The sequence below is a fragment of the Siniperca chuatsi genome, linkage group LG15, assembly GCF_020085105.1.
Source record: "Siniperca chuatsi isolate FFG_IHB_CAS linkage group LG15, ASM2008510v1, whole genome shotgun sequence".
Classification (NCBI taxonomy): domain Eukaryota; kingdom Metazoa; phylum Chordata; class Actinopteri; order Centrarchiformes; family Sinipercidae; genus Siniperca; species Siniperca chuatsi.
In genome coordinates this window covers 24,095,346-24,207,869 of record NC_058056.1, presented here as the reverse complement: position 1 = coordinate 24,207,869, position 112,524 = coordinate 24,095,346, and the positions used below count along the sequence as shown (strand labels likewise).

At 39.1% G+C, this 112,524-nt stretch overlaps 7 protein-coding genes and 1 long non-coding RNA gene across 16 annotated transcripts; 4 read left to right on the top strand and 4 right to left on the bottom strand.

Annotated features, from left to right (window-relative positions):
• The first annotated feature begins 1,931 nt into the window (after positions 1-1,931).
• mavs (mitochondrial antiviral signaling protein) lies at positions 1,932-12,029 on the top strand. Its single transcript, XM_044166909.1, has 5 exons — positions 1,932-2,050; positions 4,555-4,677; positions 5,156-5,336; positions 7,376-8,103; positions 9,228-12,029. The coding sequence occupies exons 2-5, from the start codon at positions 4,555-4,557 to the stop codon at positions 9,957-9,959; spliced, it is 1,764 nt and encodes a 587-aa protein (XP_044022844.1). The 5' UTR covers positions 1,932-2,050; the 3' UTR covers positions 9,960-12,029.
• A 787-nt stretch (positions 12,030-12,816) lies between these two features.
• On the top strand, positions 12,817-22,698 carry pank2 (pantothenate kinase 2). 3 transcript variants are annotated; one of them, XM_044167537.1, is made up of 7 exons: positions 12,817-13,220; positions 13,738-14,090; positions 14,757-15,010; positions 17,911-18,054; positions 18,527-18,650; positions 19,647-19,772; positions 19,876-22,698. In XM_044167537.1, the coding sequence occupies exons 1-7, from the start codon at positions 13,007-13,009 to the stop codon at positions 19,924-19,926; spliced, it is 1,266 nt and encodes a 421-aa protein (XP_044023472.1). In that variant the 5' UTR covers positions 12,817-13,006; the 3' UTR covers positions 19,927-22,698. The 3 variants fall into 3 exon arrangements, with proteins under 3 accessions (XP_044023472.1, XP_044023471.1, XP_044023473.1); XM_044167536.1 differs by having other exon boundaries at positions 12,819-13,220; positions 17,911-18,087; XM_044167538.1 differs by lacking the exons at positions 12,817-13,220; positions 13,738-14,090; positions 14,757-15,010 and adding an exon at positions 17,406-17,510 and having other exon boundaries at positions 17,911-18,087.
• Positions 22,699-24,571: 1,873 nt separating this feature from the next.
• On the top strand, positions 24,572-55,898 carry loxl3b (lysyl oxidase-like 3b). 7 transcript variants are annotated; one of them, XM_044167528.1, is made up of 17 exons: positions 24,579-24,983; positions 28,751-28,853; positions 29,536-29,862; positions 31,026-31,189; positions 33,108-33,325; positions 37,102-37,167; positions 40,150-40,206; positions 41,498-41,705; positions 42,881-43,061; positions 47,390-47,544; positions 48,571-48,741; positions 50,711-50,870; positions 51,313-51,556; positions 52,835-52,950; positions 53,360-53,496; positions 54,392-54,503; positions 54,588-55,658. In XM_044167528.1, exons 3-17 carry the CDS (start codon positions 29,544-29,546, stop codon positions 54,659-54,661), a joined length of 2,382 nt encoding a protein of 793 aa, XP_044023463.1. In that variant the 5' UTR covers positions 24,579-24,983; positions 28,751-28,853; positions 29,536-29,543; the 3' UTR covers positions 54,662-55,658. The 7 variants fall into 7 exon arrangements, with proteins under 7 accessions (XP_044023464.1, XP_044023463.1, XP_044023462.1 ...); XM_044167529.1 differs by lacking the exons at positions 28,751-28,853; positions 48,571-48,741 and adding an exon at positions 49,370-49,525 and having other exon boundaries at positions 24,572-24,983; positions 54,588-55,898; XM_044167527.1 differs by lacking the exon at positions 28,751-28,853 and having other exon boundaries at positions 24,582-24,983.
• Positions 55,899-58,627: 2,729 nt separating this feature from the next.
• Positions 58,628-61,355, bottom strand: mrps26 (mitochondrial ribosomal protein S26). The gene is made up of 4 exons (XM_044167541.1): positions 60,989-61,355; positions 59,751-59,897; positions 59,457-59,580; positions 58,628-59,269 (listed from the first exon to the last, which is right to left on the bottom strand). The coding sequence occupies exons 1-4, from the start codon at positions 61,207-61,209 to the stop codon at positions 59,138-59,140; spliced, it is 624 nt and encodes a 207-aa protein (XP_044023476.1). The 5' UTR covers positions 61,210-61,355; the 3' UTR covers positions 58,628-59,137.
• On the top strand, positions 61,098-102,664 carry LOC122862205. Its single transcript, XR_006374646.1, has 5 exons — positions 61,098-61,234; positions 62,963-63,115; positions 95,244-95,307; positions 102,322-102,434; positions 102,523-102,664. It is a non-coding gene; the product is annotated as an uncharacterized LOC122862205 (long non-coding RNA).
• Positions 63,952-67,198, bottom strand: si:dkey-33c12.3 (uncharacterized protein LOC335380 homolog). The gene is made up of 3 exons (XM_044167539.1): positions 66,030-67,198; positions 65,288-65,412; positions 63,952-65,059 (listed from the first exon to the last, which is right to left on the bottom strand). The coding sequence occupies exons 1-3, from the start codon at positions 67,035-67,037 to the stop codon at positions 64,999-65,001; spliced, it is 1,194 nt and encodes a 397-aa protein (XP_044023474.1). The 5' UTR covers positions 67,038-67,198; the 3' UTR covers positions 63,952-64,998.
• Positions 71,130-72,942, bottom strand: LOC122862203 (nanos homolog 1-like). Its single transcript, XM_044167540.1, has one exon. It carries the CDS (start codon positions 72,805-72,807, stop codon positions 72,124-72,126), a length of 684 nt encoding a protein of 227 aa, XP_044023475.1. The 5' UTR covers positions 72,808-72,942; the 3' UTR covers positions 71,130-72,123.
• On the bottom strand, positions 96,064-109,305 carry si:dkey-33c12.4 (uncharacterized protein LOC560112 homolog). The gene is made up of 18 exons (XM_044167534.1): positions 109,139-109,305; positions 108,814-108,866; positions 107,797-107,872; positions 106,734-106,888; positions 106,462-106,545; positions 106,306-106,362; positions 105,983-106,177; positions 104,972-105,172; positions 104,142-104,196; positions 103,924-104,014; positions 103,684-103,825; positions 103,255-103,359; positions 102,517-102,625; positions 102,228-102,414; positions 101,461-101,535; positions 100,422-100,524; positions 98,828-98,934; positions 96,064-98,373 (listed from the first exon to the last, which is right to left on the bottom strand). Exons 1-18 carry the CDS (start codon positions 109,164-109,166, stop codon positions 98,232-98,234), a joined length of 1,965 nt encoding a protein of 654 aa, XP_044023469.1. The 5' UTR covers positions 109,167-109,305; the 3' UTR covers positions 96,064-98,231.
• Between the last annotated feature and the right edge of the window lie 3,219 nt (positions 109,306-112,524).

Genomic DNA, 112,524 nt, shown 5'->3' with positions numbered 1-112,524 from the left:
CACAGCAAATCTTGGCAGGATAGTTTTCCAAGAAAGGAGTACTGGCTGGTTTCTAGGACTCTGCGCAAAACGTAATAAAGTTGTTATGTGTAGTCTGCTGTGTGCACTGTACATGATGGGCACTTGAAGGTGACTGGATACCTACACAGTACACAGAGAGTGAGAGAAACGGGGGTCGGTTGGGGACCTACAGTTTATTTTTCTTTCTGTCGTCAAGGGGCCTCCCTAGTGGGGTAATTCGGCAGTGCATACATCCGAAACACCAGAATGCCACAAGATGCACCTCCTGAACCTCAGAAGGTTGCAGGACTATTACATATATTGTAGAATAATCGCCAGGTGTTTGTGTTGTTGTGAATGCTGCTGACAGTTTACACCGGTGAAAAAGTCAGCACTGGTGGGGTTTATGCAGAGGGAAGTATGGATTAAGGCTGAGGGGAAGTATAAATAAAAATAAATAATTAAACAAATGTTCCCACTGCAGTTGCTTATAGTTGTTGCACACAGATTAGTCATGATTAAATGTGGATAAATGTGGATTAGTACATTTGAAAGCTGTGCTACATTCAGAACTAAAATACATCTCTCTTTAATAATAGCACAAATGTCATACTTTATACTGCTACTCCACTACTTTACTTTGCAAATAACAATTTTACTTAGAAAAGCTATGATGAGTTTAAAAAATTAGATATATTGTTAACTACCCAACAATATATAAAGTAATTGAAATTTGCTCCACCTCGACCATCTACAACATTATGCTGTTTATATGTTAATGCATCAATAATAATAATCCAGGAGCAGCATAATAATGTAACATTAGCAGCGGCCATTCTGTATAATGATAATACTTTTACTTTTCATACTTCAAGTACATTTTGCTGATAATACTTCTTTACTTCACTGGAAGGTTGAACGAGAATCAGAATCGGAAATACTTTATTGATCCCTGAGGGGAAACTCTTTGAATATAGGACTTTTACTTGGAATCATGTATTTCTACACTGTGGTACTGCTGCTTTTACTGAAGTTAAGGCTCTGAGCCTTTCTTCAACCTTTGAATATCAGTATGTATACCATAAGAAATAGTGGTGCACTCGTTTTTTCTGCTCCCAGTGGTGGAAGAAGTATTCAGATTCTTTACTTAAGTAAAAGTATCGGTATTACTATGTGACAAGGGCAAAATGTATTTAAATTATCAAAAGTAAAAGTACTCAGTGCAGAAGAAATGGCCCCTCTGAGTATTACTCTAAAATATTATAACACTGGATTATTATTATTGATGCATCAATGTGTAACTAGAATTTTACTGCTGTTGGTCGAGGGGGTGCAAATTTTTACTGCTTTATATACTGTTAGGTATTTTAATCTATAACAATGCATTATATTTTAGAAGATTATCAAATGTTTTGTATGTAAAATCTGAATCTGTAAAGTAACTAGGAACTGTAGCTGTCAAATAAATATAGTGGAGTAGCCAGTGCAGTATTTCCTTCTAAATTGAAGTGGCATTAAATTGACATATTCAAGTACAAGTACCTCAAATTTGTACAGTACTTGAGTAAACATACGTAGTTACATTCCACCATAGTCTGCTTTAACCTTCCTGGATTGTCTTTTGTTGAATACCAGCTTTATTTGCATTACAAAATAAAATTGTAATAGTCACGTATTGGTCATATGGTCATGTATTTTCTACTTAATGCATAAATAACACATTTTGTCCCCTCCTCTATCTCTCTGTGCGTTCATGTGAACGGATTAGGATCGGGGATTAGAGACAGATGTAAACCAGAAATCGAGATCCAATCTAATTCTGCGGCTATCCCATCCCAGCCCAGCTAAGATTAAGTACACCCCGCCTTCGTTTACAGCCTGAGCGTTTCTATTGGCCCACTCTTTGATTGACGGCGCTGTCGTCCAATAGGGATAGAGAACGGGGACGTGCTGCGCAGATGTGTGCGAAGAAGACAGCATAGGTTTTAGTGAGAACAGGAATAGCATTTGAGAGGGAGTCACGAACTGCTGAGGCACCAAAACACGAAAGGTGAGCTCTAGATTAAGTGACATTACGACAAACAAACCTAAAAGAAGTGTGTAAATACATATAATTGGTATTTCATTGAATGTTTTAGTCGGTAATAGCAGTGCCCATGGCTCTGGCAGTGCCAACTCAGGAAACAGCGGTGGCATTAGGTTGTTTCGTATTTTTCAATTTAACGTTAGCTTGTACACAACTTTTAACTGCTAATTTACTTCCTGTTCGCTAGCATTACAACATATTTCAATAATTTACAGGCAGGTATCAGTCTCTGTCGTCCTTGTTGTTTGTGTGCAGCTTTTCTTAATTCTTCCCAACCTTCTTTGTCAGTTGTTTTATCCAAAAATGTGCTTGAAAAGTATTTTACACAATATATTTTTTATAATTTACAGGCAGGTATCAGTCTCTGTCGTCCTTGTTGTTTGTGTGCAGCTTTTCTTAATTCTTCCCAACCTTCTTGGTCAGTTCTTGTACTCCAAAATGGGCTTCACAAGTTATTTCCTCTTACCAACAAGTCTAAACATCTGTACTTTCACTTGTTGTCAACTCTTGTAAGCTTGTAGTTCCCTTGCAAGCTTCCTGAGACTAAAAGAAGAGTAAGACTTGAAGCAGTTGTTTTCAGATTTTACTTAACCAGATCTGTTACGCATGAAATGTGATCCAGTGTCTTGGAAAGCGAAGGAGACTTGCAAGAAAAGGACTGTCATGACCTGTCAGTTTAGAGGTCATTCGTTTGGCTCAGTTCTGCATAATTCACCCATGTTTCAAGGTCCTTTCTTTTCCTCTCACACCACCATCCTTGTCTTGTTAATCTGCAATCTCTCATCACTTTACACTTAGATACATGCTTGAAAATAATACACACTCACACAAACTTCCCACATTCCTCTTAAGGCCTGAACACAACGCAGTATATGTTCTAACAGTGTGTGTGTGTGTGTGTGTGTGTGTGTGTGTGTGTCAGGAAGACTTTGCTCTTTGGTTGCTGCATTTGACATTTATTCTATTATGAGACGCAGCCCTGCTGTCCCACGTTTACACTAAACTTTAACGTCCTGCTCCGTTTGACGTGGCCGGCGATGACAGATTATCCTGGGAAAACGTTCCCCCAACAGATTACTCCATCTGACTGTTTAGGTACAAACAAAGTAAAAAGTCTTAAGGTGTATAAAATGCAAAACAAATATGCTCAAGCTTTCTATTTCACCCTGAATAGCCAAAAGAATTTGCGGGTGTGTTTTGGAGTGAGACGTTTGAGATTTTAATGCTGCACATTTGAAGTTCAGTTATTAAACTAGAGTCTGGAGTTGATTAATCAGTTACTAGTCAGAGCCCGTTCACCTTCTTACTCCAGACAGCTGCAACCTTGAAGTGTAGGAGTGTTGTCCTTGCCTTGAAAAAGAAAAAAGAGTTGTCACATCCTTTAAATTAAAAAAAACAACAAAAAAAAAACGTTTTTGAAATGAAAGGGAGGTACATTTTTTTCCCCCACAGCTTCAGCAAGCTGACTGATCTTCCCTTTCACTTTCGGTTTCATTGAGTAAAAATCCCCTAACTGTGTCTGTGATCACTGCAGAAACAAAGACCAAGTTTCATCAGTGTGTTTTTGGGTACTTTCACGTCTCACATGTAGTAAAAGGGTAGAGATAGGGAATGTGGCCAAGGTGCCTTGCCAACTGAGGTGTTATCTGTTATTTGATACTTTACTGAATTTGAATCTTTAGTGTTTAGTGTTATCAGTTAACGTGTCCATCCTCAATTCCTGGTATACAAAATACCAGCATTCGTTTGTGATGTTGACGGGTTAGTTAAACTTTTCACCACACAGTTAGACAACTTCATTTGCTTCGCCGTTGTCTCTAAAACAGATACCTGTACGTGCACACGAGTAAACGCACCAACGCACGTGCAGCGTTGTCTGGTTCCGGTTCCAACAGCAATATTTAAATATCACTAGTGCGACAAATATTATAAAAAAGATTTATTTTGGGGTGCACGTTTTGCTGTCCCTATTTTTCATATGTTAAGAAGTAGGGGTGTCACGACTCTCCAAATCTATGATTCGATTTGACTTTTGATTTCAAGGTCACGATTCATTTTGATTTACGAATAAAACTTTTTTTTTCCAGCACTGACGGCTGTGCCATTGTTAGACTATCCTCTGTGTCACTTTCTTGGTTTCCACAATTACTCAGCAGAATTGGAGTTCCGAGAATTTAGACAGAGTGAAATCTCTCTTCAGAGTCGCAGCTTTGTAATTTGGCCCAGAAAGTCAGACGTTACTTCCTGTAGTCCCGGGAATGGACGGCCCGGACGAAGAACGGATGGTTAGTGGGTAAATGGCGTGGTGGGTGAAGAGAAGACGGATCTGGACTGTAAGAACGGGCGGCCTAACAAATAATTTGTTGCCAGTTTCTCAAAATGATTGCCAATGGCAACCTGGCAACTGTTACTGTCGAGCCCTGTCTTAACTATCTCTTTGTTTTTGTTTCTCATTTCTCATTTCACAGATGTCGTTTGCCAATGACAAACTGTACAAAGGATACTTGCGGCGGAAAATGCCAGCCATTGTGAGCACGGTGAAAGTGAGAGAAATAGTGACCTATCTGCCTTGCTTGACTGATCACGACAGGGTAGGTTTCATTAGGGATATGGACCTTGAACTAGGGCTGGGGATTGTTTCAATAATATTGGTACTAGTATCCAAATTATTTGATACTAGTTCCGATAGTTTCTGTACAGATATCAAGAAAAGACTTTCTCCGACACCTTACTCACCTTAAATCAAAGCTCTCAAATGTTAAATGTTGTCTAAACACAAGCAGCCGCACAACTTTGCCTAAATAAAATAGTCAAATTGGCAATTTTTTAAATTTAAAATTGGCATTTTTTTTTTATTTAAATCAGGAACTATCTGATCAAAGAATAAGTAAAGAAGATTACGAATCTGACCTGACATTTGATGCCATCTTTCGTTACTTGACTGTTTTCAATACTCGGTGCTATGGACACATTTCAGTCAGTACCAAAAAGTATTGAGTTTTGCATACTATGATAATTTAATGTGTGTTTTTTTTCCCTGTGCTTTCTTAAAATAAAATCTAATTTTAGGAAAACATAGACGCCAAAAGAGAGACTTGTGGGAACTATGACAGCATGGTGCTTCTTCTGGACTGTCTAAAGAGAAGAGAAAACTGGCCGGAGCAATTCATCGAAGCACTTGAGGCGTGTGAACAGCCAACTATAGCAGCTGAGATTAGAGCAGAATACAACGCTCTGAGAGGCATCAACAGTAAGTCACCAAGTCATGTATCTAGTATTGTGTATTACAGTGTAGAATTGAATGCATTTTTTCCTTTTTTGTGTATATGCAAAGACTAAAATATATAAAAATATAATAAAATATTTAGCACTACCTCAAACTAATTCTATCAAAATATTTTTCAGGTTCCCTTTTATCTAAGTAGTATATGAGATTTTGTAGTAATATTTTACCCTTATCTAAGTTGATACGCCACTGAAGTTTGTCAGAATACCACACAGTGTGTTAGCAACCGCAGTTTCAGTTTAGTCTTATCCCAAAGTGTTGAACAGGACCACATTGTTACAGCCACAAAAAACACAAAAATGTTTTCTGAATTTCTGTGTTTGTGGCCAAACATTTGTACTGTGCATCTAAAGGTCCCATTTTCATTATTATCTAATATACTGTACTTTCTGGTTGAGTGTGTGAACATTGGAGCACATAATATCGGGTAGGACATTGCAACCATTTGGAAACAAAATGTTTGCATAAGTACAGAAGCGTAATGCATTCACTTGAGAAAAAAATTCTGCTCTGTTTTCCTGAATTAATGAGATAATTATCTCAGAATTACTAGATAAGTTTTCATGAAAAAATACATTTAGCTCTTGTTTTTCTGAATTAATGAGATACCTCAAAATCCTGCAAGAAGCTGTCATTTAGCTTGATTTCATGGAAGCAAACGTCCCGCCTGTTTAGTCCAATTTTTTTTTTTGGTTTGGGTTTGAGACACTGGGCTACTTCTGTCATTAAGTAATCCAGCATTTTCAGCAATTGCCTGATTGTCTCTTAAGTCACCACATAGCCAGCCTGAATGCACTGGTGAAATGGTGAAATGAGTAAATTAGGGTTTGTGTGTAGGTGCGGCGCTGTCCGTAGTGCTGAAACGGAGCGGAGGAGATCGACAGACAGAACGCGTCACTTAGTTTGGTTTCTTAGCCTGATTACTTTTCGTGGTTGTATATTTTCGGCCCTAATTCCATTTTTCCTCCATTTTAGCAGAGAGAGAGTGAGACGAGGCCCCCTGCTGATTCTGAGTAATTATTGTGAATTACTAAATGTAAATGAATGATACTTTATTTTAACAGCTCCAGGCACTGTGGATTTTTGAGCTGACCCACTAGAACAGCACCCTCTCTGTATTCTGGGACCTCCTGATTTACAAATTAAGCACTGGATTTAACCATGCAATAGCCTCAGAAAGGCTAAATAACAACAACATAAGAGTGTGTGTCCATATAGGCCTAGCGCTTTTCTCTGGCAGAAAAGAGCTGGCAGGGCGCTGGGGAGTGCTCGGATAAAGCGCTTGTGCAGTGAGAGAGAAAAATGCTATACGGATACAGCAGAATCTTTTTTTCTCAAGTGAATGCATTACGCTTCTGTACATAAGGCTTGTTCAGATGTTGCATCTAAAATTGCGTGGAAAACGCCAGCCGTGCCGCTTTCATCCTATTATCCAAGGTGCTTGGGAGGTTGCGCTACAGTCGCGCCTGCCGTTACTAAGCAACCGGTCCAAATCGCAGTCAGTCTGAATGAGTACATCAGTTGCTCTTCCATCTTCAGTTACTTCATTCTGGCTGACCTTTCAACTGGATGTTGTGACGTCCTTGGATGGAGGGTGAAGCAAGTCGTGTGAAGCTGATTGGTTAATTCTGGTCACAAGACTTGTGGTGAGCTAGCTGCATTTTTCCATCTCGGTGCGCCGCGGGATGCGCCCCAAAAAACAGGCGCGTTGCGATGGTGTCTCTTTCGGTTTTGAGCGCCGTTGTCGCGCATCTCCATTGAAACTAATGTTTTTTTGTTTGTTTTTTTTTTTAAATAAAGAGGTGGAATTGCTGGATGTTTATGAAATCACAAGGAAGCTGCAGTCAGCTATTTCTCCACAAGATGCTGCAGAGAATAACTTGCTGTATGTTTGCTGGACTTTGTGCTGATTTGTCTGACAGTAAATGGGTAAATGATAGTCCCTCAGGAGTCATATGCTTTCAAAATGGATTTAAATGACAACATTGTTTGCTTTTCCCTAGATTCCAACCCCAGCTCCCCTTCAACGACTGTCGTCAGGGCACACGTCCATCCAACACCATCTGTCAGTCATCTGTCCATCCCAGAGAGTGGTGCAAACAGTCAGGTTGCTGTTGCTCCGCCAGCTGAAGCATCAGCTCCTCCAGAGCCAGCTGCCCAGGCCTCACCCCCTCTGGAAATCCCTTTGCTGCCACAAGTCCCCCAGATCTCAGCAGCCCAAGTTCCTGAGGCTGTTTCTCCACCCGAGCCTGTCCCTGAGCCTCAACAGCCAACTCAGGTTGAAGTGGCACCTCCCCCATCAACACCTCCGCCTTCCCCTGAAACCAAACACACTCAGGCGACTACAACCCCACCGCTTCAACGGGAGATTAATTCTCACCAGGAGCCGGTGGAAAACTCCGAATCAGACATCCAGGATATCTCTGGTGATAATGATGTGATCCCTGATCAGGTGAGCGCAGGAAACGGCAAGGTATCGATCAACTCTGTGGCCACTCCTCGACCATCCCGTCCTGGCCCAGATCCTCACCAAACAACAACAACATCCACACAGGTCAGGCCACCACGGAGTCCCTCTCCAACTCAGATAAACTCAGATGTGACCGATGGATCCTCTTTCCCCATGATGACCCCAGAGAAGCCTCCAGTCCAGGACACCACCCCTCCAGGGGACAAAAAATCTGCTGCTGTCCTGCAGCCTGAAGAGACTTCTGAACCTCCAGCTACACAGGTGAATACCAAAATATGGTCATTTTAAGATTTAGTACAAACAACAAAGAAACTGAATTTTCTTTTGATCTCTGGTACTCACTTTATTTGTTTCTGTCCTCAAATCTTCATCAGGCTAAAATTCATTTAATTAAATTTATTCATTCATGAATTTTACCTGGTGAAGGTGTGAGGACTGAAACGTCATTAATAGACTACAAGTGACCAACAGTGTATGAGATCTTTTGTTTGTTTCATGAAAGGTTTTTGCCAATAAGACACGCTGGTGAAATTTGTAGTAATTGTTAACTTAGTTATAACTATCTAAAATTTGCCCAAATGACCCACATATTCAAAGTACAAGTCTGATAGATGCATTATATTCTGTTATATTTCGGCTCCTTTGGGTGCTATAATTGGTATTTCTTTCTCCTCTGAAATGTACTTTTCTGTCATAAACCTCCATTTAGCTTAACAAGAATTATCTCAAGTGACATCACATGGTTTATATTGGGAAAGTAATCTGTGGAACAACAGAAATACACCACTAAACAACAAAACTGTACCAAGGCACATCAAAAATGTATATTTTGTTATTAGTATTGAAGCATTTTAGTGTGGAGTATTCCCTTTTTAATACAGTAGTAATAATATCTGGGGTTTTAAAAGTGTTCCAGAGGGCAAAGTTAAAGATACCCTGTTGAATTTCCTGTAAACAAAGTTATATTTACATTCAGTGTTTCTGACCAAAACACATTGTGTATGTGTGTGTGTATACATTTGCAAAGCTGATTTTTAAAAAATATTTAAAATCCTGCATTGTTTACATTCATGTTTGCTTGCTTGCAGTTTTTTTGAGTAGAAAATACTCAAGTTTTTTAGGGACACCTGTACAGATGAGAGGAATCTAACACCTACCTCTGTGAAGCTTATAATATTCAGTTTTGGTTTAACAGTGTATCAGAGAGAGATCAACTAAACTTTGAGGCAATAGTCAGTTGTAGTGTTGTAGGTGTTCTTGACATCTTGTCAAGCCACATTCACATACAGTACATGAGAGGTAGACAGGATGTTAAAAAAAAACAAACTACACCAGCTTTCTTTAAAAAAAATACACTTGACATGTATTATCAATTTCACCTGCAGGTTGTTGAAAGCAGCCCGCAGACAGAAACTGAAACTACAACCTCCCCCCTGCCTGGTGCTGCTGGGATGGACGCCTCTCTCTTTGATGACAACACTCTGTGTCTGAGCAAGCCAGGCCAACTCATCAGCATCCATGCTAACATTCATAACAGCCCTACTATCCCCGCACCCAGCCAACTGGTGGAGCCCTACTCGGGTAATAGTGAGCGTCTGGAAATCAGCGATGCTGCTGTGACCTCTACCCACGTCTCTTCATGCTCTGCTGTCAGCTCCGCCACTGTGAATACAATCTCTGCACTGCCATGCCTGGAGAACGGCATTGCTCTTAGCCATAACGAACCGGAGGAAAACCACTACGACTCTCCTTGTCAGAGTTTGGAAATGCAGGAGGTGCTGGAGAACGTGGGGCACATATCCGAGGAGCCGTCTATCCTTAACCTAGACGGCCAAAGCTCAACCCCACAAGTTCAAATCATCAACGGAGAAGCAGATAAAGAGATCACCTCTGCACCACCACTATCCACGAGCACTGCTGATACTGTATCGAGTGTAAACACCCCCTCCAGTGAGTACTACCACCCCTCTGAGCCTGCACCAGCTGATAGTTCACCAGAGACACTGCAGGAGGAGAAGACGGCCTCTCGCGCCCTGCCAGCTAATACAAAGTACATTCTGACCGCTGCAGGAGTGGGCGCCTGTGCACTGCTGATTGCGTGGAAGTTTAAGAATTAAGGGGATTTAATACATATAAAGGAAGAGAAGATTAGGCTTTAAGGCATGCTAAGGAGAATCTTAAGGGTACACCTGCCTGGAATGGCGTGAGGCAGCTGTTTAATAATTACCTATAGTAATAACAGCTGACTTACCAGACCTTTGATCATGTCATTAATTACAAGTTGGACTGTGTTTTATCATTTGTTGAATGAAGTTGACCCTAGTGAGCAAAAACCAAATCTGCCCTTCTTATTGTAGTTATGGAACTGGGTTGAGATCTCAGGTTATTTATGCACCAGTGCTGTGTATTAATGATAGAAGTATTTGTATGTTCACTTGTCTGATCAGCACTTTCTAGATAAGACTGTTGGCTGTCATCCAGTGAGGATTAGTGTACCAAGGACCTGAATTTTACTGAATGTGGAAGAAAGTACCAGCATCACGCTTGGTAAATTATCTTTTTGTGTTAATAGTGGGAAATGGTGCTGTAAATGATGGCTAGTGCACTGTCTGTATTTATTTGTACATATATATTTCCAATTTATAGGTATCCAATTATGTATTTTAAGAAAGGCTCATGTCAAAAACATTCACAAGGAATCCATAGTGTCTCAGAAATTCAGCATAGCACTCAAAGAATCAGTCAGCTAAACCCTTCATAATTAAATTACATACTTTGCAAATGTGTCTAGTTCATAGTCTAGACCAGCTGCTCCCAAACTTTTTTAAAACCATGGCACTCCTTGATAGGGATTTTTCTTTCATAGCACTGACTGTCCCGTTTTCTTATTGACCTGGAAGTCGTGTTGTGTTAAACACACAGTATGTCCTCTCTATCGCTAGGGATCTCTCACATCAAAACAATAACAAAAGATGTAGTTTGATGACGCCGTGAAGTAGTGTGGGATCATGGGAGTTGTTGTGTTCACCACCATTGCTGTCATTGCAGTCAGCTTCTCCCGGTTAGGATTCCTTCAGTGTTAATCGTTCAGGAGGTTTTTACCAGGAGCTGAATTTTCAGCAGAAGTCTCTCCTTCAAAACAAACGGACCAGGTGATTAAAACCGGTAAAAACACTGAATAAAGCAGACACAAAGCGGACACAGGACGTTCCGGGTGGGCTGCGGGCCGAGCCGCCGCTAACGTTTCCTCAGCATGTTTCTCTGATAACTTAAGATCCAGACGTCAGATGACTAAAATCCCTCAACCGGTTAAAACATATAGTTACAAATGACCAACATCTAAAAGGTTTATGTAAAAATGTGGCTTAAATCTGGATGAAAAAAATCTATACAGATTCTGGCTGACACACACGCAAAGGGGATATGACGCCATTGACAGGCGACCAAATGAAACGCACCGTTACCTTCATTAAAATTACGTATTTCTTTAGGTTTGAAAATTGTTGGAAACATTTGGGATAATAGAAGTACACAACTCTACAAAATAAATAACAGGTTTAGTCGGTTTAGACATTTGAATGCAGAAAAGTTGCATATTATATCTTTAATATGACAAGTGGCAACTGTGAGGATTAATGTCATGAGCTGCATATTAAACTGGGTTTTGAAATGGCGATTTTTGTGCTTATTGCATATTTCTTCCGTTTGGATGTTTGAAATGTATTATTATTATAAAAATGTAGTTAGTATAAACATCACCTAGTTTTTTATGCAATGAGATCATGTTAAAAATGCAATAAAAAATTGGAAATTAGCAAATCTTGCTGCTCCACTTGAGGCACCCTCTTTAACCACTGGTCTAGACAAGTGACTGTGTGCGTTCTGGATATCATCTGATGACATTTAATTTTTCCATAGGGTTTCTTCTCCTTAAAATAGAAAAACGTTTGACAGTGTCATGTTCTGTGAGATGAGTATTTACTGTAAATAGCAGTCAGTACAAGAAATGTTGGGGGGGGGGCGCGGTTGCACATTTTAAGGATATTTGAGCCGCAAAGACACTTTGTGGATGAAATGTATTCTGATATGTAAATTGTAATCTTAGTTTAAGTTTTAGCTCAATTTGTATGCACTGTCTCTAGCTATGCTTGGCAATCACATCAATAAACCTGAAATTATAAAAAAAAGATTATTCTTTTATTGAATGTGCGTGTTGAATTCCCTTCAGAGAAAGTTTGTCAATTATGAAATCGTGCTTCCCCAATTTTATTGGACTAATGTCACACAAGGGTGACAGAACATCCTTTATAGGAATCCATTGTATCATTATTATCCTTTAAAAATAGAAAATATATAGTACTCCTATTACAAATTAAATAAATAAATTGTTGACTGTAAAGAAAAAATAAGATAACATACAAAAATTAAGACTAAATTGAAAAAAGTAAATAAAATAATAAATGAACTATGCCTTTTGCACTTTAATTATCTTACTCTACCTTACTACTACATTTATTTTTATTAATAACCTTAACAGTGAATCAGTGTAATTTATAAATTATATAATAAATAATTTTAAAGATGGGAGAGATTTAGAAAGCTTGGATTTAATTTACCAAATAAAATTAATAAGTTTACAACTTATTGTATTTTTTGGTTCTTGTTTTCATAATGCAAAATAACATTCTTATCTCTTAGCTTATTTGCATAATTTGATTGATGAGCAAAATAATCATCCAGCTTCTCCCATAATGTTATTGTGTAATAATTATAGCAGTGTTGGTGGGATGTATGTTGACTGTAGCTATATCATATAAGATTTTGTACCTTTGCTATTTATACATACATCATGGTTTTTAAATGTGACCAAAAACTCAAAATATAACAATGACATCAGCCTCGTTTTATAAACTGTCCTGGCTGAAGGATTCGCATTCTGATTGGTTCTGGCGTCCTTCAATCACCTACTGACCCCGCCCACCTCAGTCTTGACAGCGAACATAAAAAGGACATGCACTCCGGCCGTTTGTAACGACACAGCTACTTAGCTAGCTAATTAGCTAGCCTATAGACCGTTGGACGTCATTGTCCACATAAATCATTGACGTGCAATGGTTTAATTTAACATAAACTATAGCTTATATGTAGTTACTTAGTTATTTCAATGGCGTTCAATGGCCATCAACGCGACGATGAAAGTATCGACGAAGACGAAACGCCCACGAAGCACCCGCGGTCCAACAAGGAGATGCCCGGTTGTTTCAGCAATGAGCCCAACAATGAGTCAGCCGCGTCCGCAGGAAGAGCCACATCCGACCGGCGGACGTCCAACGCGACTGCGAGGCATCGGATCGACTCGGTGAAGAAAACAAGGCCGCGTAGGTGTTAACATTGCTATCGTGTGTTTAGTGTATTTACTGGGAAAGGTACCGTTGCATGGATACAAAAATCTAAGGCGTACCCCACAAAAGACACTCATTGATCATACAGATTTGGAAAGAAAATCCTGTAATTGGCCGCATAAATTCCGCCAAATTAATTGTAAATTGTTGTATAATGTGCTGGGATGCTGCAAAAACTGACAAAATAATTTTAGCGTTGGTATTACAATGTAATATCGGTGAGCTGTAGTGGCAGTAAATAGCCAGGATCTATTTTGCAACAAGATGGCGTTCGCGGTACACACTGTACTCTTGCCTCTGGATGAAGCTGCTTGGTATTATGTCGACCAACAGTGAGACATCAGCTCTATTTGTCCCTATTGTCACTAAGCATTTAAATATTAAAGATATGTGTTTAATATCATTCAACGTAATGTTTTTTTTTTGGTTTTTTTTTTTACAAAATGTTGGTTAGTAAACATTTTTTTTGCATATATTATCTCACATAATGCAGCATTTCCCTGGTTTGGGATGGACATTGGAGGCACTCTGGTGAAGCTGGTGTACTTTGAGCCCAAAGACATCACAGCAGAGGAGGAGCAGGAAGAGGTGGAGAACCTGAAGAGCATCCGGCGCTACCTTACCTCCAACACTGCCTATAGTAAAACGGGCATCAGGGACGTGCACCTGGAGCTGCAGGACCTGACGCTGTGCGGCAGGACAGGCAACCTGCACTTCATCCGCTTCCCCACGCATGACCTGCCGGCCTTCCTGCAGATGGCTCGCAACAAGCACTTCTCCAGCCTCCACACCACCCTCTGCGCCACAGGAGGGGGGGCATACAAGTTTGAGTCTGATTTCCGCATGGTGGGTCTGCAGTTGTTGTCTTTTGTTTGCTTTTACAGGCTGGGCAGTGAAGATGGACAGGAAGGAAAGAGGAGAGAGAAAGATAATTGTGAAGTCATAACATATTCATAGCATATGATGGGGAACAGCCAGTGATGGAGAGCACCTGAAATCCACGTTTAAAGATGTAGCAATACCACCAGTGAATACCAGGACAAAAATGGCTTTTTATTAGCTGTCTAATTGTAAATGTCCATATTTGCAAGACATCAAGGCAAATTCATTTTCTGATACATTATACATATAACATCACTTTTTACCTTCTGGACCACGATAAAGCATTGGTTAATTAATTTGAGCAAATTAAACAGTGACGACAATGAGATGAATCATGATTGTTGCTCTAAATGTCACTTCAAATGCTGTATTTTTAATCAAACTGGGATGTATAAATGCACAATTACCTGCTAATTTAGGCTGTGATTTTTGTGTTAGTTGTAGATTTTAATCATGTGATGGTTTTTCTTCTTGTTTTTGGTGCGACGCATTCAATTTGTAATGAAGGTTCCTGTTTTCTTGCCTCCCTGCTTTCCCTCCTCCCTCAGTTTCCTGTCTGTGTGTCCTCCTGACCATATCCCCTCAGTGATGTAATCCATGTTCTCTTTTTCTCACCTCAAAAAAAAAAAGATGGCAGACCTGCAGCTTCACAAGCTGGATGAGCTGGACTGTTTGATTCGGGGGGTGTTGTACATCGACTCGGTGGTGTCCAGCGGACCCTCAGAGTGCTACTACTTTGAAAACCCCACCGACCCAGATCACTGCATCCAGCGGCCCTACACACTGGAGAACCCCTATCCTCTGCTGCTGGTCAACATAGGGTCTGGGGTCAGCATCCTGGCCGTCTACTCTGAGAGCAACTACAAACGAGTTACAGGGACCAGGTAATTATCAGTGGTGGAGATTTACTGTGCACTGGCTATGTTGGCTAGTGGACTTTTATTATTTCTGTGAAAGACACGCGGATAGTTGTATTAGTTCTTGTTCATAATGTAATAGGCCCATATTTCATAAATTGTCTACTTATGTATGATAAAACCTAGGACTATCCATTAAGCACAGATTTTAATGCAAATGGTTATTAACTTGACTAGAGCTGCAACGATTAGTCAATGAATTGATTAGTCGATTGACATAAAATCAACAATTTGCAACTATTTAGGTAATTGGTATTTTTGCTTGAAAAATGAATTACACAGTCAAACATTTGATGGTTCGAGCTTCAAATGGGTGAATTGGCTGGTTTTTGACAGTAACAGATTCTTGGCCTTTTAGATTTCAAGCTTCAAAAGCAGAATCAGCGATTCTCCCAGTATTCGTTTTTTCTCTCTACCCACACCTACTTGCACGCATCCAAAGAAAAAATAACAACACTTCAATGAGACACAGCACTTTTCGAGACACACAGGGAAGTGGTCAGACTGTCTGAGAGTGTCCGTCGCAAGCCTGCCAGTGCTTGGCAGCGCATCAAAAAGTCTGCCATTTGTTAGGCTGCCTGTTAGTCCAGATCCATCTTCTCTTCACCCACCACGCCATTTACCCACTAACCATCCGTTCATCGTCCGGGCCGTCCATTCCCGGGACTACAGGAAGTAACGTCTGACTTTCTGGGCCAAATTACAAAGCTGCAACTCTGAAGAGAGGTTTCACTCTGTCTAAATTCTCGGAACTCCAATTCTGCTGAGAAATTGTGGAAACCAAGAAAGTCTCAACTGAGCAGAGAACTTTTGTACTGACACAGAGGATAGTCTAACAATGGCACAGCCGTCAGTGCTGGAAAAAAAAGTTTTATTCGTAAATCAAAATGAATCGTGACCTTGAAATCAAAAGTCAAATCGAATCATAGATTTGGAGAGTCGTGACACCCCTACTTCTTAACATATGAAAAATAGGGACAGCAAAACGTGCACCCCAAAATAAATCTTTTTTTAATATTTGTCGCACTCGTGATATTTAAATATTGCTGTTAGTTGGAACCGGAACCAGACAACGCTGCACGTGCGTTGGTACATTTACTCGTGTGCACGTACAGGTATCTGTTTTAGAGACAACGGCCAAGCAAATGAAGTTGTCTAACTGTGGGGTGAAAAGTTTAACTAACCCGTCAACATCACAAACGAATGCTGGTATTTTGTATACCAGGAATTGAGGATGGACACGTTAACTGATAACACTAAAGATTCAAATTCAGTAAAGTATCAAATGAAACATAAACTTTAGTTACTTTAATAAAGCTTTTAAACATTTATGTCACATTTTCATTATCAAGCTGACGTATAACTGCATAGTATCTTAATTACTCAAACTATAAGGTGACTAAAAATGGCAACCATATTTTCAGTTTCAGCAACCAAAAGCTGATGCCTAACTTTTAATAGTTAGTGTTGAGCCTGATGTGTTACATTATATTAAATTGAATATCTTTGAGTTTTTGACTGTTGTCGGAGCAAAAGAAGACATTTGATGACATCGCCTTGAGGTGTAGAAAGTTGTGAGAGGCATTTCTCACTGTTTTATAGACCAACGATTAATAGATTTATCGAGAAAACGGTAATGTCAAGGTCTTTGTCTGTCCAGCTGTCATTTTTTGTCTGTGTATATATAACCTGCTTATTGTTCATATGGATGCTTGCCTGTTTTCCTTTTCCTTGGTTTAAAATCCAACCATGTAATAATCAGTATTATTGATCTAGGGATAGCCCAGTTTTGATCCCGACATCATCACTGTCACAGACTCAGACCTCTGCTCTGACTATAAAAATCAAACATGCCTGTGAGAGCTATGTACTTTATATGAAGAAATTAATTGCTGGTAGAACACAGGAAAGTGCTGTCTGACAAATTACATGTTTTTACCCATGTTGCTACTTGGTAATGTGTAAAGAAAAGTGTCTGTCCAAAACATTTTTCACAAAGCAGTCAATACATAAGACAAAGTATAAAAATGCCCCATTAGATTTCTTTGAGTATTTAATTTATGTTCATGATGAGTCGGGACTTTATCTGACACTGATGAAAGATTAAAGTTGCAGTTTGGATGTCAGATAATCTACAATCTTAGAATAAGTATGAGCAAAGAAAACCTAGAAAACTTTATTTGTCGAGTGCAGCATTACACATTAAAAGATATCTTGGTTTGCTTTGCGTGTCACTGGTCACAAATGTCAGCAGATAAACAGAAAACATATGTCACTAGCGAACCATACACAGGCGGATACGGGTTAAAGTGATGCAGGGATTTGCAGGAGGGTCTACTCCAGTCAAGTGGGTGGCCTGTTTGGTGACGTCTGCCCTCTGTGTCTCCCTAGTGCCTTGGTGTGAAAAGTAGCAGCATTTGTTTTAGCTGGGGGCTACCAAACCACTTCCTTTACCAACTGTTTGCTTGTGAGTTGAAGCAAAATGTTTTTTTGTTAATTTGATTTGGGTTTAGTTTAAAGTTTGAAATATGTTAACTGACAGTTTTCCCTCCTCCTACTCTCTCCACTGGTTTGTTGGTCTGTTCATGTGTGGTTTCTCTGTCTGGTGGCCTTGAAAGAGACTCATGAATGCTTAGTTCTTATTTGACATAATGGCCCTTTGTGCTGAAAAAGAAACAACTCGAGTGTATTTGAACTGGGAGTCTGTATAATATACATAACCGTTATTTTAAGTGGTCAGTCTTACTTTTGGCAGAGACATTTCTCCCTACCCAGTGAAGCAGGAAGCTTTTAATCCATGTATTTTACATTTCTAGAATATTAATGGTTTATGTATCATCACCCTGTTAATCTGTGTGTGTTTACAGCCTCGGTGGTGGGACCTTCCTGGGCCTGTGTTGCCTGCTGACTGGTTGCTCTACATTCGAGGAAGCTCTGGAAATGGCTTCTCAAGGGGAGAGCACCCGAGTGGACAAGCTGGTTCGGGACATCTATGGAGGAGACTATGAGAGGTTTGGGCTGCCAGGCTGGGCTGTAGCCTCAAGGTGCGGTTTACAGCAGCATTTTTTTTATTTATTTATTTTTTTTTACTGTAGGCCACAAGCCTGTTTTTGGTGGATTCCAGCATAAACGCAGTCACAGCTTTAATGAAACGGGAAACCAGGACAGTGCTAAATTTACCGTTTCCTATCCCAGGGTGAAAAGAAGAAGCCGTGATTTCAATTTGAAGCACTAGGAGCAAGACGTTTTCATCCACAGATAGAATATCGAGTGAATACCAAAATCTATCGGCCATTTTCAACAAGCGTAGCTTCCATATATATATATATATATATATATATATAATATATGATTTATTTATTTATTTATTTTTGGTCTGAATCATGCTTTTGGGATTGGCGGTTTGATGCATAACATTGCTGAATTTTAACAGACTTCTGAAGTGTTTGTTCATCTGATATGGCTTGTGTTTTGATTTGATAGTTTTGGCAACATGATGTCCAAAGAGAAGAGGGAGTCGGTGTCCAAAGAGGACCTGGCCAGGGCAACACTGGTCACCATCACCAATAACATCGGCTCCATCACCAGGATGTGTGCACTCAATGAGGTTAGTAACGGGGGGATGGTAAAATTCATTGTAGTTGCTGGAGAGTATTTTCTTGACATCTGTGTTTTACTGGCAAAAAGAGTCCAAGATGGATGGATGTCAAGATACAAGGGTGAGGAAATATTTATGAATTTTGATCATGTATTTATCAATTAGCAGTGGATTTCAGCAGTCAACAAAGCATCGAAACAGTTGTCAAAATCTTAAACTGAATCAGAGACACTTAGACTAATGAGGATGGGACGTCCAACAGACATCAAATATCTTTGTGCAAACGTTGCTACTACACAGAAAAGTGTGGTGACATAAGGATGATTTCTTGTTTGTATCAGAGTCAGAATTTTGGTATGGGGACAGCACGGTTCTTATAAAAGACATTTTAAAAGACTTACTTTAGATTAACCTGTCTGGGGAAAAATCCCTTTCCCTCTGGCGTCCCTGCAGGCCGTTTCCTCTTTGCGTTCAGCCTCTTTACGGTGCTGCCTTGTGGCATCTTGATCAAGCAGCATTGTACAGGGCTATGAAGGCGTAGAGGAGGTAAGCTGCATTATCCTCATGTCTTTCACAGCCCAGGGCGGGGTGTGTCCAACTCAAAAACCAGTTAAAGACCCAAGAAAAAATCTAAAAAGCCAGCAATAATGTGATGTGTTTTTTAATTTAGCAGCAGTAGTCAAATAAATGTATTTATTTATAGTTTTGAAGTTTAAAAACAATAAATGTTGACCAAAATACTTGGTTACAGTGTTAAAAATGTACGCATGTTGGAGAGAAATACATTAAATAATATAGGCAGAACAGTTGTATGTCAATATGATTTATTAGTGAGTTGTTTCTTTTATAGAAACAGTAATAAGTAATAATTATATGAGAGCAATGAGATTGCTTAGCTGAAAGTTTCTGTTTAACTGCCTCACATGGATAATATTTGTAATTTGTGTTTTTACTGTTTTGAGATAATAATCTTACCTGTTTACCCTAATACCTTTCATTACTAAGAACATAGAGAGAGTGGTGTTTGTGGGCAACTTCCTAAGAGTGAACACCCTCTCCATGAAGCTGTTGGCCTACGCCATGGACTACTGGTCTAAAGGACAGCTCAAGGCACTCTTCCTACAGCATGAGGTAAATAAATCAACCCCTTATTGACCTCAGACACCAAAAATGTAGTTTCGTGCTTTGATGGGCTCAATGATTTCTAACTCAAAGTTTTTTCTGTTTTTTTTAGGGTTACTTTGGAGCGGTTGGAGCCCTGTTAGAGCTTCTGCATCCATCCTAATCCGTCCGAACTACATCCAAAGAAGTACTTGTCAGTCTGCTGCAAAGACCATTAGCACTTTAGACTTTTCAGAATTAATTCCACAGTGGGCTGTTACGCCAGCCACGAGCCAGTTACTCATACATTTTGGTTGTGGCAAGCAAACTGTCAAACATGTGGAGGTCCTATTATGTTCTCAGATATCAAGCTGGTTTGTAAAATGGTGAAAGTGGCGTCTAAATGTTGATGAACATCTGCTGTTGTGGTCAGTGCATGGAAGTCTTTGTCCTCCCCTGACCAAAGCAGCAAAGTTGTCAAAGTCATTGTTTGCAGAACTTTGCAGAAACCAGGTTTGGTCTGAAACATCTCAAGGAAATTCACCAAGGTTGCCTGAAATAATGTAGCTTAAAAAGTCATCACATAGTCTTGTCTTGTGGACTGCACTGTGGGCATCAGGTCCTGGGCCAAATATTTGCAAGTACTTTTATGGTTTTTTTACCCTACTTAGGTACCAGGTGGATGGGAGTTTGTTTAATTAGACTGTAGTGTATGAGTTAATATTATGGGTGTTAGAACATAAAGATAATCACAGGAAAGATTTTTAATAGAAAAGCATCATTCATCGTTATGTATTTGGCAAACATATTGTTGATGAATTGTTAGGTCTAGAAAATAGTTAAAAATGCCCGACATACGTTTCCAGAGCCAAAGTTGACTTCTTTAAAATGCTTGTTTTGTCCGAACAACAATTCTAAACCCAAAGATATTAAGTTTTACTATTGTGGAAGAAATCTTCATATTTGGGAAGCTGTAAACGGGAAATTGTGACATTTTTGCGATTTATTATGTTGCAGATTAATTTTCTGTCTACTAATTGACTAATCCTTTCAGCTCCACATACCTGTAGTTAAAAATAACAACATATTGGAAACCAAACAACACTCGTTGATCTTATAAAAGTCTTGGATGATGTCTTGAGAGTTGAGATGATTGAATTAAAAGTACTCACTAACTGATTCAGCTGCTGATTTTCGTGTACTGTAACATGCCTGACCGTTTTGTCAGGCAAGATATATTGTCGTGATAGTACTCCCATCCATCTGGTACTCGTAGTAAGCTGAAACAAAACACTGAGAATCATTTACAACCACTTATTATTAGTGTTTTTATTATCTGTGAGCATTTACTCATTGTCACCAATTGGACTTGAAATGAAGGTGTGAATGGTCAATGATTTTTAAACAGTTGCTGCAAAAAACGAGCAGGTTTCCTTCATTGTATGTTGACTCACATTTAAACTTACATTTCAGTCTCTCTTAATTGACACCATAATTGATAAAAATGCATACAAGGTCACCATTTCATCAGACTTATTCTTTAATGGAGACATTAACTGTTACCGTTATAGACTGTGTATCATTTGTAGATTGTTTATGCGTCTGTAAAGGGCAAATATTGCCCTGTTACAGTACTTTTCCCAACTAAGATCTCAATGTTTGTAAAGTTTATGAATCCAATTGTTTACTGCAAGCAGTTATTTTTTTGTTTGTTTGTTTTTGCAACAGTGCTGGTGTCAGGAAATCTGGACAATCCGTGTGGGGGGTTAGTGGGTTACTATATGAGTGATAAATTTAAATCCCTTTCTGGCCCCAAACCGCTGCCCTGCTGAAGTGCCCTTGAGCCACTGCATTCCTTTTCTTGTGGAGAGAAATCCGAGCAAGTGAAACGATTGATATCGATAAATGTGAAAACGCAAAATAGAGGTAATTACGGCATTATATCCCTGAACTTTGGCCAGATTTAAGAAAAAAAAAAATTTTAATGCAGAAACTTGATGCATCCCTCCAATGGAGGTTTTAGGTCCTGTGACCCCAAACCATTTATGTCTTGTTGAGCATGTTCAGTATGTACTTAATAAAATATTAATGTTTTGTACATCTTGGTCAGTCTTCCTGAGGCTTGTTTTTTAAGAGGAGTTTAGCAAAGTAGAACTTCTGATGACTGGTGTGTGTGTGAGTTATTTGTCCCATCATTTCATTTAATGCTTTATCTGCCCATTTTACTGTAATCTGTTTGTTCAGTTATTGGTCCAGGTGGATTACAGGGACCATAATGACTTATAAACTACCTAATTAAGAGATGTGAGTTTTTCAGCTGTTACTAGAAATGATGTATCTGCAAGTTGAATATACAGTAAGTTGATTTTAAAGGTCCAGTGTGTAGGATTTAGTGGCATCTAGCGGTGAAATTGCAGATTGCAAACATTTGAATACTGCTCACCTCACCCTACCATTTCAAGAGTATATGAGAAACTACGGTGGCCGCGAGAAATGCGGAAGGCCGCTATGTAGAGCCAGTGGTTGGTTTGTCTGTTCTGGGCTACTGTAGAAATATGGCGGTACGCCATGGCGATCTTTGTGTAAGGGGACCCGCTCCCTATGTAGATTAAAAATGGCTTATTCCGAGGCAATGAAAAAACAACAATTCTTATTTTCAGGCGATTATACACTAATGAAAACATACTTATAAATATTATATTCCATTTCTGCCAGTAGCTACTTCTAAATGTTACACACTGGACCTTAAAATTAAGTGCCTGTCTTGTTTTTGTATAGAATACAATAATGTGTTGAGCAATGTGATTTAAAATGAGACACACTTACTTGTAATTGTCAAGGTTTCCCGCAGTTTTCTTTGCAATGTAGAAGGAAACAACATTGTTACTTTTTTTTTGTGATTCCAAATTTCTTACTGCATTGTTTAAAATACAAACTTTTCATATCTTTGTGACTACATGTGGCGTTTTTATTGGAGAACTTTAAAAGGAGAAATGTGACATTTGGGGAAATACGTTTATTCGCTTTCTTGCTAAGAGTCAGATAAGAAGATTGATACCGCTGGTCGGTTGGAAACTAAATGTGAAGCTACCACCGGCAGCAGGCTAATTTAGCTTAGCAATAAGACTGGAAACTACGTTTTTTTTCCCGGCCGGAAGTATGTTAACCGTTACCTCGTCCAGTTGCCAGGCAACCAGCGGAGACTCCACCAAGAAATATTCCAGCACGTTCTCTTTAAGCGAATTTTCTTTTAAACTTCAGTTTTTGTTATATAACGTGGTAATTACTGAGCTTTAGAGGTGCTGGTAGGCGGGTTTTGTTACCTTTGGAAGGAGCCAGGCTGGCGGTGTTTCCCTGTTTCCAGACTTTATGCTAAACTAAGCTAACTGTCTGCTGGCTGTAGCTTTATGTTCACCATGCAGACATGACAGCATTAGAGTCTGATTGCATCTGCGCGGGGGGGGCACGTAGATCATTGGTTTACTTAGTAGCTACTGACCGCCTTTTTTTGTTGTTTTTTTGCCGAGTAACTTTACTGACTGCTGTGTTGTCCTATTGGTGTACTTTTAAATCAGTGGCTTTGCATTCGGTTGTAAGTACGATTTAACTCACTTTTCATTTTACCATTATTTGTGACTTCGATGAAACAAGTGGGGCAAACTAACTATTGCTTAGTGTTACATTAAAGTTCCCATATTGTAGAAAGTGGGATTTCAATGGGTTTATTAAAAATGTATTATGAAGCAGGTCTGGGTGCTATATAAATACAGTGAAAGTATCAAAACGCTCAGTCCCGAGGAAATCCCGCACAAAGCTACACACCTATTCAGAAACCCTGCTTTTAAAGGAGCAGTCAGGACTTCCGTAAAGTTGTGATGTCACAACTGTACAGTCATGCCCTCAGCATGGACCAGGACCAGAGGACACCTGGACCAGAGACTTTGAGACACTAAGCGAAGTGGCTGCTGGCTGTAGCTTTATGTTTACCATGACAGTGGTATGTATTATCTCATCCAATGGTACAGACCAACCGAAGGCGAAGGGAAGTTTGCTTTCCTTTTTTTATGTGACATGAGCAAATTGCTTTGCAAGACATTGTGGGATTCCAGGCAAGGCAGGACCATGGATGTATTATTAGATACTAATAATAATAATACATCCATGCACAGGACTGACAAGCAACGTGAACAAAAATTTATTTACATAAAGTTGAATTTCTTTTTTACTTTATGCAAATGAGGACGGAATTGGCCTGGAAACTCTGCTGTGATTTGCCAAAAAAACCAACAAAGAAAAAGTGGTTTGTCAGGATTTTACCAGGCATCCATGATTACAGATACAAACAAAAAGAAGCTTGGCACAACTTCATGTAAATTGTGGGAGAAATTGAAGTGCAGCCAGGTTGCCAGATTTATTTACACAGGGTTTGCTAATGAGCAAGCTACTTGCTAGCTTGCAAGCCCTTTCATGCGATCAGAAGTTGCACAGGTGGTGTTGTGCAATGTGTTGCTTCCAGTGGATCAAGAAAGTGAATAAGCATAATGTTATTTCCCAAAAAAGTCAAAGGTTCACTGAAAGGGCAAACTGTAGCTTTTTGAGGGCAAATTTGCGGGTTGCATTATATTGTAGGATATTCCTGCTGGCCTACTTCTCTATATATTGATCATGGGACATAAAGATACCAATTTAGTGTAAAGTCACCTTAGCGTCCTACATAATCTGTAGGTCAGTGTAAGGATATTTTACTGGCTTTCCAGTCGGCGTTTTTTTTTTTTTTTTTTACAAGAAACTATTTTCCGGTTGTAAATCTGCGGACACGTTGCGCTTCGTCAGGCACGTAGCCTGCGTGTGAAACAAGTGAAATTCACGTTTTTTGACGTTATGCAAGAGAGGACAGCCTGTTACAGAACCATGCATGAAAGAGTTAGTGTCTTTCCAGGGAATAAATCCAGCCCACTTCAGTCTCGCAGCCTTCCTCCTCCTCTTCCTCAGTGAGGGCTGCACAGCTGGCAAGTTACAGACAATAACGCCGCAAGGAGTAATTGGCTGCTAGGTGGACCACTGCCCCGCAAATTGGACCCGTGTCTTACGGAGGAGATGAATTAGCACAAGTACTGGGATATTTATTATTCTTTTGTCTTTGGTGGTTCAGTTTATGAACCTCTGGATCACAACAATTTAAGACCCGGCACCCCCCTCTCCACTGGAACCGCTATAACCTCCTCATACTGGAAACAAAAGGTAAGAAGAAAGGCAGAATTGTTAATAGATTGAGTTTTTAATAGACCGAAATGAAGAGAAATGCAGAGTGGAATCGTGATTTAGCTGCAAAACTGTGCAAAAAGTGATTGTGCTGTAGACAGTAAAACGCCCTAATCTGTAAGAAGAAAGTAACAAGCAACATTTAATACATTTTTATGCAATTCATAGTCAGGGTATTAAATACACATAATATATTGTATTTCAGTACTGCTTTGATAACTGTGAGGCAGCATTGTGCTATAAAGTCGCCTCATGCAAAATCAAGCCCCCTCTGCAGCAGTATATTTGTTCACCAAAACAAACTTTCACTTTTAGGATGCTGAATATTTGAGATGAAAAAAAAAGTTAGGAATGCTGCAACAGGAAACAAAATATGGTCCCAAAGCCAAATACTGACTTACTTGTACTTACATTTGTGAAATTGCTACCACTTTCTAATAAGACACACTCATTAAGGGTAAATAAGTTATTTATGAATGGATAATGAATTATTTATTAATGCTTCATAGATCAAGTAAAATCCTTTGTGTCTTCTATTTGGTAATCAAAGTTCATTATGCATTAATAAATCCTCATGGGTTTCTCACTTTCTAATGAGCCGTCAAGCCTGCAGTTATAAATGTTTAGAAACTGCTCTGTGGTGGTTTTCCAGAAGATAAGTGGTGAAATGATCATTTGGTGAGGGGGGTTTGGTTCTCTGCAGAGCTAAAAAGACAAAGCAAGTATCATGCTGGAAGAGAATAAACAGCAGACAAAAGGACAACATGGCAACCCAAAAGTTGTTCTTATTAATAGCTTTTAAATTTCTCTCTTGAGTTTGGAAAAGATTACATCCCTGTGTTACGGTTTGCATCTGGACTCTTCTGACAAAACAGTTACGTGGATCAGAAAGCCAACAATTCCTAATTGCACTTTCTCAGAATTTCTAGGAAATGTTTGACCACCATGTCTTTCCACATTTAGCAGTTTTCTTTTTTCCTGATCTTCTATATATTTGCTTCTATATCTGAAACCTATCTTTATCCCTCAGTGTTCATCTAAGATGCAGTTTCTTCAATCACCCATCTACTCCCTGTGATGTGGCTCATGCTCATGTTGACTGGTTTAGGTATAAAGTTTCACAAAGTTCCTCTGAGGTCAACAACATGCTACAGCACTCCCAGTTTGTTTCAGTCTATAAAAGCACAACAAGGTGCAGACCTCTGGTAGCAAACATTCAGAGTGTGTTTTGGTGGGAATGTGTGCATGCAGTGTCTCAGGATAAGAAGCGCTGATCCGGAGCACTGGTTGATTTGAGCCTTTCACAAGACCTGATCCATGAGCACATTGGTATGGAGATTTCCTGCTTCAGTGAGGGGCGAGCGAGGAAGAGAAACAGTTCAATGTGTGTGTGAGTGTGTGTGTGTGAGAGAGAGACAGACTGTTGGTTTTAATTAGAGTTGGACTGATACACAAGAGCTGGCCTTTTTATTAAAATCAAATACTTTCCAGCTTGTGTCGCCTGATGTGATGGCGGTTCCTTGTAACAAAAGCTACAAAATCGACAATTTGATCATGAAATAATCTTTTATATTCTGTACGTAATATATTTCTTTTTTTTAATTAATGGTCCACTCAGTATTTCTGTTAATTCATTCTTTAAAGGCCTAAGCTATCTGAGGCTCCCTTTCCACTGAATGGTTGCAGTGGGTCAGTCTCCCTTACAGGATAATTCCAGTTAATTCATCTTATTTACGTAGTTTTGCCCATCGTCTCTATTAGTTACGATAACCTTGTACTTACCAAAGTAATTGCTAAGATCTGGCAACATGGCAACTGAATCCAACGGTGGCTAGACACATGAGAGGTCAGATAATCAGACAGGTTATAAACAGTTTAGCCAGATTATTAAAACCATATATTATATACTATATTTGGAGGTGCAATGGAACGTGAACGTACCTGAAATGTTGGTAATAATCCCTCATTGCAAAGTAAAACTGTGTGTATGCAAAGATACAGTAATTACGGTAGGTCAGAAGCAGGAAGTTGGTCTGTAAACTGTAATGGATGTTTACAGCAGTCGGGGTAAAAATATCAGCATAGCTCCACATAATTTGGCTAAACTGTTACAACCTTCACTTAGTGATTGAGCACATTTCCCAGACGTGACGTGCACTTGTTGCTTCCAGTCAAAATGGGGATAAAGTAGTTGTAGTTCTTTGCATCCTCATCTATTTGCTGCTACAGTTGGTGGAAAAAAACATCCTCACTGCCTATATTGCAACACAGTTCTTCCTCTGTGATTGTTGAACATTTGTGTGAATGCAGCCGCTGCTTTTTGAGGGACAAACACCAAACCAGAATCTATTGTAGCAGCTGGAAATACCTAGTTATGTCGCTGTGTCTAGTTTGGCCAGTTATGTAAAGGAACAAGAAAATAATATACCACCAAAAAAAAAAAGTGGGCCTTCAAGTCACCCATCATCGTGGAATGTATTTGATGCATTTGTGTTTTTTTGTGAGTTTCCAGGTAGATTTTTCCCTTCTAGAGGCTGAACATGAAAAAAAAAATCTATCAGCAGAATACTCCTTTTACACCTTTTTGCTCTCTTATCAGGAGTTAGATCTACTGTGTATCAGTTTTAAATGTGTGTGTTTAGTAGAGACAGGATGTATTTAGCCTAGCTTAGCACAAACACTGGTAGCAGGGCATATTCTTTACATCACATTACATGTATTTAGCTGACGCTTTTATCCAAAGCGACTTACAATAAGCGCATTTCAACCATGTGGATACAATCCAAACATTGCAAGAATCATGCAAGAACGTCAGCTTCATCAAATATGCTGAACTGCTTCAAATGCTAAATTCTCATCTGACTCCCAGTAAGTAAGCAAACAAGTATAGTTCCCAAAATGTTGGCTTATTCCTTTAAGCTGAGTTTGTTTGCGTTGAGAGTTTTTGTGTCCTATGTGTATCTTGGAGGGACAGTGGCCTAAGATACATAGTGTGTAACTGTGGCATGCCTGGTTTATTTTTTCTGGGTATGTTTGTATATTATGCTGCTCATTCTCCCTGTGTTTGTTCCTGTCTCTACTATCAACAATATGATAAAGGCAGAAAAATAATCTTTAAAAAAGCTCTAAGATACAGAATATCTGCACAAAAATTTGCCACCACATGGCTTCAGTTCAGACATAGTGACTATGCCTTTAAAAGCCCCTGCTGACTAAAGCTTAGTGTGAACCTGTGTGTGTCCTTCCATACACTGTGAAATTGGACTCAGACGATGCAGTCAGTCTCAGACATGTTTTGGAAAGGGCACCTTAAGTTTGAGGTTTCTGTACAAACACATCACACTACTGTATTTGTGTCTCTGGAGGAACAACCCCCCACTCGCTAAAAGCTAAGAGTGTAACTGTCAAGTTATCAATAGCAGGTCTATGTTAGCATTCAGTACCTACCAAAGCTGTACAGGAAGGTTTAAGAAGGCAGAGTGAACATGTTGTAGGGAAAAGGTGGCTTGTTGTATCAAGACATATGAATGACTATTAACCCAGAGGAACATTCTTTGAATAATAATGATGTCTGCTCAATAAAAACTGAACATTAGCACACCAGCATTGTAAAAAACTGAACAGAAAAGCTATGAAATCGATGAACATACTTTGCAAGTGGAGCTGTTAATTTCATAAATATAAACATTCATGCCACTGAGGCCTACACATTTGTAAATGTTCCCTGTTATTCTACCCCACATCAGAGTCAAGCACTGACCAGATGGTTTGAAACAACTCTACACACTGACATCAATCCATTTAGCTTAGCATAAAGACTGGAAACAGCTGGCCTGGCTTTGTCTGAAGGTAACAAAGTTCTCCTACCAGTACCCCGAATATTGTTTGTTGATTCCATACAAAAACTGAAGTGTAAAAACGACATGTTGTGGTTTTATGGAAACCACAACATGGACTGTGCCAGCAAATTGAATGCTCATAGTGCATATTCATTTCATTCTGTTTTCCCCATCATGTTCATCTTGTATACGAAACCATGTGCATGGTATATGTGTTCACGTAATATTTTTTAATATTTAATTTAAAGGTGATATTGTTTAACTTATTATCTTTAGTTGTTTGATGATATTTTATATTTTGTATTCTCAGGACTATAGCCGAGTTTGTTGCCATCCTGGGTAATAAAAAAAAGCTTACTGGTGTTTTGTCAGCTCCTAAATAGTTTCTCATCCTCATAGATACTGTCTGATGTGTACCACAAACTTGTGGAAGAAACATTTTTACCCATGTCCCTTTAGGGGCTCTGTAACTTGACTGTAGAAGCTGGTTTCTCCTTAATTCAAGTGGTGCTCAAGCAGTCTTGGTTGGTTGTTGCTCAGCTGATAAACTGATTATGACACCTCATAAAACCTACTCGAATGGGCCCAATATTCAGTATTTAGATTTATAGAAAACCTGAAACAGTCTTCTTATTTATACCTGTGTCCTTAGATTTGTCTTGACATTGTATTTTCCTTTTCTTCATGTGCAGCTGAAATAATGTCAAGATGCAGGCAACAGTTAGCATTCAGCCTTCTGTTTGGGTTGTGGTTACCTTGCTGTTTGGCCCAGACCACACCGTCAAACGCAGCCACACCATCCCCGTCCCCCCAGCCCCAGACCGAACGGCTAAAGGTTAGACTGGCTGGATACCCCCGAAAACACAACGAGGGTCGGATAGAGCTTTTCCACAAGGGAGAGTGGGGAACCATCTGTGATGACGACTTCTCAATAACTAACGCCAACGTGCTCTGTCGCCAACTGGGCTTCGTCTCAGCCACAGGATGGACCCACAGCGCCAAATACGGCAAGGGCCAAGGTAGGAATGACCTCAGCCACTTCCTGAGATTCAGTTTCTTGTTTAATACACTGTGTGCTCTGCCATATGAGTATTTATGGTGTTCAGAATGACATATATACACATCAGGGATATTCAGATATTCTGAAATAAGTTTCCAATCACAGAATTTAGTGTATCAAAATAATATTTAAACAGTCTAAACTTTGGCAGTTGTAGGTGGCAATCCCGACCTACCCTGTAATCCAAGTAGGTTAAAACAAATATTTGAGCAATGTTTATTATTATGAATATTTTTAGCCATGCTAGCAGCGTGGCTCTAGGGATGACAATGTCGGTTTGTCACTTTGGTCCAGACTGAAATATCTCAACATCTACTGTATTGACAGGAACGAAAACTGTACAGTCATTCATGGTTCCCAGACAATGAATCCTAATGACTTTCCTCTAGTGCCAACATGTGGTTGACATTTGTGGTTTAGACAACTTGACAACTATCAGAGAAGAGAAATTCAGGCGTCCATGTCCCCCTCACGATGAATTTTAATAACTTTGGCTATGACAAAATACCTGCAAAACTAATGACCTTCCCATCAGCCTCAGCTGTACTTTGATTTTAGTGCTAGTTAGCAAATGTTATCATGCTAACACACTAAACTAAGATGATGAACATGGTAAACATTATACCTGCTAAACAACAGCATTTTAACCTTGTAACTGTGAGCATATTAGCATGCTGATGTTAGCATTTAGCTAAGCCTCACAGAGCTGCCAGTGTGGCTGTAGACTTTAAGTCTCGTTACAATTTATATCATGACTATTCTTTACAAATCTTTACAAAAATATGAATGAAATTTGTTTCAGTGTTTGACCAACTTAAGGACAGTTTGATTTGACTTCCAAGCCACTCCAGCCACACTTTAATTTTTGTAAAATTAGAAACCCTCATGTTTATTAGGAATCATTTTAAACATATTGGACTACATTTACATTTTAGGCATTTAGCGGATTCTCTTATTCAGCCTCTTGTCCAGAATAAGTGCAACTGTGGAGAGCTTGCTGCCATAAATTCCCAGAGCGCCAGTGTTACAAGCAACCAAGTGTCACTTCCAGGCCTGGACTGATTACTTTCCGCAGGCCTGGGAGTGTGCTGGAGCCACACTGACAGTCTGCTGCCTGTCCAGGGAAAATCTGGCTGGACAACGTGCTGTGTAACGGAGGTGAGAAGAGCATTGAATTCTGCAAGTCTCGCGGCTGGGGCAACAGTGACTGCACTCATGATGAAGATGCCGGAGTTGTGTGCAAAGACGAGAGGATTCCTGGCTTTGTGGACTCCAATGTTATTGACGTAAGTGGCTAAAATACATTTAATAAGATTTTGTAATTTTGATGATGCATTCATTAAGAATCTGTTATAAGCCCATAAACTCTACTGCTCCATAGCCTATAGACTATAAGGTTTAACCCACATGGAAGACATTCAACACCTCAGTGCAACTCCACCTGCCACACACATGGTGTTGTTTAGCTCTGCTCTATACCATGTGTCTGAACCTGTTAAAAGCAGCAACCTCTCCAATTATATTGTCCTGAGGTGATGTACTGTGTGGAGAGCTTTCTCAGTAAACCTGAAATACCTTCCATAACAGCATCAGCATCACTTCCTTTGACTGATTGTTTGTGGTGTTGTGGAGAAGAGCAGGGTCGTGACCTCAGTCACTGGTTCAGATGTGAAATTCTCCTGTTGATTAACTCACCCAAAGACAACAAGCAAAATCTTAAAATCTTAATCTTAACTTCTGTGTTTTTTCCATTTGTATGGAGATAAACAGCTGTGTGGCATGCCTTGGTAGACTAGAAAGTACAGCTTACTGACACTGTTAAGTTCACTCTTCAAATAGTTCTGTGTTTTATTAGTAAACATTGTTGTTGATTTATTTTAATGCAATTTTCCTGGCATTTGTGCACTAAATGTAATTGAACTCATATGTATGAAGCTCCAAACCTCAGCAAATCACATAAAAACAATCTGGATGGTCTGCATAACATTTCAAAGAACTGATACTCATTACATTAAATTGCATTGTGGTGTAAATCGATAGATAGGAAACTTGTGCTGGGATCAGACTACAGTACATGATATCATCCTGATAATGGCCAAACCAGACAGATGTAGAGTGTCGGGAACAAAAGTGAGCATTGTTCACAATTGCTCATTTTTGTCTTGCATGATTACTCAGCAGTAAGTTGCTCTTCATATGAGCTCCTGACAAATAGTCTATTTAATCTCAATATTATATAGAAAGACAGTAAATGATATTAAACTATTGTCGAGCCCTACTCTTTGTACCTTTGAATGAGGAGGCACTTCACTCCCACCAACTCCAGTGGAATTATTCAGAGAGTGTTTGTATTCGTGTACTCTCAGGTGTGAATGATGGCTGAATGAATGTGAAACACAGTGTTTCTAAATGGATAAATAAAAATAAAGATTTAAAAGTATTAGTCCTTTCTGAATGCCATTGTATAACTGACTGATCCGAGGTGAACGAGGTTAGACCGGGACTCGTCTCCACAGACCACTGGAAATGGCTTGAATGACTGGATGAGGTGTCTCTGTTACATAGAAGGATCTTATGAAAAAAAGTTTCATAAGAGTAAGTGGGCGGACTTTCAGATGTATAACTACTCTCCCTTTTTCTGCCTGTTGCTGCGAGTCAGGCTCAGTCAAATGTGGCGTCCAGACTTCAATCTGTGACCACAGCCAATTTTTTTTCCAAATAAACCACAGCGGAAGTGACTCATTGCAAAGCTAGCAATCAGAGATAGTCACCATTACCACTTAAGAGCTGTTAGTGAGAGGATTAGACCTGAAAATTACTCTACGTAAATGCTATGACTCACTGTTTAGTCTGCTGCTCTCAAAGAGAGTCTAAAAGAGACGTGCATACGTGAGCATATGTCTGCATGCATGGATGTGTCAATATAATCATTATAAGGAAAACAACCCCTATGATTGTCTGCAAACTAAAGCCTCCTATCCTCATTTAATTATCAGTGCAGGTCGGTAATGGAATGAAGATTTTTCCTTGACTATATCTGTGTTGTGTAAAATGTATGTTTTCAGTCAGTTTTAAAAAGCCCACTGATGATACATACATAATTCATTCTTCATTAATGAAGAGGTACAGATTTTGAATTTGGAGCAAATTTAAATCTGGAAGTATTTTAGTTGAAAACAAACTGACAGCCAGCCCTGATTTCAGGCTCACATCGATGAGAACAAGATAGAGGAGGTGCGACTCCGGCCCGTGGTCGCCATGGCCAAAAAGAAGCTGCCCATCGCGGAGGGTGTGGTGGAGGTGAAATACAAAGACGGTTGGGCGCAGATCTGCGACCTGGGATGGACGATCAAAAACACCCGCGTGGTCTGCGGCATGCTGGGGTTCCCGCATGAGAGGAAAGTCAACAAGAACTTCTACAAGTAAGTGAATTGCTTGACTTCAATCATTAAAACCTGATTCTGGTGTGGGTTCATGAGGTTAAAGCTGCAACTGACAACTTTTTTGGGGGGCAATTTTGCCTTTATTTGATAGTGATAGCTGCAGAGATAGACAGGAAAGGTGGGAGAGAGAGAAGAGAGAGGGGATGACATGCAGCAAAGGGCCGCAGGTTGGAATTTAACCCAAGCCGCTGCGGCAAGGACTCAGCCTTAATGGTACGCTTTCTACCAGGTGAGGCACCAGAGCAGCCCCAGCTTTTTACACAGTCTGTGAGGAAAAATTTGAACTTCAGGACCCAGAAATCATATAAGTTGTCATCAGAGAATGGCGTGCTCATGCTTATCAAATCAGCCAGTCTGCAATGGTTTATAGCAAAGGAAAGCCAAGGACAAGAGAGGCAGTCCTCTGCTGTTTCAGGGACAGCTTGGATGTAACTCTTAAGTTTTGATTAATCACTTCATGTGGAAGACGTCTGCATACCTGACACCAAAACTGCACAAAAAGATAAATCTGTATTCTCTTATTTAGTGGAAACAGACTGTTACTCATCCTCATGGCTACTTAAAAGTGTAGTTTGACATTTTGGGAAATACGCAAATTTGCTTTCTTGCTGAGAGATAGATGAGAAGATGGATACCACTCTCATGTATGGTAAATATGAAGCTACAGCCAGCAGCTGGTTAGCTTATCTTAACAGCTAGCCCGGCACATAGCCCCCCGGAAAACCACAGTGTGTCGTTTTTACACTTAAACAAACAAGATATAATGTATTAATTAGTGAGCTTTAGAGATGCTGGTAGGTGTATTTTGTACCTCTGGACAGAGCTCTGTTTCCAGTCTCTATGTTATGCTAAGCTAGCCGGCTGCTGGTGGTAGCTTCATATTTAACAAACAGACAAGAGAGTGGTGTTAATCTTCTCATTTAACTCGGCAAGAAAGCAAAGAAAAGAAAATATGCAACAAAGGAGTAGTCTCTAAACTGAAGGACATTGAACCTGTATTCCACTGGAACATGCAGAATCTTTCTTTTTCAACTTGTTTGCCAGTACCAACAGTGGGAATTAGGCTACTTATTAAAGTGGCTGTAACTTTCTCATTCACTCATGATGGGATGTTTGCTGCAGCCTGTTTGACATTCGTTGTCGTTTTAGTCTGTAAAACAAAGTGGCAACACTTTGACCAAACCACAAGAAGGATCTTAGTCATTGTTCGGTAAAGAGAGGGACTGTGTGTAGACTTTCTCTACCATCTGCCAGAACTGCAGCTCTGCAGCACATGAGCCTCTGATTGTTTCTTATTTCTTCTTTTTAAGGATGTTTTTGTTTTTCCTTTGGATAGACAGTAAAGCCATGGGTAGGGTCATATATTTCATGTTCTCGGCCTCTGTTCATTACTTTGCAGAGGAAGTTGAAGAGCAATTATAATTGCCTACGGAGATGGAAAAGTACGAATCAGTGTGCGTTTTGTCCTATGTATTTTCACATCTGCAGGGCTCTGTGTGGCACAGTGTGATACTTCAGAAAAAAAGTGAGATATCTGCATTCAAATCTCAATATTTAAATATGAAAAAATGGGGAGAGTTGAAACAATTAGACAGAAAATTAACAGGCAACACATTTGATTATCGATTTATCGCTTAATGTGTTAAATCAGGAAAAAATGTCAAGCAGCTTCTCCAGTGTGAGGATTTGATGCTTTTTTCTGTTTATATAATTTTCAATTGAGTATTTTTGAGTTTTGGTCTGAAAAGACATTTGAAGACATCACTTGGGCTTTTGAGTTCTTGTGATCGGCGTGATCGACAGCCAATTATTTTCTTGATTAATAAATTAACCCTTTGGTCTATAAAATGTCAGAAAGTGAAAAATGCCCATCACTATTTACTAAAGCCCAAGGTGACACCTTCAAATGTCTTGTTTTTTTCCGACCAACAGTCCAAAACTATATTCAGATAGAAAATAGACAAAAGCAGCAAATCCTCACAATTGAGAAGCTGGAACAAGAAAATGCTTACAGTAGCAGTTTTGCTTGATAAATGTCTTTAACAAAAAATAGATTTTTCAAAATAGTTTCAGCCCTGAATAAAAAGAATTGTTAGTTGTAGCCCTAAAAACAGGATCTATGTTATGAAGCACTATAGGTTGTTTACAATGCAGGTGAAAACCTACATTTTTTGCTTTGACAGTCAATTGGGTTCATTCAGTGTGTGTATAAATGCATGCACAGAGGGGTGAAAATAACAAATCGCATTAGAGAATTATACAGAATCAAAAGATTAATGGTTCAGTTACAACACTTAAGACCTATTCACACCGTTTTCTTTACAAATTAAAACTATATGGACTCTAGATTGAACAGACCCTGCTGTGGTATGTGAGGACAGTGATTATGTTAGTGGACTCTCAGACTTTCTTTTCCCAGTTTGTCCTTCCAGTATGACTGCACACATTCCTGGCTGCGTTCCAGTGGAAAGCGTTTTATTCATTCCCTGCAGATGGTTCACAGTAGTACGAGGGGAAATGTGTGTTTTCTCTCAAGCATGTGTGAAGACTGAGGCTCAGGGGAATTGGGGAGGGTGATGTTACACAGACAACAACAACTGGAGTGAAGCCAACCTGCATTCAGCAACAGTCAGATTCTTTTGTTTTGTCAGTCTCTCTGTCCTTTTTTAGTCTTTTCAGTTATATTGTATGAGTGTAGGAGAGGCTGAAGACGGGCAATCATAAGTTTGAGAGTTTGGTCACAAAGGTGTTTTGAAGGCAAGTACATACAAACAGGCACATATTGAGACTATTTGTCAATTGTTGATTTTGTGTTCATTGTCCTCAAATTTGACCATTTTCATGCCTAAAAATATGTATGGCTGTCAGGGTGGAACAGCATTTAAAACTATTACAGGACATTTAAACCCACTGAAACCCAGGCAGATGCAATAATTTGCTACCAGCTGTTATTTCAGGCAGGATTTTAAGTGTTTTTTTTGTCAGACTTTAAAGGAGCAATCCACTGACTTACCATTACACCCCTTTAACATTGTCAGACTCAAAATGGACAGTTTAAAAAAAAAAGGTTCAAAATCGATGCAGCAGATCCAGAGATATCATCTTTTTTATTCCACGCATTCTTCTTTCTTGTCAAAACCTGTAGCGGCTAATGTAGCCTCAAGCAGAAATTAGTGGTGGGCTATAGAGGTCTGTTGAAAAGTTGAACTGGACAAACTGTACATCTGAAGCCTGTAGGCAGCTGTTATCAGTTCAGGTTTATGATGACATGAAAACATTGTGCAAACTTAAGAGGGACTTTTAAGGTAAAAAACAAAAACTTAAAGTAATTTAAAATCAGTATTAAAGAGAACTCTAACTTTAATTGGTTTAATTGGCAAGTCTGCCACTCTCACTGCACCACAGCAGATTTCTATGGTATTAACAGCTAACAACAGGCAGCTACTGAGGTGTTGTAGCTGCTGAATAAGACTCACATTGCCACCATAGTGCTGAATTCTGAATAGTTGGAATAGCTCTGTAATTGTGATCATACACTGGTGACCTGCAGTCTGTAACATAATATACTGGAGACTTGTGGAATGACAAAAATGTTATTCACTGCTGACCCTCCAGTACTTCACCTTAAAGAAACGTCTTATGTGTGCAGCCCAGAGACGGTGTGTGTGTGTGTATATATGCAACCTGTGTATGTGTGTGTTTGCATGTAGTCTCTCTCCTGTATGTGATGGAATTTGGCTGTCTCACTGTTGCAGACGTCTGAAAAAGCGAGCAGCTGAGAAGGTCTCCAGGCCAAAGGTTAATGTTTCACCCGGTGGAAGGTACACTGTCACTGGGAAAATCTACCGTCTGCACTCTGTTTACTGTAGTTTTGATAGTGGGTTTCCTGTTGGAGTAGACAATAACCATTTAGCTCCTGTTTCTCACTAGGTGACCACTTCCCTTTTCTCTAATATCATATTATTATGATGTGCAGCATGTGAATGGGTTGCAGATTTTAATTTTAACCTGCTAAAACACATGGTTGCCATGTGTGAAGGTTTAGTTTTCTTTTAATTTCTGTTTTCTGTCATTCTTTCACATTTCTACTGACAGGGCACAGATTGTAAAGGCTGACCTAATCAAGCCGACTTCTACATCTAGTGCACAAATAATTTCTAATTAGAATTGTTACTAAGTACAGTAAATGTACAGGAGTTATTCGTCTTTGCTCTCAACATACATACAAAGTTTATTGGGTGTTTTATCATTTAGACCTTTTTGATGGGACAGATGTCGTCAATCTGTGCTGTGTCAGTGACAGGGGCTTAATTTTTCCACAGATTAGTCCTTTTTAATCTAACAGCTGGAAATCCCATTCCTCAATATGGCATGCTTTTTGGAGGAGGTCAGTAATTTTTCATCCTGGGTTCTTCTACTAAAAAAGTCACAGGCCTCATGAGAGTCCACATGACAAGAACCGACCTGCGTCTGGTAGAATCTGCAAATAATTCACAGCGTTTGTTTTAGTCTGCTCAGAGTTCCAGATGGGTGAGGTTTGCCACGTTGGATCATGAGAGAGGAAGTCAGTCCATCATACTTTTTTTTTTTTTACAATTATTATGTGACACCATTTATAAAGTGCCTGAGGCTAGAAAATTGCACCAAGTAGGCGCTCTAAGTAGATAAAAACAAATTATTACATTAGAATTACATACATAACAATTCATATTTTCTTATATTATGAAGCTCACCAGATGACTGCAGCGTTTCCCAAACCCCTTGTCCTGCATGTTTTAGATCTGTCCCTGCTCCAACACAGCTGATTCAAATGATCAACTCGTTATGAACTTCCGAAGCTGCTTGATAACAACCTGATAATTTAAATCACCTGTGCTGGAGCAGGGAGAGATCTAAAACATGCAGGACAAGAGGTTCTCCAGGAGAGGTTTGGGAAACACTGCCTTAAAGGATAAGGCTGGCTCTCTATATTTTCCTTATTGTCAACAATTCCCATGTAAAGATCAAAACCAACAATCCGTTAGCTCGTCTCTCGGTGCTTTCAGACTTCCCTACCCTGTCTGTAGCACCCATCTCCAAGCCCATTTGTTCCTACTGAAAAACTCACAAATATATAGTTTCATTTTTAAAAAAGGCTCAGTAGTTTCCTAAAACAACAAAGTTTTTAGCAAACTTTACTGAAACAGGAGAAAATCAGTATCGTCTTTTAAATCTATTCTTAAAACTCATCTTTGTCTTGTGGCTTTTTCCTGATGATCATCATCAGGAAAAGGTATTTGTTGTAATTGTTTAAATTAATTTATCTTGTTTTATATTTTATGTTTTCACTTTTAATCTTTGTTTTTACTGTAAAGCACTTTGTAACTTTGTTTTGAAAGGTGCTATATAAATAATTATAATAAATAATTATTGTTATTATTTGTTGGGGACTATTTTAATCTGTGGATTAACACACATTTGGCTCTAGTGAGTATTTACAGCAGCAGGACGGTGTATGTGGGATTAAGTCAAAATAAACTAGTGTGTGTGTTCATGGTAATGAAGGAACAGTGCACCAGTGTGGCTCATTGATGTGTAGGTTTTTTTTTTATAACAATGGAGCTTACAGAGGATTAAGATATATCAGGCTTTGGATACACAGACAATATTCATTCTTGGTTTTGGTCTTTTCATGAGATTTGTTGACAAGAAAAATATAGAATATTGCCAGACTTATCCTTTGGACACAATGGGTTCAAATATTTTAGCAACCATATTGACACTCTGCCTTTTGCTCCATATATGTTTAAACAAGATAATAATCATTTGCAGATTCTAAATGACTGGGTCTGGACCAGAGTAACAACATATCTGAGGGTTTTTTTCACAGAATGAAACTACACTTCTATCCTCAGACCTGTACTGAAAAAGTTGAAGAACTCTCTAACATAGATGTTACACATGTTACCACATGTGTGTGGTTTATGATAATACCATGTAACATCATGCTTTAATTATTACACCTACTTCTATAATTTAAAAGCAATGCCATACGTCAAACAAAATCAATGTGGTAACTTGAGGTTCACATTGACACAATAGAAAAACTACAATCACAATAGCATAGATTGTACTAACAAACATGTTAATGATCATGCTCTGTATGTCATACACTATGGGGCCAAAGGTATATGGACACCTAAACAGTACACTAATTTGTTCCACCTCCAGTTCATCCCAGAGGTGTTGGATGGGGTCGAGGTCAGGGCTCTGTGCAGGCCAGTTAAGTTCCTCCACACCAAACTGGGAAACTCATGTCATTATGAACCTGGCTTTGTGCATATAGACATTGTTATGTTGAAACAGGAGAGATCCTTCCCCAAACTGTTGCCACAAAGTTCGAAGCACACTTTTGTTTAAAATATCGTTGTATGGCATAATATTAAGATTCCCCTTAATTGGAACTGAGATGCCCAAACTATGAAAAACAGCCCCAGACCGAAAGTAGACAAGAGTATGTAGAAGAGTGTGTGTCCACATACTTTTGGCTGTGCAGTGTTGATAAAACACAGGAAAATGACTGATTGAATTCTTTGTAACATTTGTGTTTGTTTACGTGCATTTAAAAAGGATGTCTCACTTAATCTCAAATCTGTGTGTCTTTTGTATACTGGAAATGACATATTATGTGTATTTAACAACTGTGTTGAAGGAGACACATCCTTTTGAACAGAGTAACTACAGTTTTTAACATAATAGTTTTTCACTTTGTAACCTCATTTTCTTCTCCTAACTGTGCCTTCTAACCCGTGTTTACCTTGCAGGCAGACATCCAAAGCTAAAGCTAACTCTAAGTCTAAACAGAGCAGCCCTGGCAAAAGGTAATCTGAGGATAAACAATTCAGTGGGTAAATTCAAGCTGTCTGAAAAGACCCACACACATGCTGCTTCCACAAGCCTCACAAAAAAATGTTCCAAGTGTGCTTAAGAAGTGTTCAAGGAAATAGGCTTATTCACTTTATTGCTATAAGTTAAATAAGAACATTGATACCACTCTCATGTCTGTACGCTAAATATGAAGTTACAGCCAGCAGCTAACTAATGTAATACTAACATTAGTTTAATACCAGTATGGATTAAACTAATGAGATATAACATGTAAATTATTGAGCTTTAGAGGTGCTGGTAGGTTGATTTTGTGACCCTTGGATAGAGCCAGGCTAGCTCTTTCCCCTGTTTCCAGTCTTTGGCTAGCTTGTAACTCCCTGTTAAACCACAATTTGTCAGTTTTACATTTCTTTACGGATTAAACAAAGATATAGGTGTTAATTAGTAAAATGTTGTAGGTGCTGGTAGGCTTTTTTTTTTACTTTGGACAGAACTGGGCTAGCTGTTTCCCCCTGTTTCCAATCTTTATGCTAAGCTAAGCTAAACGGCTGCTGGCTACAGCTACATATTTACCATACAGGCATGAAAGTGGTATCAATCTTCTCCTCTAACTCTTGGCAAGAAAGTAATTTAGCATATTAACTAAAATGTCCAATTAATGTCCATTAACCTCCAATTAATGGTTTTGCAAGTTAAATTTATGCAATCAATTTAATATTTGGCTTTACTGGATACATATTTACTGTTGGTACCCAGGATCAAACTAAGGCGCCTGAATTTTTCCATTTGTCCAACATGTTTTTATAATTTAAGACAATGTCTGTGATAGTTTGTGCGAGCCTGAATGATATTATATACTGTAACATGAGTTGATGGGTGTGCATGTTGTAATGACCTGAAACAAACCCACAGCATTTTCATAAACGAGCGTATATGTTCTGTTTTCCCTTGTACATCAGGAGGATTATTTAGCCTCATTTTTAGTCATTCATTCATGCATTTGTGTGTTCATTCATTAAAAAATATTTTTTTCATTAATTCTCAGCATACTGTCAAAGCTTTAATTGTCACTGTATACTGTAAATACAACTAAGGCAATAATTCATTCATTAAATCATGCCATGTCCCAAGTCCATACTACATACAGATGTTTGTATACCAACTGCTTAAACAGTATACTATGATGATTAGTATATAATACATACATAGAATTATTATGTAGTATGGATTTGGGATACAGCTAATGTTTCTGTCATCACAGTCCTCGCCCCTGTCTCTGCTCAGGTTGTATTTAGAGCGTCAGAAGACCTACTTCTACATTCACTCTGTGGAGTGTACGGGCACAGAGGTCCACCTGGCAGCCTGCCCCCTGGAGTTCAACAAGCCAAACGCGACTTCATCCTGCGAGGGCGGCATGGCGGCTGTGGTCAGCTGCATGCCAGGGCCGTTGTTCATGCAAAACAGTGGTTTGAAAAAGAAACTTAAAACTTCGGTAATGTATTCTTTAACTTAAGGGTGGCTCAATAGGCCTTTTTCACAGCAGACATTTTGACTTGTCACATTAGAAAAAGAACAAATTGTTACTAATGACATTAAGTATCCCAGTAAGCCATGACACAGTGTGACAGTGAGCCAGCATGCACAATACCAGGACCCTGAAACTGAAGCAGCTAAATGGAATTCAGCCATCATTAATTTGACTATTTACATCAATGCTTTCTCTACTGTGACATGTCAAATTGTAGGCTACTCTGTGAAAAAGGCCTATGGGAGGGTATGCTCTGATGTTAGTTTAACTGTAAACAGCAACCAGAAGTCAATATCTACAGGCTTTTTACTGCCTTTGCTATTAGTGTATTAATAGAATTTACTCTCAGCCAATAATGTTTGTTAGCTTCATGCTAGATATTTGACAATATCAAATAATAACTACTCATATCATCCACTTCTAATAGGATTTAGGTTTCACCTTGACCACAGCTACTGTACACCATAAATGTAGTTTATTTACTTCATTTAAAACCTTTGTTTGCCTGTCACTGAAATAGAATGGGTTCCTTTAGCTTTATTAGTTTGTTGAGCATTAAATTTCAATCTTTACCCTGGAAACAGCTTTCAACCGCATCTCATGGTCTTCCTCAGTGGATAGATTTTGCTCAGTTGAAGATAACTCAGTTGTGACAACACATGACAAGCATGGAACTTAAAGGTCCAGTGTGTAGCATTTAGGAGGATCTATTGGCAGAAATGGAATATAATATTTATAAGTATGTTTTCATTAGTGAATAATCACCTGAAAATAAGAATTGTTGTGTTTTCATTACCTTAGAATAAGCCGTTTTTATCTACAGAGGGAGCGGGTGCCCTTCCTAGGAGGTCGCCATGTTTCACCGCCATGTTTCTACAGTAGCCCAGAACAGACAAACCAATCACTGGCTCTAGATAGGGACTTTCGCGTTTTTCGTGGAATGGAAGTAGTCTAAATTAAAGATACAAAATTTCCCACAAAACAAGGTATTTTGTATAGATAGCTCCATTACACAGTTATTAAAATGTATTAATCTATTAGTCTGGTCAGATTACTGTAGATGCCTGCCAGGATGCTCAGAAGACTAACCTGCCAAACGTAGATTAAAATACTGTTTTATGTGTCTGCTTGTTGTCTAGAGCATAGTGAGGCTGAAGGGAGGTGCCAGGCTGGGCGAGGGTCGGGTGGAGGTGCTGAAAGACAACGAGTGGGGAACGGTGTGTGATGATCGCTGGAGCCTGCAGTCAGCCAGCGTCGTCTGCAGGGAGCTCGGCTTCGGCAGCGCCAAGGAGGCTCTCACCGGAGCCCGCATGGGACAAGGTCAGGAAAAATTGTACAGTGATAAAAATGTATTGGTTTGTGCCAGCCCAAGCAGAAGTTGAAAGGGTTTTTAATTCTAATGATAAATTAAAAAACAATAAGAGATCACAAAAACATGTAATTAAAGGTCATTACATAATACAAGCCAGTCTGTATAAATTAAGGACCAAATTTAAGTGATTATCTGGATTTAGCCAGCGTAAGGCTCTCAGGCTTTTTTTAGACAATTCTCATCTTTATGTCTTTAACAAGGTTTTTAATTTATGTGATTTAAGGAAGGGAGCTAACACCAATCCAGCGTGCCTCATTGGTCGGCTGACTTGTCAATCAAAATCTACATTTTTGTGCAATGTGCATTTTGTTCGGAAGTAAAGAAAAATTTTTTCAGCTTTGTAACTTCAGACAGAAGTCCAATGAAAAACTAAAAGGAAGTAGTCAACGCCCTGTTTGAGAGGAGGCCAAAAAACTTTAGTTTTGTCCGCCTGCAGAAGCAGCGCTCCATCCAGTAAAATGTTTACCCTGCAATCACAGGTAACCTCTCACAAAATTATATCTTTGGCTCCACCCACAGAGGTTTGACTCAACCAGTGATGTTATTTCTGCATCCTAAAATGTTTGTAGAAGTAAAATCTTAAGTCTGTGAGCCCTAATGAGATGGTATACACCATAATACAAATAAAAAAGACATGATTCAACATGGCAAAAGTAAACTATGTTTATAATTCGCCATATTTTGTTGACTTGTGTGATAATAATGTAGATCCTGTAGCCCCAAAATCCCTATTTCATTTGATTTCTGATTATGAGGATAGCCCAGTCGATTCTGTGCTTTGCATTAAACCCGTCACCACTTGTCTGTCTGCAGCCTGTCTTATCTCTCAGGTCATCTCTTCAACAAGTCCACATTCCTACATGGATTCCTCATTTGGAGCTTATTTTAATAAGTAAAGGGATGCTGTGCCTGAAGAAAGAAAAGAAACAAACACAAAAAGACATGAAAGAAAGAACTTAATCACAGTAAACAAATATGCTGTTCATTTTCTAATCAAGTTACCACAATAATAGACAAATCTTAGTGTATCATTTCTATCTCTGAATATGTCTTTTTCACAAATACAAGGCATCCTTCTACTACATTCCTGACATTAAGTCACCCATACAGTTCCTCATTCATTAAATAGCTCTTTTCTATGTGTATTTCTGATTGCTAAGTGTCGGCCAGGCATTTTTTAGAACAGAAAACCCATCTGTGTTATTCCAGCTAGGCTATGGACCATTTCATGTGAAAATGAGGCAGTCGATTTTATAAGTCCACCTTGTACTGAGCCACCTGGCCTCCGCATGAGTAACGGTAAATCAATTTTAGGACAAAAAATTACTTTTTCTGGTCGTTTTACACCAGATGATTGGAACTGAAATACTTCATACCAAACTGTTTGATACCCTGGGTGTAAAACTACAGTTGGCACACACGCACACACTTACCATATTCCTTTCGTGAGTTGGTTGGAAACTGCTAAGAAATTTGGCTGAAAAGCTAATCTGACTCAAAATTCCTCACTGAAGGCTGAAAGCAGCCAAAGGCAACCCTACAGCTGAATGAAGTAGTTTGTGTGTGTGTGTGTGAGTGAGCACGTCTCCTTGTGAATGAATTCTGCCGATATTAGGCTGGTTTTTAAACTTACAGCTGTTTGTGGGTCATTATAAGTAACTGATTTGACACACCACACGGTGCTGCATTTGGAGAAAATTCCTTAAACTCATCCATTGTTTAAGGAAACATAACATGGTCTCAACACGAGTATTGTTTGTTCAGAAAATCGTTATCTCACAGCAACATGTCGGTTCCATTAAATATCCTCAGGCTGCAGAGAGAGCGAGTACCAATCCACCTGACTCAGATGTGGTGAATCAGTAATCAGAGGGCGAGACACCCTGGACACACTAATTGTTCCTTCTGCAGTATATTAGGCCACCACAGAGATCCTCTTGCATTTACAAAATACTGTACTTATAAAGCAATAAAAGCCCCAACAAGTGAAAATATTAGTCCTAATTGGTGTAAATACAATAACAACTGCGTTGAGAATTTCTTTGGATCCATAAAAAACATGAAATAAATAAAGTCTGTGTTTTTTCCTGAAAGACTTGTTCTTGTGATGCAAAAAAAGGATAAAGCTGTATAGCTGTTTTCCTACTTCTTTGCCTTTAGATTATGTTTACTGATTTTTAGTAAAATTTGACTGTTCTTTAAAATTCAAGTGTTTGATGAGTCTGCTCTTAAGAAATGTGTATGTATACATACTAGAACTGGTAATCTCTACCTTTTGGCGCTTTTATTGATTTGTATGGATTGTTTTTGATCATTTCTGTGGTGGCCTAAAATTAAAGGAATAATAACTACGTCTACGGTTTTCACCTGTTACTTATTAGAAACCACATTACTACCACATTCATTTCATATCAGTTACCCCAGTTACCACTTTCCAACTTATTGATTGAAATTGCATCCTCGTCAACATCCAAGGCCATCCAATTACTACATTAAAAATTGTAAATACACAGTATTTTAAACTGTCACACGGCCAACTGTACAATCATACAATCATCTTGAATTGTTGGAAGATGTGAACACTTGCAAGTCATAAACATGAGTCTTTCCTATCTCTACCATTCATCCCATATGATGTGAATCCAGCATTAGTGAAGTGTGTCAATTCACTGTGCAGCATGAGGAAGGTCACTGTGAAACATTGTTGTGAATAATTATTCTCTAACCAAACAAAACTTTTAAGTGTTGTGCCAGTGCCACCATGTCACTCAGAATAAAGATGCCAGCTAAATATTAAAATATTTATCTTAGTGTGTGTGTTCCTCATTAGTGATTCTTTTCAACAACATGGAGGTGTGTGAAGTTTTTAGGTAAACTGCCCTGAGTTTCCACCAAAGAAGAAACAAGCAGTCTTTTGAAGGTGCAGTTCTCAGAAACGCTGGGTGGGGATGTCTGCTCTCATGTGTGTACATTATGATTTCTACCACAGAGGAAATTGGTCGAGGAGACTCATCACAAAATCCCTTTGAGGCAGCAGCATACCTGCTCTGTGCTCAGATGGATGTCAGACCGCCACCTGGATGAATTTGTCCAAGAAACATTCCTTAACGCCACTGAAGTCGGAAACTAGCACCGCTGAAGGAATTCCTTTCACAGAAATTTTATAATACAATCACCTCATGGTACTATGAATCGTAGTGATGGAGTGAGAGTTGAGAGGGTGAATGTATACCAGGGTGTCGCTGACAGAGAGCATGCATGCTCAGCAAACATGCCTCAGGTTAAAAAGTGAGCTGCGGATAAGTTTCAAGAGGTACTGTATATGTAGTTTGAAAAGCATACAAGACTGAAGTCCATAACTACCAGTTCTGTATGGAAACATGTTAAAATGTAACATCAGAGCAATAGAAATCTGAAAAAACATCACAGCTAAATTCTACACATTAAACAGCAAATATACTGTACATCCTGGGCATCTGTGCCTTTGTATAGTCCTATCCGCCGTGATGAAAAGTAAGTAAGTGACATTTTCATATGAATCAGTGTCTGTTTTGCTCTTTTTGTTTTGAGTCTGTGGTTTAATGACAGTTCATTAAAGCGTTTACATCATTTTTCCAGGGCAAAATAGTCAGCACCATGAAAAAGCTGATGTATTCGTTTTACAATTCTGGTACCAGTATCATTAGTGTGATTAGAATGAAGTAAAACAGGGTAGACAGCATGGCCAGTAACGGCTAACACGGTTAATAATAACTAACAACAAAGAAGAGATAAAGTTCCCCAACAGAAAATCCAAGGAAAAAGACATCACTATTTATTTTATTTGGTCCCTTGGTTAGGGTGGATGTCAGCAGTGGTTGTTTGGGGTATTCATTAGTTTGTCTTAGTCAGTCCTTCAAGAGACTTGAAACCAGAGTTTTGCAGGAATCAGGCATGAACTGACCTGGATTGTTCTAATCAATCTAAGCACCTTGTTAAATGGGGTCAGGCTCATTAAATGCTGCAGTGGTTGCAACATATAAAAAGCCTGTGACCCATTAAAACACATATGTTTATATAACCCTTAGTTGCTATTAAGAATATTTTTAAATGCCCTGGCAAATTGAAAGTAATTTTTTGAGAAGCTCTAAATGTAAGAAGCTGTAAATATAGAAGTGGGGGAAAAAGTTTGAACCCTTTGCCACTTTGCCTTGGTTCTCTCATTAGAACTTCAAACTATTCCACAAACAAGTCTACCTTCTTTAACTTTTAAGCTTCTGACCGTCTGTCTGTCCAGGAATGGGTCCGATCTACATGAACGAGGTGAAGTGCCTTGGTCAGGAGAAGTCCATCTGGAACTGCCCCTTTAAAAACATCACATCAGAGAACTGTCAACACATGGAGGACGCTGCCGTCCGCTGCAACGTTCCCTACATGGGATTCGAGAACTCGGTCAGAGCTGAACCTTCTTGCTCAAATTTCATCTTTAAATTGTGCTGTTAAGTTAAGTTAGAAAGTTGATTGAATTGTTTATACTGTTATTATACTATTTATTGCATCAGCCAGGACAGGACAGGAAATTATGTAGATTACTTGTATAGAATTGGGCTGAATAAGTTAACTGCATCAGATTTCGTTTTACTGTCTTCTGCTGTGATAAATGTAGCATAGGAAAGAACTTGAAAAATGGCTCATATTATACTGTGTTAATTGTTTTGCATTAATTTAGTTCTTTGCTGCTCTAAAAGTTTTTTCGGTTTGCCCTAACATGTGAGATTTAGAGCTGATACTCAAATCTCACATTTTCACTCTTAACCTTCTTAACTTCTTCACTGCTGTCACACAAAACAGTAATGTCATTTTTTGTTTGGTCTTTTTCATATTTGTATGTACTGAATTAGTTCAGTTGTTTGAAACTAACTCAGAGCTAATTTATTGTTTGAAAAATATGTCAGAGATTTTTTTTTCATGGTGGGATTTGTTGGGTCTCTGTAAATAATATTATAAAGAGTACGGTCTAGACCTGCTCTATAGGAAAAGTGCAATGAGATAACTTCTGTTATGAATTGCCGCTATATAAATTAAATTGAATTGAATTGAAAAAAGTATTTTTGCAGATACTTTTTTTTGTGACAACAGTGAATTCCTTTTAACACAGAGTATTTCTGGCTGCACAGTTTGTATTTTACCAGATCATACTCTTTTATGTTTCCTGTAGATACACATAGAGGCCGGACCAAGTGGGATAAAAACTCTGCAAGGGAACACTTTCATCTTATCGATAGTTTTCAATTCAAGTTACATACATGTAAACCACCACTAAAGTACATCTTATGATGTTAACCATGTCACCTTTAAGATTGTAGACCATGACTGACATCAACAGAACTTCTAACAGATAAAAAGAGTTTTTATCCAGCCCGGCCCTTGTGTATCTGTACTCTGCTTTGTGGTTCCTAACCCCTCAGCTCCACACAGATCCGACTCACAGGAGGACGGACCCGTTACGAGGGCCGTGTGGAGGTGCTGAGCTTAGACTCTAACGGGACACAGAGCTGGGGTCTGATCTGTGGAGAGACCTGGAGCACCAAGGAGGCCATGGTGGCCTGCAGGCAGCTGGGCTTGGGCTACGCTAACCAGGGCCTGCAAGTAGGTTATTAACACCACTGAAGCCAAGTTTCTGCAGCAGAGCAGAGCTGCGTTTTTTGGTATATTTGACATATGCAAATATAATATACTGTCATTTTTTTGACTTTTTTCTTCACACAACAAAAAAATATCTTAATTCTATGCATACATGTTCAAATATATTCAGTATTTCTGTTCAGTCACATATTATCTCGTAACACATTCAAATTATTCCTAAAAAATAACTATCGTGCTAAATTTTGGTGTATATATTTTTGGAATATACTTGAACACGCATGCATGTATTAACGTCTGACAGTGCATTATAAGTTACATATGGAGTAGACATTTCTTTTCCTACATGGAGGAACATGATACTGTTTTGGTCTTTTCTTTGTGGGCAGACCAAAACAGACTCACATGAAGTTTCTAATCAAACTCAAAAGCCACTCACCACTAAAGTCAAGTGGTGACCTCATCTGGAAATCACGTTGACGTTCTCCACGCCTAGAAAGGTCTAACCAAACTGCTGCTTCAGCAACACGTTCTCCACTGTCTGAGGACTATATATGAACAACGTTAGTTTTGAGCCCAGACAGTTCAGAGACAGGACAGGAAGTGACTGACTCTCAGCAGGGCATTTCTACAGATCCGGATAGTGGGCGGCCGGACCAATTATGAGGGCCGGGTGGAGGTTCAGGTTGGGTCCAAGTGGGGCACAGTGTGCAGCACAGGCTGGACCACAAAGGAAGCCATGGTGGTTTGCAGGCAGCTAGGGCTCGGCTACTCCATGCATGCCATCACTGTAAGTAGGACCGAAGACTTAAATGAAGAGATTCGTTACACAATGAAATTGAACACATTTATTGTTTACAGGATACTCCTCTTGAGATGCATCATGACCAAAACATACACAGAACACACGCATTTAAAAAAACTGAACAAATAGTAAACTAAACCAATAGCGTGACAGAATAATTGTCATGACATTAGAGAAATAAGAATAGTTTTGAATAATCCAAAGGATGTAGTGGGTTTGATATAAAAAGAAAATGTTTCAGCTATCTTAAAGATACACTTCCTGATTTTGGCATAGCACCCAATACCGCCTCCCAGTGGTAATCCCAGCTCGTCGTTGAAGCTTTGACTCAGCTCTGAACTGTGTTGAGTTTCAAAGCAATAAACTGGGAGGAAATTTGGGTGTACTAAAGTGCCCTAAAACAAAATTAGTATATTTAAACATCAGCAATAAATGTCAAGTTTTGGTGTCAGTTGCCCAGAATCAAAGGAAAATCCATCGTTAAAGAGGCACAGAGACCAATTTCTACACCCACAGAACAAAACATACCACAGTTACAGGGCAAGACTTACTTTGTCATTCCGTGGCTTCTTGCAAATGTAGATAATCATTGACTGAAGTAGAAGTAAATGAGGCTGGCTGAGGGAAAGTGGGAACACAAAAACTTACAATTAACTTACTTAACTACTAAAACAACTATTTAAAATTCTTCGTTACAATATTACACCTGGAACTCAATATATGAGAGTGCATTGATGGATTTTTCCTTTAAAGGGCAGTAAGAGCTTTTTAACTATAGTTTTTAGATATTTAGCACTTCAGACACAAACTTTTAAGTGATCTTTAAAAGTGATTGCAAAAACCAAATGCACAAATTGCAAACTGCATACCAAAGCAACATAATACAAAATATTCATAATCGGTGTATAATTGACAAGCCATTCCAGTAAGTAAGATTATTGAATTACACGTATCTGCACAAAGTTATTGTCCTCCAGCGATCATAAACTCGGCATTACACTTTGTCCTCAGTAAGCAGCCAAACATGAGTCATGAACATGTGTTTTTCAGAGCAGCAACATCACATGGAACTCTCTGCAGCTCCATTTGTGAATGATTATTTCCTGATCGATGCACTGTGTTTGTTTTCGTTTGCATGTTTGTCTATTTGTTGCCTAACCCCCATCTAAGGAAACCTGGTACTGGGACAGCAGCAATGTGACGGAGATGGTGATGAGCGGTGTGAAGTGCACGGGGAACGAGATGTCTCTGAGCCACTGCCAGCATCACAAAACTGTCAGCTGCCAGAAGTCGGCAACAAAGTTTGCAGCGGGAGTCATCTGTTCTGACAGTGAGTGACAACAACAGAAACAAATGGAAATTTTAAAGAAACTACTTTGTTGACTGACAATCATAGAAATATTTTGTTGACCTGTTAAAACTCCAAGAGAGAAGAGAACAGAAAAAAAACACGATCTCAAAACTCCAGCAACACTTGTGGCATAATGAACAACTTTATTGTCAGACCAGTTGCTGGAGTTTTTACCTCTTCTGCAATGTGTAAATCCAGCTGGTTGAAGCCCACTGATATTTGATGTGGCAGTCATTTTCCTGTCATCCTGTAATCTGAATTTTTTTTCCCGCAGTTTTGTCATAGCCTTGTTGCATATTTCTTATCTATTCCAAAAAGACAAATTGTTCACTTGTACTTGCAAGCAAAATGATTGTGATAGATATATTTTAATATGTAGAACATAACTCAATCCTAATCCTGCTACTACCCCTGTGCCCAGCGGCCTCTGACCTCGTCCTGAATGCCCCCCTGGTCCAGCAGACAGTCTACATCGAGGATCGCCCTCTGCACATGCTCTACTGTGCTGCTGAGGAGGACTGCCTGTCAAAATCTGCAGCCAAAGCCAACTGGCCCTATGGACACCGACGCCTGCTCCGCTTCTCCTCCCAGATCCACAACATCGGTCGGGCTGACTTCAAACCAAAGGCCGGGCGGCACTCGTGGGTCTGGCATGCCTGTCATGGGTAACATTGTCTTCATTAACATAGTTTCTGGAGAAAATCTCTGTTTAGATGCTGCTTTATCCGAATAATAGCAGACTGGAGTTTTAATGATGCAGCGATCTAAGTCTCAGTGTGCGGAGATAAAGGCGGACACTGTTCTGGAGTACAAGCAGGCAAACCTGACAGGAAAAGTAAAAAAAAAAAAATGAAGTTTACACCAATGAAGTTACATTATTTTGTCATAAATCAACATTAGTCTATATGACGCACATATTCTAGCATAACAGTACATTTCTTCTAACATTGTGTGTTTCTATTTTATGCAAAAATGTTTAAGAATAAGTTAAAGAGATTGAGTCATTGCAGCAGAAAAGGTAGATACAGATGAAAATACAAAATTAATCCTTAAGATAAATTTGCAGCCCTGAGTAAGAGCATATATGTTTATAATGTATGTGAATTTAATTTATAAGCTAGATATAAACCCAAAAACCCTCCTACATTTGTGCCCAGTAGATGTACAAATATTTTTTTCCTTCTGAGTCAGATGATAAAAAAAGAAACTCAGAAAGACTAGGAGAGAAAGACAGCCAAGTGTGTCCTCCCCCATCATTATTCTGTAGCCTCTCAGGCAACATAGACTGCTAATAGTTGAGGAGAAATTCACCCACACACCTGATCCCACTCCTGTAATCAAGCACAGACTAACAGAGAGAGAGAGAGGGAGACTCCTGGCTAGGAGGAAGCAGAGGGCATGACAGTTTCATCCAGAAATACATCTGACAGCTGAAGAAAATCATAATTTCACATCCATTTCATTGGACCTTTAATTCTCTTTTTTTGGGCTACAAATTGTTTTAAAGTGGTCATATTATGCTCATTTTCAGGTTCATAATTGTATTTTGGGGTTGTACCAGAATAGGTTTACTTGGTTTGATTTTCACAAGACACCATATTTTTTGTCACACTGCACATTAATGCAGCACCTCTTTTCACCCTGTGTCTTGAACGCTCCGTTTTAGCTACAGAGTGAGGCATCGGACTTCTATTCGATCTTTGTTGGGAGTTGCACATGCACAGTATCTAGGTATGGACTACTAGCCAATCAGAAGCAGAGTAGGGCGGGTCCTGACGAGCAAGGTAGTGTGATCCAAAACAAAGCCGCCTCAGCGGTAACTATGGCTTCGGTTCAGCCATATATGTTCCAGGAGAAGCCACATTGACTGTGAAATAGAGGATTTTCAAATTTTGGACAAGCTTTTTGTTTTTAACAGCAAATATTTTCTCTGTATTACACAGCCACTACCACAGCATGGATATTTTCACCCACTATGATCTGCTGAACGCCAACGGTACCAAAGTGGCAGAGGGACACAAAGCCAGTTTCTGTCTGGAGGACACAGATTGTCAAGAGGGTGAGTCTTGATGCTTCAGATTAGAGTCAAACTTCAGGGTCTGTTTTCATTTGTTTGGAGAACCAGAAGGGTGGAGTCTGTCATGAAGCAGAGGGTGACCACAGCGATTCCCACACTGAGCTGTCCCGCCTGTCTGGTACAACAAGGAGATTTAAACAAGCGATAATAATGACACAGATAAAGGTTGAATTTTCTGCCATCTTTAAGGTTTTGAGGGCTTGTGTGTGGGCTTGCAGTTGGCAAATGAAAAAGTAAATATCACTTAATCAAAGGGGATTTCACATTAAATTTTAAAAATTCCAGTTTTAAGAGTCATATGTAAATATTCTAAACATGTTTATTAAGTCTGTTTTTATGGATCCACTAATGCGTCTTAAAATCAATTAATCTTTATGTCTGTGTCATCCAGGTGTTTCTAAGCGGTACGAATGTGCCAACTTTGGCGATCAGGGCATCACTGTGGGCTGCTGGGATTTGTACCGGCACGACATCGACTGCCAGTGGATCGACATCACAGACGTCAAACCTGGAAACTACATTTTGCAGGTGAGCACGTGTGGCTCAATTTGTAGAGCATAGAACAAATACTGCTCGGTGTCTTAGAGCTGAAAAACATATAAAACTGCATGGATATAACCCAAAAACCAACACCCAGACAAAAAAATGTACTTATTTACAGTGTCTGTCAAATAGTTAAACTGGCAACACACTTCCAGACGCTCTTCACCAACTCCATTACATATAATAAAATAGTGCTGAAAGAGCATGTGGGTCTGGATTTGTAAATAAATGAAGTCAACATCAGCCAGTTCCAACAACAAGTCAGGCAGCTTTCAAACTTCAACAGCAACTTTGTAGACTAACAGACACAATATTGCTACAGTATTTGCAACTGCAAATCAAACTATAGCTTATGTTTGATCTCTGCAGTTACAAAGTTCCCCTGCCTCTGTCTTATTTCTCCTCCTGCCTGTCTCACTATGTTTCTGAATTTTTAGATAACAATACAATTTACAGACGATATAAATGTCTGAAAATAAATATCTGCAACATTTTGGCATAATCAGGCATACAGGCATAGATTCACTCTCCTCTCTCCATGGAACCAAAAAACACTATAGAGAAGACTACAGGAAGTACTTCAGGAACCCTGTTTACATGATTTGAGACTTTCCTCTCACCACAAGAACCGAAGGACACTATCAGTCAAACCCAACAAAATAAATAAAGTTTTTACACATTGTAGTCATATGTAAAAACAACTCACTGAAGTAATTTCATTTAAACTGCTGTGTACAACATAAGAAAGCCAGACTCGGCAATTCATTCCCTGACACCAGCTTTTAACCAGACTTAGCAAGTGGGTTTACTGTCAAGCGAAATAGTTGCTGTTGTGTGTCTTATTATAGAAATGTTCCTTTTACATCTCTCACCTCTTCAGATTGTGATTAATCCAAATCACGAAGTGGCTGAGAGTGATTTCACCAACAACGCCATGAAGTGCAACTGCAAATATGACGGACATCGAATCTGGCTCCATAACTGCCACACTGGTAAGCAGTCAAAAACACAAAAACTACTGGCTGTTATTTAAACTTTTTTGACTGCTTTATTCATTGTTTCTTTAATCCTTACAGGTGATGCGTTCAGTGAAGAGGCAGAGAGGAGGTTTGAGAAATACCCCGGCCAGCTGAATAACCAGGTTTCTTAATCAACAATAAATTCACAACAATATAAGAGGTGGTTGAATGAATAAAAACACACCTGACTAGCTCAAAAAGCAAAACACAAACCGTTTGTTTTTAGCTACCAAAAAGGATTCCCCCACATATGTCAGATTATTTGAGTCATGGAAGAAGCCAACGGTATTTTCCTCCAGTGAATGTGTTGTATGTCTGAGTTATTATACTTGAATATTCAAGTGTTAATGGGGTTTTTTTCTCAGTCTAATGTGAGCTAATGCTATATTTTTTATCACAAAATAGGATTTTATACAGTCTGTGTATGACAAATGTACAGCCTTCTATTGAATGTTTTTGTTCCGAGTTATGAATGAAGCGTCATTTTTATTATTTTTCTATAACCCGTTTTTTGTTTTACTTGGAGCAAACAGGTTGAGAACTACCTGAGGTGTTAGCGTTAGCTATAACACATTTAAAAAGTAAAAACTGAGGCATGAACAGGAACAAATGCAGCTCTATGAAAGTCTTACTGGTCTTGAGTGCAACTTCAAACTGGGCATTATGGACAGAAGAGAGCAAAACATGTAATATTACCTGGATAATTCACTCTGGACTGGAGTGTTATCTTGCAGGCTAAATGTAAATGAGCATGTTGCTCAAGAGAAAGGCTCCAAGAAGGTTTTCACATCAACTACTGTTCAGTTTTCTGTCATCTTGTTCACAGAAATTGTTTTAAGTCATAACATGCCTCCACAGTTACAATATTTTGTGAATGTATTTATTGCTAATATCAAGGTGCTCAAGAACAACACTTATTCATTAGCATTATTGTCAGTTTGAAGTGCTTTGGAACCAGTTAGAAGCCATCTGTTGCTTTAGTTTGTATGTATTATTAATAGTCATTTAGGGTCAGAACATAGATGTTATTGGGCAAAGACAAAAAACTGCAATTACCCTCAAGAATTGCTGTATGTATGCTGATGTAATCACACCCGCTGCACTAAATAAAAAGGAAAGGAACAATAATTGTGCTGTATCTAAGAAACTTATTTAATTAGAAAGGGCAGTGGTTCTCAACCTTTTTGGCTCATGACACCTTAAAACAAAGTCTACTTGAGTTGCATATGTCCACCAATTGTGGCCAGTTTAAACCACGGCTCATTTTCTGTCCTTGTTTTGTTTGAATACATTTTTAAAAGGCCTGAAGCTTCTAAAATCATCCAGTACTTAAAAAAAAGATTAAAGGAAAGTGAAAAATCTACATAATTTTGGGTTACAGATATGTTTTTTTCTGATTTCCTGCCATGATAATAATCTCTCTAACCCTAGATTTTACTTTTTCAGGTGTTATTCACAGAACCAAAACAAAGGATTTTTTCTTTCTGTGGTCCTCGTTTCTAAAACTGTGTCACTGGTCCAGTATTGACCATTATTATAGTGTACATTTGCTTCACAGATTCACAGTGCAGTCATTTGGAAACAAACCCTTGGCCTATGATGAATGAGCAGTTTGTGGTATTTTTAAGCTGTAAAAATAGGTCCTGTTTAACTAAGACTGAAGTGCAACTATAAAGGATGAACTGAAGTTTCTACTGACATTGGGGTGAATAGATACTGACTGGATTTTCATTTATGAGCGAATACTTTTAACTTATTTTTAAGAAACATTGATTTGCAGATCTACCTCTAAAGGGCTATAAATTAATCATTTTAGTCCTGCTTGGCAAAGAAAAATAAAAGAATCCTTACCATTGACTAAAACTCTGATGTACTGACTGTGATACTGACTGAGTTGTGAGAACAGCAGCCAGTTGTGTGCTGCTAAACCGAGTTCATCTCAATCTACTCTGTCGCATTACCTCTAATCCCAGCCTTTGCTGCCACGGTTGAATAATCCCATTAACCTCAGCTACCAATCACATTGACCGTGTGCACTGCATTACAACAACACAGTTGTCACATCCTATGATGTTTAACACGAACGTCAGTATACAGCAGAAATAGTAACGTGCCACTATTTTGTAAGAAGTCCTAACATGATGATTGCAAAGAATAAAACCACTAAAATACATTCAATCCTTCATTAGCTTTCAGAAAATTAATAATCAGATTTTTCTTATCACCCTACTTACTGTACTATAAGTAGGTTTACCCTCTAACATAGGGCTGCAACTAATGATTATTCTGCCAATTATTTTGTTGATTAATAGTCAGTTTTTGTCCAACACCGATACTCAAAACCCCAAAAATATGTTGTAAAATAGAGAAAGGCAGAAAATCCTCACACTGAAGAAGCTGGAACCAGAGAAAGTTTGTCATTTCAGCTTTAAAAATAACTCAATTCATCATCAATCAATTATCAAAATAGTTGCAATTTAATTTTCTGTCAATCATCTAATTGAGTAATGAATTTATCATGATATTTCTGAAGAGGAGATACAGACGAAGGATTTGAAATTGGCTTTAAAAAGATTGAGATGCACTGTATGTTGTTCAAAAGCAGTGCACTCAAGTGTTTTCTGGATGTTTTGCGTAATGAGTCTAAACGTATATTTTCCTCGTCATTTTCTACACTTTCTGTCAATGTGGCATTAAAAATGTGGAGGTAAAAATTTAAGTAATTTCAAGAAGAGAAACTGCTCTGTTCTTTAACCCCACTGACTTCAAATCATGTATTCACGTAAAAAAAAAAGGCCAGTATTTCACAAAGTAAATTTCACAACAGTATTGCCTGAGTTTAAATGCTTTATCGCTGCCCTCTTCACACTAAAGCTGCTGCAGGTTGCCTGAGATTATCTCTTGAAGTCTTCACCTCTGATCATCACCAATCCATCAACCTGCAGGCCTAGTACAGTAAACTCTGAGACCAGTGAGGAGAGCTGCACACAGCGCCACCTAGAGGGCAGCAGCTTCAAGTGCGATACTAAAGGATGTGATCGTTATGTGAAAAACCCCACTCATTATTATATTTAAAGTTTCCACATCCCCACTGTTATTTTCTAAACTACAGTTAGGAGGTTGTACAATAAACCACAATGTCCACTTGTGACATTTCGTCACAGGTTACGGCCTCAATGGACTGAGAAGATCAACCAAAGAGCGATTTTTCAATCTCAGATTGTTTCATTTGAAGGATGTTTATAGATCTGAAAGTACCCAATATTTCAAGTAAAGCCACAAACAGTAATATTCTGTAATATTCAGTAATATATAGATCTTTTCTTATCCCTTTAATCATCCTGGGACCCCTTAAAGCTGATCCCCAGGTTGGGAACCACTGCACTGAACCATCACTTTCAGGGTGCCTCTGTAGCCAGGCGGTGAGGTGTACACCACATAACCACAACGTCCATAGTTCTATTGTCAGATTACTGACCTGTGTTGCTTGTCATAACCCTCTCTCTGCCCACTGTCTCGATCTTTGCTGACTATAAAATAAAGGCGAAAAATTAAAACTTAAACAATGACTTAACAACCTAAAGGCCCTTAACAGTTAATATTGTGCTTTAGTTGCAGTTAATCAAACTAAAAACTACAACAAACCAGTTGACACGGTGAATGTGGAGCCTTCAGGGTGCCTGACGTTTAAGAGAAAGTTTCCCACTTTGCTCAGGTGATGATCCAGCTTTACTTTACAGCATCTGAAGGTATGTTGTCTAATTAATTTCTATTGTTTTATGTTAAAAATTTGAAAACACATGTAGAATAGCTAAGTCATCCTGACTTGAAAATTCCACCTCGGTTTCCATTTTACTTGTTTTTTATGACCAGATTCTCACAGTCTGACTCAATGTTGTAAGAAGAAATAAAAGAAGTAAATGAAAAAACTGTAAATTATTCAATAATCTCAATGTAGCAATGCATCTTATTCAATTTTGGAGTAAGCTGAGTAAGTGCATTTAGCCTCCAAAACTGAATAAGAAAATGGAGTCTAATTCTTGATCTCATTTGCATCCTATACTGTTCAAAAAGATTCAGACCAATTTAGTGGAAACTCCAATAAACATTAATTTACTTTACATACATTGCATATCATGAGAAGACAGTAAAGATGAAAAGAACATGTTGACAGTCCAGCACTCAAATAAGGAAGAAAATAAAGGCAGCGTGGCCCTGTGATGGAAACATGGTCTCATTCTGTCAAAAGCCAAACTGAACTCAAGCTCATACTTTCCTGATGACATGAGAATGTAGGTTTTCCATCAAACTAGGAGAATACCATCAAACGTGATAGAAGCTTTCCATCAACATTAGTCACTTTAAATTGTTTCAAAATGGATTCAGAATCTCCACGTCATCTGCTAATGGAAACGTCTCAGATATTTCTTACTTTGACAGCTACGATAACACTCTCACGCTGAATGTTTTCTGTGTTTAAGTTTGAGGGAAATCCGCTTCCACGGTGATCAGACTGAACTCGGCTCACAGTCCTGACTACAACTGAATGATGTTCGTCTGTCTTTGTTTATCTTCTGAGACAGACACATACAGGTCGGTCTGGGGTTTCACTGCAGCATTGTCTGTTTAACAACTCTCCCTTCTTTGTCAATGGCAAAGTTGTAATTCTTTGGATTGTCCAGAGCCTCTTCTATACGCTGATCCATGTTCTCCAAGGTGATGAAGTTCTTTGCATCCTCCTGTAAGAGAAGTAAAAAGTCAATGTAAGCTCTCATTTTTATCTATATAGATGCAGAATTTCAAATTTTCACTAGCAGAAAAACATGCAAAAGCACCTTGCAGACTTGAAAAACTAACATACAATTTCCACTTCACTTTGGAGGGAGAAAACAGGAAGAAGATAAACAAAGATTGAGAAAATCATACCTGCAACTTCAAAATTTCCCTCTCTTTTTCTTTGATGAATTCTTGCTGTTCTTGTTCACGCTTAATGGCAGCTTCTACCTGCTTGCGCTCAGCATCCTCCTTTTCCTTCTGGACCCTCAGCATCCTGAGAGATACAGGGGGAGAAGGTGAGCTATTGCTTTTGGAACAGGACAAAATCCTTTTTTTAACCACACAGATGGATATATAAAACACAAAACCAAGAGCAGTCAGAGTACTGCATATCTTTAAATTCGATTTTTATTCTTCATGTTGTAATTTTGAGTTTCTTCTTACCTGAGTTTGAGCCTTCGGAGGTTTTCCTGGTTGTTCCAGGCCATGAGGGCGCGATGCTCCTCCGCCTCCTGCCTCGCCCTCTCCTCCGCCAGGGAGCCCGTCTCCTCCTCGTACTTTGTTCGAAGCACCTCCTCCTTAAACTCCAGACTGACAAACACGGAGGAAAGAACCAGGTCGATATTTAACTCTGACTGCGATTCCCAACATTTAAAAGGAAACCAGTCAGAATCTTTTACATGTTCAAATACATGTTTAAAACTGGATTTCAGTGGTATTATATCATGATGAATAGTGATGTTCTGATAGTATAAAGCACACAATAATTCACAACTCTGACGACATGATGAATCATTCTAAGGAATATTACTTTTCTGTTTACATTAGGGCTGCGGCTATCGATTATTTTCCCTTCTTGTCTGTTCTTATAGGACCAAACATGTATGTTTATTGGATACCTGCAGCTACAGACCCTTGTCACAGATTGTGGTGCATGTGGTTTTAAAAAGAGAGCGTGTAATGATGGGCAACGTCAGAGAAAAGTCATGATGCCGTTGTATTTTCTGAGGGAAATTCTATGAAAATGAACTGCATACATAGAGAGCGATTCTTTCGATTATTTAAATGATTAATTAATCCGCCAATAATGTTATCAATTAAATCGGTTAGTTGTTTGGTCTAAAACATGTCAGAAAATAGTGAAAAAATGCTCATAACAAATTGCCAGAGCCCAAGTTGAGAGATTAAACTGCTTGTTTTGTCAAACTAATAGTCCAAAAGTCAAAGATATTCAGTTTACTATTTTAGAAATCTGAGAAAAACAGCAAATATTCACATTTGAAAAGCTAGAACTAGTTGATTCTAGGCAACATACCGATTAATATTCTGTCAATTGACTAATCAATTAATCGACTAATCATTTCTGTTCTAGTCTGCATATGCTGTTAAATTAATGGAAACCAAATTGATTATTTAACTACTTTTACTTTATTCGAAGTGTTGATTCCAGTTAGGGGATGCAAATTAATTTTTTTTTTTTTTTTTCAAATTTCTTAAAAAGGGAATAACCAACTTCGACACAACTTTGAGAAACGCAAATTTTGGCACAATACTTGAAAATTTGCAGCACCTGTTTTGTCACATTTATTGGATGGGGGTTTGAGCAGGAAAACAGAATTTGCCACAACACCAGGTGACCTGACATTTCAGTTATTAACAGATAGCACAGTGATTTAACGCACCGAAGCGCCCTCATGATCAGCTGGTACTCCGTGTATCTCTCCTTGAGGACCACCATCTCCACCGGATCGACGGGGGGAGGCACTTTGAGTCGCCCCACTTTGGACTTGGCTACCGGGTCGGTGCGGGACTTTCTGCCCCGGACAACCTCCACGACCACGGCGCTCCTGGGTGCGAAGAGCCGGGCAGCCTGGACGCTCCGCCCGCCGATTACCTGGAACATGTCGGCGTCAAAAATGTGGTAACAGGTGCAGATTCTTAGTCGCTCAGTGTAACGGTTAATCAAAGCATTTGGGTTTGAAACTTGCGCTGTAAGTTAACATTGAGAAAGAACCGTTATCGACATAAGGTGGCGGCCATGTTGGTGTCCTCTGACCGGGGGAAGTAATTAGCAAAGTAGCTAAGACGTTTTTAGACTCGACCGCCATCTGTAGGCAGCAGAAAGGGCGTCATGGATGTATTTAAAGAGAGTTTCTATTGGACTTTAAATTTGTGTTGTTGTTGTTGTGGTCCAGTCAGTAAGCTAACTATAGTGGCAGATAGCTAGCTACTAAGCTAGGTAGCTAAATATAATAGCTAAACAGATAGCAAGCTAGATAGCTAAGTTAGCTTAACAGGTGTTCAGCAGGCCAGGTGCATTTTTACCTTCTCATAAACGTGACCAGTCATATGAGTGATTGTCACACATTTTGGCAACTAACGCACTGTTTAGTGCATAATGTCCTGGCTCTAGCCCCAGTTTGTGCCTCTGTATGTATTATCATTAATGTAATTAATGTTTAATGATGGGGGCTAAATGTCCTCATACTTCCATTACAGTCCTTGTTTGGGAGTTATTTTTTACTGCACGAAAGTAGTTTAAGGGCATTTTGCAGCAGGGGGATGGTAGCCTAAATAAAGTATGTAGAGAGATAACCAAATAGGATAATCAGGGTATTTGTATTTGCAGTATTTTAATAAAAACACATTATCCAGTGGCAATGATAGGTGAAACTGAATAGTTGTTTTAGAGCTCTCCATCAAATTACTAAACTAAAATAAAACCCTATATAACTGTATAGGCAATTTGATATTATTATTATTAATTCTGTGGAAATTCAATTGAGAAACTGTTTATAGATACAAAAAGGTAAGAATGCCTGTTTTGGCTTATGCAGCAAATTAACTACCTGACAAAATCAAAGTACTTTATCACATTGATGCAAAAATCCATAAAAAAAGTGTGATTATTGATTTGCAATATTGCACAAAATGGTCTAAATTCACCAGATATATTAAAGGGATAGCTACCTCGGTATAAACCGTAGAGCTAAATTTCTGACGGTTGACAAATTTATATCACATCATGGGTGTATATCAACATATTGCCCACCACTAGACTCCACTGTGACCAGTCACAGGCTTGGAGGAATCTATAGAGCTGAGGTGGAAATAATACTAGAATATCCTACTCCGGTAAGCGTAAGTGTTATTTAATGAAAGGATTACTTAAAAAGAAGTTAAATGACATGTATTGAAAACCACTAAAGTGACAATGGTGCATTCCCATCAATCCATACCAGTGAGCCATCATGCACAGTACCAGGGCCCTGGAACTGGAAAAACTGAATGGGATTCAGCCTCTAATAATGCTATTAATTATAGGACAATGTCAAAATGTCTGCCTTTCATTTCAACATTTCAACACACCCTACAAACCAACCCCACTTCAATTCAGTGATACTCTTATATACTATATTTTTTCTTTATCAGAACTTTTGCACAGTTTTGTTTAGTGCAAAACTTCATTGAAAATCTACTTGAATAAAAATGGAATTACTCATCCTTTTTAAAGTACATAAAAAAGACATTAAATTTGAGTAATGACAGTACTTCTAATTACTGAAAACCAACTGGCCCTTAAAACGAGACAGTGACACAACACAACACTTGAAAACACTTCACACTCCTGTATTTGTTGTGTCACTTTTCTTCAGGGTTCGTTGGGATGCCTGGTGTCAGCCGTGTGACTGATGATCCTGCTGAGGCAAGGCACCAACACATTCCTGCTACAGTCAGCTTGCCAGGAACATGGAATGATGGGAAATGGTGCAGTGCCGCTGTGTGTCGTTCCTGTGACACTGAGAGCTGTAAGTAAGAAGAAATGTAAGCAGGATGTGTTCTGAGAGATGCCTGTTTTGCTTATGTTACACAGTATTTCAGAGGGAAGATGTTTACAGAAGCCTTGAAACTCAGACAATTCACAAATCAAAAATCACACATGGAAAATATTCACCATTCTCAGCAGTCTCAGATTCAGCCTGGCAAGTCGCAGATGTAATGTCCCGTTCACTATTAACCATTACTATAACAATTTCTATATATCCATTGCACTTTTTATTTCTTAAAGGTACCTCATCCTTTAAAATACATTTGTCATGTTATGAAAGACATTAGTAAGATTTTGCAGGTGTTTGTAGATCATCACTGATGTAGTACAAATTTCGGTCATTATGACTGAATATTAATTTATTAAATTAATAAGAGCCAATTTTACAATGAAATGCTTTCAAAAATATGCCTGTTTTTGCCTGAATTGCCTCTTTTAAAATGTATTTTTGATGATGAAGGTTTCATCCAACAGCTGACCTGCTTTGAACGTACAATTAATAGTTGTAGACGTCAAGGCTAAAATGAGGCTGCTGTTGATGTCTGTGTCTTGTATTGTGTCTTGTATTGTGCATATGGGCATCTCTATATAATATTTATGTTAACACCTGTTTACACCTTGATTAAACATGTAATTAGTCATTTGCTTATTGGTCTGAAACTAGGCAACTAGGCAACACAGGCAAATTATTCTGTTGTGCATGAGAGCTACAGTGGGGACATTGAAATTAAGTCTTCTCCTCAGGGGTGTGTGTTTAGCCTGTTGTAATGTCCTAAATATCCTTAAAAGTGTCGAAGGAAAACACGAGATGTGAACTGATTTGCAGGTCAGTTATATGTTTATTCAGCTTGTTGCCGGCTGTTACAGGTACACCAAGCGCAACGGTGCAGACTTTGTATTAGTTTCACAGATGTAAAGCACCATTTAGATCTAACATCAGCAGACAAACAACAAGGAGCTCCTGCAGTAATCTTACAGTTTCATCATTTAGCTTTGAATGAACTCACAGAACAGAAAAAAATCTAATGCAGATAGGCTGTGAGACACACTGCATGAATATACAGAGAAACCAGTAACAATTAGTCTTCCACAGCATTTACATGTCCAGAAGAAGAAGACCAAGAAAAGACCCACTTTAATTTAGAAATTTAAATAACCGGCCAAATAGGAAGATCCAAACTCACTGTGTAGATGTAAATGCAGAGGAAGACTAACTAAAAAGGACAAAAATGGGTCTTTTAATATAGTGAAAAGAAAATTTTAAGGTTACTGGTTCAGTGACTACTAATACAGAACCAGGGGTGCAGGACAATGCATAATCGATTGGTAGAGTTCCTGGTCAATAATGCTGCAGGTTTCTTGCGTCAGTTTAAAAACAGATAAAGTCCAAGCATCGAGAGATAAAAAGAAATTGTTTTCCTCCTTCACAAACAGTTGGTCAAATGTTTGCACAATGAGGGATCAGAAGAGTCAAATAGTAACTCTGCTGCTTGGACCTTAACGTGTGTGACAGAGAGGAACTCAGCCAAAACAACATTGCTGTCCGACATAGCTATGTAACTAATGCAGTGCAGCCACTCTGCATTTTACAGTTTGCCATCTTCTTGATGTGTGGTGTCAGAACGTGTGTAGAAGAAGGGGGACTTCTGGTAGACCTCTTGTTTAGCACAAGGGCGCATCTGTCTTGAGAACGATGAACTTTGGTTTGCGGTTTGGTTTTGGGGGGAGTAAAGGAAAGAGTATTTTGGGGAGAAAGATTAATGTAAAAGAAATGAGGGAGGGAGAGGGGTGATGTTCGGGTCATGGCAGGAAAGAAGGGGTATGAAGAATTCAGGTTTATGCCGGGCTGGTGGCATTTAGGCTTCAGTTTAGGCCGTGAAGGGAAGGGTAAGCCAGACGAATCTCTTCCCCCTCCAGAAGTTTTCTGAAAAGAAAAAGAAGCCAAATTATCCTTGAGCTTACTGTGCATTTCCTTTCATATTTTCACAATGAAAATGTGAAAAACATAATTTATGTAGGTCAAGTGAGATTAAAGATAAAATAAACAAGGTCTTTTAAAACATGTTGCCTCATAAAATCATAAACATGTGTTTAAGAGAAACTATAAATGTCCAATATTGGTGGAGATCAGCAGACAAAAGCCAGATCGCACCTGTACGCAGCTATTTCAATGTCAAGGGCCATCTTCACATTGAGAAGGTCTTGGTACTCTCTCAGGTAGCGTGCCATCTCCTGCTTGGCATCAGTGATATCCCGCTCCAGCTCACTTATCTTCATCTATGAATGCAAAAAAACACACCCATTCATTATCAAATATCACAGTTAGTGATGCGAGACACAAGAAGATAAACCCCGGAAACATGTAAGACTTGATAAATATGATATGGTCTCTTTTTTGTGTGTGTGTGTGTGTGTGTGTGTGTGTGTGTAGTTATAGTGTGCTCTCTCAGTTCTCTCAGACAGTAACCTTGCAGATTTTCACCTCTGCTGTGAGTCTGCCATCATTTCCTGCTGAGCACTACAGTTTGGGGAGGGTGTAGCTGCTGCAGAGAATATATTTACATGTTGTAGAAAAAAGAAGCATTGCTTCCCCTGCTGTTTCTCTACTTTCTGCACATAGAGTTTCATCTTTTATTCTGAGTGGTGTCTATTAATATTATTCCGTCTTATATCTATGTCAAACCTTGAGGCCAAGACATTATACATGCCATCTTTTCATCTTTCTGTCTTTCCTGCCCATAAGAGGAAGATTGCTTCTGATCTAAGCGCAGAATACTTCTCAAGTCATATTGTAGCACAAATGGGCAGATAACCAGACCAGGCACCACATTATTCCACATTCTCCTATTGGATGAACATTCACGCAGATCAGGATCCAAATATCCCTCATTCACCTGATACTTTGCCACCTCTTTGGCCTGCGTCTCCTCCAGATCCTCCAGTTGCTTATTTAGGGAGTTGATGACGTTCCGGAGAGCTTCGATCTCCGAGGAGCGGGACTGAAGCAGCCTCCGGTACTCCATGGTCTCCTCTCGGATGGCGTGCACAGCCTCGTTGTTTTTGCTGGCCATCTCCGCCACACTTGCAAACTTGTTCTTGTACCAGTCCTCAGCGGCCTGCATGTTCTTGTTTGCCAGTCGCTCGTACTGTGCTCGGATGTCTCGCAGGGCGGTGGAGAGGTCAGGCCGGGACACTTCCACATCCACGCTGATGTTAGCCACCTGCAGCTGGGCCTGCAGCTCTGCTTGCTCCTCTGCAAAGACTTTCTTCAGGAACACCATCTCATCGCACAGAGAGACCACGGTGGCCTCGGCATCAGAGTTGGAGAGCGCGACCCTGCTGGCCTCCTCTCTGGACCCCTGCAGGGCCTCTTCAGCATCAATACGCCGCCTCGACTCCTCCTCAAAGCGCTCCTTCATCTGCTCATACACATCACGCAGGTAGTCTCTCTCTGCCTCCATCCGCATCTTCTCCCCGTTCTCGGAGTCTATCATGGCCCTCAAACTCCGCGCCTGCCCCTCGTAGAGCGTCTGCAGACGTGACGGGTCGTTCTGCCGCCTCCTCAGCGCCTCCAGCTCGGCCAGCAGGGCTCGATTCTGCAGCTCCAGGTGTCTCACCTTCTCGATGTAGGTGGCGAAGCGGTCGTTCAGGTCCACTAGCTGTTCCCTCTCCTGGGAGCGCAGGCCCAGCAGCTCTGTGTTGAGGGAGCTGGCCTGAGCCAGGTCCATCCGCTGAGACCCGTCTGGCAGGGAAGAGGAGGCCAGCCTCAGGATCCTCTTCCCAGACGGAGGAGCTCGAGGAGAAGAGAAGAGGGAGGAAGACATGGAGGATTTGGTGGTGTATTGGGAGCCTCTGTAGCTGTCCCAAGGGCGGCGGTAGGAGAGGTAGGAATCGTAGCTCATGATGAATTTTTAGTTATGGATTTTGTTGTTTGCTTAAGAAAAAGATATGGATGTTTTTTAGTTTCAGAAGATTTTTTTTTATGTCCCCCTTGTTCTGCACACCATCGGTGAGGATGAGCGGGCGTTTTTGCACTGCACCAGTGATGCTGCAGATCCCTGGCTTTTATAGAGTGAGGCTGCCCCCCCTCCACCACAGAGAAACATCAGTGCTGTCAGCATCCACCAGGCCAATAGCAGACTGCTGCAGTGAGGAGAGAGGAGGTTGGTTTTCAGACTCTCTCTCAGCATCGGCAGGCAGAGTTGACGTGGTAGAGCAGGTTTTCTTTTCCTCTGCCCTAAAAATGGCATTGCAATCAATTACTCGTTACTTTATGAATTTCTGGAGGCATATTTTACTCTACTTTATGCCCTCAATGCAGGTTCAGATGCATCTCTCTTAAGCAATGAACACATCCACATCAATAAAATGGGGAACAAACTGGGGCAAACCTTGTGAAAATGACTTGAAACAAAGGGTTTTCCACAACCCATTTAGAGAGAATCGATACATAGTGCGTAAAGACAGAGTGGGGGGCATATACCTTAACAGCCAGGCACTTAAAGGTTTTAATGCCATGGAAAACAATGAATTAATTACCAGACAGATTGCTTGGTACTAAAATAGATTGATGTCGTTGATACATCCCTACTGCATTATCTGAATAATATGAATGATGATTAAATAATCCCACATTAGCCCGTATACACAGATATCAAGACCCTTTCCTGCTAATTGAACATTACACAGATGCTGGTACTTTATACTTTACAGATATTTAAAAAAAGTAATATTTTCTCCTTTTTATGCACTTTTCTTTTTGATCATCTCTCTTCATTGTTGCCTGTATTGTTATGAATGTCCTTTAGTAGATAGATACCCCTTTGTAATGTCCTACATACTGCTATTGTTCCCAGAGTATCTTTAGACGTATCTATTTGATCTATTTAGATTGCAAATTGATGAGTCACTGATGTTCTCGAGCCGTCCTGACTCTGACTGTGTGTGGGAGACACCACTGTGTGCTATCTGTATCTGCTGACACAGAGAAACACTCTGTTTGATTGCTGTTTAACATCCAGAGATGAGTCAAAGGGTACCTGTAAATCATCCTTAGTATTTGTTGAAAAAGAGACATCAATGATGATGTTCTTATACAGGAAGAGCTTGAGATTTCTGCTCAAGGACACGTTTTTGGTGACAGACACTTTCAGACTGGTGACAGTTGTGGGACAGTCTCTTTAAAGCCAACATTATACCCCTGGAGGGTGTCAGGATCCTGCAAGCACTCACTGTTTGACCCCTAGTCAAGTGGAATACATTAAAAATCAAACAACTTAAAGGGAAAATAATTAAGATTTCTAGCACAAAATGACCGTGATTTATCAGCAGAGTATTGATATAGTTCTTGATCAATACTGACGATTCAACCAAAGTCCTACCAGCTGCTGAAATTTCTGTAAGATTCTGCAAGATAGCCTTAAAATATTTGGGGAATAAAGCACCATGCTTTATTCGATTTGGGGGAATAAAGCATGGTATGTTGGAGAAGAGTCTTGGGAAGAAAATCTTGTCATTCCCCGGAGTCCTAACACACAGCTGGCAGTATTTTCAACATCACCCTCTAGCTACAAATGCTAAAATGTGTTGTTTTCAAGCCTAAAAAGCAAATGATAAAGCAGTATTATTATGCCAGTAGGTGACACCATTTAGCCAGGAAATATCCTCCATCAGTTTTCCCAAACTGAAATCTTAATACGTGTCAAACTCAAAGATGAGACGTTTCTGATCCAATTAACTAGATTACTCCATTAGATTGTAAAAATTGTGACTTGATTACTGTCAGTTACATCCGAAGGCTTTTGTAGAGAGTTCTATTTATGTTGTTGCAATTCTTAGTAGTTGCCAAAAGAGGTCAATGACGCTCGATCGCGTCATTGATTTAAAGGGACAGTTCACCCAAAAAGACAATAAATGTTTTCTCTCCACTTATAGCTGTATTTAATTAATTTATCCATTTCATAGTTGATTTAAAAGGGACAAGACATAAACATTGTTACATAGGGAGAAGAAATGCAACAGATGTATACAGGGCATCCAGCTGAAGCTAATTTGCAGCTCCCATCTCTGGTTAGTGTGACAGCTGGAGTAGTTTCAGTGTGGCTGCTTGATTATTTAAGCTATACTGCAGTTCACTCATATACAGTTTATCCTAATGACATTTGATTTGTGGACAACAGTGTCTCTTTGCAAAATATGGCATGGTTACTCACAGGATTCCACAGATCTAATTGTGAAAAGTTTTATTTAGAAGGGCCTTTCTAGCTAAATATGCCCACCAGCAGTTGTTTTCTTTTCACAGAAGAAAGAAGCACTCCACAATACGGTCTGTGAATAATCATAAACTAAATATACAGAGGAAATATAAGAGAAAAACAGGTTTTATGGTGTGTGTTTGTTTATTTATTATTTATTTGGTGGACCACTCCTTCGTTCTAAAATCTAACGTTGAGGCTCAGTAAGCCTTTTTCACATCAGCAGTGGAATGTAACTAAGTTAATTTACTCAATTACTGTACAAGTACAATTTTTGAGGTGCTTGTACTTTACTTGAGTATTTCTATTTTACTTCATATTTCTACTTTTGGAGGCAAATATTGTACTTTTTATTCCACTACATTTATTTGACAGATTTAGTTACTAGTTACAGATTTTGATTATCAATACAAAATATAAATCAACTAATACATTATGATATATTATTATAGGTTAAGCTACCCAGCATATCAAGTAATTAAAATTAGCTCCACCTTTACCAGCTGCAACATTAAAGTGATGTACACATGAATGTATCACTAATTATAATACAGTAATATAATATATATGATTCTGAAATGCTCACCCAACTATTGGCACATTTGACTGTGTATTGATAACTGTCATAGAGGGCGATAAGGTCTATTTATGTTGTTGCAGTTCTTGGCAGTTGCCAATAGAGGTCAATGAAACTCATTGATTGCTTAACGTTTTTAAAGTGACATCTCACCCAAAAACACAATGAAAATCTTTCCCCCCTCTTTTAGCTGGAGTGCGATCAGTGTTTCGGTGTGACCGCCTGATTATTTGAGCTATCAGCTGAGCTCAATTTGAGGTTTTTCGTGCTCACAGCACCAAAAAAGTGACAGCAGTGCCTTCATACAATTATGACTCACAGGAATCCACAGATCTCATTTTGAGAAGTTTCATTTTGAACTATAGTTACAAGCCCAAACAGGTGTCTCTCTGCACAGGAAGATGAAACTCTACCTAATAAGGTCTGTGAATGATCATACATATATATATATATATATATATATATATATATATATATATATATATATAAACATTTGAAATATCAATGGAAAAATGGTTTTATTGTGTTTCTTAGTGGACCATCCCTCGATACTAAAATTTGATGTTTGATAGCTGAGTTAGTGTTGCATGTAAACATGATTTTTAAAAAGAAAACTTGCTACTAAATTAAAAACTTATCAACATGCAAACATGCAGGGACTTTGAGGAACATCTGAGCTGTTTTTTAATTTCTGACACTGAGTAGGAAGATTTTTCACAAGTTGTCAGTGACACATAGATGAGGTTACGCACATCAGGACAAGTCAAATTGTTTCAAATACGTTTCTGATCAGAGTTGACTTTAATAACTTCCTGAATCTTGTCTCGCATGGCAAAGACCAATCCATCATAAATCACAAAAAGTACTTTATTAAACAACCCAGTGCTTATATGTGAGTCCAGTGGAGATCTTGTTAGTAAATACTGCCAAGGGATGTTGTCGTTGAAGGTTTTGAACGCTAGGTGGCGCATTTGCATTGCATGGCATGACAGTGTGACTATTGCAGAAGTTTTCAGATGAAATACAGTTGTGACAAAATAACCTTAACTCAAATTAGCATATTTAGTCATGTTATCATGTGCTGCAGCAAACTCTGTCACCTACACCATGAAGTGAGCGATTCGTGGTGTATTAAAATCAGTTGTAGTCCCATATAGTCAAAGAAAAATGCAAATTACATGTTTATTCAGAGGTCATTTACAGTGAATATATTTCCCAATGATACATAAAGTAAAAATAAGTACATAAAACATTTCTGTTGACAGATAAAGACTTTGGAATGTCAGGCCTTTCATTGCTAAATTTGTTCACCCCTTTAATACATTTACAAGAATTGCAGGAATACATTTCCACGTGAAAAAAAATCATCTCAGCATCTGTGTTTTTGAACTCAGGATAGTAAACTGAAATGATAGAGCTTGGAGCTAAGTGAAGAGCATGTAGGTGAACTGCGTGTCAGATCTACCTTCCACTGTTTTTACATTCAGTTGAAATCTGCAAAATACTATCCACATAAAATCACATGAAGAATATAAGACATCCAACATATAAACCATACAGAAATTACCTTTAGGCTAAGTTTCAATACAAAAGTGTATTCCTTTGGTAGAAGACATTTATCTCAGGAAAAAAATGTGCTCGATATAAACAAATATATCTTGCATCTTGCATGGCCTGTCAGACTTCTTACATCCATGGGCCAATGAACTATGTGACTAAACATTCATCTCATATCAGGAGTGCTACATATTTATGTATGTTGGCATTTCATAAACCCGCTGACATGCGCAGGGCTGTTTGCGCTGGCACTGTGCTTCTTGAAACACAGCAACTTCTGATTACAGCATGAAGGTGGTCATTCACAGGTCGATCTGTACAGTACTTTGGTTCATTTTTGATCACAAAGTCCTTAGAGTGCTGCGGGGGGGGGGGTATTGCGCGCATTGCGTCCAAGTGTAAACTATGTGCCCATAGAGTTACATGATAGACGAAAACATTACAAATGAAGCAGTGACACGTACAAAAAAAAAATCAATAAAAATCTTATTTTCTTAAAATCTTTCTCTCCGGACTTGTCTTGTGCATGAAATGGGGCAAAATTACTGCCATACACACTAGTAATTTACAGTGCAACTCAAACTTCATTCAGCTCCTCGCTTAGAAGATTTTCAGCCTTTTGCCAATCACTCTGCCTCCCTTTGCCACTCTCTGGCTCGCCTGGTCTTTAGAAAGCGGGCAGTACTTGATGGTGTGTGCATTGTCGCCGTTGGCACTGCAGAGGGGGCAGGTGTATGCCCGGAGGATGGGGCACAGGACTCTGCCGTCCGCTGTCTTCAGGATATGGGTGCCGTAAACTTCCTCCGGTGCGCCGTTATTCCGACAGAAGACGCACACCTTCGGCTCCGGCTTGCCCCTCTGAGTCTGTTTGCGCCTTCTGTCCATGGAGAGCAGGTCGAGGCCGGCGAAGCTACCCCTATAGGAGGGTGAATCTCTGTCTGCCAGCGGCGAGTCACCAGCAAGCTGTTCGTATGGCCTGAGAAGCGAGATGCGCTCCTTGAGATCATAGATGGAGATCGGCGGGGAGCCCGGGGCCGCGCAGCAGCAGTCCAAGTGTCCGTCGCTGTCCCTGCCGTGCCCAATTACGCAGGAGCAAACCGGGGAATCGTCCTCCAAGCCCAGAGTCGCCTTAAGAGACTCGGTTATAGAGTTGGGGCTGCAGGACGGGCTGTTGATCTTATTTTTGGCGACGAGTGTCGACAGGCCGAGGTAGTCGTTCCAAAAATTAAAGGTGTAATCATACGGAGACCGCGCTTCCAGGTAACCGCGGTCTAAAAAATCCATCCTGTCAGAGCTGCAGAGTTTAATGTCCACAGAAGTGAATAGGCGTTTCGGATGCTATGTCTGTCAGCATGGGTCGTTTCTGGAGGTGATCTACTCTCTTCTCTTGCTGGGTCTAGTGTGCAGAGCACTCAACATGTAGGCGCTGATAAACTCCCCAGAATAAAACAGGGGGGCGTGGTTTGGTTCAAGTTGATTATCTCTCTGGCCCCATAGGAGGGTCGACAGAGCAGAGCAAGCAGTTACTGAGCTGGGAAAACCAGTTTCCCTCCCAGAATAGGACTATTATCACGGAAAGAGTATCTCTTTGTGTTACAAGAGAATTATTTATCCAGTCTGTTGAGAGAGACTGATATATTTTTCAATCTCATAATTATTTATTAGGTTGTTTTTGTCCTTGTTGAAGGCCTGGATAGAAATTGGCACATTCATTTTTGCCCTGCCATCCCTTGTTTGGTGCTATATTGACACAAATTGGGTCTTTTTGATTTTTAGTGTGTACTTTACACAGCCAGGTCATAAAGGGTTTGTAATGTACAAGAAGTAGAAGTGATGCTTTGTTTGCTTCCAGCAGCAGCAACAACAGTTAATTTAAAGGAGCCCTGCGCTGGTTTTGTATTACACTTCCATGAAGTTAGGGGACTTGCAAGAGACAGACTTTAGAAGGAATTGTCAAAATCGATGCAGCAGGAGCCAAGACAACTTGGCTTTTTGTCCCTAGTTTGGCTCAAGCTCTGAACACACTGTATCCTACATTTGTCTCATAGCGTCTCACCCTAAACATATGGTTTAGGGCCAGATATTATTGGTCTAAGCTAAGCTCAGATAGCCTTGATTATATCATCAGGGTTATTTTCTCAGACTTGTCAAAGCTTTTCCAGAGTCAAAGGAAACATTATAGTACTAACTTGGCACAATACACATAAAATGCCAGAATTTGCAACTGCAGTCTATTTTCACTTAAGACATTATAGACAATACATGAATGTACTGACTGGTGTTTGTAGCTCAGGTTGGATCAAAAAACACATTCAGAATAGGAACATTGTTTTTATCATTTCATTGCTTTTTTAAAGCATCATTATCCAGACGTATTTTTGCCTCACAAAAAAAAAAGTTTCTTCTAAAATTTGCTTTTGTGAATTTCTGGATCATTTTACCACTTCAGATAAAACAATGTGAGAATGAAGAGTCACATATCACAACTTACAGATGATCTGACAAGGTGTCATAAGTAGACAAAGCTTTGTTTTAGGGCGTCACAAGCCAATAAAAGTTGGGAACCACTGGCCTACACCCTAGACTCTGAAGACTTTTAGATTAAGAAGAGTCTTAATAAAGGATGGGTTTACATTTTTGGCGTCTGTCTTGTAACAATATTCTACGAGGGCTGTAGATTTTGTCCCACATTTCTTACATTGGAGTCGCATTAGAAAGGGATCTCTTTATGGCCAGTATTTAGAGGAGGAATAATTACAGTGAACAAAAACTGTTTTAATGTACATATGGATATGTGAGTATTGTTTTAAGAGAGACTTGAAACTATCCTTTTAAGCTAAATGTTTCCTTTAAAAGTCCTAAAAGTTAGTATTTTAGGATAAAACAGTCATCGCATACAACTTTGAATAAAAGAACTTGGGTGTTAGAATGAGTAGCAATAACAGCGGCTGAAGAAATAAACAAAAGACCGCTCGAAAAATGTAAGGAAATACTCTTGTACAAGGCCTCTGTGTTTGGTTGACAGGATATTTCTGGGACACAAAGTGCAGTAACACCACAACAATGATCCCTTGGCACAAAAAATGAAGACAAAAACATCAGAGTGGTGCGTTGACTACATTAATAGATCCCTTCCTGCACTGTTGAACCTATAGTTAGTTGTTCCACGTGAAGCTGCCGTGTCCTCCCTGCACCTGTTCTGCTTCCCCTGAGTCCACGGCTTTGTGCTCACAACCAGCCCTCCTCTGCTCCATTGTCTCCTCTTTACAGTGGGCCGTTTAAATTCATTAATATGCATTAAAACAGAGTGTGCCGTGTGTGTGTGTGTCAGTCAAAGCTCAGTAAGACAGGCTCACAAAAAAAGAGCTTGATAACTGACTTGACTGCCGGGACAATGACTATGTTACTATTTTGGTCAGACACTCAAGTGAAATATTAAGGACAGTCAAAGTAGAGACAAAAGTCATTTGCACGTCTTATATTTTAAAATTGGAACTAAGATCCAGTTTGCCACCATTGTGGGGGTTTTAATTGATGAAATAAATCCATATCAGTCTTTCACAGACTTAAAGTAGGTCCCTGAAAATGATCCTGTGAATCAGTGATAGGGAAATTTATATAAAAACTAAAATTCATCCTACTTCTGGATTCAGTGTTGTTTTTTTACACCAGTTAATCACAACTTTTAGTGTTTGTGTACCTTGACACTCCATATAAATGCTGAAGTAAGAGACCTGTATTTGGTGTTACAAAAGGATTGAATTTGACGTTAAATCATGCTAAAATCATCCCAAAAAAAAGTGTGTCCAAAATTTGCATGGCCCTATAAATCTTGAAATGGATTCTTTGAAAAGAGAATACATTGGCTGCTGCTCTAAACATTTCCAGCGAGTGTAGATGGCACAAAGCATGAAGAAAATCATGTTAGTGAGACAGTTTCTTGTATGTTAGAATAAATTATCATCAGAATACACCACATGGTCCATTTCAAGGTCACCTCCGGCTCTGCATGCACAAAGGAAATCATGAGAGAGCATTTAAAAGATGAATGGCTGCCAAATCACAATAGATAAATTGCATGGGGGCCAATATGACATGTGGCTCTGCTGCTTCGAGGCACCTATATTATTCTTAATGCGAAATGTGTTTGGCAGCAACAAAGAAAGTATTGATAATGAATATGAAATACATTCACTTTTCCATTTAGGAGAGCTTCATTCAGTCCCATCACTTGAAAAAGGGCAGCAGCTGATCTCACAGGCAAGTTATGGCAAGTTTATTTGCATGGCACCTTTTTAAAACACAGAGGGCAATTCAAAGTGCTATACATAAGACAAGGTAGCTTTAAAATAAAAATAAAAACAGTTAAATAAGAATAAAATGAAATAACAATAGACACCAAAAAAAAGCAGACAGGGAGTACAGTTTCAGTGTACTTACAGTGCAGTAATAAATCACCCCAAATTTAATAAAGGAAACTAAATTGCAGTAGAGAAAATGAATCAGTCAAAGACACAGGGTAACAAGACAGTTTTTAATTTAGATTTAAAAGAGGCCAAAGTTGGGGCACATTTAAGATCATCAGGAAGTTGGTTCCATCTGTGTTTACAGTTAAACACAGCTTCATTGTGCTTGATTCTGCCTAGGTTTATACACTCCATTGCCAGTTTATTAGGTACACCTAGCTAAAACTATTACAGTCTAATACAACAGTCCTGCAATAAATCCAACCTTCATGAAGATTATAATGTTCAGTTTTTGTTGAAAGAGAGGTGTTGATTCAACTTTATGGTCATTTTTGAGGTTGTAGTTTGTGCTGCTGTTGAATTGTATTGTACAGAGAGGTGTTTCTATTGTTTGGTGATTGTTTTTTATAATTAGCTCATTGATATTAACGTGATGGACAAAATATTAGACACCTGTCAGTATAATGTGATACAATTCAACAGCACCACAAACTGCAGCCTCCAGAATGATCATACAGTTGAATCAGCACCTCTCTAAAACATGAAGGGAGGATTTATTGCAGGACCGTTGTATTAGATTGCATTAGTCTTAGGTGTACCTAATAAACTGGCAACTGACTGTATACTTGCCCCTAGGACATTAAGTGATTTAAATCTAGCAGCAGCGCTTTTTCACTTCACAGCACAGCACAGTTTTTTTCATGGAATTTGTTGAAAATATGAAAAATATAGAAAAACACCAGCCTTATCCTTTAAAATATAATCTATAACTGGAAACTAGTGTAATAATGTGAATAATGTGCTTAGTTCTCCTCATTCTTATTAGACTCTGACAACATAATTATGAATGTGCTGCAGTTGTCTAATCGTCTTTGTAATACATACAAACTAATACACACTGATTGTTACTGAAATTTTAAGTCAAATTAACAGTTTCTTGCAAATAGTTATGTACTTGAGAATAAAATAGTCAGTTTTTGAATAATTTTTTGCTTCTTTTCCCTCAAAGTCGATAGGATGCAAGAAGCAATAAAAGGCTTAATGTACATTTTAGGCATTTAAAGGAACTTAAAAAGAGTGCATGATAAGCTTAAACTGGTAACTGGCCAAGATAACAATAAAAGAGTTACTTCCGTTGCCAAATAGCAGTGACAAATCTTGCTTTGTGTGGCCATTGTTTGACTCTGTTTACTTCTCAGTCCTATCTTGCCTCCACACAGGCTGTGAGGAGTGCGAGCCACGTCTAGTAGGGTTTTTTGTTTTTTTTTTCAGCTCCAGTAACTGTATTGACTCTGGCTTCCAAAGGGTTAAAAATCTTCATGTGTGAATACAGTTTCAGAGTGTGATGATCGCACCCAGAGGCCTCCTAGGCAGCTCTGTCTGCCAAACAGCCGAGGCTGAGATGGGCAGGCACTGCTCCCCCATTCATCACTGTCAAGTTGAATAGAAAATTAACAAATCCCTTAATTAAAAGACCTCTCTAGACTCTGCTGCGTGTGTGTGTGTGTGTGTGTGTGTGTGTGTGTGTGTGTGTGTGTGTGTGTGTGTGTGTGTGTGTGTGTGGGGCACGTGCCAGCTGCACTGCTACATTGTGCACGCTACAACAGCCTGGCACAAGAGACACACACAAAACTCCCTTCCATGCAAACACACACACTCGCAGACATAAACAGCCCACCACGGCTATACACCCCTGCCATTCCTGTCGCTGCATTAATTGCACAAACTGCATAATGCAGCCGGTCAGAGCAACGCTTCATTCTGGATCTTTACGTCCCCAGACACAGAGCTGGGAGGGGAGTCAGTTGGGGCTTTGATCCCTGACCTCTGTCTCCTCTCTTGGGAATATAGGACTGCATCCCTAACGGTCCGTCCATCTGCACAAACACACTCACACAGCTTCTGCCACCCCCAGACTTCAGCAACTCGAGTCAACCCAATCCCAGACACGTGTCACTGTCACCAGCAGCAATCGGGAATGCTAAACAAGCCAAGGTCAACATGAAATTAGGGGGTGTCTTTTGGCCTGTCAAGTGCTTTGTCACGACCACCAGTTTTCTGAATGCGGCCTGCTATTACTTACCCAAAAACTCCACCCCCTCCTCCCAGCAGCTAGGCATTCATGTATTCACACACATATACACAATATCCTCTTGACATGGTGGAAGTGGTGGGACTGAAAGGAATATGGATCAATGTCCATAGAGCTATAGACCGAGAAAACTTGTGCACTTAAATATTAATGTTTTGTGTGAAATGTTGAGTAATGGTGGATATTTTTACATTTTTAAGTCTCGATTCCATGTTATACAGTATTTTTTTTTTTAAATCTTTTAAAAAATTTAAGCTGAAACGATTAGTCGATGGACAGAAAATTAATCAGCAACTATTTTGATTGTCGATTTAATGTTTAAATCATTTCTCCAGCAAAAATGCCAAACATTCCCTGGTTCCAGCTTCTCCAATGTGAGGATTTGCTGCTTTTCCCTGTTTTTATATCATTGTAAACTTTGGTAGGACAAAGCAAGTAATCTCAAGTCTTCACCTTCTGTTTTGGGAAAATGTGTTGGGCATTTTCCAGTATTTTCCTTCATCTTAAAGACGCACTCTTGTTTGATTCAATATTTAAGTTACCAGATAACTTTAATGTTCAAACAAACATTCAGGAGAACAGTGTTTGCATATTGATAACCCCTGAACACAAGAGCTCCCTCTCTTCCTCTGTAACAGTTTTTTTTTTAGAATTGAATTACCTTCAAAGCATATTTTTACAGATAGCATTTTATTGAATTCGCTTTTAACCAGAATAATTCTAATTGTTTATTCTGATGAATCTAAGACTGCAACTAACAATTGTTTTCATTGTCAATTAACTTTTGGATTAACTGTTTGGTCTATAAAATGTCAAGAAATAGAGAAAAATAACAATTTCAATCACAATTTCATAAAGCCCAATGTGATGTCTTCAAATAGCTTGTTTTGTCTGACCAACAGCCCAAAGCCCCCAAAATATTCAGTTTACTATCATATTAGATAAAGAAGAGCAGCAAATACTCACAATGGAGAAGTTGTAACGAACAAATGTTTGGCATTTTTGTTTGAAAAATGACAATTAAGCAATCAACAAGCTCTAGATGAAACCATTTTCAGTTTGTGACTGCTTGCAAAGTGCTTTGCAATACTGGTTTTAAAAGGTCTTTTATAAATTCCATCAATTTATTACTGTTTAAAAAGCGACTAAAAACTCTGCTGAGGTCGGTTGCTGTAACTAAACTTGTCACCACAGCAAGGAGAGCAGAGGAGGAGGAGGAGGAGGAGGAGGAGGGAAGTTGTGGGCCCACGGATCACAAACTTGTTTAACTCACCCAAATCTGCAGAGATTAGAGCGGGAAGTGGTCAAAGGGTTTAGAGTGTATCGGTACAATGGGGCCGAGAGGATTAGAGGTGGATTCACTGAGCCCCTGTAATGCCCTTCATCTCTGGGGGTCCACAGCCAGAGCACCTTTGTTGGGTTAACTAACGGCACTTCCCATGAACACAGTGAACAGACCAATCCCTTTTTAATGATGCAGGGAAAATTCCATTGGCCCTGATTACCACATTGCTTTCGAGAGCCGCCATTGTCCCACACACCATGTCGAGCTTTTAAACTGTGCAGCCAGGCGAGTGGACTGCAAGGCGTTTGAAGTCTACTTGCTGTATTTTCGCCCGGTAAAAATAACCTTTATTAAAACAATGCTGATATGTGCATCTACTTTATGGTGGGAGCATAATGCTAACACTAGCACTGCCAGGGCTTTAATTGCCACTGTGGCCACCCATGTCTAAAATATATGCAGTAGTACGGAGCTTAATGGGTTGTAACATAGTGATATAAAGTAATGAATGTGTGTATGAAAGGTAAAAGGTTTGATAGTTACCATCCAAATGATCTTACACTGTCTCTTTGAGAGGTCCCATTGTCCTAGTGCTGCACTTTCGGTAGGCTGCAGATTGAATAATATTTCTCAGTTGCAGAGCTGATCGGCAGAGGAATAGTCTTAATGGTTGACAAAAACCTCAATAGGCAGAGCCAAGGAAACATGGCTAACCAGCAAACCTTAAGAAAAAGGAAATAGCTGCTCAGAAATATGAAAAACAAAGCAGTTAACTAACTAGCTGTATGGTGGTAGAATTATTTCCATTAATCCACAGAGAAACAAATGAGGCTGTACTTAGGCACAGCTGTGCTTTGAGCTAAATGCTAATGTCAACATGCTAACATGCTTACAATGACTATGCTAATATACTGATGTTTAGCTGGTAATGTTTACCATGTTACCTGTCTTAGTTTAGCATGTTAGCTAACATTTGCTTATAGCACTAAACACAAAGTACAGCTGAGGCTGATGGGAATGTCATTAGTATATATTAGTAAATAGAAATTTTGACTTGATGATGACACTAGATGAAAGCTTAAAGGACCAGTGTATAAGATTTAGGGTGATCTATTGGCAGAATATGGCAGAAATGGAATGTAATATTCAAGTATGTTTCCATAAGTGTATAATCACCGGAAAATAAGAATTGTTGTGTTTTCATTACCTTAGAATAATACATTTTTATCTACAGAGGGAGCGGGTCTCCTTCCACGGAGGCCGCCATGTTGCACCGCCATGTTTCTACAGTAGCCCAGAACAGACAAACCAATTGTTGGCTCTAGGTAGGGCTGTTCGTGTTTTTCACAAGTTTCGCGGCCACTATAGTTTCTCCTACACGCCTGGAAGGGGAGGGTGAGGCGAGCAGTATTCAAATGGTTGCAATCTGCAACCTCACTGCTAGATGCCACTAAATCCTACATACCTGTCCTTTAAGGGATCACCAAAATTATTATAATTCATCCAGAGGGGAACATGAATGTCTGTAATAAATTTCATGGCAATCCAGTTCTCGAAACATTTTGCTCAAAACCACAAATGTGCACCCCATAGTGGCGTTAGAGGAAAAGTCAGGGGATCACCAAAGTCATTTGGATTCATCGTCTGGAAACTATGAAAGTCTGTTCAAAGTTTTGAACAATTCCATCAAATAAATTCTGAGATTCACTGGAAAAGTGAATTCTTTGACCTGCTGGTGGCGCTAGAGGAATGGATTGACGGACTGACTGACGAACAGGCCAACATTGCCAACAGGCCAACATTGCCAATCCTAGAGCCACAGTATTTTTTGATTAAACTGACTGACTCTGATGTACTGTAAATATTATACTCTGTTTGCTCCGTACTAAAATCCTTTCCTCACTGAGTGCAGTCCTGTTTGTGCTTTACTGCTAATATGCAGTAAGCTCCATGCACTTCTACCTCACGGACCATTAGATCTCAGAGGCAGATGTGTCTTGTCTCATATTAGCTCATGCTCGGCTGTCTCTTGTGATCTTTCAGCTATGCAGCTGCTGTCTTGTCTGCATTCTCTCATCTCGCATTCAGTTTCCTGAAACTGAATTACAAAGAAACTATACACTTGTGGGCAATAGACACAACATACTGTATGTAGGGGTAAGTTGCTTAAATGGCTGGATGGCAATCCCATTCTCAGTTTGTACATGTGTTCTTCAATATATTCACATTCAAATCTAATACTGTATTTGTACTAGCTGTCTGTGTTTGGTGTTGAGGTAGAGGACCTGAGAGAGTTGACAGTAAAGGTGTCTTGGTTTGAGGACAAAAAAAGGAAGGCTCAGAGAGAGTTGGGTGTTTTTACTTATTATCACTGTTTATTAATGCAGTCCAGTTGAGCAAGCTTCCAAACATGTCTGTTTTGTGTTAAAATAATAAGCAGCAACATATCAAATACAGGGGAATTATCACATATGCAAGTATGGTTGTCACTGATCAGACTTTACCCTCAGATGTAGTAATTATAATCCTAATTATAATCCATGACCTAGTTTTGCATTCAATCGACAGAATACTGTTTCGGTATCCGTCTACGTAGACGGAAACCTTATTTCGATACAGCTAAACAAATATTGCATAAAGCAGTAACGTTGGCGTTCTATCATAGGCAGAGCAGACTGTCATACTGAGCCAGACAGCAGCTACACACTGAACAATAACTACATTAGCTTTCCTGCCAAAGTCTCCTTCTTATCTAACTTACAAACATGAACACACGTCTTGTCCTGCACCTTCATTTGTTGAATGAGTGACCAAACAAACATTCACTGGGGAAAGTGCACTGCTAATGTCAGTTTGCAGGCTGGATAGCTAATTAGCTGCTAAGCTGCAACAATCAATACCACTAACAACACACTGTCTGCCCATGACATGAAGCTTTCAGCGCAAGTTTGTTTACTTTGTCGCTCGTTCCGTACAGTGTAACACCGGCACTCAGCCTGCCAGCTGCTGTCAATCAAACACCACATCGACACGCCCCTCCAGCCAGCTGAGACAAACACCCCCGACTCCCCAGCAGATGAAAAACTCTTCTGCAGTGTCAGTCAGTGAAGATGCAGTTCAGAAGATTAATTTCCCCAAAGACTATTTTCTTCCTTTTAATGATAAAAAAAATTAACAATACATTTAAAGAACTCGTTGACATTATTTTGACTACAAAAAGAGATGATTAAATGTGATGTCAGTTGGACTTCAAAAGAACAGTTTACAATTTTATTGGAAATTAACCTTTTCGTAGAGTTTTCAAGTTTCAAGTTAATTCAACTTAAAATTTCTACATTTTCAGGCCACTTCAGAACATATAAACATGAGTTCTTCTGACTTGAAGGCTTTGGACTTGAAATGATGAGTTGAATGAATGTTGAGCTGAGAGTTCATTCAGCTCATCAAATTAAGTTTTTACTAATTCTTCAAACTGAAAAAATGTAAATTGAAATCAAGTCTGTCTGTAACGTTTGTCACTGTGACTGAAGCTAACTTAACTCAGTTTTACATTTCACAACTCATAGGACAAGTTTGACCTAATTATTCAAACTAAGTTCATTTAACTCACATTTTTACATTTTTAAGTTGAACCAGCTTAAAATGATTTACATTGTGTGAACTGAATGAATTTGACCAATATTACCTCATTTTGCCAGTTGTGCTTTCTTGCATCAGACAGCTTACCTGACACTATCTGACTGAAACATCTTACTGCTGTAAATCCCACCCATCTGTACACCTCAGGGAGGTTAAAACAATCTCTAAGAGTGATTTGCTGCTATTAGTTGACCCACTGTCCCATCTGCAGAACACACACAGACCAGTGGACCCATGTGCAGATCGGGACAGGCCTGGCAGTGTAATGGTTGATACCACACAGGACCACAGATGGGTCCCCGCACAGTGGAGCCGGTGGCTGGCGCCGTGGCCTGGGCGCTGGCCAGATGGGCCACCCTGAGAGAGGCTGAGCCTGTCAGGCCCAAACAGGCTGATCTTATTACTGTGGGACTGGAGTCTGGTTCCACACACACACATCATTGGGGGAGTCCACATTATCATGCCTGACTGTCGCAGTTCAGATTCACCCCGTTGAGTGTGTGTGTGTGTGTGTGTGTGTGTGTGTGTGTGTGTGTTTCACCTGTGTAGCTTGTCAGATATTTTCATCGCTGTTCAAACCGGAAAAATCAGGTTCCATGTGGGTTTCCCATGTTTAGATTAGATAACAAAAAACTGAATTCTCATGGCAGGAAAATGGTGCCTTCTCAGGTTACTCAGGATGGGGGAATGCTGGATGTGCAACCAGCTACATAGTAACACAGTTCATTTTCCTAACACGGTCTTTGTAGGCCAGTACTGAGATTTGATTTTACTGCGACTTGCGATGGCCCATGTTTACTGTTGTTTTTGGGTGTGTGCACTGCTTCCCCCCAGTATGTTTTCAGTGAGGAATCTGCATCTTGCAGCTGTGGGCCATCACTGGCTAATATTTTATATCTCATAAATATCAAAATAATATAGCTGGAAACTTGTATGTGAATCTAACCCTTATTCCCACTTTCTTATTTTATATCCATTCAAAAAAGCACAAATACTGCCACGTAAAATTAGAATATCAACCCTTTTTTTATCACATCCTAAAATGTTAATGAACAAAGCTCTAAAAATGAATTCTCTCCTGGAGCTCTCCTGGAGAATTTGAGATTTCCAAATATGGATGAGTGCTGCTGAATGTGAGGCAGGTTGTTAGTGCAAACATACTCAGTATGCTCTGTAAAACAGTTCCCAGGATAAATAAAAGTTTAAAAAGCTGAATTTCTTTCAGATCAATGTTCTGACAGCAGTGCTACATTCCTGTTAAAGTGGGGGTAACAAGAATGAGGTTGTCCATATGGAGTCCTATCTGCTTTCACCTAATGGCTGAACTCCATGTGCAGGTCATGTGTAGTTATTTTCTGTTTTCTGTGTCATCTGCAGTGGTGTTTTTCAGAATTTAAACACAATCAAGAAAAGAGGAGAACGTTAAAACTGACGCTTGTGATGCGTAAAAAGAATAAATTAATACAATAATGGAATTAGGTACACCAACTATCAGCTTTAGCTGTACTTTGTGTTTAGTGCTAATTAGCAAATGTTAGTATGCTAACACACTATACTAAGACGGTGAACGTGGTAAACATTATACCAGCTTAGTATCAGCATGTTAGCATTGTGAGCCTGTTGCCATGCTAATGTTAGTCTAAGTACAGCCTCACAAAGCCCCTAGCATGGCTGTAGACTCTTAGTATTGTTCAGAATTTAAACACAATCATAAAAAGAGGAGAGTTTTAAAACAGAAGCTCATGATGCATAAAAGGATAAATGTATAAAATAAACTGAATAAAGACGTGCAATAAGAAAAAATGCCAAAGAAAATAAAACAAAAGCATTTTTTTTCTCCATGTCTTTTCAGTTGTCATCTGAATAAAAATATTAATTTAGGTAGTATGACAAGACAGCAAAAATATGTTTTAATCAATTAAAATGAAATCACGCAATTGTGACTTAACTTGTAATTACAGTGAACAGAAGCTTGACTGGCCAATTTACGAGAAAATATGTGAGCAGCCGTAATCAATGTTATATTTTGCGAATGCCAAATCTGCTGTATTGAGTTGTCATTGACTCGAACCCTTCATTTTCCAGCCACAAATAATGTTTCTACATTAATAATGATATCTGAGGAGCAAGGCTTAATGTTGCATGCTGCCAAAAAGAAATGGATTTCCATTGCTTTAGTGTCATCCACAGTAATATAACCCGTCCTGGTTTTCGTCCTCAAACTGACAGCTCTGAAACAGGATGAATGAGAACCATCTCCCAAGGTCAAGGTCATGGTTTGGGCTGATTTAGGCTCAGACGCCCTTCTTATTGTCAGAAAGCGTCTTCATTTGAAATTCACATTAACATCAGGTTTGACTGGCAGCATGAGCAGGGCACATGGGGATTGTAAAATTCACAGGAGCAGAGCAAGATGGATGGATAGGTTTTCATACTGCACATTGATTTCCACATTTGGGTGATTAAGTTTATTATTTGCCCCGCGGCTGCATTAGCATGTGATTATCCTGGGTATCCAGCGGAGGGAAGCATATTTAACTTTACAGAACAAAGGAGGATCACGGGGGTCACCTGAGTCCTTTTCTGGATGCAGGAAGAAAAACAACATGGAAGCGTTCGGCCTGGTTGCTTTGGCCTGGGACTGTGTTTAGCTCTGCGGTTCCTCTCTGTCTACCTCCTTCCCTCTTTTCTCTGTTTCCCCCTTTTCTTTCCATCCCCTAGCAAACATTTCTCCCTGACTCTTTTGTTTGCCAATATCCAGGTTACCATGGCTACCAACTGGCGCTTTATGAGCACCTCATCCCTCATCTAAATATCCCTAGTTATCTATGGTAATGAAATGCACACACCATTATCTGGCTTAATGAAATACACTCCATTGTCTATGATTAGAAGGAGAAAGCTTTATTTCTCCGTATTCTTGTGTTGCAGTGTTCCCTGGCTGCGATAACAACTGCACCAACATTGGAGCTGTGGGCTCTTTCAGACTTTTTTCTGTTGTGAGCCTTGGACAATAAAGAAACAATGTCCAGTTGCTGTGAGCAGCCCTGCTATGCAGCTTATGTGCTACAGTGGCTGTTTGATTGCACTAATTGGCCTGTCTGCACTCTCTTTGCCTCGTGATGGACTCGCTGCTGCTGTTCAGTTCTGCTTCCAAACTAATGCAGCCCATTAAAAAGAGATTATGACAATAAAACCTTAACATATTCCCCATTTTGACAAGACTACAACATTACAGGCTGCAGCGGAGCAGCACTGAGAAAAGCAAGCACAAGCAGAAATAGAACATCATTATCTAACAGCATCTGAATTCAAAATCTTTTGTGGTTTTGTGTGTGAGGAAGAAAAATCCAGATCAACTCCTACCCATACGGCACTATTCATCTGTGCTGTAGTTTTCCACGGTCTGTGAAATCTTTTGAAATATCAAGAGCATCATAAAACAGATATACCGTAAAAATGTGCATCTGATATCAATTGTCCCCCCTCAGTGATAAAAAAAGACAAAATGAAAGTAACGAGTGTGTACTTTTGTTAGAGCGCATCTGTATGAGTGTGCCGGTGTCTATTTCCAATTCAGGCCGGGATAATATCTGCAGATTGGGTGGTTAAGTCGCTCTGCATTTCATGAGCCAGTCCTGTCACTAACAGTTATCTCCTCACTGCCCTCTGAGGAGTTGTCTAGGTGAAATGATTCTCTGAAGCTCTGAATAATGCATGAAATTACGTAATGCAAATGGAGGCTTTATTTCCCCTGCCTCTTGCAGACGCCACTGTATTAGAACAGCAAAGCAGAAACAGTGGGAGTCCCCAGAGTAAAGGAACTACAGCAGAGAGCGAAAAGGTCAACGATAAAACCCGGGGCTTCTCCTCACATGCTGTTTTATCAAGTATGAGTTGGAGTAATTGCACGCTGCACGGCAGAATTGCAGAGCAAAGCGGGACGTTATTCACAGGGCTATCATGGGAGGCTTATTGTGTGAAGGCAGTGAAATATTCATTAAGCAACAGCATGGCTGGTTTCCACGCTGCCTGCCTGTAAACAGAAGCCCAATCAAATATAAGTAATAACAGGAGAAGAGAGCGGCGCTGAATTTTATCTGATAAGGAATGGCTCTTGCCTTATATGCAAACGCAAACGCAAATTAGGCTACACTAAACTGTTGTCAAGTCCCTTCTTCAACAAGTAGATGAGCCTTCCCACCATCTATCTCTCTCTCTCTCTCTCTCTCTCTCTCTCTCTCTCTCTCTCTCTCTCTCTCTCTCTCTCTCTCTCTCTCTCTCTCTCTCTCTCTCTCTCTCTCTCTCTCTGTCTCTCTCTCTCCGTGTAGAGGGTGGACCTGAATGGCATTAATTGCCCCCTAAGATGACGGGCAGATGAAAGTGAGGTGGTGGTTTGCTGTGGGACATGGGGGCCGGTTACAAAGAGAGGCTGAGGACCGCTGGCAGGTCTCACAGACTTCAAAAGCAGATAAAGGACCTTTTTACACAAAGGATCCTTTTTTTTTTTTTTGCTTAATCTTCAGATTCAGGGGTTTATTCGTGCCAGCCTCCTCGCTTTTGTCCACTTTGTGTCAGGTTTTAACGCCAGAGGATGAAATTGCTGTTGCGGAAATCATTGTTTGTGTTTTCTTGCAACCCGCTGCCTTTCATTGTCCCGTGACATAATCGACTGCTCTCTAACAATATGAGAGGTTCATCTCTTTCCTTTGGTGAGAAATGAACAGCGGATGGATCTGGTCACCTTGTTTGTCTGAGAAAACAGTGGCTCAATATGTTGTTTTGTTTAGGCAGAGTGCTCTTAACTCTTTAAGTAGCTTTTTAAAAAAATGAGGACAAGGAGGTCTTACTTGGAGGAGCCTCAGAACAGAGAGAGAAAACATTGAGCTGCTATGAGTAAAAGTGAGGTTGTTTTTCTTTTCTCTGCAAACAAAGGAGAACTAACCGGAGAAAATCAGAGCGAGAACACACTGGTCCAGAGGAATCATATATCAAATATAATCAGAATTGGGAAAAGGGGCTCTTATACACAGAGAAAACCTTGGAAAAAGCAAATATTTCCATCTCTGTCAGGTCCTCTAAAGTCTGACCAGCCTATCCACCCGGACCTTCACCTACAGCCCAGATTCCTGTCATTCTCTAGTGAAGGTATTGGTCTCCAGCCGCACAGCCAGCCCTCCATCGGCCCATGAATAGGACCAGTCACATTTCTGATAGCATTTAATGAAAAATCCACCCGGGCTTTGGAGGGGAGGGGAGGGGGGGGGGAGGGGAGGGAGGGAGGGGAGGGAGGGAGGGGAGGGGAGGAGGGGGGGTGAAGGGTGGATATGGAGGGAGGGTTGGGTAGGGGGGTGGTTGCAGAGGAGTGCTCAACAAAGAGTGCCTTTCACTGGAGGGGAAAGCCTAGATTGCTCCCTCTCCCTCCCCACTCCCTCCTCACTCTCTCATTTTGTCTTTTTTGATTCAACATCAAAAATGTGCCAAATGACTGGGCAGAAACCCCCAGAGGTTTTCTGTGTGTGTGTGTGTGTGTGTGTGTGTGTGTGGAAAGTGTCACACAAAGGGACAGGTGTCTCGCGGTTTAAGGTGGCAGCAGTGAGGACACAAAGGTAAAAGCAAACAATTGGTGAGGCCTCATTGAGAAAGATATGCTCCGTAACCTGTTCCTCCTCTAATGTTCAAGCCTGAAATAAATGGAAGAATCTGAAGCTTGTTTCTGCATGACATAATCATAATCAAAATAACATTATACCTGTACCAATATCCCTAAAACTTTAAAGGATAAGGCTGGTGTTATTCTTTTATTTTTCTTGTTGTCAACAAATCCTATGAAAAGACCAAAAACAACGTGTTAGTCCGTCTCTCAATACTTTCTGACTTCCCTTCCCTGTCTGTGGCACCAAACCCCAATACCGTTGGTTCTTACTGAAGATATAAATCTTTAAAAACAGGTCACAAATATATAGTGTCATTTTTATTTATTTTGTTAAATAATTTCCTAAAGCAGCTGGGCACTGTTTTTAACAAATGCTACTCAAATAGAAGTAAATAGTGTATTTGTCGGGGACTATTTTCATCTGCGGATTAATGCACATTTGGTTCTCAAGTGAGTATTTACACTAGCAGGACGGTGTGTGTGGGATTGAGTCAAAATAAATTACAGTGTGTGTCAGCCAGTATAACAGTGTGGCTCATTGATGTGTTTTTAGGACAACAATAGAGCTCTATGGCACAGAAGAATAAGATATATCAGGTTCTGGATACACACACAATACTTGTTAGTAGAATCAATTGATTGTTGGTTTTGATCTTTTCATGGGATTTGTTGACAATAAGAAAAATATAGAATATCGCTAAACTTATCTAAAAACAGCTTTTCCCCCCTTGGTTGTCTGGATAGAAGGAAAACACTACAGACAATAGTCAGCAGTAATATAAAGATTAATGCAGTTAATGTAGGTTAAAATCCCAAAACACTGTGGTCCTTATAACACCCTTGTTTTTTATGCTTCTGCACATAAAGTATATTCAGTAAAACTGTCTGACTGCATCCATAATGTACATTCCTGTTTTCATTTGAATGAATTATTCAAGTGTGCAGGTTTTTATGTGTGTATGTGCATGTTTATGTTCACATACAGAGACTATAGGGTGATGGGGAGGATATTGGCATTGACTCCCTTTGTTGTCTTCCCTGATAAATGGCAGTTTAAAGGGTATAATCTCAGGATCAGTTCATGGTGGGTTTTGTTTTTTTCATGGGATTTGTTGATAATAATGTATGTCCTGCAAAAACTCAAAACACTGTTGAATGCTCCCTTTTAAAATTTCTGTTTTTATAACATTATCCCAAAGAGCCAATTTGGGCTCGAAACATACTTTTTGCTAATGTTATAAAACAGACATTTTAAAGTGAGCATTCAACACTGTTGCAAGTCCTTTAGGCAGACATAATTCATACTTGCACTATGCACATAGACAAGAAAGATGTGTGAGTCCTCAGCACACTGATTTGTTGAATATAGAATATCACTAGACTTATCCTTTAATGATCTTGACTGCTAACATACAGCTTTTCTATGTCTAATTGACCCAAGTCAGACTAGGTTCCCAGCTCCCAGGAATTTCTTAAGGGGATAAAAGAGACTGTACCCTTTTGATTTTGCTCCATGCATGCATGAGTGAGTCTGCAACACTGGATGACGACTCTGTCAGTACATCTTCCCGCTTCTTCCTCCTTTTGTATACAATACACAACCCAACAGGTGTGAAACAAACCTGAGAAAAGCTTTCTTCCCTCCTCTGGTTATCCCTCAGATAACAGGCCGCCGCCCTCACTCATTTCTCATTTCCGACAGACAGGACCCAAATGTCTTCAGCATACTTTGCCATCATTGCGATCTCTGTTTTACGTTTGGTTTTTTTATCAAGCAAAGCAAACAACAGCACGGTCTTGTTTGAGTTTGCTTTTGTTCTCCTTGAAGGAGGTCAACCAGACTCAAACTCTCATTTGCAGCCTTTAAGCTCTGGGTTTATCTTCATACAAATTACAAACAACAAACCGCCAAGGGCACGTTTTGCTAATAGAACGGCACACATTGATTCTCTTCTTTGCTCATATCTAAAATGTTAATCAATACCCAGAGAGCTTGTGACTGGTCTTTAGAGGAATGTGCAACAGCGAGCTGATCAAGAGTCCTCACAGTTTCCCTAGATGCTAATGTTTTTTTAATCTGTTGAATGGATGACTGACTGGATGGTCTTTTGGGAAACTACACAGCTGAAGGGTTTTGTTGAAAAAACATTTCTAAAAAGTGACACCTACTCTTACAAGATGACTCATAGCAGAAACGAAAAGGAACACCGTTGAGAGTTGTGACCCTAAACACACATTCTGGTACAATTCCTCCTACTGTGGGTGCACAAATTAATCTTTGTCTTTATCTCTTCTAAAATGGATTTCTACCCGTCTCTCTTGCTCTGACTATATTATCAGTACCTTTCTCTCCACCTTTATGTATAGTATAACCTACAGCTGAATGCAGCAACATCAGGTACATTCTCAGAGTGAAAGGCATTTTGGGAAACACAGGTAATCACTAACTGTAGCAGTAATAGTTAGTAGGTAGCTTTAGGTAAAATGGTACAGCAAAAGTAAAATGACAACACATATTTATGATACATAACTATGTACTGAGTAAATTTTCCTCCATGCCCTTTTATGTTTGCAAATCATAAAAGTTTTATTGACTGAATATTTTAGAGATATTGTCTGATAAATGATAAATTATAAAAGTAATTCTTTATTATTTTCAGTATGGAAATCTTCTTTCCCATGGAATTATATAATAACACAATTAATAACACGGATATTTCCGACCAGACCAAAGCGGCGGACCAAAAAGCTATGCTGCTAGCACGTCAAAATTGACTTAAACAGTTGATCAAATATCAAAATTGCTGTTGATTTAATTCTTTGCCGATCACCTAAAAGATTAATATATTTATTAATTTAGCTCTAAATATAAACATTTCAACGATCATAGCTCTCCCTGTTTTCAGTGACAGTAGGAAACCCTGGGTGATGAAGTCATCCATCTCTGCACGTCCCTCTGCCACGAGACGCCAAGATACAGATGGTCTCTTTCTGCTTGTTGCTCCTAAAAATCATCCATCTTGTAATCTGTCCATTAATCACAATCATAAACGGCAGGTGAACAGTAGGCTCCAGTAACTGTGCAACAATGACAGCTGGATAGTGTAAATGTTTGGAGGGGAGGCGGAGCTGGGATGTTTACTTGTTTGTACTGGGGAGGCTGCTGCACAACTAGAGCCAAATCTTACTGGACACAATTACCAAAACTCTTGTGGTTCGGTTACCAGGACAAAAAAGAAAAAAAAAGACAGAAATGAGGCTTCTTTATGGTGCAACGGGGAGGCAGAGTTGCAGTTGGAGGAGGATAAACAGGGGGTCGGGGGTAGATTTGCCCCTGCATGGAAACCACAGAGGAGCCTGCGGTCCATGTGCACGTCTGAATGATGATTAACTGTAATTACCAAAGCAGTACCTGGCCTGCATGCCAGGAGGCAGCCCAAGATTAATGGGGCTCTGCTGAAAACGGAACAAAAGCTCACATTTCCGAGGTAATGAATCGCTCTGGTACTAAGGCGTCTTCACATGGTGTGCACGGGCCCCCAGGGAGGTTCATTACAACGGGAGGAATAGATGGATCCTCTGCAGCATTTTCAAACTAGGAAAGCAAGCAGGCGAGCAGGAGGAAGTCTTAAATCGTCCCAGACATCCTGGTTTCTGCACAGCCTCTATTACCAGAGAGATAAACAGCCTCCTCAGTGCTTCTTAAATGGGTGGTAAACATTACACAGCAAAGCACCTTGTTTGCCTTGTCCCACTCGTACACAAGGCGCGTTAACAATAAAGCTTAGCGCGGTGCAAACTGGTTAAGTAACAAAGAGTGAGTGAGTGGCCAAAATCGGCAGTAAATTATATGTCCTTACCCATTCACAAAACATCAATATATTTTTAATATAAGACTTTAGCTGAGCTGACATGCCACTCAGCATTATCTGTATTAAAGGAAGCAGGTTTCATTTGTACAGGAAGCATGGCGTTTAGTAAAGGCTGGAGGGCAAAGTTTTATTACAAGTGTCTCCCGTTATAAATCACCGTCAAGGAATAATTGTATTAATGGTGACATTATTTTGTTCGGTGTTGTAGAGGTTAATCTATGGTTTTTGAAAAATGAATGACACAAAACGGAAGACAGCCACTGGACAACTTGTGAAAGAGGCCCGTGTAAGATTTAGCATTAAGAGTTCTGCAGGAATGAAGACCGGTGATTTATGGAAATGGGCATCAATTATTGGAGGTCAAACTCCTTCAGGCAACAATGAGAGGATTTAGAGGCCGCAACATTTTTCATGCCCTTGAACATGTTACCTCTAGATATGTAGGTCGATAGCAAGATGAAATACAACCTGACGGGAGGTTTTAATGATTACAACGCACACAGGCCACATAGTTCTTGCCCCATTAAGTCACGTAAATACTTGAAGGAAACACAAGTTAAGGCATGCCCAGCTTTACATCACGCTGTGCACCTTGAAAACCCAAAGGCCCTTTTTGTTTACAAGCTTCTAATCATGTTAATGACACTTTGCTCCCATACAGGCCATTTCTCAATTGATCACAGAGACAAAGACCAAAATAAAGGGACAACGCGTAGAAAGTGTGCCTGTGCAGGTCTGACGGAGATGAAAGAGATGTGAGATTCAACCTTTAAAGTGCCATTTATCAGGGAAGACAATGAAGGAAATCAATGCCATTATCCTCCCCATCACCCTACAGTCTCTGTGTGTGAACATAAACATGCACATACACACATAAAAATCTGCACACTTTAATAATTTATTCAAATGTACAGAAACAGGAGTGTATATTATGGATGAAGTTAGTTTTACTGAACATACTTTATGTGCAGAAACATGAAAACATGGGTGTTATAAAGGACCATACCAGTGTTTTTATGTGTTAACCTATTAACGACAACTATTGTAATCAGTATATTACTGCTGATCATTGTTTAAAGCATTCTGTAGTGTTTTAGAATTTTTAAATGCTTCCTTTCCAAACCACTGGGGAAAAAAATGTTTTAAAGCATAAGTCTGGTGATATTATATATTTTTCTTTTTGTCAATAAATTCCATGAAAAGATCAAAACCAACAATCAATTGACTCTACTAACAAGTTTTTAAGGTGTAAAAAATCTTATATACTGAGTCTAGCCCATCTGTGCCATAGAGCTCCATTGTTGTTCAAAAACTATTAAAAACACTTTGAGTCACACCGCTGCACTGGGTAACATATTTTACTAAGAGTACTGCACTGATTTAGCTTTGCACTCATGACATTGTCAGCTTCACAATGGACAGTTTAAAAATAAGTATCAAAATCAATGCAGCAGAACCAGAGACATCCTCTTTTTTATTCCACAGTCTTCTTCCTTGTCAAAACCTGGTGCCTATATTACCCACAATGCAACTCAACCACCAACAGTTCTGTCAGAGATTCTGGTGTGTTTTGCTAGTAGCAGCTAATGTAGCCTTGAGCTGGTAGCCTCAAGCAGAGATGCGGAGCGGGCTACAGAGGTCTGGTAACATCACTTCTTTCTAACTCCACACCCCCAGATTTTTGTCATTTTAAAACTTGTAGTCTTCAACTCAAGTGACTTCACGCAGCTCCTTCTGGCACCAAAGGCTTTAAATGACAGTGCAGTAGTACTTCCCAAGTCCTGTAAACAGACTTTGATGCGTTAAAATCGGTGGAGCTCCCCTTTAAGATGAACACGTGCACCGTTTATTTTGACTCAGTCCCACATTCGTCATCCTGCTGCTGCAGATACTCAGTGCACCAAATGTGCATTAATCCACAGCTGAAACAGTTCCCAACATATGCACGATTTACTTGCTAAAAACAACAGTGCCCAGCTGTTTTAGGAAATAACTGAACCTTTTTTGAATGAAAGTAAAATATAAAGATTTGCAAATTTTGTGGGAACCAATGGGCTTGGGGCTCAGTGCCATAGACGGTAGAAAAGTAGTAAAGTGTTGAGAAACGGACTGATGCATTGTTGGTTTTGGCCTTTTCATGGGATTTATTGACAATAACAGAAATGTATCTTTGTAGTCTCTTCAAGTGGAGTTTTTTTTAAATCATAGTGAAATGAATGGAAACCACTAAACATGATAATCATGTTCAAAACCTGTAATAAGCCTTTATTAGGCTGGTAATAAAGTATACCTATGCTGAATGGTCGTGAATGAGCTAAAACACATCAACACTGATAATTCCCTTTGAATGATACATCAAATTATCTCATTACCATAAAAACGTCTATTTGTACAGCCGGATCTTCTGTAAGTCTTTCTTTCTGTAGGTGTTTAACAGCAGTTATCAGAGATGAGTTCATCAACAGTAGACAAAAGACTTTTCTCCTGCTCATTTCTTAGCGAGAGATACTCCACAACCAGGAAAGTGTGGACAAAAGACTAGACATTAATTTATCTTCCCTATATGACCCTGATGCAAATGAGGAAAATGAAAGCAAGCAATCAATTCCCTAATTGGGTTTGCGTTATTTTAACTTGTTAAGGGGGCCTCTGTCTAGATTAAAGAGAAGGTCAATTTCTCATTGTGACAATTACTGTATTCATTTCACAGTGCAACAAAGGAATCCAGCAAGGGTTGAGAAGAGACTGCAGTGAACCAGATGCCTCCCCATTGTGTGAGTGCACCATCATGACATCTTGTTGATCTCAGTTATCACGCTCATTACCATCAGCAGACACAACAGTTTGGTCCAAAATTATATTTCTACATTTCAAAATAAAGAATACTATAAGTCACTTTTAAAATTAATGTTCGTCTTGGCATTGGCAGATTTTTGACAGAATTTCCAGCAGCAACAAACCAAAAAAAATAAATAAAAAAATCAAATGTTGTATTATATCTGGGGGGGGGGGAGAAACGACTGTATGACCCAAAAAGATTAGTTTGGTGTTGACAGACTCCAAGCTAACTCTTGGGAATATAAACAAGTCTTAAAGCCCCTGAAAATTATTATTATTATTATTATTTCTCTATAACTGTAAAAATTCCTTATTGAAATGAATTGAATATCTGAACACTGAAAAACACAGCTAATCTTCAGGACTTTGTGGGTGTGTTGTGATCCCATTTAGGTAACAGCATTACCCTGCTCACTTTAAACAGTACAGGCTGAGATTTCTCCTGTGAAATAACCAAAACTGTTCGAACTTTGGCAGAAAAGCGTAGGACCACATCATTCATAATGAGTAGCCGATTGAGAAAACACGTTTTTAGGGACTTTAAACTGCAAAGACAATGTTCAAAAGATAACTTTTTGGTGTGTTGCTCCAAAATACACAATGATACGTTTGAAGTGTCATTCCTTTAAAAGAGGACAAGCAAACAGCAGCAGCCCTGCTGGGAAGGTTATGAAGTTCAAGCAGAAGCCTGAAAGCTGAGCGGCTGCAAAGCTGCAGTGGAGCATTTATTTTGGCTTCCTAAGAAACAAATCAGACTGTTGATTTACAGCTCGAGTCAGCTTCTCCCTTGTGTCACATCAATAGTTTATTTACCAGCAGAGGAAAAACCACAGAATTAGAATAAGAATTAGTTTATGTATCCCTGCGCTAAAAGCAATGCATTCAATTAATCCAACTCAAAACGTCTCTTGAGGGGGAGTGAGGAGGATTTTTGCTGCATAGCCATATATCACAAAGCAAAGAGTGGGAGAGCAACATGTCATGTCTGCTGTGTTTTCTTGTTCCCTTTTCTTCCTATTGGGAGGGAGGGAAAGAGAAATCTGTTAAAAGTTCTACAAACCACACAGCCTCTTAGCAAGATGCACTTAATCTTCCTGGTGTTTGCTTTAGTTAAGTAAGGGATTGGCTCTGTGCGGGCCCGGAGTGGCAGGATGTTGATTCCAGCCGGTTTGTGAACCTTAGCCTCTTATCAGTCTTTATCTGCATTTGAACAGGTTTCTAAGCAGGTCAAAGCCAAGTAGACCAATAAGATTAAATATAGACCCATTTTGCAATGTCCCAGTGCTGCCTATGGGTTCAACCAGAGTTCATGTTATTAGTATTACAGGCCTTTCATGCTCTCAAATCTCACACAGATCAAAAGGGCTTTGTGAGGTATGCCACCATCAGCCAATTAATGCCCACAAGTACAGCTGCTCTGTCTGTAAGGTCAAGACTAAGCACTTTTCACAGCTAAAAGCCTCAACTCTTTTCACTGCTCCAACCTCATTTTTAGGTAATTATTCAGGTCTTTGGGAAGGTTTTGTAATTCACACCCCGCACATTGCGTAACAGGAGTCACAGAAGTGACCTTGAACTGCTTGAGTCAAATAACAAACGAGCAAAAAGAGGGGGGGGGGGGGATCTATACAAATCCCACCCACATTAACAGCGAGGAGACACAGTCAGGCAGATTGAAGTGAGGTATTTTCAGCTTAGAAGAACCTCGCTTTAGATAAAATCTCAGGGACAAGAGTTACTTTACAGGCATTTAAGTGGCACTCTACTCTTAATTCAGGCTGGCCTAAGACGACCGCAGAGGGCTTCTCACTCAAGGACACTGCAACAGGATACACAACTGCTGCCGGGATTTATCTGGTGATGTTTTAGCGATGGGACAGCGAAAAACCACTAGGCCTCATCCTCAAATCACAGCTTCCTCTGATCTTATAGTGATACCCCAAGTTACACAGAGTAACATGCTGAGGCTTGAATAATCATCCTCACAAATCGTGCTTTAGCCTTATGCAGTTTATCATGAGTCTGATTTTACTATTCTTCGTCACATCCAGGCCCATCTATACTATTCCACCTATACCAAGTCTTTGGTCTTGTACTGTATATATTAATGTGCATGACATTAACACTCTCAAAATTGAGGCTTTAATTCCCTCTGGGCTGACCCATGATAAACTGCAGCCACAGTGCTACTAAAAGGCACTTATTGAATGACAGTTTATGTCCAAACATCACTACACTTAAACAGATTCTCCAACAGACATGGCATTACAAAATGTATACATAATGTATATAACTTCTGAACCAGTCACGCTGCATATTAAAGAATTCCCCAACAATCTAATTACAGAGCACAGTTTCAAAGTTAAACATGGCACATTAAATGTGCCGATAGCATTACTACTCATCAATCACAGCCTTTAAAATGAAAGCAGAACGGTTTATAGCCCCAAAGTTAAGGGATAAAGGTAACAGTGCCACCTAGTGTGGACTGAAAATCAACAGAAAAATCTGTTAAAATAATGCAACAAAGTAAAAAATCAAATGTTTTAACACAATCTTTAAACAGATTAGATAATCACAAATAATCCCTGACAAAATCCTATTGCAAAGGAATGCTCAAAGCTTGATGCACATGAATTATTACTATAATACAGTAGTATAACGTAGTTTGGCGTGTCCTTTGTATTCGTACAATGGTGGGCCATCATGGTGCAAACATTTTCAAAATTGCAACAGAATGACAAATCCAAACACAATGATTCTTTTTTGAGGCCAAACTTCACAAGAACCAAAACTACTAAAAGCAGCACAGTTTGGCACCATTGCTGTGTTAAATGTCAAAGGAAACAATGCATGCTTGTCATTTTTGAATTCCTAGATTTCCCAGTCTACTGGTGAATTTGTCCTTGTCAATGTTTTTGTGCTCTGGGAGATGTTTGTAGGTGCAGTCCTGCCTCGTGCAGCCTGTGGTCCTCCAGAAAAAGCACTCCTTCTTGAACGGGCTACAACAGGAAAAACAATTTCTCTCAGATTAAATTCTAGGGATTCATGTCAAAGTTTAAATATTTTAAAGCATATTTAATTTGGTTTATTTTCATTGTTAAGATCAGGAGCAGGAGGCCAGAAAATGACAGAGTTCCTTTTCAATAACTGAAACAAAATAAGCAAAACATATAAACTGGCTAAATGTAATTCTAGTTTGCGTTTAGGGGTATGTTTTAAGAACAGGTTTTGAAAAACAATCTTGTTGAGTACTGGCAACTACAAGTCCTCGGAGTGTGAAGTTAACCATTAATAAATCCTATGCATGTGTGGTCAAAAAAAAAAAAAAAATTCTCATTTCTGTGATTTTAATCATTTTACACTTGAAGATAAGTAAAATCTAAACTCATATCCAAAGAGAAACAGTGATTTTTATCAATACAAAAGAAGAAAAGAACGCATGCATGTTCTTACCCAGGGCGTGAAAAGGAGTCCGTGGCGGCAGATTTGGACATACCCAGTCCAGTGTGGATTTTATTGGGATATCGCACTGACAGTGGAGCCCCCTCTACCACCATTCCCTGAAGAGGAAACAGACATTTCACATCTAACACACATAAACAGCAGTTTAAAATTCATTTTGCTCATTGAGTGCAGTAATTGCTAACGTGAATAATGATGTTCTGTAAAGTAAAACTGGCCAGACCTGGACTAAAGTTTCCATCATACTAACGAACATCTGCTTCACTATTTAGCTACTTATAGTGTGCGTTGTTCGTAAGGCCAATGGACAGTATTATTTACAGTGTTTTATCTAGGGCTGCAACGAACAATTATTTTCATTAAATCGATTGACTATAATTGTTTTCTCTAATAAATCGATTAGTCATTTGGTCTATAAAATGTCAGAAAACGGTGAAAAATATCCATCAGTTTCCCAGAACTCAGTATGACATATTTAAATGTGTTCCTGTGTCTGACCAAAAGTTCAAAATATTCAATTTGTTATAAAAAAGGACAAAAAAATAAAACAAATAAAAACCCTACAAGATGCAAATATTCACATCTGCAACCAGAACGTTGAACAAGCTGTAGCCAGTGTATTTTTGGCATTTTTACTTAAAACATTACTTCTAATAGTTGCAGATTAATTTAGTTAATTCTTTCAGCTCTAATTTCATCCATCATGGCTTGACAATTATTAAATATTGCACTAATGTACACAGCCATGCACAAAAGCAGCCAGTCACAGCTGGAAAAAAGTGTTAAAGCAATGGCTAAAGTACAAGAAAGGATTGACTTGACAACTTTCATTTATATCTTTTAACCAACATATTTCCTTGCTTACTGTAAAATCACTGTTGAAAAATAAATGCTTTAAGTGAACTTGTGGTTGATCTTTTGAGCATCCATTTGGCCTGGCAGAGCTGTACTTTAGAGCCATACAGCTTAGAAAAACAAAGGGAAGGAGCTTTACAGAGAAACAACTAATACGATTTATGTCAGAGTTGTCATTTGTATGATGGGAAAATAATACTTGTTTTAGAGAAGACAGACCTTAAAGCATGAATAACTATACAGAGTTATAAGAGCTCCAGTTGTTAGTCACTGCTTTAATAGCACACAATCAAGTTTTCACCTAGTCACCAAATTCCTGCTCTGCTTAGAACCTGCCAAAGTGTGAATACAAACAACCTAATATTTTCTGATTTACTTCTTAACTTTGCACTATTTACAGGAATATTTTAAATTTGCCTGTGAATATAAATCCCTGTGCCTTTGTTTGTAATAAAGTGAATCTACAAACTTCAAAATTTTCAAGACCTTCATTTTCAGCTTCATGTTAAATGTAATAAACACTTTGCTGCTGATAAGGGATAGAGCACATGCCTTTCAACTAGGTCATTCAACTCTCTAAATGATTACTGTTTACAACAGGAAATACCACAATATGTAACATGACATACGCTCATTCTACTATTTCAACATGTGGCTCAAGATTAACACATAAAGCTAAATGCCTAAACATATAATATGTAAATATCATTCAAAGTAAACAGATACATACATTAATACACTGGATGGCTCTGTCACAGTCTTCCTTTTTGGTGTAGTTCACAAAGGCACACTGCTGTTCCAGCAGCATCTTGATGCTGTAGACTGTCCCAGCTCTGAGATAGAGAGATAGAGACCAGTCTCACAACAGCACTGCTTTCCAGACACCAATCAGAGGAAACCAAATTATTAACACAATGTAAACAAACCTATTTGGAACATTGGAAAGAAGAAACTAAAAGCCAAAGTAGATCAGAATGTTATCTGGCCCTAAAAAGAGATTATGAATTGCTAGAATATCTCTGTACTGTCAGAGATAGAAAGCAGAGACAGATCCTAACCAAGTACAGGCTCAGGGTAATCTCGGATTTCAAAATGCTAAGTGACCTCAAAATTTAAAATACTCCTAGGAGGAGGAGACAGGGCATATTGTATATGAATGACCTTTAACTGCAAGTCTATTATTTTTAATTATTATCATTACTACTACTACTACTACTACATTATCTTATCTGTATATGTTCTAATAGCACATTTTTTCTGTTTGTTTTTATTTCACACATGCTTTGGCAATGTTAACATCTTTCCCATGCCATTAAAGCCCAATTGAATTGAGACAGAAAAGAGTGTAAGCACATGAGCTGATATCTTAAAATTTCCCTGTGGAGTAATTTGTTTTGCAGCTAGGAGTCAATAAGGTCAAATCAACACCAATAACACATTAACAAACTCAGAGTCGACACACTTGAGCCTTCTGGTGGTCAAACTCCAAGAACACAGCATCAAAGTATTTCATGGACTCTAAATTAAATGCTAAAATGTGTGTTAACAATCCAGAAACTCAAGCTGCACCTGTCAAATATCGGAAAACATCGTACTTGCGACTTTGTTATTATTTAATTCTACATACTTAAAGCTGCCGTTTTTCCATTCTTTGTTTTCTTGTTGCTGAAACATGCTGAACAGCATCTGATTCTGACAAAGTGCTGAATGACATCCTCAAACAAAAACCTGCTCAGAGGCTTGAAGGAGATCAGACTGTGGTGCTTCACCTGCTGAAGAGCTCGTGGAGTGTTGTGTAGGTGACAGCAGGGGCCAAGGATCCAACCCAGATGGGGAAAAGCTCCCTTTATACAAAACAGAAGAGATAAAACAATTATGTTGCACTCTGGGTTTACAGTTTACAGTTCAGCAAATTATCCTGAAAACCCTATACTCAAATCTATCAACACTCCACATCAATATCTATTCTTCCACAGGCACTCACCTTTGCTCAATAGTGCAAAGGACAGTCACCTTACATTCAGTTTGTAAATGCTAAATCACTAATTATAATTTGGTATTGCAATCATGTACCACACTTTCTGTTCAAAATATACAGTAGTGAATGAACAAACTAACAAACAGTTGTTGTACATCTGTGCATATTTCAACATTTCTAAGATCCCAAGTGAGACACATAATAACCGAAAAAAGTAAAACTGAGATCTGCAAACCGACTGCCAACAATCAAGAAATCTTAATTTTAAACCTGCTACATGAATAACTAAAATTTTTTCCTGACTTTTCTTTAATCTTTCTTTTTAAAAACTGCGAGACAATGGATAGTATTACCTTCAGGCCTCTAAACGTTTCATAAGGTAACAATCTGAGAGACATATCCAACCTGTGGTGAGGGGTCACAAGTAGACACTGTGCCTCTTTAAAGGATCACAAGCCAAAAAGCTCAGCAACCACTGTATTAAAAGTAACATTTTTCATTTTAAAATTAAATGTAATCATCCATGTAAAAATACACATTAATACGCAGTCAACTTACGGTTTCATAGAATTCCTTGAATGAGGGGTTGGTGACTGAGATTTCGATCTGCTTTGGCCAAAAGCATCACACTCTTTGACCTGCTGCATTCTAGGACGGCTTGGTTGTAGGACAATCCACTCTCCCTCATCGTCGTCTTCCTGCTGCACCACTGGTTGGTCTGTATTGTCCCTACTGGCACTGGCATCTGAAGAGAGCGAACAAATGGTAAGAGAATTCAAATACCAGGACATCACTGCGTAGTGACATGTAATCTTTCCAACTTTGAGAAACATTTTGTGACATTTACCTCCAGGACCTGGTTTACTGTCAACACCAAACAGGGCTTCAACAGCTTCCTCCAACGTGGCATGTGTTTTCAAGGCCTCAGAGCTCTGTGCCCAGGTGAATCCCATTTCCTAAAATGGAAGTCCAAAAACAACCTCCTAAGCTGACATGATACAGGATACACACATTAGAGCCATGAATGACTGATACACTGACTTAGTTTAATTATTAGCATCTAAAATTATTAGCATCTAAAACTTAAACCAAAACTAGCATCTAATTCTCTCCAACTGAAACCCTGTAGATTCACCATAACTGCAATTACAGCGTTGGGCATGTACACCTCTCCATCTACAACTTGTGTGTCCAATTCAAACTGTGCATGAACTGAAACATGAACTGAAACTACTGAGTAAAATATAAACCAGGCAGAGGAAACATGTAAATCAAACTGCTCCAGAAGTGAGCGTTCTGTCTATTGAAAGTTGAACTATCCAACCGCACTAATTTTTTCTGTTGGGGATGCTCTACATTGAGTGTGCTGTGTAATGTGTTCTGACATCACACTGTGATTTTTGGGGTACTATGTTCAATTGTTTACCATTTGGAGCCAACAACATGCAAAGTTACCACATGCAACTTTCATAGGAGCTTTAGACATTCTCAGTGGTTATGAAGACTTTGTTATGAAGAATTTTTTTACTATCTGTTTTTTTTTTTTTTTTTGCCTTGTAAAGTGTTGCACATAAGCTTCTCCCACCATGAGGTGCAATGTCTGTGCTCGTTTCAGCTCTTGTGTGGCTTCAGCGCTCGAACTTTCCAGCTTCAACACCTCCTTATAGATCAGCGAGGCCTCATAGTATCTCTGGAGAAGTGGAGGAGAGAAGAAAGGCAATAAAGGATTTAAAAATCTTAAATTAAGTAATAAAGCACATTCACTTCAAGTTAAGCATTGTAAATGTTGGGAATTAACATTGTAGATGGTGTCATTTTCCACTACTATAAAACAACAAAAATATTTAGTAACACACCTGTATATTGTAAAATAGAGGTAAGTTTTATCTGTACTGCAGGTTTTACCACAACATTAGGTGTTTTTCTGAAAATGTCAAGCCAGTTACAACATAAAGAGATACTATACATGAAAAGAGTGTAAGCAAGGTTAACTGATACAGGAGCTGTGATTTACCTTGAGCCCACAGAGAGCTTTTCCTTTCCTAAATAAACCTTTTATCCAGTTTGGCTCCATGGAGAGTGCTACGTCAGCATCCCTGAGAGCGTTTTCATACTGCTGCATTCTTTCATAACAGAGGGACCGATTTCCAAATAACCTGAAGAACAGAGTAAACATAATTCATTCATGGTCATTAATGGCCACTGCTTCTGGGTGCATTAAAAGGCTGAAGTCAATTTAAGTCCATGTTCTTACTTAAATTCCTTTGGGTTGTATTTTATGGCATCAGTAAAGCATTTCACTGCCACTTCGTACTGTCCAGAGGCAGCCAAACGATTTCCAGTACCTGGAAGGAAGAGCAAGAACAGTTGTGCCTGCTTCAGTACTTTCACGTTTGGTTTGTCAAAGTCTCAATGAAATTGTTTTTTTTGGCTGGTAAGTTTTTTTTTGTTTTTTTTTTTTTTTAAACTTACCAGCAAGCTCTCTACTTCTTTTTGCAAACTCTTCTGCAGTGGGATCCATTGTTTTCTGTTGAAATTACAGTTAGCACATTAATCTCTGAAGCATGCCGAGCACTGCCGGAAACTACTTTGCATGTAGCTTTCTGTCAAACACCAAGTAATGATGATTTTAAGGCCCAGCTTACCAGATGACTTACCAGTTATCGTTTGACCACATAAAATAAAAGGTACATTCACAAATATAATTGAAGAGTTGGGCTTTTATAGGGAAAATTAGGGTTTTGTGTTTCTAGGCTGATAATTTTAAAATATTGTTGTATCGTATTATCTATTAAGCCACTGATATAACATCAGAAAACATAAGTAACTTTTCAAGATTTAGTAGCTGTCGCCTGGTTTGTCTCAAATGTGGTGAAATATCTGTCAATCAATTTGGGAGTGACAGCAGGTTTCTGAATTTCAACCCTTTATTTGGATAAGATTATGCCTTAAAAAAGGGACAGTTCACCCCAAAATCAAAAATACATATTTTTCCTCTTACCTGTAGTGCTATTTATCCATCTAGATTGTTTTGGTGTGAGTTGCTGAGTTTTGGAGATTTCTGCATTTTTTTAATATAATGGAACTATATGCCACTCGGCTTGGGGTGCTCAAAGTGCCATAAATAAATTATAAATAATATATATAAAATTTAAAAAAAAAACCCACATTGCCCAGAAATCATGACCTGGTTACTCAAGATAATCCACAGACTTTGTTGTGAGCAGTTCCATGTAGGAACTATTTTCTTACTACCATTAGTTCCTACATGAAACTGCTATAAATATTTTCAGTGTTCCCACCTCTTTATTGGGTTCACGTTTCTCTTCCTTCTTCTTTTGAACTTCAGGTTTCTCCACAACTTTAGGCTTTTCCTCCTTGGATTGCTGAACTTCCAAAAAATTTGTTTTGTTCTTTTTTCTTTCTTTTGCAGGCCTCTGGTTACACGTCTCCTCAGGCACCGATTTTGCCGTAGAAGCATATGAATTATTTAAATCCAAATCCTGTTGAGCATAATGAAACACACAAGGTGGTGGTTTTAGGAATCATCCATAGTTATTTTGTCTAGATGCATTGACCTAACACATTCCAATGTTAAAAGGGATGCTGATACAACTAGACCAATGTTAAAGATCTGGGGCCGGTTTCACAAAGACAGACTTTGACGATGGCTTAGATCAAACTAATACCTCAAACCTCAGACAGACATCTAAATTAATTTGTTGCACAAAGCTGTCTAGTTCTTGAACATCTTAAGTAGAACTAATTTGCAATGAATTTTGGGCAAATTAAGACTTAAAAAAATAAAATAAATAAATAAAACACAAACATGGCAGATCGAGCAACAGAGTCAAAAATCTCAGCTCCCTGTCACTCCAGCAGAAGAGGTTTGCCTTCTGAAAGAACGCAACACTTACAGTACATTTTACTGATACAATTCAGCAAAGAGTGTAACAATACAAAAAACTTCCAGTGGCATAAGGTCTCAGTGAAGTGCAGACCCGTAGCAGCGCTGAGCTCTCAGTTCTTTTGCTACCTCATCAGTCAGGTTGATGACTGGTCCTCACTGCTGTATATTTCGTCACTGTGGTATATTTCCAACAGCTTACTGCAGTTTCTAAAAACTCTTTCCCTTCTCATTGCTTGCTGCACAATATTGTTACAGAACTGATCATTGTTGCTCAATTATGAGCTGTGTTTTGCTCTTTTTTTTTGTCACTGACTGATACCATGGAAACATGGGTCTTAGCCACCCTAACCCCAGGCTAACTCGTAGCAATCTGACAAACTGAAATGTAAAAATCTCCACAAACCTTTTGCTCCTTATTCTCTTTCATCTTCACAAGATTTTCTTCTTTATTATTACCACTGCTTTCATCACATCCGATTGCCTCAGTTGCATTGTGTGTTTTACCAGATTCAGAAGATTTACTTGCTTCTGCATTACTTTCAATAACAGGATTTTCTTCCTGATTTTCTGAGGAGTCCGACTTCCCTTGTTCTTCTTCCTGAAATGACAACAAAATGACATTACAATTAATCAGCATGGCTTTGAAAAGGCCTTATAGTCTGGATTTTATTTCCAGACTATAACACTTTGTTGCACTCACAGCAATGTGAGTAAAACAAGACTTACAGGTAAAATGTCTTTAACTGCATTCTCCTTTTCGAGTCGTTTCTTTTCTTTTTTACGCTGTAACAGAAAGAAGATGTGTTGTGAGCTACCGTCAAAGAAAAAAAAAAAAAAAAAAGCAAAATTACATTAAATATTAATAATTATACCAACACTGACCAATTTCTTACGCTTGTTCTTCTCAGTTTTCTCCTTACGCCGTTCCTCTTCTTTTATCAATTCCTTTGCATGTTTATCAGCCTCCTGAAAAAAAAAAAAAAAAAAAAAAAAAAAACTATGCTTTGAGCCAATGTTCAAGAAATTCACAAAAGAAATCAAAGTTCTTAAATGTATTCTCCACAAAAGTACATGAGTCAGTCAGGCATTTATAAATAATAAAAAGGGAAGTTTTTGGTTTCACTTTCAAAAAAAGTGAAACAGAAGAGTAATACCTCATCAGTGAGTTGTCTAATTCGTGGATGTGGTTCTAAAGGCCTGTGAGCAGCACTGTGTGGATAGAAGTGATCATAATCATCATCATCGTCGTCATCAGAATATATGAGGTCGTCATCCAGGTCTCCGTCAAAGGTTCTTAAAAAATCTAAACCTGGGAGATACAGGAACACAAAAAAGGTGCCATTCATTTACTCTAGTTCTCTAATTTCAAGTGAGCACATGCATCATCTGAACCCCAAAAGAGATTTAAATCATAACATTAAAAGAACAGGGTACATAATCTGTTTCATCACTGTCTTTGTGAAAGATTTACAAAAAGTCTGATCTTGATGGAGCTAAAACATTTTTCTAACATTAAGGAACGACAGTTAAGTATAGTACAGTATACAATACAACTAGTTGTATGTGCATTAGCATAACTTGACCATTAAGAAAGAGCTTGGTGAATAATGACGCCACTATACTTCATCAGAGCTGCTTGTTAGATGGTCAATAGCTTCTCTAAAAGAAGATTAGGTTAAGGGGGATAAAGCCTAATATGCATCCAATGTTACCTAAACTGTTATGTTCCTTTAGATCTGTAATGAGCTATTTGAAGGAAGCCTTGCACTGCAATAGAGATCACGAAATTAAGCAATTTGATATGCTCTCTCCTTGCTGGTGTGTGTGTGTGTGTGTGTGTGAATATATATATATATATATATATATATATATATATATATATATATATATATATATATATATATATATATATATATATATATATATATATATACACACACACACACAGAAATTTGGATTTCAGGATGATTCAGGAACTTACTAAGAAGGCACTAAATTTGTGTTACCTGCTATCAGCATGTCTAACATCCGACATCTCTAAGATACAAAGTAAACAAACTTTATGTACTCGTGCAGTTTAAATGAGTACCAGCAAACTAGTCTGTTTTGTTTAACTAGTTTTAGATCCAATAATACTGGGCATTGTTTTATCGCCAGTTCACTTCTCCACCGCCACTTTGAAATAACCTGCAGCAGCCAGTTCAGAAAATGCCTTACCTAATAGGCCAGAGGCAAACACATCCAGGATAGAGCTCGGAGGATGACGTCCATTTATGAAATCTACCATAGATTCCTGAGAAGGAGAAAGATCGGCAACTTAAAATGCAGTTAGTGGCCACACTAACGCTTGTCTACTGTGCAAAAGTATTTAACTACTTACTGCTATAAGTAACATACTGTGTAACCCTTCAGTCATTTGCTGTGTGTGAATTGGCTGTTTCCTGCAGCAGTTACCACAAAAGCTGATAGATAATATTGATATTTTAACACTGAGACAAGATATCCCCTGAGAAGATCGCCGACTATTTAGATAATAAATTAATAATACGAGTCATTTTTCCAAGCAAAAATGCTAAACATTCTCTGGTTACAGCTTCTCAAATGTGAGGACTTGCTGCTTTTCTGTTTTACATCATTGTAGATGGACTATAATCGTTTTTTGGATTTTGGACTCTTTTGGACTTTGGCAAAAAGCAAGAAAAAACAAAGCAATTGGAAGATGTCAGCTTTGAGCTTTAGGAAATTGTGATGGACATGTATCAGTATTTTCTGACATTATATAGACCAAACAAGTTTATTCAATTTATCAATTAAATGTTAGTTGCAGCCCTACTGCTGTACAAAAAAGTGTTAACTACTTACTGCTATAATACACTGTGTGTTTCTTCATTAATTTAACTTTCTTATTTTGGGTGCCCTCTGCATCAGTTACCACAAGATATATTGATGCAAGGTTGAGACTAGATTTCGCCTAAGATTTAGTTTTTTTGTAAGATGTAATACACTATGAATATAGTGTTTCCCTTCTTGAAGGCTGCATTATATGGCATTTTTAACTTTGATCCTACTTGTGAAAACAGGCTGCTATAGCATGCCATATTAGGATGACTAATTGTATTATCAAAGGCATAACTAGCGGCATGTTATCAGCATCACGCAAAAAACTGGAAAGACCTGTTATGCCACAACAACAATAGCATAACTTAAGTTTTCCTATGCTGGACTCATACTCACGTGTGTGCGCATAAGTCTCGAGCTTTCTCGAATTCTAGCTATTGGAGCGCCACCTGAAAAGGTAGAAAAGGGTAATGTTCAAAAACACGTAAAATGCATGGGTTTTATTAAACACATGACTTTAACGTTATAAAGTCAGTAGTCGTGGTGATACAGTTACGTTAACACTGCTTTGGTATTCACCAAACGCCACAGCGTTACAGCTAGCTAGGAAGCTAACTAGCTAGCTACACATTAGCCGAAATAGGTCAAGTTCTCAGTAAATGAAACTCAGCGACGAATAAACTGTCAAAGTGACAAATGACAATCACTGCTTTATTCTTACCTTTAACAATGTCTTTCTTTCTTGGCATGGTGTTAGCTTATTTCTTTATACTGGTGTTCCGCGACTATGGTTAACGTTATCTGTGACTATCTTGTTGCAGTCAAATTTTACAGTACTGCGATTAGCGTTTTCTTCTTTCCGCGTTAGAACAGTGGGTCTTATGTTGCCCTGAAATAAACCTTTCAGGCTTCCTCCTGTGGTTTAAGGCTATGATTGGTTGTCGGGCCTGCCAATCGTGGTAAAGTAGGCGTGATTTGAATGCAGCGTGCTGCCTGAGTGGCAGACTGAGGGCAAAAGTCCCAGAGTCCGGTTTGTTTGTGTTATCTTGATGATTTAGTGATACCTTTTAGCTATGTTTAAAATAATGGCAATAATAAATATAACTATAAGAACAGACAGTGATGTAAAGTGCTGTACAATTTAAAAAAAAAATCAAGTACATAAATCATATAAAAGTATAACTGCAATACATATAAACAAAATAATTTATATATTTATATCCATTGTATTTAATTTAAACCTCATTAGATAAAAACCAATTGCCAACAGGGCAAAGAAGGTAACTGCCCTGATCCTCATGGACCCCATATTCATTATGTGTCAGTTGGTTCATGGTAATCTGAGTAAATGCAAATTATTTTGGGAATATGTGCCGCTAAAGCACAATATCAACTTAAATAATAAGGCCCTTAATTATTACCTGGCTTGTCTACCTGTATTAATGGGTGGATTAACCTGTTAGCAGGGCCTGAGGTAAAAATTTTATGTTGGGGCCCCTTACTGACTACCCACTTACCGCCCTCTGTGCAATGTGTACTGTTGTCGTGTAACTCAACACCTTGTGAAGAACAAATACACAGGACCAGTATCTGTATTGGAGAGCAAACCACACGCATGGGAGACCACCTCTGTCGATAGCCTCCCTTCTGCTGGGTTTCAGCTCCTTTTGTTTGCTACGCAGGCAAAGCATTTTGTTAGAAACGAACATGTAGGCTACCATTATCTTGCGACAGCAGAATAACATTGGAGACTTCATCCATTCAAAGGTATAGTCAACTTCCAAACTTAAACTAAATGGAAACATCTGTGGATACATGTGGACATGGAAAGTAAATATGATGGTGTTAAAATTAATACGTAGTCACTCAAATATGAAGGTAAACTATTATTTCTCTGTATACTTCTATGCTTGAAAAATACTTATTTTCGTAATTTAATTAGATACAACTGTATTAGGAATATGCATTATATGAGTAAAATATAAACTAAAATAATCAAGCACTTAAAATACAGGTTTCCTCTACAAGACACAGACTCACAATTAGCTAATAATATTTTAGGGGTGCAAATTCCCTAACACATTTGCAATGAATCAAATTACCAAAACCCCTTGACATGCTCTGAACCTGGTGCATTAGGGACCTCTCTAGGTCTAGGGCCCCAGGGCAGTTGCCCACTTGGTTATTCAGCCCTGCCTGTCTTGCAGAGGAGCCCTATCTCTAAATTTACATGGTGCATATTCTTTTAAACTTGTGTTTAACCAAATTACTACAAAAAGTGCTTGGGCGCCCTAATGTGTTAATACAAGAAACAAGATAGATTTATTGATAATTTTACAACACAGGGATGTATAACAAGATTTTGAATCCAGCCATGGATAGAACAGAAAAGGCTTAATTTGAGAAACTGAGCGATGTTTAGTCGTTTAGCAGACTATTTTAACCAGTATAAGGTTCTGTGCCAACTGTGGCAATGAAATTAATTTAAACATCAGCTACTTTCTCCTTTTTCTCATACAAAATACCATATAAAGTTGAAATGTTAATAGAGATAACATATTCTTATTATATCTAATTAAAAGAATGTAACTCTGTTTTTTCATTCTAATTCCAATCTTTATGAAGATATAATATTCAGTTTGCTGTTTCACTCTATATTTCTAATATTGGATTATTTGTCCACTATTATACATTAGGGAAAATGTTTTTAAACATTAGAAATAATAGCAAACAATCCACAATGCCAGAAACCACTTCCTCAAAAATGACAGTGGTGTTGACTCAACACACAGTTTCCACAAAAACTACATAACATCCTCAGTGACAGGATATTACCAGGCTGTTGTACTGGATTGCATAGGACTTTCTATTTTGCTGGTCAGTCCGGGTATTTTACCAGCAGCCAGCTATATATTATCTTGTACAATACACTTACAAAATATAAATATACAAACAATTCAGGGATGTGTGAGACATGGCAAAAACAATTAAGCTTATTGCTACAAGTTTTTTTCAATTCTGGGACGGGCAAAAAGTAAAGAGCTTCAACTCTGTTTTATTTCTGAGGCACGATGTGAAATATGTGTTTCTGCACTTCAGCTGCCAAAACAGGAACTGAACAGTTGACAGCAATAACAAAATAAAACAACAATATTGGTGAAATATTTATAGTGACAACAGAAACTTGAATGAGGGGGTGAGGTGGGGTCGATTCCCACTGTTTTACTGTCTCCATTATACTGTATTAAAGGACGCCTAGCGCTCTGTCCCCCGTGCAGCTTTGGGACTCTCTGATCACTGCCTGGATCATCTTCCTCTGACATACATGCAGAAACTAAAATCTGCTAAGCCTCCTGCTTCAAACGCTCCACAATCATTCCGGTCCCCAAAAAACCCTCCATCACAGGATTAAATGACTACAGGCTCATCACCCTGAAGTCTGTAGTCATGAAGTCCTCTGAAAGACTGGTGTTGACCCACCTGAAGGACATCACAGGACCCCTGCTGGACCCCCTGCAGTTTGCCTACCAGGCAAACAGGTCAGTGGATGATGCAGTCAACATAAAGTCCTAGCAGAGGATGTACTTCCTGCGCCAGCTCAGGATGTTCAACCTGCCTCAAAAGCTGCTGATCCAGTTCTACTCTGCAATAATCCAGTCTGTTCTCTGCACATCCATCACTGTCTGGTTTGGATCAGCCACCAAACAGGACGGAAACAGACAAACGGACAGTCAGGACTGCAGAAAGAATCATAGGTGCCAACCTGCCCTCCATTCAGGACTCATACATATCCAGAGTCAGGAAACGGGCAGGAAACATCTCTGCAGATCCATCACACCCTGGTCACACTGTACGCCAAAACCACCAGACACAAGAACAGTTTCTACCCACAGGCCATCACTCTGAACAGTTAACAGTCACATAGTGTCAGGAACAATCCCTGTGCAATAACCCCTGACAAAAACCTCCACTGTACCTGTAAATTTATCTCATTGTTTTATGTAAATATTAGCACTTTTTAAATCTACGCACGCTGTACATATTGTATATACTGTCATATCCACCTACCTCATGTATATAAAGCAACCTGTTACATTAAGCATATTT

Excerpts from the sequence above, each read along its gene's own strand:
- mavs (XM_044166909.1), top strand. The coding sequence starts at position 4,555 with ATGTCGTTTGCCAATGACAAACTGTACAAAGGATACTTGCGGCGGAAA. Across the intron at positions 4,678-5,155 it reads GCTTGACTGATCACGACAGG|GAAAACATAGACGCCAAAAG; the intron begins GTAGGTTTCATT and ends ATCTAATTTTAG. Across the intron at positions 5,337-7,375 it reads CGCTCTGAGAGGCATCAACA|ATTCCAACCCCAGCTCCCCT; the intron begins GTAAGTCACCAA and ends GCTTTTCCCTAG.
- pank2 (XM_044167536.1), top strand. The coding sequence starts at position 13,007 with ATGGCGTTCAATGGCCATCAACGCGACGATGAAAGTATCGACGAAGAC. Across the intron at positions 18,651-19,646 it reads GGATGTGTGCACTCAATGAG|AACATAGAGAGAGTGGTGTT; the intron begins GTTAGTAACGGG and ends TTCATTACTAAG. Across the intron at positions 19,773-19,875 it reads CACTCTTCCTACAGCATGAG|GGTTACTTTGGAGCGGTTGG; the intron begins GTAAATAAATCA and ends TGTTTTTTTTAG.
- loxl3b (XM_044167528.1), top strand. The coding sequence starts at position 29,544 with ATGTCAAGATGCAGGCAACAGTTAGCATTCAGCCTTCTGTTTGGGTTG. Across the intron at positions 41,706-42,880 it reads AAAAGAAACTTAAAACTTCG|AGCATAGTGAGGCTGAAGGG; the intron begins GTAATGTATTCT and ends CTTGTTGTCTAG. Across the intron at positions 54,504-54,587 it reads GCTCCATAACTGCCACACTG|GTGATGCGTTCAGTGAAGAG; the intron begins GTAAGCAGTCAA and ends TAATCCTTACAG.
- mrps26 (XM_044167541.1), bottom strand. The coding sequence starts at position 61,209 with ATGTTCCAGGTAATCGGCGGGCGGAGCGTCCAGGCTGCCCGGCTCTTC. Across the intron at positions 59,898-60,988 it reads CTGATCATGAGGGCGCTTCG|TCTGGAGTTTAAGGAGGAGG; the intron begins GTGCGTTAAATC and ends CGTGTTTGTCAG. Across the intron at positions 59,270-59,456 it reads GGGAAATTTTGAAGTTGCAG|GAGGATGCAAAGAACTTCAT; the intron begins GTATGATTTTCT and ends CTTCTCTTACAG.
- si:dkey-33c12.3 (XM_044167539.1), bottom strand. The coding sequence starts at position 67,037 with ATGAGCTACGATTCCTACCTCTCCTACCGCCGCCCTTGGGACAGCTAC. Across the intron at positions 65,413-66,029 it reads AAGAGGTGGCAAAGTATCAG|ATGAAGATAAGTGAGCTGGA; the intron begins GTGAATGAGGGA and ends TTGCATTCATAG. Across the intron at positions 65,060-65,287 it reads ATTGAAATAGCTGCGTACAG|AAAACTTCTGGAGGGGGAAG; the intron begins GTGCGATCTGGC and ends TTTTCTTTTCAG.
- LOC122862203 (XM_044167540.1), bottom strand. The coding sequence starts at position 72,807 with ATGGATTTTTTAGACCGCGGTTACCTGGAAGCGCGGTCTCCGTATGAT.
- si:dkey-33c12.4 (XM_044167534.1), bottom strand. The coding sequence starts at position 109,166 with ATGCCAAGAAAGAAAGACATTGTTAAAG. Across the intron at positions 106,178-106,305 it reads CAGTTAAAGACATTTTACCT|GAAGAAGAACAAGGGAAGTC; the intron begins GTAAGTCTTGTT and ends TTGTCATTTCAG. Across the intron at positions 100,525-101,460 it reads CTCCACGAGCTCTTCAGCAG|AGCTGGGACAGTCTACAGCA; the intron begins GTGAAGCACCAC and ends TCTCTATCTCAG.